General features: G+C 26.4%; 8 protein-coding genes across 20 annotated transcripts; 5 read left to right on the plus strand and 3 right to left on the minus strand.

Moving 5' to 3' along the window:
• Positions 1-4457: 4457 nt before the first annotated feature.
• On the minus strand, positions 4458-36868 carry LOC123267647 (neurogenic protein big brain-like). The gene is made up of 5 exons (XM_044732383.1): positions 36139-36868; positions 35860-35986; positions 19525-19720; positions 15905-17119; positions 4458-4469 (listed from the first exon to the last, which is right to left on the minus strand). The coding sequence occupies exons 1-4, from the start codon at positions 36443-36445 to the stop codon at positions 15950-15952; spliced, it is 1800 nt and encodes a 599-aa protein (XP_044588318.1). The 5' UTR covers positions 36446-36868; the 3' UTR covers positions 4458-4469; positions 15905-15949.
• Positions 5213-14322, plus strand: LOC123267668 (transmembrane protein 50A). The gene is made up of 4 exons (XM_044732417.1): positions 5213-5459; positions 7535-7641; positions 9932-10092; positions 13895-14322. Exons 1-4 carry the CDS (start codon positions 5361-5363, stop codon positions 13993-13995), a joined length of 468 nt encoding a protein of 155 aa, XP_044588352.1. The 5' UTR covers positions 5213-5360; the 3' UTR covers positions 13996-14322.
• Positions 36869-51253: 14385 nt separating the features above from the next.
• Positions 51254-65481, plus strand: LOC123267640 (acetylcholinesterase). 3 transcript variants are annotated; one of them, XM_044732374.1, is made up of 8 exons: positions 51254-51582; positions 53873-54168; positions 54404-54533; positions 57796-59018; positions 59753-59948; positions 60647-60762; positions 60977-61011; positions 65074-65481. In XM_044732374.1, the coding sequence occupies exons 1-8, from the start codon at positions 51292-51294 to the stop codon at positions 65106-65108; spliced, it is 2322 nt and encodes a 773-aa protein (XP_044588309.1). In that variant the 5' UTR covers positions 51254-51291; the 3' UTR covers positions 65109-65481. The 3 variants fall into 3 exon arrangements, with proteins under 3 accessions (XP_044588309.1, XP_044588310.1, XP_044588308.1); XM_044732375.1 differs by lacking the exon at positions 60977-61011 and having other exon boundaries at positions 60647-60772; positions 65074-65210; XM_044732373.1 differs by lacking the exon at positions 60977-61011 and having other exon boundaries at positions 51255-51582.
• A 1982-nt stretch (positions 65482-67463) lies between these two features.
• On the minus strand, positions 67464-81890 carry LOC123267653 (protein eiger). Its single transcript, XM_044732392.1, has 4 exons — positions 81270-81890; positions 76505-76951; positions 70774-71127; positions 67464-67731 (listed from the first exon to the last, which is right to left on the minus strand). Exons 1-4 carry the CDS (start codon positions 81642-81644, stop codon positions 67519-67521), a joined length of 1389 nt encoding a protein of 462 aa, XP_044588327.1. The 5' UTR covers positions 81645-81890; the 3' UTR covers positions 67464-67518.
• Positions 81891-84661: 2771 nt separating this feature from the next.
• Positions 84662-92697, plus strand: LOC123267658. 2 transcript variants are annotated; one of them, XM_044732406.1, is made up of 7 exons: positions 84662-85208; positions 86250-86573; positions 87443-87785; positions 88089-88145; positions 89796-89917; positions 91447-91643; positions 92498-92697. In XM_044732406.1, the coding sequence occupies exons 2-7, from the start codon at positions 86343-86345 to the stop codon at positions 92580-92582; spliced, it is 1035 nt and encodes a 344-aa protein (XP_044588341.1). In that variant the 5' UTR covers positions 84662-85208; positions 86250-86342; the 3' UTR covers positions 92583-92697. The 2 variants fall into 2 exon arrangements, with proteins under 2 accessions (XP_044588341.1, XP_044588340.1); XM_044732405.1 differs by having other exon boundaries at positions 84664-85208; positions 87443-87839.
• On the minus strand, positions 91427-104398 carry LOC123267657 (collagen alpha-1(III) chain-like). 8 transcript variants are annotated; one of them, XM_044732400.1, is made up of 9 exons: positions 104249-104396; positions 103943-104036; positions 103731-103865; positions 101052-101619; positions 100843-100969; positions 98650-98796; positions 98257-98298; positions 93068-93196; positions 91427-91614 (listed from the first exon to the last, which is right to left on the minus strand). In XM_044732400.1, exons 2-8 carry the CDS (start codon positions 104026-104028, stop codon positions 93192-93194), a joined length of 1110 nt encoding a protein of 369 aa, XP_044588335.1. In that variant the 5' UTR covers positions 104029-104036; positions 104249-104396; the 3' UTR covers positions 91427-91614; positions 93068-93191. The 8 variants fall into 8 exon arrangements, with proteins under 8 accessions (XP_044588335.1, XP_044588339.1, XP_044588338.1 ...); XM_044732404.1 differs by lacking the exon at positions 98650-98796 and having other exon boundaries at positions 104249-104395; XM_044732399.1 differs by lacking the exons at positions 91427-91614; positions 93068-93196 and adding an exon at positions 97524-97567.
• Positions 104399-104698: 300 nt separating this feature from the next.
• On the plus strand, positions 104699-111428 carry LOC123267648 (serine/threonine-protein kinase polo). The gene is made up of 4 exons (XM_044732385.1): positions 104699-104982; positions 106146-106370; positions 106466-107671; positions 110894-111428. Exons 1-4 carry the CDS (start codon positions 104890-104892, stop codon positions 111089-111091), a joined length of 1722 nt encoding a protein of 573 aa, XP_044588320.1. The 5' UTR covers positions 104699-104889; the 3' UTR covers positions 111092-111428.
• Positions 111429-117069: 5641 nt separating this feature from the next.
• Positions 117070-143601, plus strand: LOC123267638 (probable multidrug resistance-associated protein lethal(2)03659). 3 transcript variants are annotated; one of them, XM_044732367.1, is made up of 5 exons: positions 126637-126883; positions 136370-136794; positions 139357-139491; positions 139584-139788; positions 139867-143601. In XM_044732367.1, the coding sequence occupies exons 2-5, from the start codon at positions 136610-136612 to the stop codon at positions 143509-143511; spliced, it is 4170 nt and encodes a 1389-aa protein (XP_044588302.1). In that variant the 5' UTR covers positions 126637-126883; positions 136370-136609; the 3' UTR covers positions 143512-143601. The 3 variants fall into 3 exon arrangements, with proteins under 3 accessions (XP_044588304.1, XP_044588303.1, XP_044588302.1); XM_044732369.1 differs by lacking the exons at positions 126637-126883; positions 136370-136794; positions 139357-139491; positions 139584-139788; positions 139867-143601 and adding exons at positions 117070-117438; positions 120262-120396; positions 120472-120676; positions 120757-124541; XM_044732368.1 differs by lacking the exons at positions 126637-126883; positions 136370-136794 and adding an exon at positions 117139-117438.
• Positions 143602-144179: the final 578 nt, after the last annotated feature.

Consider the following 144179-nt stretch of genomic DNA (forward strand, 5'->3'; position numbering starts at 1 on the left):
CTTTTTATCCATAATTTTTTTCGTTTAAATTATGAAAATCACGTTTTAATCGAAATCACGATTTTTAGGCAAGAGTAGAGCATACCTGCGCGCTTCGCGCTTAAGGCATGCAATAGGTAGAGTTCGCGCGTAAAACTGCCTTATCTCCGGGCCCATCATAAATTCAAGTACATAAACTTTACTATAAAGAAATTACTCATAAACTTACAACCAATATAATCTTTGAGATTGGTTTAATTTTTTGGTTAATCTTTACTTTAGTTTAGATTACTTATAAGACAGAATTATTAAAATGCAACTAGGTTTGAATAGAAAACTAATTATCAACAAAAAATTTCATTTACTATAGTAAATAAACTATAGTTTAATTTTTTTGAACAGTGTTGGGAGTATTAACAGTCTGCCTGATAATCTTCAGTGCATTTTATGTGTTTCAAATAAACAATCCGATATATTCAATTGGCATTTGTAATAACTAGTCCAAACTGAATTACCGACAACAGACTGTATTACATGCTCTTAAGCAGAAAATTCTTTGAATTTTACAGTAAATAATTATAATTTGGTTATGATTATAATTATATAAAAAAATTTAACAAGTGTACGCGTAAGAAAAGTAAAATTTTGAGAAATTCCGTAAAACTGGGTAAAATCATAAAATCAAGTAATTTTTTTAATTTGATAATAATTTTTCTTCTTCACATGACCGCTGCTTTAGACACATTTACAGCTATATGATCAGAACTGAAGAAAAAAGTCATTCAATACAGAAACAAATAAATTTTAAGCTGCGAAAATCATTCTTAAAAATTTAGCCGACTTAAAATAAGTAATAAGTTTTTTTTTCATAATAATATAAATGCTATAAAATTTGATAAAAATTAAGTTAGCTGATATTTAAAAATTTTTAGAATATTTTCTATAGAAAAAATGATTTCAAAAAAATAAAATTTTCATTTGTAAATAACTTGAAAAATTAAGTCCCATTTTTAAAAAATATTTTTTAGTTTTAATTTACTGACAATAAAATTAGCAGTCACTCGATATTTTTTTAATTATACTTAACAAATAAATTTTTTCTGATAAATTATTTTAGAAAGTTGCATTTATAATTTTTTTAAATTTCTACATGTCGATCGTTTTCCCATTTTTCTTGCGATAATTTATTTGTTAAAAAAATTACAAAATTTTAAAATAACTGAAAATTAATTTTCATAAAAAAATTAAAAACGTCGGCTAACTTTAGTAAGGTAGTAACGTTTTTAAGATAGACTATGAAAGGAGTAGTAGTTGAACAATCAATTCTGACAAGCCGCAGTAGTTGAACACTCTGGGAGCAGTAGTTGAACTAATCAAATATATGGCAATAGGCACACTAAAAATTTTCACCGTTTTATTGAAATATCAGAAAATTATAACATATTATTAATTAATATTAAAAATAATACTGTGAATATTTAATATGTTCATTTAAAAATGAGAAATATTTGTATTTAATTTTTTAATTACATTTTTTATGAACGAGAAAGCAAACTTTCAATTGTAAATCAAAGAAACTCAATTCAAAACTTTCAATAATTTTGAACTACACTTATTTTTAGATATAAAACTCATTTAATTTGCAGTAATTAATACAAATCACAATGCTGATCACTAGTGTATAAACCTATTAGAGTTTAAAGTACTGTCAAAATTATACGGCCCCAGCTTGTTCAAATTCTGGGTACCGCTTTGAAAATTTGGAAATATAATTAGACTATAAAATTTAATATAAAAATTATAGTTTATGTCTGCAAAAAATATGTATTATTTAGAAAAGACTATTTCATTGGTTAGTACAATATTTTTTGCTTAAAATAATGATAAGGTAAAAAACCCAGTAGTTGAACAGGTTTTAAAGTAAAACTAATTTGACCCTTCTTTTAGTACATAAAGATGTAATTATTAATTCGAATTAGTAATTTTCATAAAAATATAAACAATTTTGAATTGATTGAAGCGCAAAATTACGCAGATAATTGAATATTTCTATTTTGACAACGTTTTTAAGGCAGACTATCAAAGGAGTAGTATTTGAACAATCAATTCTGATAAGCCGCAGTAGTTGAACACTCCAGGAGCAGTAGTTAAACTAATAAAATATATAGCAATAGGCACATCAAAAATTTTTAACGTTTTATTGAAATATCAGAAAATTATAACATATTATTAATTAATATTCAAAATAATACTGTGAATATTTAATATGTTCATTTAAAAATGAGAAATATTTGTATTTAATTTTTTATGAATGACAAAGCAAATTTTCAATTATAAATCTAAAAAAATTCAATTCAAAACGTTCAATAATTTTTAACTACACCAATTTTTAGCTATAAAACTTATTTAATTTGCAGTAATTATTACAAATCACAATGCTGATCACTAATCTATAAATCTGTTAAAAATTAGAGTGCTGTCAAAATTATACGGCCCCAGCTTGTTCAAATTCTGAGTACCGCTTTGAAAATTTGGAAATATAGTTAGACTATAAAATTTAATATAAAAATTATAGTTTATGTCTGCAAAAAATATGTATTATTTAGAAAAGACTATTTCATTGGTTAGTACAATATTTTTTGCTTAAAATAATGATAAGGTAAAAAACCCAGTAGTTAAACAGGTTTTAAAGTAAAACTAATTTGACCCTTCTTTTAGTACATAAAGATGTAATTATTAATTCGAATTAGTAATTTTCATAAAAATATAAACAATTTTGAATTGATTGAAGCGCAAAATTACGCAGATAATTGAATATTTATATTTTGACAACGTTTTTAAGGCAGACTATCAAAAGAGTAGTATTTGAACAATCAATTCTGATAAGCCGCAGTAGTTGAACACTCCAGGAGCAGTAGTTAAACTAATAAAATATATAGCAATAGGCACATCAAAAATTTTTAACGTTTTATTGAAATATCAGAAAATTATAACATATTATTAATTAATATTCAAAATAATACTGTGAATATTTAATATGTTCATTTAAAAATGAGAAGAATTTGTATTTAATTTTTTAATTACATTTTTTATGTAAGACAAAGCAAACTTTCAATTGTAAATCAAAGAAACTCAATTCAAAACGTTCAATAATTTTGAACTACACTTATTTTTAGATATAAAACTCATTTAATTTGCAGTAATTAATACAAATCACAATGCTGATCACTAGTGTATAAACCTATTAGAGTTTAAAGTGCTTTTGAAATTATACGGCCCCAACTTGTTCAAGTTCTGGGTACTGCTTTAAAAATTTGGAGGAATAGTTAGACGCTAAAATTTAATATAAAAATTATAGTTTATGTCTTTGCAAAAAATATGTATTATTTAGAAAAGACTATTTCATTGGGTAGTACAATTTTTAACTTCCCGCTAAAAATCTCAGATTTTCAAAAATCGGGAAGTTATTGTTTTTACCCCGTTTGGCAAAAATCGAGTTTTCATCAGATCTCGACGTTTGAAGGTCACAGGAAGCTTCCCTGACTACCCCCGCGATGTTGTCACTATGTCTGTATGTATGTGTGTGTGTGTGTGTGTGTGTGTGTGTGTGTGTGTGTGTGTGTGTGTGTGTGTGTGTGTGACTATGTGACTCGCTTATAACTTTTGAACGGTTGAACCGATTTCATCGCGGTTGGTGCCATTCGAAAGGGCTACGCTGAACTTAGATTTCCTGAGAATTTGAACCGATTCGGACCGATAGATTTTAAGAAATCTTGAAAAATCTTAAAAAAAATAAGAAAAAAATCATTTTTGAAAGTAGTTTTTTTGGAATATCTTTTAAACGGCTCCATCGATCAACTTCAAAAACTAATCCACCCTTAAGCTTAAAAAACCACGCCGATCGGCGTCAACCCGATCAAAATCGGTTGATTCGTTCGAGAGATAGCGTGAACGAAAGAAAACCGAAAAAAACCGAAAAAAGTGTTTTTTTCACATAACTTCGTCATTTCTTCTCGGATCACTTTTGATGACATAGCATAATTTATAGAGCTTAAAAAACCGCGTCGATTGCCGCCAAAAACGTGGAAATCGGTTGATTAGTTCGAGAGATATCCTCGACGAAATATTTGGAAATAAGGATTTTTTCAACATAACTTCGACATTTTTTGGAATAACTTTCAAACAGCTCTACCGATCGATTCCAAAAACTAATCAGCTCTTAACATCATAAAACCACGTCGATTGCCACCAAGCTGGTCAAAATCGGTTGATTCGTTCGAGAGATATCGTGAACGAAAGAAAACCGAAAAAAGTGTTTTTTCAGAGTTACTCCGAAATTTCTAGTTTGACCAATTGAAACTTAGAAATTATTTATAAGGCTTAAAAAACTACGTAGAATGCCGCCAACCGCGTAAAAATCGGTTCATTCATTCAAAAGTTATTGCGGTATGAACATTCAAAAAATAGTGTTCCATGAAACTTCTATCAGACTTTTGAGCTCAAAGAGCTCAAAAGCATAGAAAAGGTATCTTTTTGAGCTCGGAGAGCTTAAAACAACACACAGATTGTACTTTTGAGCTCAAAGAGCTCAAAAAAGCGGCCAGGTATTAACGGAATTAGCGGGAAGTTGCAGGGATGGCCTTTAGGGTCAACCGTTTTCCTAATTTTTTTTATTAAAAATGATGATGTACCATTTTTTTGCTGATAGTTCGGCTTACGATTTAGTACCTTTTTCATGAAAAAAATATCAATCGGCTATTCTCGACATGTCAACTTTTAAGTTAACAAAAATACAATTGTTTTCATTTATAATTGAAAAAACTCACAGAAATAAATTTATGTATCATTGAATAATTATAACATGCGCATATTACTCATAATAAATTTACGAATTTTGTATTATAACAATTCGAAAAGTCTGTTCAAGTACTGGTCCCATTTTTATAAGTGTTCAAGTACTGGATACTTTACCTCACTTTACCTTGTTATTAAAATTTTTAAAAATTTTCTGTCAACTTCAGTGTCATAAAAAAATAGATTAAAAAAATACTTTTCATTCGATTTATAAAATTTAAAAGCCGCTCAATCACTCTTCAGAAAATTCACGAGATGCCATCTACATTTACCAGCGAAACTCTCCAATAAATTTAAAAATTTTCTCCAAACAATGCAGCTATCACCACCTATAAAATGAAATAACAGAATTATGAACTAGAAACTTTAGTGAACAAAATGCGACTCACTAAAAGCAGAGGCGCATCTTCATAATAGTGACTAATATCATAAATACAACTGTCAATTGCTTATTTACATACAATTATATTAATTGATACTTTTAAATTAATTTTTGATAGCTAAAAGTGAATAAATAAAAAACAAATATGGCATCTTGTCTTGAAAATGTACAAATTCCATCCTGTGTTTGGTTTGAAGCCGAAGATAAACGTAATTCGTTAATGTCAATGCTTGCTGGAACACTGGTAAAAAATTTATTTTTTATTTTTTTGTTTACAAATAATACAAACTAGTATTGGAAAAATTGAAAATTCCAAAAAATTGCATGCTTTAAAAATTTCTGTTTTGTTATTTGATTAATTTCGTTTGATTTTTATAAAAAATTATTAAGTCAGGTTATATACATACATTTTATTGACAAGAATAATTATCATAAAAAAATATATAGTTTAAAAATATATTATGTTATATAGTTTAAAAATAAGAAAAAACATCTATACTAAAGACATTAGGAGATTATTAGTCTCAGCAACTATATTACCACTTATTGACTATTGTTCTATAGTATTAACTAGTTGTACTGCTGATGAGAATTGCAAATTACAACGTTCATTAAATACAGCCATTCGTTTTATTTATAATTTGAAAAAGGATGAACATATTACACCATATAGACGAGAGCTTGGATGGCTATCTGTAAAAAGCCGCCGAATGTACTACTTAGCATGTTATTTTTATAAATTGTTGAATATAGGTAAACCTAGCTACTTACGAGAACTATTTATTGAAGATATTGATACTAGACATTCTGTAAGACTTGCAGCAAAAAAGAATTATGTAAATTTCAAGTTACCTAAATTTACGACAGCTATTTATGAGATCATTTGTAGTTACTTGCATTCGTCTTTGGGAAGATTTATCAATCGATATGATAAATGCTCCCAGTATAGAAATTTTTAAAAATAAGCTTTATGATTACCTTTTTAATCTAGACATCTAAATCCAAACTAAATTTTCAGTTAAATCTCTAAGATTATTAAAATCAGTAAAATTTATTAAATCACTAAAATTATTAAAATTAAAATCTTTAAAATCATAATCATAAATATTGTAATCTATTAGTTCTAATTTTCACTTAAACAGTTTCTTCAAAATTAGCATATAAGCAATATTACCTTTACTAATATGTTATTATGTATAATTATATATAAGTTCTAATTATTATGTTTAAATTAAAAATTTAAAAATGTATTGTATTCACAAAATGTATATTTCTCTTTTGCCATCTGGCCAGTGAAGGCTTTGGCATAAATCAATAAATTCAATTTAATTCAATTCATAAAAAAATTAAATGTCTATTTACTATGTAAATAATTACTTGAATAAAAAATGAAAATAAAGATAGCCGACACGTAAAAATTTTTTTAATTTTTTCTGATTAAAAAAAATATCAAAATAAGCAAAATCAAATATCAAAAATTTCAACTCATTTAATTATCATTAATAAAAATAAAATTAGCAGACATCTGACGATTTTTAGGATTTTTTTTATTAATAGAAAAAACAGAAAAATTTGACATGCTAAAAATTTTCAAAACTATAAGTGCGATTTTAAATAATATTTTTTTGAGTTATAAAAAAAAAACTTTTAATGTCAGCTGATTTTACTATCATAAATTTTTGTAATTTTTTTTATTGCAAAAATTATTTAAAAAAAAATTTATAATACTAAAGTCAGCTGACGTTTAAAAATTTTTGTATTTTTTTCAACAATTACATTGCGAGTAAAAAAATACTTAAAAAAAATTGCACGTATAATTTTTCAAATCTTCTACTTGTAAAATTTTTTCTTTTAATTTTTTTAATAAAAAAATTGTCAGCTAATTTAATTTTCATCTTAAATTTTTATTTATACGTGAATCATTCTTAAATTTTTATTGTAATTTTATTTATATTCTTTTTTACTGCAAAATTTTTTTATGATAAGTTAACTGACAATTTTTTTAATTATTATAAAAAATTAATTAGAAAAAAAAAAATTCATTGAAAAATTTCCACCAATAATCTTTTTTAAATTTCACATGTGAAATTTTTTTATTAAATTTTTTTCATAATAATTTAATTATTATAAACTTATAAAAAAATTTCTAATGTTAGTTATCTTCAGTGTCTTAATTGCTTTTTGTACTTAGATTTTTTTATAAATTAATAATAAAAAAATATGTAAGTAACTGCAGAAAATTGATTTAATTTTCGATGAAAATAATTACTAAATATTTTAAAAGATAAAAAAAAATCTTAATCAAATTTTATTTTTCAGTTTTTTACAGGCTGGTGGTTTATTATTGATGCTCATGCTCAATATCCTGAAGAAATGTCAAGTGCGTACCATGTTTGTGGTGTTTTTGGTACAATATCATTATTTATGTAAGTAAACCATAAATCATAATCAATTATAAACATCTACTTATTTTATTTTATTTTTAATAATTTCATCTACAAAAGTCCAATAAATCTTTAGCCGTAATTTTTGTCACAAAATTCTCTGAACTTTTAAATTAAATTTTTAACTTCCAGCTAAGAAAATCGAAGATTTTCAAAAATCGGGAAGTTATTGTTTTCACCCCGTTTTACGAAAATCGAGTTTTCATCGAATCTCGACGTTTCGAGGTTCTAGGAAGCGTCCCTGACTATTCCCGCGATTGTATGTCTGTATATATGTATGTGTGTGTGTGTGTGTGTGTGTGTGTGTGTGTGTGGATGTATGTATGTAAACCTCTCATAACTTTTGAACGGCTTGACCAATTCGATCGCAGTTGGTGCCATTCGAAAGGGCTTGACCAAACTTAGATTCTGTATATACTTTAGAACGATTCGGACCGGTAGATTTTGAGAAATCGCAAAAAAACTACAAAAAAATTTTTTTTAAATGCTGTTTTTTTGGAATAACTTTTAAACAGCTTTACCGATCAATTTCAAAAACTAATCAGCTTTTAACATCAAAAAACCACGTCGATCGCCGCCAGTCCGGTCAAAATCGGTTGATTCGTTTGTGAGTTATCGTTGACAAAAGAAAACCGAAAAAAGTGTTTTTTCAGAATTACTGTGAAATTTTTCGTTCTATCAATTTAAGCTTGAAGATTCTTGATGAAACTTAAAAAACTGCGTCGAATGCCATCAACCGCGTGAAAATCGGTTCATTCATTCAAAAGTTATTGCGATTTGAAATTTCAAAAAATAGTGTTTTATCAAACTTTTGAGCTCGAAGAGCTTAAAAGCATATAAAAGCTATTTTTTGAGCTCTCCGAGCTTAAAATAACACACAAATTGTATTTATAAGCTCGAAGAGCTCAAAAACGTCATAAGTGCAATTTCAAGCGTTTAGGTATAGAATTGGCGGGAAGTTGCAGGGATGGCCTTCAGGGTCAACCGTTTTCCTAATTTTTTTTAATGAAAAAAAAAAAATGTTCATTTATTTTTTTACTTATCAATATTCTCAGAAAATTAATGATATTGACATCAGCGAATAAAAAAAACGTGATTGTTTTTTTTATTTATTTATTTATTTATAATTTAATGCCAAGGCAATGGCCAAATGGTAAAGTATACATTTTTATTGTATTAAAGTACACGTATTTAAGTAAAAGATGATTTTAGATTGTTTTGCAATTTCATTTAGAATATTATTCTGAGAGTGGATTAATATTAAAGTAATTTAAAAAATAAACAAACAAAGTCAGTATGTATGATAATTAACAAAAACTCTGCAAGAATAGGTTTATGTAGATAGACAACGTAGTATTAGAGATCATTCAATTTATATGGATGATTAATTAGCTGTTTTAGGTTGATAACAGGTAGATTCCTTGATAGCAAAAGCAAGAGAAGCTAGTTTTAGCAAGTAAGTTGATCTATAAAGTAGACTAGGCTAGGTAAATTTGTGAGACGTTCATGGTTTGTCTTCTCGTTCCTAGTGAAGAAAGAATTCATAGGAACTGGTCTTGAAGGTGTCAAGACTCAGTGAGTTAATTATTTCAACTGGTAATCCCCTCCAAAGTCGGATAGCGGATACCATAAAAGAGTGTTCATAGACGATGCTGGTGAAGCTTGGAGTTTTTAAAGTATTGCTATATTTGGCGGCTATTCTCTCAGATCTTCTGATATCTGGGGGTTCATCAACAAAGAGATTTCTTAGATATTTTGGTTCACCAGTTTTGAGGAGTTTGTATAGAAAACAAGCCAGATAGTAACGTCTTTTGGCTTTGATCGTTAACCAATTAAGTGATTGTCTATACGGAGTGATATGCTTATCACGTCTTAAATTGTAGATAAATCTGATAGAGTTATTTGTGAGACGTTGTAATTTATAACTAGCTTTTTTGATGAATCAATTAGCACTAAGGAGCAGTAGTCAATGATTGAATTTATGGTTGCCGTGATGAGAAATTTACGTGTAGAAGTTGAGAGTATATTCTTCCTGTGTTTGAGACAATTTAGTGTCGCATAGACCTTCCTTGCAATATGAGCTACATGAACATCCCAAGAGAGATTATTAGTCAGGTTTTTAATTTTATATAAAAAATATCAATACAAATTTTGATTTAATAAAAATTTTTTTTTATTAATATAATTGTTTTAATTTTATAAAATTTCTCAACTACACACATGCAGATTAAAACAATCTAGAATTATGATTTAAACTTTTTTCTTTTTTCAGGGTGAATTCAGTAACAAATGCACAAATTCGAGGTGATTCATACAACGGTGGATGTTTAGGTTCTAGAGGAGCACGTGGATGGTTGTTTGTCGGTCTTGTTATGGGATTCGCAGCTGTTATTGCTGCCTGTTGGATATTATTTGCTGATTTCGTTGCTAAAGGTAAATTTAAATTTCTTCAATATTAAAAAAAAATATCAAAGCTTAAAACTAATACAGTGAAACCTAAGTGAGATATTTTTTTCACTTATAGAAGAAATTTTTGTCAGTAACAATAAAATAATCGAAATCAATCATAGTTTACATTGACTTATTAAATCAATTACATCAAAATTAACAATTCAAAAAATTTTAATTATTAATTACACAAAGTAGATTTTGTCTCTTAAAATTTGTATTGCCTGAAGCAAGCAATGTTGTCTAAATAACAAAATTAATTACTTTAATTATCAAGATAGTTATTGAATAAGTTAAAAAATAATCTCAGTAGAAGACGTCTGTAAAGCTGACATTGACTCGTCCTGCATTTACCATCAGTATCTCGGTGATTATTCAAACAACAAAATTTATTTGTGATGTTAAATTTGTTGCTAATTAGTTGCTCTTATTGAAATTTTGTTGCTTTATTAGATTCCGAGTAAACATTTACTAGCAATCTGCAGTCATTATGTGACTGCTGAGATTCACGATTTTATGGAATAAGAAAATTTTGGCTTAATGATTTTTTGATATTTATGACACTATACTTAGTTTGGGGACTTTTAAAATAAACTTTTAAAATAAAAGTGCTATCACAGGATCAATTCCAAATAATTTAATGGACAAATGTGACGGAATAAATTTATAGAACCAACAAACTATTAAAAACTCCTCCAAAAACTTGACATAAAAAATTGACTACTAAAAAATATATAAAACCAAAAAGCACTAATTCTTATCAAGACCTTTCTGATGATACCAAATTAAACCATAAAAATTCCGTTAAAAATAATAATATGCTCGTCATAAAATTTTCCTTACTCTCTCAACTATTTAAATCATAAATGAAGATCGCTGAAAAAATATCAAAACCAATTACGATAAAGATATACCCGTTAAGGTAGTACTACCGGTTTTAGAATTTGTGTTCAGAATTTAATGAAATTTGGTATATTGGTACTTTATAATATCATAATTAAGCAGTAAAATTTTTGAAAGCCTGGCGAGTCCTGAAAAAAAGATATTGATATTTACATATTTTTGCCTTTACCATTGATCCTTATGGAAAATTACAGACTTTATTCTATTTCACAAAACTGGACGTTCAGATTCTTATAAAAATTGAGACAACGAGAGAAAATAACATCTAGAACATATTTAATAACAATCAGTATGGTTTCCGAGCATATGAAAATATTTATTAATAAAAAACATTCAAAATTTGTCTCTGTCTCTCTTTCTCCAACGTGATTTAATATAGGGAAATCTACTACGTTAACCAAATAAGGTTAGATTTTGGGATTTGACTCTTGTGGTAACGGTAGTACTACGTTAAAAAATTTTTCTTAGTCTTTTAATTATATAAATTAATTTTTGACATATAACCACATTGACATGTACAAGACAAAATAAATAAATACACAAATTTTGTTTATCGCGAAATTCGAATCGATTTCTAACTACTTCGAAAACTTCATAATAAATTAACTATTTTAGAAAAGCATATTAAAAATTGAAAAGGTACAAATTTAGGTCTCGGCTTTTCTAATGATACTTAATTTAATTTTAAAAACTCATTTTATCATATAAATACCCCGGAGACAAAATTTTCTTCATTCTCTTAAAAAATTGTATTTATAATTTTTTTAAACTTCTAAATATGAAATTTTTTTAATAAATTTTTCTTGCTATAATTTATTTGTTAACAATTATTGATGAATTTTTAAAAATATTTTTTTCTAGTAAAAAAAAAAAAAGAATTTATTCTTATAAAAAAATAAATTATTAGCTACTTTTTTTCATAATAAATAACAATTGCTAAAAAGCGTATGAAACATTAAAAAGGTACAAGTTTCAACCTTTCCAATGATATTAAATTTAATTCAAAAAACTCATTTTATCATATAAATTTTCTCTTAATTATATAGACTAACAACCTTGCAGTCACTGTGTGAGTGCCGTGACTTGTGAACTATAGATAAATAAGATTTTGCTTTATTAAATAATGACTTTTGTTAAATTGCAATGTACTTTTTTAACTATTGGCATTTTTAAAGATATAAGCTCACCCTGACATTTACACTCATTAAGAGCTTTCATTTGAGTACCCACATGCATTTTGATATATTTTTCATATATGGGTGATTCTCTGTAAGGATGTTTTTTGCTGTCCCAAGCATTTTTTTATAAGAAAAATTGTTATTTTGTTACTAAAAAAAATTTATTACGAAAGTAAAAAAACATTTCTATTTGGAGCATTAAAAACTAAAATGAAATAAATTTTCGTTTTTTTGCTATAAATTCGTAAACCACCGAAATGTCAGTCCCCTGGGCTGTCCCATTCCCAAAATTAAAACTTTAATATTAAATTTTAAGTTATTCGTCAATAATATATAATTTGGTCCATAATGTTTATAATCTTAATTAGTTAACTAACAATCTTCTTCAATAAAAAGTACCGAAAATTAATTTGTTTCATTAAATTTATTAAACCAAAGTTTGTCTCAGGCATTTTAAGATCAGTCCCCTGCCAGAAGTTCAAAGCCAAAAAAAAAAATCCAGCGTGTTATTTTACTTTTTGTAAGGTTTATAAGAATCTAACTAGCCTTGAGTTAATAACCATAAGGCAGCGCTTTATCGCCATTTTATTTAGTGTCAAAGCACTGTTTGTGCTGGAAATATGTGTCTGGGCCACTTCAAAACTCAGTCCCCTGGCAGCTATTTTTATTTATAATTTATTTATAAAATTAAATCCATAAGTCTTAATATTATTCTAATTAATGTAAACATTCATTGAGAACTTAATAAGTTGAATGCATTGAAATAGTTTGCTTGATTTTTCTCAATTTGATAAAAAAAAATCAGTCCCCTGGCAATCAGTCCCCTGTCATGTTATATGGCAAAAGATACACAAATATCGAAAAAGTAAAAATTAATTCGGCTGTTTATTTATTATAATTAAGCTGATAGTTTTGTAGCCCTTGTTAATTTTTTTTCTAATAAAATCAAAAATAATTTGGTCGGACAATTTTGTACAGATTTAAGACGTCCTTACAGAGAATCACCCATATTCATATATATAAATATATAAAATATATGAAAAATTGATGTGGGTACTCAAATGAAAGGTCTCGATGAGTGTAACATCAAGATGAGCTTATATCTTTAAAAATGTCAATAGTTCACAAGATACAAGGTCATTTCTTAATTATTGACATTTTTTAAGATATAAGCTCATCCCGATGTTATATTCATCAAGAGCTTTCATTTGAGTACCCACATGCATTTTGATATATTTTTCATATATTCATATATATAATATATAAATATATAAAATATATGAAAAATTGATGTGGGTACTCAAATGAAAGGTCTCGATGAGTGTAACATCGGGATTAGCTTATATCTTTAAAAATGTCAATATTTCACGAGATAAAAGATCATTTCTTAATTATGTATCTAGAGATCGAGCATTTTCGAATGCAACCTAAATATTTATCATCATAAATTGACTATTGGGAAGAATGATATAAAACCATAAAAAGACACAACTCTAGGTCAAGACTTTTCCAACAATACCAAATTCAACCATAAAAACCCATTTTATAATTTAAGTACACTGGCCACAAAATTTTGCTTATTCTCTTAATAATATAGATAATATCGGTCAATGCTATCTTTACAGATGATATTAAAGATCCAGGTTTCACTGTATTAAAACTGACTTAAAAAAATAAATAATACAAATAATTATAATTTGTAACAGACGATAAACACAGTTGGCCAGGTGTTGGTTTACTATTACAAAATTTATTCATATTTTTTGGATCACTGACATACAAATTTGGACGATCCGAAGATCAGTAGGGTTGAAAAATAACAAGATACAATTTTTTATGATCAAAAAACTTTTACATCATTCTTTTTTTACTTAAAATACATGATAATTAATTACAATAATAATAATAATAACATTATTAATAGTAATGAGAAATGAGAATAATAATTATGACGATGAAATGGCAGTCATATATAACGCAAGAGTGAATGATTTATAAAAATAATAATTCTAATAATATTCTTTGTGATTATTTATTGATGACTTGATTTAAACTATTCTCACATACATGCAACAATAATAACTAAATTATTTAGTAAGTAAATGTATAATAAATAAAAAATAAAAAAAATTTATTTACAGTCTTTTAAAAATATTGTCCTAAAACTTAATAATTAATCACTTTAAACGTGATATTTAATTATAAAATAATATATGAGCAATAGCTGTCCTTATTATATATTTATAAATACATAATAAATGTACAATCGTGGTCATTAATTTAAGTATGTTTTTAATAACTCTAAATTTGGAAATCAGTTGATAATGTCATTTATAAAATTAGTCGCAAATAAAAAAAAATATTAATGAAATTAGCGAAATGGAAATTTCATCAAATATAAATTCAGTCATTTATAAAATAGCGAAAAATAAAAATCTATGGCTATGTGAATTTAGCCAATTTTTACTGCAGAAACTTAGTATAAAATTAGCCGATTGTAAACTTTATGAATTGTAAAATTATTCGTTTTTAATTTACGGATCGACGGATCAAAAAAACGATTTGAGGCATCTAAAAGGACTTATATAAATTTAGTTTTTCTGAAAATTAGAGCAGATTTGACCGATCTATTCAAAAGTTATAAGAAGTTTGAAAAGGGCTAATTTTACAATTCGTAAAGTTTACAATCGGCTAATTTTATAAGTTTCTGCAGTAACAATTGGTTAAATTCACTTAGCCACAAATTTTTGTTTTTCACTTATTTATAAATGACTGAATTTATATTTGGTGAAATTTCCATTTCTATAATTTCATTTTTTATTTACGACTATCCTGATAGCCACCTCATACTATAAGTTCTTGTAGTTAAGTTCTTCTCGTTAAACTTAACGACAAGTTATCGCTAAGTTAACGTCAAGTCTAGAAATGCCTATCCTTATATGCAAGTTGACAATAAGATAGTGCCGATATTTAAAAACAAGTTATCTATAAGCTTATAGTAAACTTGAATAGAAAATTTCGGCAACTTAACGGCAATTGTTTCAATACAATATTATATTATATTGTTTCAATACAATTCTTTGAAGTAAAGTTTGACCATAAATTAACGATAAATTGTAGATTAAAATTTATTGCCAACCTACTTTTTGTCAAGTTATCTATAATTCGCGGCACTAAACGGAAAAAAGAAAACTCGAAAAATTACAGTATAAAATGTAAAATCGGTCCCGTCGTAATCAAAACTAGAAAAATTACAGTTTGAAATAACATTTTTCTAAATTTAATTTTTTAATTTGATATTCAGAGCTTTCAATGTAAATATTACATTCTACAGTATAATTCTTATAAAATCTGTAATAATTACAATCTGAAACTGTAATTTTTCCAGTTTTCATTACGAAGCGCCACGTTGCATTATATACTGTAATTTTTCGAGTTTTCTTTTTTCCGTGTAGGTTATCTGAAAGTTATAGTATGAAATGGCTATCAGGGTATTTTTACAAATGACATCAATTAATTTTCAAATTTATCCCTATAATAAAAATACATGAGAGTGTAAAGTTAGTCAATAGTCGAAACTCGCAAAAAATGGGACCTGATTTCTTATTGGTTAGAATTAAGGCGCGCTATTCAAATTTCTAGTAGTTTATAAACGTTTGAGTTTAAAAATGGCTATTTTCCAATAAACTTAAAAACATACTTAAATTAATGTCCACGATTGTAATAATAAGTATCATAAATCATAAAATACAAATCAACGATTAATACTGTGGATTGGGTGAATTCCGTTGGTAATTTTGTTGCTGAACTTGATTCTGTTGTATTGGACCAGGACTTGGTCTGTTATCACGAAAACTAACGGATCCCATGAATCCAGGAGGTGGTGGTGGTGGTGGACCAGTTGTTTTAGCATAATTGCCCCTATTTGAGCCTTGATAGCTTCCATAGGCTGAGTCGTCACTTCTGCGAGATATGTGTCCGTACATACTCTCAGGTCGACGAGAGATCATTCCTTCTTGTTGCATTTGATTCTGAGTTTGATTTTGATTTTGATTTTGATTTTGTGGGTGTTGATTCTGTAGCTGACTTGAATTTGATTGACTTGCTGAAACTTGTGATGAAGAAATAGAGGGTGATTGTTGCTGTTGCTGTTGTTGTTGTTGAGATTCTGGTGGTGGTGCTGGAGCACGTCCATAAATACTAGAAGCAGTAGTGACACCGTAAATTCCATTTTCTCTAGTGCTTAAGCTAGTAGAAATTCCACGAATTCCATAAATACTCTGTGTGCATTGTTGCAGTTGATTCTGCATATTTTGGTTAGTACTGTTGTGATTTTGAGTCGGGTTGTGGGATGAAGACGGCTGAGGACCAATTGGGTTAGATAAAGGCTCTCTTGATGGTAGCGGCAAAGAAGCTTGGCCTAGTCTCATCTGATACAGACTTTGTGCTGGTACCAATGGTCCTGGTTTGGGTATGATGAACCCGTCTCGTGGAGATGATGTTGATTTCGCATAAACACTTTGCGATCTGTTGAGATTTGCTCGTGTTAATGGTGGAGATTTGCAATAAAGTGACTTGGTTCCACCGTAAATAGATTCAACGCGCTCTAATGCAGTTGCTGTTGGTCCTGAGTAGATTGAAGATGCTCCAGCTACTGGACGGTATGTTGCTGCATACCCACTGGTGTATTTAGGACCTGATGGCTTGTCGAAATCATCGTAGGTATCTCCGTCGGATGGTAATGATGAGTCGCCGTCGTCCATAGTACGCGATTCTCGGGATCGTTGGTTCTTCCAACATGACACAAATCTGTGGACCATTGAAGCTATCACTGATCCGATTATTGGACCTACCCAGTACACCCAGTGGAACTCCCATTTGTTTGTTACAAAGGCCAATCCCAATGCTCGTGCTGGATTCAAAAATGGACTCTGGAATTAAAAGTTTTTTTATTAATTATTTGGAAATTTTTAAGTTATTATGTGTATTATTTATTTTAAAATATTTTAGATTTCATTTTTTATTTGAGTTACTTAATGGATTATCACTCATAAATCATTAAAAAATAATTTTATTAATTGAATTATGGAACCCAGTTTGAAATAAAATTTAAGATTAAAAATGAAAAAGGAAATGAAATTCTAAAAAAATTCGAGAAAAAAATTGAGACTGATTATAAGATGAAATTTAAGACAATTTTAAAGATTCAAAGATAGTAAAGATTATAAAAAAAAAAAGAAATTAGTGATACAAATATGAAATTGACAATAACTTATTAAAAATATTGATATAATGCATTAATTTTCAAAATTACATTATTAAAAAATAAATCAAATATAATTTTGTGTTAAATTAAAATTAGTGATCATTCTTAGTTAATTTTTCAATTTATTTATTACTAAATGTAAAGATGAAAAACAAGACAAATATTGAAACTACAAATTAAACAAAATTAAAATAAAAAATTAAAGGTAATTATGGAAACTATGTTAAAGACAAAATTTAGGATAAAAAAATAAGCAAATTTAATACAAGGATTAAAAATTGAAGAACAAAAATAAAACGAAAATTAGGATCAAAAATTAACATAATTGAAGAAAATGATTAAAATTATATGGGTCATTCCATGTCAAATCGACCAATAGTTAGAATCAAACCCTTTCAATTTGGATAAATTTTAGTCAGAAGTTTTCTTTTATCATACAACGAAGTTCTGCCAAAGGAAAAAAAATAAAAATTTTTTTTTCAAAAGATATGCAAATTCAAAATTTCGCGATTTTTCCAGTTTTTTAAATATCACGAACAGTATTATAGATACAGGAAAGGACTTTTGTTTTTTTTTTTAAGAGGACACTTGGGGTTATTGGAAAAAAATTTTGAAAAATGTCAAATTTGTAAAATTTTGAATTTTTGAATATCATCAAAAATGACGATCGACATTAAAATTTTGGCTCAATTTTTTTTGTATAATACCTTGTACTGATCTTAAAAGATCCTAAATTTTTTAGAACTGTTTTTTTTTTTTCAAAAATATAAATTTTTGAATTTCTAAATAAACATCTAAATAAGGTAAAGTTATGCAGATGTATAGTATTGTAATTTTGAGCATTAAAAAATTAAATAATAAATTAATTTAATCTGAAATCTTAGATCCTAAATCATTAAAAATCATTTATCAAGCTCTATTTGAATGTATAATTGGATACGGCATTATTGCATGGGGGGGGGGGGAGGGGAGCTAACGATACTGCTCTAAAACCACTTAGATCTACAATAAAATCTATAAAAAACAGAACCAAGATGTCGCACACGGCAAATATCACCAGTAATTTTGTTATCTCCTCTGTTGTATATTATTATGAAAATTGTAAAATACTATATAGAAATAATAAGTCTAATGCTAGATACAAATTAATTACATTACCTAAGATATATAAAGAAATCAGTAAAAAAAATGCCTATTACAATGCTATCAAATATTTTAATGAGTTGCCACTTGCTTAAAGAATCTAACAGGAAAGAAAAAATATATTAGGAAAAAGCTAACTGTCTGGTATGGGGAGGAAGGGATTTTTGCCTCGGGATAAACATAAATATTTTCACCTATATTTAGATTTACTTTTTTGTTATTATTTTTTATATCGTTCAATTTTTATATTTTAAAATTTATATTTATACCCTATATATTATATTTTATATTGTATCCAGTCCCATACACAGTTGACATTTCTCAACTCTATATGGGACACGACTAAATCGTGTATTAATACTGGTAAATAAATTGAATTGAATTGAATTGAACTTTTTCTTATTTTTTGGACGTTATCTTAAAGTTAGGCTTAACGTATTCCAACTATTGGTCGAATTGACATGAAATGATCCATATTTAAAATAAAAAACAGGACAAAATTTTTTCTAATAGTTTAAATTTATATAGAAAAAAAATTATCTCTACTTTTAAAAAGTCTTGGTTCTAAATTATAACAAAATATGATTAAAAAAACAAGAAAAAATCTTTTCAAACAAATAACAATAAATTTGTAATTTCTCTAAGTGTTTTTTTTAAGAATTTTTAAAGTATTTTAAAGACCCATTTATAATAACCCTTTGTAACATTTTACACAACAGATTCAAAAAAGCTACTTAATGTAACCACATTAATTATAATGTTCATTTGTTCTTTGTTTTTAAAAGTCTGTTATGAAGTGTCTTAATTTTATAAAATAACTTGAAATAATAAAAAAAAATAAAATTGAATTTAAAAATATTTTAAAGACTGAATAATTTAGAATAAATTGAAAATGGTTAAATTAATAATTAAAATAACTAAAATTACCGCTACTAATGTTGAAGCTGTATAAGCAGCAGCCAGAACTCCAGCAGGTTTGGCAAGAAACGCAGAATAATTTTTATCCTTGTCAGCTTTTAAATGTGCCGCGACGATAAACCATGAAAGTGTCATCTCCAATAGTAATTTCTCGTAAGCTAAACTTGGCCGTCCGCTGGTTGGCATTGATTGGCTTATATTTATGCTGCAAAAACAAAAGATAAATTTATGAGATAAGTATAAAGATATAAATGGTAGGTCACATATGGGAGACCTTATGGGTAAAGCGGTGGATCACTTGAATTATTTTTTAACCACACATAGGTCATTACCCTACCGCAGTACCACGACCCTTGTGTAGCAATGGGATAAAAAATAATAAAACAACCCCCGTTGGTTATAATGTTTATATTAGCTCGAATACTATCGGGGTGATGATACACAACCCCCTTCGAAACAAGAGTCGCCCAATTTTCACTCGATATGTACAATCATACGGGGTCACGAGTAAGACCTTTTTTATTAGTTATTCTCTTACGGAACCACATGTGTGGCCTGATCATTTATTATATTTGTATCTATTGAAATACGTCTGTATATCAAGTTCAAGTCATATTTATTAAGTTCTCTCTCCACTATTTATCTTACCATCGAATTTATGCGTGGAAAAAAAAATAATTTTTTATTTTAAATTTCACTTTTCAAGATTCTTAATTCAAGAAATTAAAATTATTAAATGAGCAGAAAGTTCTTCAGAAGAATTTTACTCTAACAAAGTACTTTAACTGTTTTAAAAAAAGATACACATATACTTCCTTCAAGAATTTTTCTTGAATTAAAACTTGTTTCAAAAACGTCATCTAAACTAAAAATTTTTGGATTTCTGTTACTTTGATTACTGATGTTACTTTTATTAAAATAATTAGTTGATATTTACATAAAAGACTAATGACTTTGGATATCCAAAAAAATAATTTTAAAATTTGCACTGAAAAATTAATTATTTTAGTGAAGAAGTTAACTATTGAATGAAAAATTTTACTCTTAAATGAAGCAATTGTTCAAACTTAAAAAAATGTATTATTCAAAATTATATTTTTCAAGATTCTTAACTTTTTAATTCAAGAAATTATAATTATTAAATGAGCAGAAAGTTCTTCAGAAGAATTTTAATCTAACAAAGTACATTTACTGTTTTAAAACAAGATACACGTATACTTCCTTCAAGAATTTTTCTTGAATTAAGACTTGTTTCAAAAACGTCATCTAAACTAAAAATTTTTGGATTCCTGCTACTTTCTATGTTAAAAAAAGTCCCAAATAAGTTCCAGAATATGTTGAAGTAAAAATTTCGCTTTTAAAATTAGTATATTACATACCTAGGCCAGTAAAATAAGAAAAAGTCTCAGATCACATGTAATTTTTGGCCGAGGCGAAGCCGAGGTTGACAAACATGTGATCTGAGGCTTTCTTTATTTACTGGCCAAGGTGTATACTATTTTTCTGCTCGACGTAGCCGGAATGTGGCAACTTTGTTTAGCGCAGCGGCCAGAAAGTTGCCACTTTCCGGCCGGAGGGCAGAAAAAAGATTTTTTTGCTATTTTTAATGAAGAAACTTATTCTTGAACCAAAAATATATTGTTCTTGGAAGAAAACGAAATTATAGTTAGTTTTCGAGAATTGTTCTTGGATAGAAAATTTGATTGTATCGATCGAGGACAATACGCTCTTAAATCAAGTGACAATAGTTATCGACCGAAGATATCGGTCTTTTAAGCCAAGATGACGATATTCAAGGCAAAAATTCTGGAAGCGAAACAACCGGTTGTCTTAAAAATAAGTTTATTGGAAAGAATATCTTTCTTGAGTCTAGTTCATTTCTTTATCAGTGTAGATACAAGTTAGATTTTGAATTAATAACAAAAGTATTATTACTACACGGCGAGAAATTTATAGGAACCTTTCCAAAAATTATGGGAATGGTTCCTATAATAAAATGATCATTATAGGTATCAATTCTATGCTCATTATGGGAACCATACCCATTTGGGATAGGAATAGTTTATTGGAAACATTCCTATACAATAATGGAATAGCTTCAATATATTATGGGAATGGTTTCTATAATATTATGGGAATGACGCACATAATAATTGAAAAATGTTTATGTTCATAATAATGAAGCAATTACATCAAAAATATAAAGTAATTATTATATATATTTTTTTGCTAATAAATTTTTTTTTGTAATTAAAAATTGATCTTTCACTAGAGTGAAAAAATTTCTTTTTTATAATTTTTATTCACGTGTGTACTTAATCTTAAATTGTTTATTCCAACTCAGTTATTATTGTGTTAGATAATATTGAAAAATATTGTAGCAATTCTAAAGTTTCTCTAATAAAAGGGATATTTTCTTACTATACAATTAGAGGAGCAAAGTAGATATGGAAATTCATTGTTTATTTTTACTATTTCATTTTATTTTTAAAACAAATTATTTATTTACAATACATACGTTGAATATTTATTAAATCCACCTTTTGAATATGTAACTTTTATTATTTATATGAACAATATTACTTATTTTACATATTTCAAATGATGTTATTGGGAAGCAAGTAAAATTATCGAAATTACTAATAATTTCAAATGCTTCAAAGTGGTCATCGAAGTCACAAAGGGGGCCTCCATCAATTACGTGAGGCATTTTTGAAAATTTTTTGACCCCCCCCCTCCCCCCTTGATGAGATTTCGTAAGATTTTCCCCAACTCCCTCCCCCCTCCCCTAATCTCACGCGAGATTCTTCAAAATTTATGTTTTGGATGTAAACGTGTTGGATTATTGATAAAAAAAAAAGCGCCATTCGGCTACACCCGACATGGATAAGTAGATTTCTTGTTTGAATATTGAAAAAAACACGTTATTAAAAGGCCGTAATGTCCTAAAATTTATTTTCTATTATATTTTTGCAAATAACGACATGAGATTGACTATAACAAATAGATATTTAAAGACATCTACCTAAAAAATCAGATTTTTTACAGATAAAAGTCATTTGATGATAAAAGCTAAAATTTAATTTATTCTTGATTTTTTTTGAATTTTCTTAACTACGAAATAAATTGAAAAAAGTATTAAAAGTCGACGAACAATAGCTTAAATTGAAGATAATTAAACATATTATGACAAAATTTTATTAAAATTACGACATGAGACCGGCTACCACCGATAGATTTCTAAATAAATCTACCTAAAAAATTAGTGAACCTATCGATCAATAATCAAATTAAACAATCGAGCGCTACTTTGCTGCTCTGCAGGATTCAGACGAATACGACAAACACTATTGTGTCAAATTTGGCCATATTTTATTATAGAAATACTATTTCACGCAATTTTACACTGTTTTCTGCTTGAGAAAAAATTACGTGATATTTGTTAAGATCCCCCCTCCCCCCTAAGTGAGATTTGGTAAGATTTAGCTTGATCCACTCCCCCCCTAGAACACCTCACATAATTAATGGACGCCCCCAAATAACTTGAGTTGTAATGATAAATATCTCAATATTATTAGACATCATTACTATAATATTATGGGAATGGTTCCTATAATATTATATGAATGGTTTCTATAATATTATAGAAACTATTCTTATATATTATGGGAATCATGCCGATATTGCAGTTATAATAGGTATCGTTCCTATAATTATAGGAACCATTCCCATAATTATAGTAACATATCCCAAAAATTATGGGTACAGTTCCCATAATTTAAGTAATCGCTCCTAAAATGGTAAAGGAAAACATTTCATTAAAAATATAGGAATGATTTCCATATTTTTTTTTCCGTGTATTGAAATTTGACAATATAATTCCGAATTATAATTATAATTTTTCTAAGAATTTTTTTAAAATTCCTTCAATTAAATTAAAAAACCAGTGTTTTTTCCGAACCAAATAGTTTTTTCCAATCTTTTTTTATTTTAATAAAAAAAAAAAAACAGTTCATCTGTCCTATAGAAAGAATAGAAAGATTCTAAAAGAAATTGCACTTGACTCGAGTGGCAACCTGTACTCGATTTCCGCGATCCGATTCGCACGATCATCGAAACTTAAAACTACAAGAGCGAAGGGAATGGATGGGAGGCTAACGGGGGATGAGAAAAACAAGCCCCTGTTTCGCAGAGCGGCCGCGTGCTTGATACATTTTAAATAAATTTCAAACCGATTGTCAAGGGATGTTTTTACCCCTCGACAACGCGTTTAACGAGCTATTGATACACCCCTCAGACTCGGACAGACTTTCAAACACTTGCTCTCTTGAATACTCTGGGATATCTGGGTTATCTATAACATTGACCTAATCTCCGATTATTCCGGTCGTTTAATTAAACTTAATTAAATGAATTTGAGTTTTATTTATCTTTTTTACTTTGCGAATATTCGAGTATGCTAAATAGGATTGATCTATTATGTTTTTTGTTTGATATTGTTATTATTATGTCTGTAAATATAATAGACGAAAGATGAGGGACACGTGCGAATTAAGTGTCATTATAAAATTACGTGGGAATACTTAGGGCGTCATGCATTGAGTTTTAATAATCGTGGGAGTTGTATTGTCGTCTCTTATGTTTGTTGTTATGTCTATTCATTTTATATATATTTATATACACACTTCATTAATTGATTGAAATGTTTCTTAATAATTTTAAATTTATTTCTTCTCTTTTGATGGTCAAAAAACTTTAAATTTAAAAGTTTTTTAATTTTATTAAATTAACGAATATGTTTTAAAATTATATTAATTTTTATTATAATTTTAAAATACTATTGAGTTTTATAATTATACTAAATTCCAAAGGCCTTTTTGTATTTAATTCTGTGGTATGGCAACGACTGAATTCTGTGTTGAATTTCAAAGAGACTCTGCTGAGCCACTTCCCGCTCGCGAAAGAAAGAACTCACAGGAAACGAAAGAACATGTTTATCTTCATCATTTTTTTTTGTATTTTTATTGTCATTCTTTTCCTTGTCACACTCCTGTACACTCTCTCGCTTTTTTTAAATTTATACCCGAAAATAACATTAAACGCTCCAAGTGAGGTCAACGACGAAAATTAATTAAGAAACGGACGATTTAAGAGAAAGTATTAAAAATTCAAGTTATTGTTACGGTAAGATGTTTCTTTTACCTAAAATGGGGTGAAAGGAGCATTGTTGGTTCTTTTCATTGATATTGGTAGTTACTAGTAACTAATTTTAACATATGATCCCACGGAAAAAACAACTTGGTAAACTATACAGAAAATAATCTGCAAAATTTCCACAGTATATATTCTGCAAAACTAACAGAAAAAATATGTAATTATTACAGGTGAAATTATATGAAAACTACAGATTTATTTTGTAAAATTTACAGATAATTTCTGTGAAATTTACAAAAGTATTATGTTATCGTTGCAGAGTAACTTCTTGAATTAAAATTAAATTTGATTATCGATTCAAAATGTAAATAATAATCTGTTAATAGTAAATTTAAAATTTTAATTATGTATGCATAAATAATTTTTTTTTACTGATTATAAAAAAATAATTTGTCTCGAAGAACTCTGTAAAGAATCAGAAGTATTAAAATTTTTGAAAAAATTAAAAAAGGTAATATAAATTTTTTTGCAATGATGCTGACCCGAGTAATGCTTTTTAATTCTTTACGATAAATTTTTAGTAATAATTACTGAAAAAGTTTTATTATAATTACAAACTCAATTTGTTAAATTTACAGATTTATAATAACAGAATTTAACAGGTAAAAATAACATATTTTCTGTAAATTTTACATAAGTCAACTTATAGATAGAATTTTGTAAAAACTTTTCTATAAATTTTACAACGTACTCTTCTCATTTACAATGAAACAAACTATACAAATAATTTTGAAAATTTTCAGTCGTTATGTTAGATAAACATATTAGGTAATTTGCTCTGAGAGAAAAAGAACTAGTGCTAAAGGTGACAGTTTCAAGATCTTCATTCTCAATAAATTTCAAATCATTTTTGAATCGTGACTTCTTAAAAAGACGAAACTTCATGAATTTAGTTTTTTTTTGTTTACAAAAGTTTGAATGACAGCTGAAAAATTTTTTGAAAATAAGCACGGAAAAAACGACTCTGTAAAATTTATAAAAAAAATATGTAATTATTACAGGTGAAATAATATGAAAACCAGATTTTTTTTTTTGCAAAATTTACAGATAAATTCTGTGGAATTTACAAGAGTATTATGTTATCTTTGCAGAGTAACTTCTTGAATTAAAATTATGTTTGATTCTCGATTAGAGTTAACAGATTATGAAATTTTTATTGAAAGAGGTCACACTTTCAGATCGCACATTTTGAGTAATTACTTTGAAATTGCATCTTACACGTAGCGGTAGAGAGATGATAAAGTTAGTATGAAATCTTTTGGCCCACTCGAGTGGTACGGAAGATTTCATACTAACTTTACCATCTCTATACCTCTACGTGTAAAAGATACAATTTCGAAAATTAATTACTCAAAAACGGTGCGGTCAATTGATCTGAAATTTTGGTAGTGAATTATTAATATATTTATCTTTCAATAAAAAAAATTTCATAATTTTCTGTTGAAATGCCTATCACGCAACAACTACCTTAAAAATGTAAATAATCTGTTAATAGTAAATTAAAAATTTTTATTATGTGTGTATAAATAATTTTTTTACTAATTATAAAAAAATAATTTGTCTAGAAAAACTGTGTAAAGAATCAGAAGTATTAAAATTTTTGAAAAAATTCAAAAAGGTGATAAAAATTAATTTGCAATAAAGCTGACTCGAGTAATGCTTTTTAATTCATTACGATAAATTTTTAGTAATTATTACTGAAAAAGTTATATTATAATTACAGACTCAATATATTTAACTCACAGATTTATAATAACAAAATTTACCACGTAAAAATAATTTATTTTCTGTAAATTTTACATAAGTCGACTTATAGATAGAATTTTATAAATTTTACAAACTTTTCTATAAATTTTACATAAGTCGGCTTATAGATAAAATTTTGTAAATTTTACAAACTTTTCTATAAATTTTACAAAGTATTTTTTCCGTGCATACAGTGGCTGTTGGCGAAGTTAGTAATCCTATTTCTTGGGCCATTGCACACCTAACTTTTAGGATTAAGTATAGTTTGATTACATAAGTAAGTTTGCTAGATTCTTCGGCCTTATTACTACTCTCAAAATATTCAATTTTTTTTTTTTTTTTTTTTTTATAATCAAAATTACTATTTTTTTTTAATTATTTCATAGAAAATGTTTGTAATTTTGTTATTCGGCTTGCTGCCTTGGCATTTAAATTAAATAAATAATAATAATAATAAAATCTTTAAAAATAATAATTAAACTCAAAAGTTATATGCATAAATAATTTATTACTCGCGAGTAACATATAAATATTAGTATGAAAGTATAAAAAAAATATATATCGTGTATCTGTATACACAAAAATGTATTATGAGCAAAAAAGAAAATGGTAACGGACGCACAGAGTCAGGTATCGAAATTCTTTAGAGTGTACGGGATATGAGTGTAAAGGAAGAGAATAAAGAAAGCATTCGGTACGGCCTGGACAAGATCCTTTTGGGAGAGAATCATACAAGCGTATCAGAGAAGTTAAAAGAAGAAAAGAGAGGAGAAGAAATAAGCACTAAGCACTAAGCCGTAGCATCGTAAAATGTGTAAAGGAAAATGGACGGTGTGTATATAAGATTGTTAAGTATACAGCGGCAATAGTAGTAGAACCTGGTCCCTTCGAGACAGGCAGCTGCAAAGTTGGTATCCAGGCCCAAAAAAATGAAAGAGATGATCCTATATATATATATATATATATATAAATATAAATCGTAGCAATGTTATTCGAATACGAAGACAGTACAGGGGAAACACGTGCCAGCCACATGTTGCACGGTTGCTTGGAATCTCAAACGACGTCTCGAGGCTATAACAAAGAATAGTAGATGATGATTCTTTTGATCGATGCACCAACAAGCAGATGTTCTTCAGATATTCTAACATCTAACATCAGGCTACCTTTTTACGGAAGATCTACTATACCTTTTTAATTCACCCCCACGTATTTCTATTTTCTTCACTCCTTTTTAAATTACTAGGCCTTTTTCACGAGGTTTCTTTGGATTTTAATTGCCTATTTCTAAGTCTAACACCCTAGCCCTCATAACTATAAACTTTAAATGTCTTATATATAACAGTGGCTCAGTAATAACAACAATGATCTTCCGACATGTTTTTTAAGAAAAATAAAAGGGAAGATTTTTTAAGAAAATCGAACACGTGTGGGACCATCTGTCGTCATCTTAATTCTCCTTCTGTTCTTTAGCTTTAGCTTTCGTCTTACAGGTTGTTGGCTTCTTTATTATTGTTTGAACTTAATTTTTGGTTTTTAAATTTATTTTGTTGTCATAAATGACTTTTGAGCTTTGAAGAATATTTTCGGCCTTTTTTTAAAAAGAAAAAATCGGATTTTTTTTCTCAAAAAAAATGGAAGAAATTTTGTACTCTAGTTTGATAAAAAAAAGGATTTTGATTTGAGAAAAAAAATGTTGATTCAGAAACTTATTCTGAAGGCAATTTCGAGTAAAAATTAAAAAAAATCAATTGGTGATTTTTGGTGGATAATTATTGTAATTATTTAAATTACGTTTTTTTTTTAATTAATAATTTATATCAAATTAATCATTCCACTTCTTATAAAAAATCTATTAATTAAACTTCTTAAATTATTAATTTTTAAAAAAATAACGTGATTTAATTTTTGAAAAGATATAGCAATTACTTGATTAAAAATTTTATCAATTAAAATTAACTATTTGAAAATTGCAAAAATTGATTTATAGAAATTTTTAAAATAACCTCAAGAGAAATAATTTATGATAATAATCTAAATTTTTTAAATGTTTTTTTTTAACATTTTTACGTAGAAATTATCCGAGTAACTATTTGGATTAATTAAAATAAAATATGATACATTTTATAAATATTAAATTGATTTTCTGGTAAAAAAAAATTTTTTTTTCACATAAATCAAGAATTTTTTTAAATCTAGTTAATTAATTCGTTAATTAAAATGTTTAATTTAAAATTAATTAATTTGGATAATATTTAACTAATGATTTATAATTAAATAAAAATTAAATTATCAAAAACTACTTTTTTCATAATTCTGATTGAAATATTACTTATAAAAATTTTATAATTAGTCCCATTAAAAATGAGGAGATATTATTAGAATTTGTTAAATTGCTTTTCTTCGAGAGTTTTTCTTTTACACAGAAAAAAAAATTTCTTGCACCAAGAAAATTTTAAGGATGACAAAAGTTATTTTGGAACAAAAAAAAATTTTCTAGGCTCAAGAAACTTTGACTTCGTTCAAGAAATTCTCAATCTTTCTTAATATTTTTTTGAGCCAAGAAAATTTACCCTCCAGTCAAGAATTTTTTTTCCGTTTTGAATAAAATTTTTTAGCATAGAAAAATTATAATTATTATATTTTAAATTAATTTATCAAATTAAAAATACTAAATATTTTCAAAAAAGGATGAAATTTTTTTAAAAAATATTCTTCTTGAATCAAATTATTTTTTCTAGTACAAAAGTTTATTCCGATAAATTAAATTAGAAAAAAAAAATAAAAAACATGACTTACTGATTAAAAGAACCTTAGCATTAGACGAAAAGAGCTTTTACAAACGTATTTGAGACCGCAAAAAGGTAACAAGTGTGCGATATGTACCGAAATAATAATCTAACAATACTCTAGTTAAAGCTAGAGCATTATTCTATTGGCAATGTGAGGGCATAGGTCTCAAGAGAGCACTGCGAACGTTTATCGTCTCCCCCCGGTAAAAAAATAAAAATCCTTGGGTCCTTACATCTGTTCGCATTAGATACATACTTTTCATTCAATATACATATGTATATCACACATATATCTAAATCTAATTTAATATATTTGAATTTACAAAAAAATCTAAATCAGAAACTAGTGCATTACACTTTTCGGTTCGACTACTTGAAAGTCCATGGATTGAATACGAATAAACATGAGGTAGGTGGTTGTCACTGACGGAATAGAGGAAACAGCTGTAAGGATGCAGGTGCTAGTCCCTGTGAGGTCGATTTAGGTTGTATGAGGATCGAGAAGCGTGGCTGACACAACCGGATGCCTCGACCCTCTTTTACTTACATATTTATACCAATAGTTTTATTTATCAATTTTTTTTCCTCCCATCAGATTTAATTGAATCAAACTTTTCGATTTATCGACCCCTTTTTATTTATTTTTTGCGCACGGAATGAAATATTTTGTAAAATTTATGGAAAAGTTTGTAACATTTTCAAAATTCTACACGGAAAAAAGTAAACTGTAATAAATAACAGTCGATTTATAATAAGTAATGATCAACTGCTAAAAATTACCATTTCAAACAGTAAAATGGTGATTTTACTATTCACTTTATAATATTTATCATTTAAACGTTACAATTTACTCTTTACATGGAAGAAATTACTATTTCAAACAGTAATATTCGCTATGTAAATGTCTAAAATGTTAAAGTATAATAATTAACAATTCAGACTGTGATATTTATCGTTTGGTACCTAAAAAATGATCGCAATGATATGTAAAAAGTATAAAATAAAGTTAGTAAATTTCTAATATAAGCAACGTCAATATTTACAAAGTAAAATGGTAAATTTTAAACGCAACGCTAAAAATCAAACTGTAATTATTGACTTGCTTGGACTGGTAAAATGTATATTTTAAAAGTATAATTTTTACTGTTTCAAATGTTAAATTCTCCCAGAGTGAGACCCCCTTCTCTTTCATCTGAGTTCCCCTTCTCCTCATAATATGGACTATACATTGAAATGGCAATTTTTACTGTTTGAAACTGTAATTTTTCAAGTTGAAAGAGTCGTTATTTACTATAGTGACAGCTACTAATCACTTATTTTGGATATTAAATTATAAATTGTGGCTTTTATACTTTCTACATTAAGTTCTGTAATATTTATATTTTTGCCACCCCGATGCCCGCTTTACTGTTTGAAACCATAAAAATTAACCGGAATCCGAGTGAATTTTACAGTTTACTTTTTTCCGTGTATCTATAATTATAGATACCCATACAAAAAAAAATTTGGTTCATGATGAATTTCTGGATGAACTTCAGATTGTGAAACAAATATGAATTTCATCGTGAATTCCAGCTGAATTTCATGATGAATTTGAAATAAATCGTATATGAAACTTAATTTTTTTAATCTGTAGAAAAATATTCGCAGTCAATTGGAATTTTTAGTTTTATTTATACTGACTCAATATTTACGATTTTTGAACTTATATTTGGATAAATTTTTTGAAGTAAAAGTAGACAATATGCAAAATTAAATTTCGACCATGAAATTCAGCTGGAATTCACTCTGTAATTCATGATGAATTTCGGAATATTATTTTGCATATTGTGTTCTTTTACTCCAAAAAATTTATCCAAATAGAAGTTATAGAATTATAAATTTTGTCAGTATAAATAAAACTAATAATTCCAATGTAATTGACTCCGAATATTTTTTTATATATTAGAAAAATTAAATTGTACATATGATTTCTTTCAAATTCATCATGAAATTCAGCTGGAATTCGCCCTGAAATTCATGATGAATTTCGAAATATTATTTTTCATATTGTGTTCTTCCTCTTAAAAAAATTATTAAATTTTATTAAAATCTAAATAGAAGTTATAGAATTGTAAATGTTGAGTCAGTATAAATAAATCTAAAAATTTCAATATAATTGACTGCGAATATTTTTTTACAGATTAAAAAAATTAAGTTTCATAGACGATTTGTTTCAAATTCATCATGAAATTCAGCTGGAATTTACGATGAAATTCATTATGAAATTCATCATGAACTTCATCTGAAATTCAAGATGAAATTTATCATGAAATTCATATTTATTTCACAATCTGAAAAATGTAAAATGTAAAATTTATAGAAAATATGTTATTTATACCTGTCAAATTTTATCTTTATAAATCTTTAAATTTAACAAATTGAGTCTGTAATTATAATATAACTTTCTGTAATTATTATTGAAAATTTATCGTAATGAATTAAAAAGCATTACTCGAGTCAGTATCATTGTAAATTAATTTCTATCATTTTTTTGAATTTTATCAAAAATTTTTATTTTTCTGATTCTTTACAGTGTACTTCTAGACAAATTATTTTTAAATAATCAGTAAAAAAAATTATTTATGCACACATAATAAAAGTTTTTAATTTACTGTTAACAGATTATTATTTACATTTTTAATCGATAGTCTATATCATTAAGAGAATAAGCAAAATTTTGTGGCCAGTGTATTTAGATGATAAAATGGGTTTTTCTGCCCTCCAGGCGGAAAGTGGCAACTTTCGGCCCGCTGCACTAAACGAAATTGCCGCTTTCCGCCTCTGTCGGACAGAAAAATAGTATACAAACCTATGGCAGCAAAATAATAAATATCTCAGATCACATATATGTCGACCTCGGCTTCGCCTCGGGCAACATATATGTGTTCTGAGACATTTCTCATTTTCTTGCCACAGGTGTGTAATATACTATTTGTCGTTAAATTTGGTATCGTTGGAAAAGTCTTAACCTGGCGTTCTGCCTTTTCATGGTTTCATATCATTCTCACCACTAGTCAATTTATGATGATAAGTATTTAGGCTGCATTTGAAAATGCTCTATCTCTAGATACATAATTAAGAAATGACCCTGTATCTCGTGAACTATTGACATTTTTAAAGATATAAGCTCATCCCGATGTTACACTCATCAAGACCTTTCATTTAAGTACCCACATCAATTTTTCATATATTTATATGTATTATATATATGTATATATGAAAAATATATCAAAATTCATGTGGGTACTCAAATGAAAGCTCTTAATGAGTGTAACATCAGGATAGGCTTATATTTTTAAAATATACATTATATATATGTATATATGAAAAATATATCAAAAATGCATGTGGGTATTCAAATGAAAGCTCTTGATGAATGTAACATCGGGATGAGCTTATATTTTTAAAAACGTCAATAGTTAAAAAAGTACAGTTCAATTTAACAAAAGTCATTATTTAATAAAGCAAAATTTTATTTACTTATAGTTCACAAGTCACGGCAGTCACATAGTGACTGCAAGGTTGCTAGTCAAACTTAATTTTAATTCAAGAAGTTACTGTGCAATGATTGCATAACTCTCTTGTAAATTTCACAAAATTTATCTGTAAATTTTACAAACAAAATCTGTAGTTTTCACATAATTTCACCTGTAATAATTACATATTTTTTCTATAAATTTTACAGAATATATACTGTGGAAATTTTGCAGATTAATATCTGTAAATTTTACATAGTCGCTTCATCCGTACGTGATATATTGTGAACTATGATTAAAAATGGATTAGATACCAATATCACGTCTCTGCAGTGTTTAAACTCGAGCAAAAAATTTTGAGTAAAGTCTAGAGTCTTACCCGGGATTTATACTGTCTAAGCTCAGGTTTAGGTCAGTTTATTGCCAAAATATTCTCCTCAGATAAATCCTTGAAATTTTACTTCAGCGCAGTAATTTATAAGCCTAAAACGCGATTTCAAAATTTAAAATTTATTATTTTCGGTGAATTTTAAAATTTTTAGTCTTCCATAAAAGATTTTCTACCTCCAGGTATATTCTTTCAATGTACACTAGACGTTTTATTGCTGTGCAATGGGTTTGGGAACTCTATACAATTCTTTTCGACCTGCTGCTATACCTTTTCGCTTCTTCTTGCTTCTCTTACAGCTTATATCTGTACCTTGTACTGTATTCCCGCCCTCAGTTCGATTGTATGTTATATATTATAAGATTAAAAGGGACGAAAGTAAGCAACGTACGAAATACTTTTTTTTGTTGCATACAATATAAAACTTTTATAGAAAATACTTTTTAAACTTGGTTTGACAGTAAATAATTTTTTAAATTTTCAATTTTTAAATTTTTGCGCACAAAATTCCAAAATTTGTATTAATAATAAGAAAAGCTTTGTTTCAAATCAAAGAAGACAATTTTCAGAAAAAAAAACTAGAATTTTAAAAAAAATAAAGACATTTTTTTAGATTAAAATTGTAAATTGCAAAATTTTGATAATTTTTTGGAATTAAATTAATTAAATTAATAAAATGAAGTGTTTATAATTAACTTATTTAAATTAATTAAAAAAGTATCGATGCTATTGTTACTATAGATACGAATTATATTTTTTATGACAGAGAAAAAAAAAGATAGCAATTACTTAAAAATAAAAAACACTGAAATTAAACAAAACAAAAAGGTAAAGAATGAGGAAGAAAAAGAAAAGAAGGAGTTGGAGGAGGAGAAACAGCTGCTGAATGTATAGATACATCAACAGAGATGAAAAAGACCAATTTTCAGAATACCTTGTATAGTACCGGTGGTTTTTGAAACATGTCCCACCTCACACAGGTATTCATTATCTGAAACATGTGGTCCTTTTTTGCCTCTCTCGTGCTCTCTTTCTGTCTCTTACGCTTATATCATGCGCATACTTAAATTTATATAAACTTCTTTATCATCGTCTTTACTTGATCATCATTCTCAATCGCTTTGGTCCACGAAACATCTGCGGCAGCTGTTATATACGCGTACGTCCGTGTCCGCGTCGGCGTTTTCTCTCCCTCGTTCCTCTTTACATTAAAGGTACAAGGCAGGTGCAACTCGACGACGCACGAGTACTTTTACTTTATTTTTGTTTCATTATCATAATTATTTTCTTACTTTGGCTGGCAATTACGCGTGCCTCTTGCTGCCTGGTTCATTGTAATTATTATCTAACGAGATTTATGTGCCGTTCATTTCTTTTGTTTTTCACAATTATACTGTCGAATTTCAATCGTAATAATACTTTTGTTATTAATTCAAAATCTAACTTGTATCTACACTGATAAAGAAATGAACTAGACTCAAGAAAGATATTCTTTCCAATAAACTTATTTTTAAGACAACCGGTTGTTTCGCTTCAAGAATTTTTTGCCTTGAATATCGTCATCTTGGCTTAAAAGACCGATATCTTCGGTCGATAACTATTGTCACTTGATTTAAGAGCGTATTGTCCTCGATCGATACAATCAAATTTTCTATCCAAGAACAATTCTCGAAAACTAACTATAATTGCGTTTTCTTCCAAGAACAATATATTTTTGGTTCAAGAATAAGTTTCTTCATTAAAAATAGCAAAAAAATCTTTTTTAAAAGCGAAATTTTTACTTCAACATATTCTGGAACTTATTTGGGACTTTTTTTAACATAGAAAGTAGCAGGAATCCAAAAATTTTTAGTTTAGACGGCGTTTTTGAAACAAGTCTTAATCCAAGAAGAAATTCTTGAAGGGAGTATACGTGTATCTTGTTTTAAAATAGTAAAAGTACTTTGTTAGAGTAAAATTCTTCTGAAAAACTTTTTGCCCATTTAATTTTAATTTCTTGAATTAAAAAGTTAAAAATCTTGAAAAATATAATTTTGAATACATTTTTTTTATTTTGAACAATTGCTTCATTTAAGAGTAAAATTTTTCATTCAATAGTTGATTTCTTCAATAAAATAATTAATTTTTCAGTGCAAATTTTAAAATTATTTTTTTGGATATCCAAAGTCATAAGTCTTATGTAAATATCAACTAATTATTTTAATAAAAGTAACATCACTAATCAAAGTAGCAGAAATCCAAAAATTTTTAGTTTAGACGGCGTTTTTGAAACCAGTCTTAATCCAAAAAGAAATTCTTAAAAGAAATATACATATGTATATCTTGTTTTAAAATAGTAAAAGTACTTTGTTAGAGTAAAATTCTTCTAAAGAACTTTCTGCTCATTTAATAATTTTAATTTCTTGAATTAAAGTTAAAAATCTTGAAAAGTGAAATTTTGAATAATATATTTTTTTTTTAGTTTGAACAATTTAATTTAACAGTAAAATTTTTAATTCAATATTTAATTTCTTCAATAAAATAATTAACTTTTAAATTATATTTTTGGATATCCCGTCATTAGTCTTTTATGTAAATATAAACTAATTATTTTAATAAAAGTAACACCAGTAATCACCGTGGCGTATAAGTTAGTGTAGCTTTCAGTATAATTAATCTACTTTTCAACTTATTATTTTATACTCACAAATAAAGCGCTGCCGCACCAGCAATTCCACCACCGCATTGTGCTGCTACGTATAAAGTTGCACGTAGTGGTGATACTTTCCTTGTAATTGCAAATGCCAGTGACACTGCTGGATTAACGTGACCTCCTAAACAAAAATATATGAAGAAATAAGAAAAAATGTAATATTTAATGTCTTCTAAGATAAGATAAACTCAATAAAACATTTTATCAAACAAAATATGCATACAATTAAATTATCTTTTTATGATAATTCCAATGTTTACAAACAATATTTACCGCTGATATGGCCAAAGATTAGGTATATAGCAGAAATAGCGAATCCAGAAGCAATTGCAGTTGCCAACACAGACAATCCACTTCCGTAAACATTTGAAGAAGAGGCTGCGCCAAGTACAATAAGTGAGAAGAGAAAAGTTGAAAAACATTCCGTTGCAATAGCTTTCCACAATTCTATGCTTTTTAATTCTGTGGACATGGGATGTCTGTGATTTTTCGTTCGATGTTTGACCTTTGCTTGCATTTCCGATAGTTTAGTCAGCAAATTTACAATATGCATGTCCAAATCTTTCGATACTTCCTCCATATTAAATGTTTATCAAAAATTAATAAAAAAAACACTCGCACTGCCGTTGACCTTATGATGTAAGATTCTTTGGTCAATGTGACCACAAGAGGACTTAATGAGTTTAAATTAACTTTAATTGAAGCGCATATCTCCGGACTTTGATCACCCTTTCTATTAATCCTATTTCTTCTTTAGTTCAAATGAACCAGCACAAAAAATTTTAATAAAAACTCATAAAATAAGTTCAATTTATTTTAAAAATTTTCCCACGGATAAAAAATCACAAATTTGATAACTAAAAACTTAGATAAAACAAACAAAAGCACTTTTGACAAAATAAAAAAGGTAAATGTTGATGACCCGATGTTGCCGGTCTGGCAACGCGCTTTCAAGTGAATGCTAAATCTGAAACGAAAATGAAACAAGTGGTCTCAACAACTGGCTGATGCTTCTCTTGCCTGACACCCTGACGAGTTCAGACACCCCCACTCTCAACATCCACCGCCACCACCACCACCACCATTACAACAACACCAGCAGCCGTTACTAACACTAATGTAAGTACGTTTATATGTGTAAGTGTAATTTTAAGTCCCGAACTTGAACCCAAAGTCCGAGAAGGAAAAGACGGTCCTGAAAGAGATCCTTTGGAATTTAATATAATGCTCCAACTCTAAAACCAACTGCCTGAGGCCAGTTACTATATTTTATTTTACTCTGAAGACCATCTACATCTACATCGGGCCATTTAAACACAACATTGAACCCTCAGTGTTGTGAATTTGATCTATAGATATATGGGTATGCTGTTACATTATATATCGGAGGTTTTTTTCACCTTTAAGGAAAAATCTTTGGTATTGGTAGATCTTACAATGTAATTCTCAACAATAGAAGATATTTTTATAAAGGTTTTACCAGCAGATATTTTAATTAAAAACATGAAACATCTGCGCTTTTAAAGATTAGTTCACTGTTAATGGAATTTTTATTTATTACGAGGAACAGTTGCAGATTTTTCTTTATAAAGAACAAAAAATTAACATTATCTTGATTTAAATAGAAAAATTTTTAAACTAAGAAAATTTCTATAGTATTTTTACTAAAAATGTGTTAAAATGCATTAAAATTATAAAAAAACTATTTTTTTAACAACAATATTAACTCCTGAATTAGGAAAAAAATTTTAAGTGCTTAAAAAATTCTTAACAGTCAATTCCCTATTTTTCTCGCGTTGCACTCACTGCGAAAAACGGTACTATTCTTGTTGCACTGATGATTATAAAGCTATTGCAGTTTTATGTTTTTCTTTAAAAAAATGAGAATTTCGAAAAAAACGCTCTTTTACGAAATAGATAATTGAAAAATCAATTAAGTAGCAGAGCGTTTTTTTTTCATAATTCGTCTTTGTCTCACATTATTTTTTTTTTAATTCACGATATACACAGTAAAAAATTTTTCGTCAAATTTAACACAAAAATTTGTGTTGATGACTTTTTTTACACAATTTGTGTTGAATCAACATACTAAAATGTTAAATTCTACACAAATATTTTTACATTTTACACAATGACGAAAAATTTTTTACTGTGTAATTTCACAATCGAAATTTGAATATCACAAAGAAAATTACTAAATTTTCAATTACTCCATTGTAATTTCTATTACAACTTTGTTTTGTGATTTTACAAAAATTTCTAGTAAACTAAATTACAAACAATGTTTATACATCTCAAAGTATTCTAATGAAATTCGACAAACAGTTCCGTAAAATTACAATACAAGTAGGATTTTTACATAAAAATCGTAAAATTACAACAAATCCTACTAAATTTTCTGACATCTTTTGAAAAATTCCATAATTTAAATTATTCGAAGTGGTAAACATCGATTTGTACTTTTACCTAATCTTCGTTTTGTAGAATGACTGCAATTTTACAAATATTTTTAACAGTATAAATTTCACTTGATTCAAAATTTTTTAGTCTTGATTAAAGATATTTTTCTTTTTTGTCTTGATTAAAGATAAATTTTTAAGAAAATTTATAAATTTGTTTATTAATTAATATGCAGAAAAAATGGGTATCTTAAATTAAGAAATTTCTTCTCGCCCCGAAAAATTTTTTTTGCAGAATTAGAAATCGAAATTTTTTTACATAAAAGTTTTTTGTTGGAGAAACAATTTTTTTGATTAGAGAGTATATTTTTAAAAACAAAAATTATCTTGTTTAAAATGAAATTTTCTTACAAAAATTTCTGCTTCAAAATAATTTAAGTTTTGCTAAGAATTTTTTAAATTATGGTAAATCCTTTTTTCCTTTATAAGCTTAGTTTTTTTTTTTGTTAATAATCATTCAAGTCAATTAAAATAATCATTATTAGTTCAAAAAATTAAAAATCATCATAATTTTAACGATTGGTTAGATATATATTCTTCAAATGTTTTAATTTAAAATTTATTTTAAATTGTAAATCTTACAACATGTCACTTCCATTACTATTTTAAATAGTGAAACGTAAAAGATAATATTTTTTTTTAAGTACACTATGTCTTTTTTTATACAATATTTTATTTTGATGGTTACAAGAGTGTCTGTTAATTTTTAAATCCAACTATTTATAGATAAATTTTATCTAACCTTAAGACAAGTAATAATAATTAAGCTGTCAAGATTTGTTGTGTAATACAAAAAATTTTTCCTCTTTTTAGTATCTACGCTTATAAAAAAAAAATAAGTTTTCTAAAGATAACATTTTCTTGCTACATTTCCATGACTCATAAAATTTTTGTTTTATAATCTATTTGGTCACGTGAGTAAAAATATTTACATATTTGAAAGGAAAAATTTAATTTACTAGTGGCCCTGGAGCAAACTTGCAGACAAAAGTTTAATTATTGCGTAACTATTATTAGTTTTAATTTTATTATAAAAGTTTCGAACGAATCAAAAACTAAGTTTCAATTTTCAAACTTTATTTTAAAAAAATTATTGTTTTTGTGTTTTTTTAATCATTAATAATTATTCTCTAATCTAGAAAAAGTTGTAGCCAAGAGCGATTTTTTGAGGTAGGCTTCAGAATGTGATAAGAGATCGTATATCAAAAGTCCTAAAATTAAAGCAAAAGATACAGTAGTAAAAAAAAAATTTTTTTTAAATTTAAGTCTGTACTTTAAACAAGAGTTTCAATAGCTTGTCAAAAAATTTCAATAAAAGTAGGCAGGAAAAAGTAATATACACTATGACCACCTGGAAATTCAATATATACAGGTAGTACAGAAAAAAGTGTACCTTAAAGTTTAAATAGGATAAATCATAGCCAAAAAAACCTTAGTCCTACGCTCATGGCATTGAAAAAAAGATTTTATACTCCTACTGCTTTCACTTGTATTTTTATTTTGGGGACCAATAGACCACAATATAACTTACTTTGTTAAGGGGTTAGGGGTAGTCAGAATTTTCAAAAAATCAATTATTTTTTTTTTTGCATTTTCGTTATGTGTAATATCTTAAAAATATTCTCTGAAAATTTCAAGTCGATCCGATAATTAGTTTTTGAGTTATTCGACAAATAACAAAGAGAGCTCGGGTACTTCAAAGCGCTCGGGAGCAGATAGCTAGCGGCAGCTTCAAGAAACCCCCTTCTAGGGTTCTATTGTCATCCATGAACTAAGACTTTGGTGTATGTAGTAGTACCTAAATTTATAAATACCTAAATATATATAATTACAATTTCTAAAACTAAATTACAAAACTAAACAAAAAGGTCTTGGTGGTAGAGGTAGGCTTACAGGAAAAGTAATAGACAAATTAACTGAGTACTATAGTTTATCAATACGTCGTCATTGCGATTCTATTGAAGATATGTAATCTGCTATTATGGCAACTTTTTACCACTACGGTTCGACTGATGAAAATCCGAATCATGATATGTGTCCCAAAGGCGAAGATTCTTGGTGCTCTTACCAGCGCGCTGAAGCAAGTGGAGAGTTTGATACTTATACTCAAGATTATTCTCCCTTACCTCCTGATGTTTGAAAAGCTATTAAACCAATTTACGACGATCTCAGTAATGATAATTTACTTTCAAGATGTGTAGGTGGATTCAATCAGAATAATAATGAGAGCTTCAACCAACTAGTGTGGAAAATATGCCCAAAAACCGTGAATACTAGTTCTACTATCGTACAAATTGCTGCATACATAGCTACTTGTATATTTAATGAAGGTACAAATTCATTATTTATGATTATGAATACCCTAGGACTTAATTGTGGGTCTAATTCCCATCGGTATGCTGAAAAATTGGATGCTGCACGTGTGAAAGTGGCAAATCAGCGCGCCAACGACAACACTCAGGAAGGCAGAATGCTTCGTAGGCAACAGCAAATTGATGTTTTGGAAACTTCCACAATGGCTGAAGAACTATTATATGGCCCAGGAATAGATGACTCGATATAAGTAATTTAATAATTCGTATTTCTGTACGTGAATCTAGTGTGAAACTTTAAACGCGTTTTTCTCAAAACTATGTTTTTTGAACTGGTGACAACTGTAACTCGAAAACCGCTCAGTAGATTTTAATAAAATTTATACACCTTTTAGAATACATAATAAACTCGGGCCTGATCGAAGGATTTTTTTTTTTTCAAAAATTTCGATTTTTTAAGACCAATTAACTGTTGATTTTTTCCCAAAAATCTAGACAAAAATTTCCTGAGGCCGTCATTTTGTTAATTTTTGAAAAAAAAAAAAAATCCTTCGATCAGGCCCAGGATTATCTATTTATAAAACTAATTTTTTTCATCCGATTGATTTTAGATGAATCTCCAAGGATTTATGATTGTCACCGCAAGGACCTTTTTTGGAACTGGGTCAACACAGACAGCTATAACTTTGGAAATAAAATTTTTTTTTTTTTGAAATTTTCGTGACTTCAAGTCAAAATATTGTATAATAATGCCATATTACTACTTTTGTAAAATAACATGATTTAATAGCAAAAAAAAAAAAAAAATGAAAATTCTCATTTTTTCGTGCCTCTGATTACCCCTAACCCCTTAACATTTTGAATGTTAGGTCAAAGATTCAACGCGACTAAAATAAAACTTAAAAACCACATTGAAGACAATTTTACAACACGAAAAGAACCTGGTTTAAATAAAAATAAAAAAAAAATAGGTTAAGAATAAAACGAAAAAAACAGCTCTGTAAAATTTACAGAAAATAATCTGCGAAATTTCCACAGTATATATTCTGTAAAATATGTAATTATTACAGGTAAAATTATGTAAAAAATAAATAATTTTTTTTTGTAAAATTTACAGATAAATTCTGTGAAATTTATAAGAGTTTTATTTTATCGTTGCAGAGTAACTTGTTGAATTAAAATTAAGTTTGCTTATCGATTAAAAATGAAAATAACAATCTGTTAATAATAAATTAAAAATTTTTGTTATAAGTGAATAAATAATTTTTTACTGATTACAAAAAAATAAAATGTGTCTAAAAGTACACTGTAAAGAATCAGAAAAATTCAAGACGATATTCTTAGCTGAAGCAATACTCTTCTCGTAAAAATTAATGGAGCAAAAAAAAGTTTCAAAATTTTTGGATAATTTTTGACGGATTTTATTCAAGTGAAAATTGGTATCAACATAAAAAAAAGAAGAGTTCTTCTGTCAAGATTATAGTTTATGGACCCTTCGGTCGAATTTTTCAGATAGTTATGTTCCTCAAACAATTCTAAGGAATAGCATGAAATTACATTTTGTACATTTTTTGCGTGCTCTTTTTGTTTTAGAAGCCGAAGAATAGTTTCTCCTGATAAATAATCTCGCGGGCCTGTAATAGATTTTTTTTTCGAGCGTCAATTTTGTTTTTGTAAGGTTTCTTTGCATCAATTTTTCGCAGATTATCCAACTTTGAATGAAAAAAATCATTTTATCATTAAATATTGTTATCTTTATAATCACTGAGTCATACAAATAATTAAAGGGCAGTTTTAGAAGTTAGAATAAATTGTTAAAAAGATTCTTTTATGATTTTTGACATAAAAATTTTTTTTGTACCCTCAGTATTGATTTGATAAACTCCAAAAAAAGTAAAATGTTAAAAGTTTTGGTAAATTGATGGCATCTTTTCTTATTTGGATGGGGAGAAAATTGTTTAAAGAATTTTTAGAGGCCGATCGTGGAACGAATGGCACCACCTAATCATTTGTCGGTAAGTGAGATAATTTTTAACTTTTTTTCAACAAATTTTACCGTAGTCTACCGTAAATTTTATGAAGTCTACCATAAAATAAATAAATTATTTCAAAAATGGCAATAAATAAAATTGTATCTCGATATTACAGTGAATTTAAGGGTAATTTTTTAAGAACATTTCTTTCCGTGGACCACAAATAATCTTGTGAATTTGTAAATTGATATATTAAGAGATTCGTCTAGATTGATTGATCAAAAACTCATGAAGAATTAGAAGACTAACGCCTTTAAAAAAGATTATGGAAAAATATTTCTCTCAACTTCCCAAAAAGAAAATTATTAGTTTTGAAAAATGAATTTCTTATGATACACAGTGATATTAAGAAACATTTTAGAAAACAAAAAATTATATATTTTTAAAAAATAAATAAATTCTAAAAACATATTTTTAAACATTTTAAGAGTTTTTAGGAAAAAAAAATTTTTTTTTACGAAATTTTTCGAGTTCCCTTTTTTTTCCTTCCCTCTCATGATTAGTTCTTCCATAATGAATGACCAATCTTCATTATAAATTATAATTAAAGTAAGAATTATAAATTATAATACTGCATAATTAATGTTTAAAATAATAATGAGACTATATTTACACCCTGGTTTTCCTCATCTTCCTACAAACGAAGATTTATAACTTCAGATACATAAATGTTCTTTTTCTTTTTCAAGATATTATTAGACAACATATTCGGTGGCAGTCGGAAGGGTTTGTCGAGTTTTATAATTAGATTCTAAGATCAGAATACTAAAGTAACTCATTTTTTAACAAAAAAAAATACATTTCTTCTACTTTATTTATTCAATAACTTTAATTAATTTTTTTTAGCTCTTACAGAGATAAAATTGTGTTTCCTGAAGAAAAAAATGATTTCGTAGATCTTAAAAGTCAAACATCTGTAAAAAAAAAAAAAAAAAAAAAAAACCAGATATCAATGACTTCGCTGTTAAGAATTATTTTTATTTTCACAGAAGGAAGTTGAAGAAATGCAGCATTTACTGACCCTTCAGTCTATCCCCAATGTCTCCCCACTGTCTGATATGGTTGTCAATCACTATGTATATAATAGTGTAGACTTTATACTACGTACTCTCAGAGCTTATACGGTAATCGATTATTCGTAAGAAACCTAATTTGGCAAAGAAATTTTTAAGATTTCAATCCTGATAAGTGAATTTTTTTCTATTCATCTTGACGAATTATTTATGTAAAAAAAAAATTCAGTTGTAACAAATCAACTATGAAAAGTATATCGGTAAATCTAAGGTACGTATTTAAAATAATTCTCCAAATGTTAATATTATTTTTTTTTCTTAACTTTTGATTTATATTCAATTATCAAAAATCGAATAAATAAATTTATCTAAAAAAATTATTTATTTTTGTATATATTTTATGTATATAAATTCAGCCTGGTGTCCTCTTGAAAAAAACATCTGGAGGTTTATAGAAAATTTCTTCTTTTATATCGGATTAAAATTGGCTTCTTTGTATGTTTTTTTTTCTCCAATTTTCTGGATTAAATATTTATAAAGAGTGATCTTCAAACTTTAAATAAAAAATTGTCGAGTTTGAATTAATACTCAATTTTTTTATTGTAAAATTTGATTATTTTTTAAACTTCCAATTTATAATTTAATTTAAAATAATAAATTTGGTAATTAATTGATTGATAAAGAATGATTTTAATTATTTTTTTCTTCTTCTGAAGAAATTAAAGTTAAAAGAAGAAATTAAAATATTTATTAAATTATAGACTATCAATGACGAAAAGATTTTGATTTTAAAAATAATCTTGGTTCAAGTAAATTTTTTATTGCATATTTTTCGCTCAAAAAAATTTGATTTTTTCTGAAACAATTATTTTAAGTCTCAAACTTTGTATAGTCTGACAAATAATAACAAAACTAATAATTACTTTCTGCAGCTGTATAACTTAATTTTTTACTTTATTCAAAAATATCGAATGTTTATTAAAAATTTTAACTATCTTGTAAGTACTTCATAATAGGACACTAAAAATTTAAATATTTTATAATCACCCACAAAAAAAATGAAAATTTATTTTATGTTTACTGTCAATATTAAAAAACAACCGTAAATCATGCCCCATATGTTCAAGCTGGAGATTTATACCACATATTACTTTAACTTTGTGGTCTATGTGAAGTAGCTTGAGTTTTTATTACGTATTTAGAGTGTAGTATCGAGTTCTTGTTCGAAACCTTATTTTCTTTTTAAATAATTTTTAAAACTTCCTTAAATTTTGTGTTTTATGGTTTTGGTAGATTTTAAGATTTTCTTCAAAATAAAATAAAATCATTTTTTCTTGTGTTCCCTAAAACGCTCAACAGAAGTTACAAATCTAGACATGATTTATGAAAATAAATCATTTTTACTCTCTGATATGGAAAAAAAATTCTTAACAAAGCGAAATTATCTTGAATTAATAAAGTCGTTGGAAAAATGAATAAAAAATACAAATTTGCTACAAAAATTTTTTCTCTTTGTTTCTAAATTCTTAAATTAAGATTTCTATGTCTAATAAAATCGAATTCTTGAAAAAATGATTATTTTCTATTAAAATAAAAAAAAAAAAAAATCGTTTTTTTTTCTAATGTAGTTGTCATGGTACAATATTTGTCAAAAAATTAGAAATTAAACGCGTCGCAAGAGTATATGAGCTTGTAGCTAAGTAATCCATAATTTTTACGCAAGTAACCGTGGAGATGCAACCCATACAATTGTTTTTGTCCGACTCCGTAGATATATACTTTTTTATAAATTGTTGAATTTTAAGGAGGTCCTTTCGCCGCCAATGTAAAATAAAAAATATTAGATCATGAGAAAATTTAATTTTTTTCTAATAGTTAAGGTCCTTATTTATCTTATAGTGAGGTTTAAATTATACTTTACCGGACAAATTTTTGAAAAAATAAAATTTTTAAATGTTAGTATTTGTTCAGAGTCTTACGAGAAAATCAGACGTTTGCAGTATTTCTCGAATTATACTATCAGTCATGGATTAGATGAAGTAAAAAAAAACTAAAAATCAGATTTTCGAAATATTCAGGTTTCTTTTTTGCAATAAAATATATCAGTTACCGAGATATTTATTGAGAAATTAATATTTAAAAATCACAAAAAATTCTCAAGTTACCTACAATAAAATGGAGTCAAAAGATTTGGCAACGTTGCGTAGCGCGCGAGCTTCAGACCATTCAATAAATTCAAACTAAACTTTAACGCGCTTATGTTTTTCATGCATACTTATTAGTTAATTTATTGTTAACAAATTTTCATAATTCATAATTGAAAAATAAAACAATAATTAAAAAATACTAGCATTCCTGCCATGAGACATTAGAATGTTATGGTTTTGTGACTAAACATTTTTAATTAATTTATTTATTTACACTGACTGCAAAAAGTTAAACACGGTTAAGGTTATATTGTGCAAATAAAAATGTAAACAACCGAAATAAAGCGTTGCCAAATCACGGATAGGTTACTAACAGCTGATTTACAACAGTCAAATTAATTTTTGTATTTAACTATTTTTTTTTTTAATTTTCAAAATTTCAACGATTAATGCCTCATATACTATTTATTTTTTAATTTTAGGAATTTTTATGGGTTTTGTATTTTAATTTATTGAAAATTTACTACTACAGTTGTTATGACTCAACCGAAGCGAAAGGACTTCCTTAATCCGTTATTTATAAATAATTAGACGGTCAAAAATTTTTTTTTTTTTTTTTAAACTCACAACAAATACATTAAAAAACTGTTAGTTTTTTTTTTAAAACTAAGAAACTGGTACAGAACTGCAGAGGGCGTATGCAATCAGTGTTAAATATCCAATTTTTAATTGAATTCATCTCGGGTTATAGGTGGTCAATCAACTTCAAATTTTTAGGGTAATTGTATCATCATGTCCTTAAAAAGTACAAAAATTTAGAATTTTCTGACAGTATGCCTTATTCACGACAACTACCTTAAAGCTTATACATATTATATTTTGCTTTAGATAAGAGTTTCTTAGTTTAAAATTTCGTCAGCTAATGCCAAAAAATTGTTATTTTAATAAATTTCCAAGTACGGATGATATAAATAGTACATCAAAAATTTGTACTAATAATAAAAATTTTTTCATTTTAGCAGGAAACTGCAAGACAATATATTACCGCTAATCTTAATCTCAAAAGAAGAAATATTATATTGATTGCTGCTCTTGATCCTCAGATTACAATTTATTAATTGACTCAATTGTTGATACTTTAGAACGAGAATGAAATTAATAAAAAATTTTTTTTCGAAGAAAATAAATTTTTCAGTGTAAATTGTTTAAATAACTTCAAATATAATCTACTCTCCTGATGTTTATAGTCAACTTCTTGAGTAACAAAAAAAATAATTTGTAGCTAGAATACAAATTCCCCCCCCCCTCCTTTTTTTCCTGATTAAAGATAAAAGAACAAAGAGAAGTATAATTAGTAATGAATAGTGAATCACTTACAAAAACAATCTATCAACTAACTATTTTATCAATTTCTTCAAGAAAAAAGTCAATAGCCTTCCCAAGAATAACTTATAAACTTACATTAATTAAATGGATTATATATCGGTGCTTATAAAAACGCTCGTGTGTAAAAAGTACAAATACAGATATATTAGTCATATGTAAAAGCTGATGAGAAGAATCATTCAATTAAAAGTACAGCTGGTAGGTCGTAGACAACCAATGAATGAGTTCCTCTTTACGACGATCTAATTTAATAATTTATTTTATTTTAATGATTCATTGTCCGTGAAAGCGTACGCCCAATACAATCTTTATCTTATCTTCCTACAAAATTACTCATTTTTCCAGCATAGTTTACTATTTTTTTTTTATTTTATAGCACTGTAGCGATGTATCTCAAATAACGTAAACTCTACGGAAAAAATGACTGTAAAATTTACAAAAAAAATATGTAATTATTACAGGTGAGATTATGAAAAAACATATTTTTTTTTTTTTTTGTAAAATTTACAAATAAAATCTGTTAAATCTACAAGAGTATTATGTTATCGTTGCGGAGTAACTTCTTGAATTAAAATTAAGTTTGACCATCGATAGAAAATGTAAATAATAATCTGTTAATAGTAATTTTAAATTTTTTATTATGTGTGCATAAATAATTCTTTTTACTGATTATAAAAAAATAATTTGTCTAGAAGTACTCTATAAAGAATCAGAAGTATTAAAAAATTTTGAAAAAATTAAAAAAAGTGAGATAAATTAATTTGCAATGATACTGACTCGAATAAGGCTTTTGAATTCATTACGATACATTTTCAGTAATAATTACAGAAAAATTTCTATTATAATTGCAGACTCAATATGTTAAATTTGCAGATTTATAATAACAGAATTTAACAGGTGAAAATAACATATTGAGGTCTGTAAATTTTACACAAGACGACTTATAGATAGAATTTTGTAAAAATTTTACAATTTTTTCTATAAATTTTACAAAGTATTTTTTTAAGGTACAATGAAACAATACTTTTTGGCTAATACACAGGAACAAAAATTTATTTGAATTTATTAAATAATTTTTCAAAAATTCATCTTCTTGATTTGAGTAGAAAAATTTTTAAACTAAGAAATTTTTCTTGGTTTAATTTAAGTAAATTTTACTTGATTCAAGAATTTTTCGTCTTAATTCAAGACAATGAAACTCTTCAAAGTTATTTTCTTGTTTCAAGAATTTTTCTCTTGATTCAAGTTAATTTTTTTTTTCATTAATTTTTATTTAAATTTAAACAGATAATCCAATCAGTATTATAGCGGGGATATCCTGATGGTACGAGACAACGAGCATTCGGTAGAAAACGAGTATATGAATCGAGCATCAAAAGACAATTTATATGAAAATCGTGATACACCGCCATCGCAGAAAGCAAGAATACCACGACAAAGAGATAACAAATCAAATCAAGCGGATCATATAGCTCAAAATCGTAAATTTAGTTCAACTCCGTCAATACGGAGTAATTCAAATATGTCATTAAGAGATATGCACGGTGAAGGTTTTGATACAAATTCGCCTAATAATCAACCTAGGATAAACAAAGCTTTGATTACGAGAATTCGGAGGAAATTGAGCATCAAAAGACAATTTATACACACAAAAAACAAATTTCTTGCGCCGAGAAAATTTTAAGGAAAACAAAAGTCATTTTGGAGCAAGAAAAAATTTTCTTGGCTCAAGAAACTTTGACTTCATTCAAAGAATTTTCAGTCTTCCTTAATATTTTCTTGAGCCAAGAGATTTTAAACTCCAGTCAAGAATTATTATTTTTTAGTGTATAAATATCGTGATAAATTGTTTTTGGTTCAAGAATTTTTTTTTTAGACTCAAGAAAATAATTTTCTTCACAATGGTATTCTTCATGCAAGATTTTTTCAAGTTAAGCGGCACACTTAGTGTGACAGCCTAAAAAAAAGGCGATTTTTGGGAACAAAAAAAAACTACTGTATCAATTGGTTTAAAATTTAAAGAATATATTTAAACATATTTTAAGAATACATAGTAAAATTTTTGATGAAAAAAGTTGAATTTTACCCAAAATTTTGGTCGTTTTTGGCCTGCCAAAATTCGATTTTTGCTCAGATCAAAAAACTGGTAGGTCATTGTATAGAGAACTATATACAGAACATGCAGAAAAAAATTTTATAGTGATCGGATCATTTGTCTTCGAGTAATCACTGCAGCAAATTCGAAAAATGCTGTTTCGAGAAAAACGCGTTTACAGATAAAATGATCCTATTATAACTGCCGAGCGGCTACTCTAGAAATTGCTGTCACTCAAAAACTATTTGAGATATCAATTAAAAATTTTAGTATGTTATTGTTAAAGGTATAACCTATCGAAATATGAAACAAAAAAAAATTGATTTTATAAAAATTTCACACTAGGTGTGCCTTTTAATAACCTTTTTACAACCAAGAGTTTTTAGATTGTTAGGAAGTAAATTGAAATATTTTATTACCACAAAAAACGCATTTTTGGTACTTAGAGTTTTATTAATTTTTGGTAAAGTTATCTGTCTATTTAATGTATTTATAAACGTCTCAGAGTGCATTAATTTATAATATCAGTAAAATAATAAGTTAGCGCATTCATAACAAAAACACTGGTTGATTTTCAAAGGTACTAACATTTAATTTTCTATTTTCAAGTTAATTTTTTTATCTATCGGGAACATTTTATAAAGTTTGAAGTATTTTTTTCGTGTTACAACCAAGATAAGAATTGTTTTCCAATTTTCCCATTAGTTTTATATAAAACATATCTCAAAAGTTATACTGTATAGTGATAGAGAAATATATTTTTGAGAAATATATATATTCAATAACTATGATTTAAATTAAAAGTGAAAATTAAACACTGAAGATTTCGAACGTGATTATTCTCACCTAAAAAAAAAATAAGTATCTCAAATAATTGATGGTCTACTGAATATATTGTTTACGAACATTAAAGTTGACCATAAATAATCAATGGAAACTTTTATTTTTTTATATTTTTTATTTTTTGAATTATGGGGAACTATTTAATTATGCATAAAATTGAGAAAAAAACGGCCCTTCTTATATTATACAAAATTACTTTAACAAAAAGAATATGGTAAATGAAATTACAAACAATGTTTGCAAATATAAGGCGTTTTCATAGTAATTTAACAAAAAGTTTTGTAAAATTACCACACACATTATAAACAATAATAATTGTGGGTGAAATTAAAATTCACGATTTAATTTCACAATTAAAATTTGAATATTACAAAGAAAGTTAATAAATTTTTAAAGACTCCATTGTAATTTCTGTTACAACTTTGTTTTGTGATTTTACAAAAATTTCTAGTAAACCAAATTACAAACAATGTTTGTAAATCTCAAAGATTTGTATTGAAATTCGACGAACAGTTTCGTAAAATTACAATACAATTAGGATTTTTACATGAAAATCGTAAAATTACAATACATCCTACTAAGTTTCTTGACATCTTTTGAAAAATTCCCAAAATTGTTTCATAACTTCGCTGTAGTAAACATCGATTTGTAATTTTACCCAAAATTTGTTTTGTAAAATGTTTGTAATTTTACAAATCCTATATACTAAAATTGATGGTAGAATGAAGTTAGCTTAGTATCGAAAACATGGACCCTGATTCCTTATTGGTTCAAGATTAGAGCGCGCGCGTATGCGCGCAATTTGAATTTCTAGTATTTTTAACAATGAATGGTTACCTTATCGATCACGCGGGACCGGTAAACTTAAAAATGAGTACACGTAGCGCCACCAAGCGTTGATCGAGTCTTCACCTGAGGATCTATCAAGGTGTGGCAGTGTCGGTGAGAGTGGGGTAAACACACCGAGGATATTACAAACCACTTGTGTATGTACACGCAAGTGTCTTTGTATTTTTGTATTACTATTAATATGAATGCTTATGTTCCACAGCACACAAAGAAGAAAGAGTGGGAGGACGCGAGTACACACCATTGAGTGTGTTCCAGTTAATGCAGTGACTCTGCCGCACGCGGCAAAATGGATACTAAACACAAAGTGCACACCTTTAAAGGGCGCGTCACTTTCTTTTCGAGTTTATTTATATTTTATTTTATTGTTAATTTTAATTTTTATTTTATTAACTGTCAGGACTCGAGATACGGCAGTCAGTACAACCAGTATAATCGTGACGGTGTTTATGTTCCTCCAGGTAGTCCTGGTTATCAAACCTATTTTTATAAAGACAGAAGATATGGGTATCAGCCCAGCTACCTGGATCCCATATCTAGGGGTCCAACTCGTAATCCTGAAGATCGGTTTAATTATGGAGTAAGAATTCTTTATCTATTTCTATTATTGTAATTTAGTTTTTAAATACTCACAGCTTGCAATTAGTCATCATCTAACATTTTTAATATTATTTTACTTGTCATGATATTATTGGTGAGATAATTCTCGTAATAATTTACGTGAATGGCATTTTAGAAAGTAAAAGCTGTATGTTTATAATCATGGGGCATAGCTGTACGCATCCCGTGTTATTTTATTCAATTGTTTAATAAAAACAAACAAATACCAGATTAACTATTGTGATAATAATGAGTGTGATTTTCTACCAGACATCCGAGTAATTTTTTAAATTTTTTAATAATTAACTTTACAAAAAATAATGTAAAAAAAATTTATTCTGAAAATTTTTAAAAATTTTTCCATAATATTAAAACTTTTGATTTTTTTATTTTGCTTAATTGATTAAATTATAACTAAAAAATATTTTTTTAAAATTGCACTTATAGTTTTTGAAATTTTTAACAAATAAAAAAATTTTTTTTCAATTGTTTTGTAATAATTTTTTAATAAAAAAAAATCATAAAAATTTTTAGATGTCGGTTAACTTTATTTTCATAATTTTTCCATAAAATTAAAATTAAAATTCAACAATTTTTTATTTTTTCATCAATTAAATTATAAAAAAAATTGCATGTATAATTTTTCAAATCTACATGTGAAATTTTTTCTTTTAATTTTTTTGTAATAACTTTTTCAATAAAAAAAATTATAAAAATTTTTAGATGTCGGCTAATTTAATTTTCATAATTTTTTTATATGAAAGTTATTAAATTTTTTTTGTAATCATTAAGTTTAAAATTTATTAAAAATTAGCTGTCGGCTAATTATTTTATACTCTATTATGAATGACACTGAATTTAACAGACATTTGATAATTTTTTAACAAAAAAAGAATTGGACATTAAGAAATTTTAAAAATCAATAAACAAAATTGAAATTGAGAGACATTTGATAATTTGTTTACTAATAAATTATAACAAGAAAAATTTATTTAAAAAATTCTATTTTTAGAAGCTCTAAAAAAATATAAATAGAATTTTTTATTAAAAATTTATCTGTGATACTGAAATTAGCAAACATCTAACAATTTTTATTTTTTTATTACAAATCCATTTAAAAAAAAAAATATTTAAAAACAATTTGCACTTGTAATTTTTTTTAGTCTCTAGATGTCGAATTTTAAAATTAAAATTATTTTATAATATAGTTTAAGTGTTATAGAAATCCAAAAAATTAACAAATATTTGCTGATTTTCGTATTATAATAATAAACAATACACGAAAAAAATACGTTGTAAATCTTATAGAAAAGTTTGTTAAATTTATATTGTTAAGTTTATATGTTAGTCAATTACTGTGAATGAAAATTTTCATTATCACTACACTGAAAAAAAAAATTAACTTGAATCAAGAGAAAAATTCTTGAACCAAGAAAATAATTTTGAAGAGTTTCATTGTCTTTACTCAAGACGAAAAATTCTTGAATCAAGTAAAATTTACTTAAACCAAGAATAATTTCTTAGTTTAAAAATTTTTCTATTTAAATCAAGAAGATGAAGTTCCTCAAAATTATTTACTTGATTCAAATAAATTTTTTTTTCCTGTGTATTATTCAAAACGGTTTGTTTCGAATAGTACGAATTGTACATAGAAAATTACTTTGTAAAATTTATAGAAAAGTTTGTAAAATTTTTACAAAATTCTATCTATAAGTTGACTTATGTAAAATTTACAGAAAATATGTTATTTTTACCTGTTAAATTCTGTTATTATAAATCTGTAAATTTAACAAATTGAGTCTGTAATTATAATATAACTTTTTCTGTAATTATTACTGAAAATTTATCGTAATGAATTAAAAAGCATTACTCGAGTCAGCATCATTGCAAATTAATTTTTATCACCTTTTTGAACTTTTTCAAAAATTTTAATACTTCTGATTTTTTACAGAGTACTTCTAAACAAATTATTTTTTTATAATCAGTAAAAAAAATTATTTATGCACACATAATAAAAATTTTTAATTTACTATTAACAGATTATTATTTACATTTTTAATCGATAATCAAACTTAATTTTAGTTCAATAAGTTACTCTGCAATGATAATATAATACTATTGTAAATTTCATAGAATTTATCTGTAAATTTTATAAAAAAAATTCTGTAGTTTTCACATAATCTCACCTGTAATAATTACATATTTTTTCTATTAATTTTACATTGCAATTTTTTTCTTATATTTATAACCCTTTTTTTCATTTTAATTAGGAAGATCCGAGGCAACAGTATTTGCCAGGAATCCTCGGTGGTTGGCGAGAAGATCTCCAGGGAAGAAAACGCCCTGATTCAAAGCAACTTGAAGAAAATCGTGATGTTTATATAAGAACTAACTATGGCCAGGTGCAAGGTTTTAAAGTTAATTTGTATGACCATCCTGAAGCGCGACATCGTCCGTGGAACATGCCTGTTGAACGTGTCACTGCCCAAGTCAATGTATTTTTAGGCATTCCTTATGCTATGCCACCGGATAAAGAAGGAAGATTCAAACCACCTCGTACTCACAGGTTTTTAATATTTTAATAATTTTATAACTAATAATAGGTAATCGAAAAAAATTTTTAATTTATGAAAAATTCATATTATTCCATTAAAATTATTGTAAAATAAAAAAAAAAATAATAATTTAATAAATCTGAAATAATATGAATTTTTCATAACTTTAGAATTTTTTCCGGTCTATTTTTTCCGGGATTCCTAATAATAATAATAATATAAATAATAACTATTTCATTCTTTTAGAGGATGGCAATTGCTACAAGCTGTTGATTGGGGTCCAGCTTGCCCTCAGCCGAGTAATTATACTGGGGCAACAAAAGGTATTCGGGATGTTAGTGAAGATTGTTTGTACTTGAACATCTTTACGCCTCCGGTAAGATATACAATAAATTAAATTAATATTAATATCAATTCATAGTTGGGCCATTATCCTAAAATTATGTAGGCGTAAATATTTTAGCGACTACCGAACATATTTCATTTCAATGAATGTTGGTCAGTAGTTAAATATAAGTTTTTTTTGGCAGATGATATTTGTTAGAATTTAAAATGATATTTTGGAAATTTTGTTTTACTTAGTCTAAAATATCAGTTTCTTGATGTATAGCATCTTAATTTTAAAATAGTTTTTTCATCAATAATTTAGCCATTAATAGCCATCAATATCTTGTTTGTATCGCTTAAAAATTTTTTTTATTGTGTTAATTAAATACAACAAATATAAAAAAAAGTACAGAAAAATATTTACACATAATTATCTAAACTTTATAAAAATGAAGTAAAAATATTTATTTGTTAATAAACTCGTTAATTTTGTCAGTCTTTTAGATTGTAATTTTACACACTGAAAAAAAAATTAACTTGAATCAAGTAAAATTTACTTAAACCAAGAAATATTTCTTAGTTTAAAAATTTTTTAAATTTTTCAACTCAAACCAAGAAGATGAAATTCTTCAAAATTATTTATTTGATTCCAGTAAATTTTTATAAAAATTAAAGTATATTTTATAGAATATTTTTTTTCTAAAATTAACATATGTTTTATACATCAAGGGAAAAAATTAAATTTACTATTTTTTTATTCAAATACTGATTATTAGAAAAAAAAAAAAAAAAATTGATAACTCAAAAAGATATAAACATCAATAATTTATGTTTGAGTAGATTAAAAAGGCTTCAATTATTTGACCAAGTTTAGATAAAATAAATATAAATAGAATATTTGTAAATTTATTGAAAAAATTTATGAGCTAAAACGAGTGTGATGCTTTTTTTTAATAGTTTTAACTTACAAACTATTATACTTTTGTTTATAAATATATAATAATAAACATTAACTTGTAATAATAAACGTTACAGCCGATTGCTCTGAATATTGATCATTGCGTACTAAATATTGACCGCCTATGTTCCAAATACTGACGAGTAGTATTATGCTTACTAGACTTATATTTGTAGATTTATATTAGGTACATTTGATCATGTACAACTCAAATTGTTGACCAGAGTATTGTTTCAATTATTAACATGCTTTTTCTAACAAAAATAATTGATAATTAATCTTGGATATTCAATTGGTTTGGCAAATACTTATTTATTAATTATGAAGTATTTAATTTTATATAAATTAATCATAAATATACTTACTAAACGCGGCAAGGTTTAGCTCTAATGACTAATTTTCATTTTCTGACGTTTGTACACAAACTTATTTTTTCTATTATAATAACTGCATATATTTACGTGTATGCGAAATTTTTTTTTTAAGTATAATTTAAAATTAATAATTACGTACTGAATATAAAATTAAATTACTAGTTTTTTTTAATCCAGTTGTGCTGCCTGGTCAATATTTTCCTTCACTCTATTTTAAAATTTTTAACTTCCCGCTAAGAAAATTGAAAATTTTCAAAAATCGGGAAGTTATTGGTTTTACCCCTTTTTTCGAAAATGGAGTTTTCATCGGATCTCGACGTTTCGAGGTCCTAGGAAGCTTTCCTGACGATTTTCACGATCATGTCCGTACGTCTGTATGTGTGTGTGTGTGTATAAACCTCTCGTAACTTTTGAACAGCTTGACCGATTTCATTGCGGTTGATGTCATTCAAAAGGGCTTCGCCAAACTTAGATTTCCTGTAAGTTGGAACCGATTCAGACCAGTAGATTTCATGAAATTGCAAAAAAAGTTTTTTTTTTTTTTTTCATTTTTTTTAAATATCTCTGAATTGGCTAAACCGATCAACTTCAAAAACTAGTCAGCTCTTAACCTTGAAATCCCGCATCGATCGCCACATAGAGCGTTAGAATCGGTTGATGCGTTCGTAAGATATCGTTATCGAAAAAAATTGAAAAAAGTGTTTTTTTGTAATAACTCCGAAATTTTTCATCAGATTTATAGAGCTCAAAAAACCACATCGATCGCCGCCTACCGCGTGAAAATCGGTTGATTTATTAAAAAGTTACAGCAGTTTGAAAATTAGAAAAATCGTGTTTCATCGAATTTTGATAAGACTTTTGAGCTCGAAGAGCTCAAAAGCATAGCAAAGATCTCTTTGAGCTCGGAGAGCTCAAAATAACACATAAATCGTATTTTTGAGCTCGAAGAGCTCGAAAACGTCATAAGTGTAATTTTAAAGGGTTATACGCAGTTTCAAAGCTAAAAAAACAACATTTTTTTATAAATTTTTTCTAGACACAGTTTTTAATTATCAATTACAAGTGATGGTTATTTAAATAGAGCCTACTTTCAAGAATACAATAGCGCGTCAATCATGTAAAAATATAAATGTGCACCGCTCCTGTAGAAGATGTTCTGAACGACCTCTAAAAAAAAGGCGCTTGGCAGTGATCTCCATTTCGGTGGTTTGGATTATCTGAAATCAAAAAATATGGTGAATTCTTTTACAGGATAGATTAATGCAGATATTGGACGAAGGAATAAGAAAAATTTTGATTTTTGACAAAATGGCGACTATTTGTAAAAAATTTTTCGTTTTTGTTGAAAAACAATTTTCCAAATTGTCAAAAAAAAAATAGTAATAATTTTTTTGAATCTTATTCCTTCGTCCAATACCTGCATTAATCTATCCTGTAAAAGAATTCACCATATTTTTTGATTTCAGATAATCCAAACCACCGAAATGGAGATCACCGCCAAGCGCCTTTTTTTTAGAGGTCGTTCAGAACATCTTCTACAGGAGCGGTGCACATTTATATTTTTACATGATTGACGCGCTGTTGTATTCTTGAAAGTAGGCTCTATTTAAATAACCATCACTTGTAATTGATAATTAAAAACTGTGTCTAGAAAAAATTCATAAAAAAATGTTGTTTTTTTAGCTTTGCAACTGCGTATAACCCCTTAAGCGCCTAGGTATGGAATTAGCGGGAAGTTTCAGGGATGGCCTTCAGGGTCAACCGTTTTTCTAATTTTTTTTTTTATAAAATGAACCAATGTAAAATTTTAATCAAAGTAGAGACTCATTTTTCCTGCTTATTTAATTATTTATTTATTCTTTTTTATTTAATTATTTAATAAAATTATTTTAAATTGGCTCGATAAAAATTTTTTATATAATGACCCATGGAATATTTCTGACTCAAAATATAATTAATCCAATTTCTATCTTTGATAGTTTGAATCCGGTGTCGCAAAATTGTATCCCGTAATGTTTTACATCCACGGAGGTGAATTTATCCACGGAGCAAGTAATCTCTTCCCAGGACACATGATGGCAGGATTTTACGACGTAATAGTGGTATCAATAAATTACCGCTTAGGTGCATTAGGATTTATGAGTACAGGCGATGAATACAGTCCCGGAAATTACGGAATTTTAGACCAGCAAAAAGCCCTGGAATGGGTGTACAACAACATAAAAAATTTCTACGGTGATCGTGAATCTATAACACTGTTTGGACCAGGTGCTGGTGCAGCAAGTGCTGGATTGCTGATGGTAGCGCCTCGCAGCAGTCATATGGTAGCCAAAGTAATTGCGCAGTCAGGATCTGCATTAGCAGACTGGGCGTTCATCGTCGACAAGTACCGAGTGCAAAACACATCACGTGTTTACGGAGAATCGCTAGGTTGCAATATTGTAAACAGCCAGGAATTATTCAACTGTCTGTACACAGGAAGAAGTTACCTTGATCATGGAAACTCAGAGTTACAACCACACGTTGGAATGTTTCCATGGGCTCCAGTCCTGGACCGAAACTTCACCGTGCCTCCAGATAATTTATACGATGACTGGGGTGCTGCAGATTGGCATTTCTTCACAGAAACTCCTGAAGAAAGCATCAAAGCTGGAAGATTCAGGCGAGACATCGCTTACATGGCTGGTGTCACCACCCAAGAAGCCGCTTGGATCATCGTCAACAATGAGACCCTCAGAAAAAGACAATACCGCATCGACGATGAAACTTTTAACCAAAAAATTTGGGAGATGGTCATGCGATACAATTATACGCTTAATCCTTATGGTGCTTATGAGGCCATCAAATATATGTACACATTTTGGCCAGATCCTAAAAATGTTACCCTAGTGCGTGATCAGTTGATTAATTTGCTCTCAGATTTTCACTATGTTGCGCCTTTTGATAAAATGGCGAAATTGTTAGTGGAAAAAAAAGTACCTGTTTATTTGTATGTTTTAAACACTACTGTTGAAGCGCTTAACTTGGACCATTGGAGAAGAGTCCCTCATGATACTGAGTACTTGTGGTTGACCGGTGCTCCATTTATGGACAAGGAATTTTTCCCTGATAAATGGAAAGTTTCACGGGATATGTGGACTGACAATGACAGAAATATGAGCCATTTCTTCATGAAAGCGTATACTAATTTTGCTAAATATGGGTATGTAGAAAATTATTAAATTATTATCTATATCGCGTGCCTACTGCCAAAAGGGCGGATAAAAGTCATACGTCCTTTTGGCTTTATAAAACCAAAAGGGCGTATAATTTTTTTTTTATGCCAATCGTTTTGTAAACATGTTTTAAGCCTAAAAATGAAAAAAAAATTTCTACAGCCAAAAGGGCGTGTGTCTGAAGTTATACGCCTGAAGTTATACGTCTGAAGTTATACACTGAAAATTTAGTGATCTAAAGCCAAAAGGGTGTATAATTTTTAACTTCCCGTTAAGAAAATTAAAAATTTTCTAAAAGCGGGAAGTTATTGGTTTTACCCCGTTTTTTGAAAGTAGAGTTGTCATCAGATCTACATTCAGCTATACTCAAGTCAAAAAATTTTTTAACGATTAGTTAATAATTTCTTACTTATAATAAGATGTTTTTCGATTTTTTAACCATTTTTTTTTAAAAGAAATTTTTTACCTCAGTTTAATCAATTTTTTTGTCATAAAATTTTCCACTGCTGACCATTGTTTTCTTAAAAGGAATTGACTGACATGAAATTTGAAATTTTAATTAGGATTACTAGTCAAAAAATTTTCAATTAAAAAAAATTGAAGAAATTATCATTTAAAAGTTAATTTTTTTTAATTTACTTTTATATACTCTTTAAAATATAATTTTCAAAACAGATAAATTATTATAAATTGATATTAATTAATTAATTTTTTTTTTTAGAAATCCAACGCCGTCACAAATATTAGGATTACATTTCGAAGAAGCGCATCAGGGGTATTTAAAGTACCTAAATATTAATACCACATTCAACAGCTCGATTCTTTACAACTATCGTCAGACTGAAAGTGCATTTTGGTCACAATATTTGCCAACTGTTATTGGACGAATTGTACCAACTTATCCACCAGTTACCGAGGTATAAATTTAAAATATTTTGATAGGGCCAAAATTTTTGCCGTAATTTTCAAATAAATGGTTTAAATTTTTAATATTACGGCGAAAATATTGGTCCTATAAAAAAATTTGTTCAACAAAAGTTGTTCAAAATTTAATTTTATAAAAAAAAAAATATTTCTTATGATTTTTTAAAAAAACCAATATTTGCGCTGCAATTCCAAAATTAAAATTCATGATCAAAGGTTCAAATTTTGTGATAATTATGAATCTTATTTTTGAAACTAAGGTGAAATTATTGATCCTCCAAAAAGAACATAAGAGACATTTTTTTATAAAATTAAATTTTGAACAACTTTTGTTTAAAAAAATTTTCTATAGAACCAATACTTTAGCCACAATATCAAAATTTTTATCTATTTCTTAGAAATTGTTATGAAAATCAATTAAGCAGATATTTAATAATTTTAAGAAATTTTTTAAAAATAAAATATAGCAAAAAAATTGACGTGTAGAAATTTTAAAAAATTAAAAATGCAATTTTTTTTTTTAAATAATTTCTTAAAACAAATTTGTTTGTGAAAAAAAAAAAAACAAAAAATGATTAAGACTGCAAACTTTAGTATTATGAAATTGTGATTTTAAATTTACGGCGAAAATCTTAGCGCTACTCATAATGAATTAATCATAAGTTAATTTGTTTTTTTTTCTTCTTTGTAGTATTGGTGGGAACCAAAACAGCCACTTCAAATAGCGTTCTGGTCAATATCAACTGCCTGTCTGCTACTGATCGTCCTCTGTGTTATTTGCTGCATGCTATGGCGTAACGCCAAAAGGTAAGCAAAGGTAAACAGAATCTTTTCCATGTGACTCTCTGAGTCTCAAACTTCTTTGGGGAAGTAATTGTTAATGCATGGTAATAACGGCTCTGTTGACTATTAATAATTTTAGTTGGTGATTGCTACTAATAATCAATAATCACTAACTCTAATTAGTAATTAGTAATTACTAATAAGACATACATTTTCATTTTTAATTACCTTTCATCAGTAAACTAATAGCCGCACGGAAATATAAGGCCCAAGGTAATAATTAATTATTTTAAAATTTTTAATGCACTGGTTGATTTTTAACATTTTAATTAAGGGACAGTACCCAGTAGTTGAACAGGTTTTAAAGTAAAACTAATTTGACCCTACTTTTAGTACATAAAGATGTAATTATTAATTCGAATTAGTAATTTTCATAAAAATATAAACAATTTTGAATTGATTGAAGCGCAAAATTATGCAGATAATTGAATATTTATATTTTGACAACGTTTTTAAGACAGATTATCAAAGGAGTAGTATTTGAACAATCAATTCTGATAAGCCGCAGTAGTTGAACACTCCAAAAGCAGTAGTTGAACTAATAAAATATATAGCAATAGGCACACCAAAAATTTTCAACGTTTTATTGAAATATCTATAGAATTATAACATATTATTAACTAATATTAAAAATAATACTATGAATATTTAATATCTTCATTTAAAAATGAGAAATATTTGTATTTAATTTTTTATGAATGACAAAGCAAATTTTCAATTATAAATCTAAAAAAATTCAATTCAAAACGTTCAATAATTTTTAACTACACCAATTTTTAGCTATAAAACTTATTTAATTTGCAGTAATTATTACAAATCACAATGCTGATCACTAATCTATAAACCTGTTAAAAATTAGAGTGCTGTCAAAATTATACGGCCCCAGCTTGATTAAATTCTGGGTACCGCTTTGAAAATTTGGAAATATAATTAGACTATAAAATTTAATATAAAAATTATAGTTTATGTCTGCAAAAAATATGTATTATTTAGAAAAGACTATTTCATTGGTTAGTACAATGTTTTTTGCTTAAAATGATGATAAGGTAAAAAAACCCAGTAGTTGAACAGGTTTTAAAGTAAAACTAATTTGACCCTACTTTTAGTACATAAAGATGTAATTATTAATTCGAATTAGTAATTTTCATAAAAATATAAACAATTTTGAATTGATTGAAGCGCAAAATTATGCAGATAATTGAATATTTATATTTTGACAACGTTTTTAAGACAGACTATCAAAGGAGTAGTATTTGAACAATCAATTCTGATAAGCCGCAGTAGTTGAACACTCCAGGAGCAGTAGTTGAACTAATAAAATATATAGCAATAGGCACATCAAAAATTTTTAACGTTTTATTGAAATATCAAAAGAATTATAACATATTATTGAATAATATTAAAAATAATACTGTAAATATTTAATATGTTCGTTTAAAAATGAGAAATATGCGTATTTAATTTTTCAATTATACATTTTTTATGAATGACAAAGCAAACTTTCAATTGTAAATCAAAGAAACTCAATTCAAAACGTTCAATAATTTTGAACTACACTTATTTTTAGATATAAAACTCATTTAATTTGCAGTAATTAATACAAATCACAATGCTGATCACTAGTGTATAAACCTATTAGAGTTTAAAGTGCTGTTAAAATTATACGGCCCCAACTTGTTCAAGTTCTGGGTACTGCTTTAAAAATTTGGAGGAATAGTTAGACGCTAAAATTTAATATAAAAATTATAGTTTATGTCTTTGCAAAAAATATGTATTATTTAGAAAAGACTATTTCATTTGGTAGTACAATTTTTTTTACTTAAAATGATGACATACCATTTTTTTTACTGATTGTTCGGTTTACAGTAGTACCTTTTCATAAAAAAATAGTATCTATCGGCAATTCTCGACATGTCAACTTTTAAGTTAACAAAAATATAATTATTTTGATTTATAATTGAAAAAACTTACAGTAAATTAATGTAATTTATTACAATAAATATACGGATTTTGTATTACAACAATTCGAAAAGTCTTTTCAAGTACTGGTCCCATTTTTATAAGTGTTCAAGTACTGGATACTTTACCTTACATCATTCATTTAGCAAAAAATTACCGCGAGATCAAAGATTTGAATGTAGGTCAATAGTCAAGTTCTCTTAAAAAAATTCCTATCCGGTAGTCTCACATATGAATTCAACTGATAGAGTCATCGGCCTTTTAATGTTTATTTTATCGGCAACTTGATATTCTTCAGCTAATAAAAAAAAAATTATCTCGCAATAACTTTAGGTAAAAATCAAATAAAAAAATTCTATTAATTAAATTATGATAGTTCAAATTTAAAGATCATTTTTTATGCATAAAATTTATGTTTGAAAAGATAAATAAAACCTTTGAACTTTAGCGACCATTTATTGCCAAAATTCTTCCTTTAAATTATCTTTCAGATTATATAATTATTTAATGATCAATTTAGATTCTATTTTTGTACTTGTTTTATTCACGCACACTAATTTATGTTTAAAAAGTCAATTTAAAATTAAAATATTATCTTAGACATAAAATATCACACTGATAAGAAATTTTTTCTTAGGTAATTTTCTATAAACGCAAAAATTTTTTTGTCTGTAATTAACTTAAAATTTTTTTAAATAATTTTTATTTAAAATTTTTTGTAATGGGTATTTTGTAAAATTTTACTTTAAATATTGATTGATCGTACCACGTGAGTTTTGTTCTAGTGATAAAGATATCAAATATTAGTTTTTGTTATCAGATATTTATGAAATTACTATAAATTCTTTTTTAAAAATACTATAAAACTATTTGATAAAATAGTTTAGAAAATTTCCAGTAGTTATTTAGATAAACATATTAGGTAAATTGCTAAATAAATAAATTTTATATTATTTTTGAGTAGCGACTTCTTAAAAAGACGAAACTTTATGAATGTATTTTTTTTTGGTTTAAAAAAGTTTGAATGACAGCCGAAAAAATTTTTGAAAATAAATACGGAAAGACTGTAAAATTTATAGAAAAAATATGTAATTATTACAGGTGAGATTATGTGAAAACTACAGATTTTTTTGTAAAATTTACAGATAAATTCTTTGAAATTTACACGAGTATTATGTTATCGTTGCAGAGTAACTTTTTGAATTAAAATTAAGTTTGATTATCGATTAAAAATGTAAATAATTATCTGTTAATAGTAAATTTAAAATTTTTATTGTGTGCATAAATAATTTTTTTTTACTGATTATAAAAAAATAATTTGTCTAGAAGTAAAATTTGAAGAATCAGAAGTATTAAAATTTTTGAAAAAATTAAAAAGGTGATAAAAATTAATTTGCAATGATGCTGACTCGAGTAATGCTTTTTCATTACAATAAATTTTCAGTAATAATTACAGAAAAATTTATTTTATAATTACAGACTCAATTTGTTAAATTTACAGATTTACAATAACAGAATTTAATAGGTAAAAATAACATATTGAGTTCTATAAATTTTACGTAAGTTGACTTATAGATAGAATTTTGTAAAAATTTTACAAACTTTTCTATAATTTTTACAAAATATTTTTCCTAGGTACAATAAACAAACCTTTTCGGCTAATACATAGGAAAAAAAATTTATTTGAATCAAGTAAATAATTTTGAAGAACTTCATCTTCTTGATTTGAGTAGAAAAATTTTTAAACTAAAAAATTTTTCTTAGTTTAAGTAAATTTTACTTGATTCAAGAATTTTTCGTCTTGAGTCAAGACAATGAATCTGTTCAAAGTTATTTTCTTGGTTCAAGAATTTTTCTCTTGATTCAAGTTAACTTTTTTTTTAGTGTAGTGATAATGAAAATTTTTATCCATAGTACTTGACTAACATAAAATTTACAATATAAATTTAACAAGCTTCTTTATAAATTTTACAACGTACTTTTTTCCGTGAAGTTTAAAAAATACCACAAATTTTCTTCAATTTTTCTATTAAATTTTATACTGATAAAAAGGTTAACCAGACTCAAGAACAAAAATTCTAAACCAAGAATACCATTTTAAAGAAAATTAGTTTCTTGAGAAGAAAAAAATTCTTGAGCCAAGAAATTATTTTTGGTTTAAGAATTTTTTTTTCGATTCAAGAAAATCATTTTCTTCACAATGGTATTTTTAATGCAAGATTTTTTCAAGTTAATTTTTTTATCTATAGGTAATATTTAATTTGATTCATGTACAAAAACAGAAAAAAAAATTAATTTTTATTTAAATTTAAACAGACAATCCGATCACTACTATAGCGGGGACGTCCTGATGGTACGAGACGACGAGCCTTCGGAGGGAATCGAGAATATGAATCGAGCATCAAAAGACAATTTATATGAATATCGTGATACACCGCCACCACAGAAAGCAAGAATACCACGACAAATAGATAACAAATCAAATCAAGCGGATCATATAGCTCAAAATCGTAAATTTAGTTCAACTCCGTCACTACGGAGTAATTCAAATATGTCATTAAGAGATATGCGCAGTGAAGGCTTTGTTACCAGTTCGCCTAATGGTCAACTTAGGATGAACAAAGCTTCAAGTCAGTCAACTTTGACTAAAGGTAAAACTAAAACACATATTGTACAAGGAGTGCCTCAAACTGCAGTATAAGCATCGACTTTTTTTTTTAATTTTATAATAAAAATAGCGCCAAAATTTTTGCCGCAAATTTAAAATAAAAATTTTTAAGAAATAGTTCAAATTTTTGATATTATGGCTAAAATATTGGTCTTATAAAAAATTTATTGGTTTTTTTTTAAATCATAAGAAATATTTTTTTTATAAAATTAAATTTCGAACAATCTTATTGTTCGATAAATTTTAATATAAGACCAATATTTTCGCCTTAATATTAAAAGTCCTAACCATTTATTTCAAAATTACGGCAAAAATTTTGGCCCATTTATAAATCATCACCGAACTCATTATTTTTCTTTTGTTAATATTTTAAATTTTTATTTTTTAAAAGAGTCGATTGATCTCATCACGAGCATTCAATTAATTAAGTTTTTTTTGACTAAATTAAAATTTTTTTTAGAAAATAATTTTTAAGAGTACTATATAAATATATAGTATATAATTATTTAATGATAATTACATCCGTCCATCGAAATAATTATTTAGTTAAGTGTGTGTAAATTAAGGATCATCATATAATTATTTATAAAAAAATGTGATGAACAATTTTATAAATATCACAAAGTATATTTATTAAATTATATCATTTTTAATTAAATTTTTTATATTTAATGATTAAAATCATTTAGTGTTAAGAAATTTTTTCTTAATGTGATATAAGTATATTAGTTCCGAACTAAAGTTGCGGTTCATAAAAAAATTTACACAATTCTTTTAAATTTCTATATGTGAAATTTTTTTATTAAAAATTTTTATAATAGTTTAGTTAGAAAAATCCAAAAAAATTGAAAAATGTCTTTTAATTTTAGTAAAAAAATTATTTTATCGTTAAAAATAATCCTGAAGTTTATAAAAAAAAATTGTTTTTTTAATTATTATATTATTGAATTAGAAAACAAAAATTATTTTATAAATACATAATTTATTTATTCATTTAAGCAAATGATGATTAAGTTTTAAAATTTGCTCAGTAGAAATTTTTCATATAATAAATATGTGATTAAAAATTTTTCTTATTATATAACTAAATGATTTCAATAAATAAATATAAAAAAATTTGTAATTATAATATGATATAGTGTAATAAATATTTAGTTATAATTAATTAGTAATATCTTACCTGCCGAACAAAAATGAGATTTCTGTTCGCTTCTGCACAATACTAAGGATGAACAGAACAAAATTGTTTTAATAAACAATAATATTACATAGTTAAAGTATTTTTTAAAAGTATTCTGAATGTTTAATGTATCAAATACATTGTTACCGTTTTGTACACTAGAATTAACAATCTTAAGATTAAATATTATATATTATATATCATAACTATATATTAATGAAGCAGAGATTTTTATACGTCCAATTACTTTTAAAAGGAAAATAAAGTAATTTATCAAATAAAAACAGTTTATTTAATTATTTAGATATAAATAATAAATATTACACACCAAAAAACACATTAAATTCATTTTTTTAAAAACATTAACAGGCCAATGAAAATTTATCCTAGCAGATTTGATAATGAATTTGGAAAAATCTATTCAAAGTAAAAATAAAGAAATTGTAAATTTTTTAAATATTTTGTAGAATATTAAATTTTATGAAGTATCTCTTAGAAAAAATTTTCTTATTCAATTTTATCCAGGAATCTGCTAAGATTTTACAACTTCACAATTTTGCAAGTATTAGTTTTAATTAAATTTTTTTTTGCATTATATTTGTAATATTACATAGTAATAATTATTTAAAATAAAAGCAAGAGCAATTTCGTTAGTTTATATTATCAATATTTTTTTCAATTTTTAAAAAACAATGCTAAAAAAAATTAATTTTATTAACTTTCACTATCGTAAAAAATTAAAAAATATATATACTTTAATATAATTAATTTTTTCAATCTATGACTAATGTTATAAAAGTTTATATTTTTTATAAATTTTAATTATCAAAAGCTACTATTACTAATTGAAATTTATTCTAATATATATACTTTAATTAATAATAATATTTACATAAAAAAAATTTATAAGAATCTATATAATAGGAGTTTCTGAGGTGGTTGGTAATATCGGTTGTTGTTTTATGTCTCCAAGTTTAATAAGGCCAAAGAAGCTCTTATCTTTTTGAAACAATGTATACCGCGACCCTCCGACATCTTTAAGGACGACATGATCACCGGCTTCCAAAAAAGTTACTTGCGCTGAGAAACATGATCGACTTTTGTGTTCAAGACCTGGACTGTAAACCTAAATTAAAAAACATTATTTATTATTTATATGATTAGAAGAATATGAAAAATTTTTTTCTCCAGCTTAATTAAGTATAATTGAATAGATTTTAATTTGAGTTTATAGTTTTAAATAGATTCGGAATTTTAACCTGATAAATGGAAAGTTTTACGTGATATGTGAACTGACAGTGACAGAAATATAAGTTATTTTTTCATGAAAGCATATACTAATTTTACTAAATATGGGTATGTAAAAAGTTATAGATTATTATCTATATAATTACAAGAAAAAGGAAAATTTTTTCTCTGGTATTTTTATGTAATAAATTGGTTTTTTTTTAGTTAAATTTAGTATCATTAAAATGAGTTGGACCTGAATTTGTGTCTTGAAAAGGTTTTGTATGGTTTTCAGCGATAGTTAATTTATTATGATAAGTTTTCGAAGTAATTCCAAATGAATTTAGATTTTTCACAACACTGAGAGAAAAGATTTATTTAAAAAAAAATGGGCATTGTTGTGATAAGAAATTAATTATGTTTAAAATTTTCAACAATTTTATTTTTTAGCTGAAGAAATAAAAATTTTTCTCACAGTAACTTTATTGTTGAAAAAAGTTTTTTTGATTTGGAAAAAAAATAATTTTAGATAGACAACTAGGGAATTTTCATCCATAACTTTTTTTTCCCAACTTTTGAAAACTTTTTTTTCAACAAGAAAGTTACTGTGAAAAAATTTTTTGTCTCTTCAGCTAAAAATTAATATTAAGTTTTTGGAGTAGATTAAAAAACAACGTGACAAAATTACTGTTTACTTTTATTAATAAAAATAATTATTGTGAATAAATAATTATTTTGTCACGTTGTTTTATTAATTTATATAAAAAATGGATTAAGTTATTTGAAATATTAATGTATTGTTTTTGAAGTAGTTGTCAATAGTTTGTTGGTTCCATAACTTTATTTCGTGAAATTTTCTTTTAAATTATTGGTAATTGATCTTTTAAGGTAGTTGTCGTGGTTAATTAAGGCATACCGTCAGAAAATTCTAAATTTTTGCATACATACCCGTGTAAAAAAAAATTGTCCCAAAAATGTCCCAAGCGTGGGACATCCAAACGTGACACAATTTGGGACATTTTTGGGACAATTTTGGGACATCTCAAAAAAAAATTAAAAATTTTAAAATAGTGCGTTTAAGTAATTTTTCGTCGATTTTAGGTATTTTTTTGAAGATTTTCAGAAGACTTCACAATTTCATGACAATTTTACTACAATTTTAAACGGTTTTTAAATGATTTTGAAGAAGATAATTTATTTTTGCACAGCTGTAGATTTGTCTAGAAATTAATGGATGAAACATTTATTGAACATTTTTGGGACAATTTTAGGACATTTTCGGAACATTTTTTAAATATTTTTAGGACAATTTTGAACGTTTTTCAAATAATTAAAAAAAAAAACAATTTATTTTTGCACGGTTGTAGATTTGTCCTAAAATTAATAGATGAAAAATTTTAGGACATTTTTGGAACAACTTGAGGACATTTTTGGGACAACTTTAGGACATTTTTGGGACAACTTTAGGACATTTTTGGGACAACTTTAGGACATTTTTGGGACAATTCTGTAATGTTTCTACAACAAACTTTGAACATTTTTAGAACTATTTCACGACACTTTTGACCGATTTCAAGAAAGATAATTTATTTTTGCACGCTTGTAGATTTGTACTAAAATTAATAGATGAAAAATTTTAGGACATTTTTGGGACAATTTTAGGACAACTTTAGGACAATTTTAGGAAATTTTCGGAACATTTTTTTAATACTTTTTAAATATTTTTTAAAATATTTTTTCAATAGTGTCGTGAAATAGTTCTAAAAATGTTCAAAGTTTGTTGTAGAAACATTACAGAATTGTCCCAAAAATGTCCTAAAATTGTCCCAAAAATGTTCAATAAATGTTTCATCCATTAATTTCTAGACAAATCTACAGCTGTGCAAAAATAAATTATCTTCTTCAAAATCATTTAAAAACCGTTTAAAATTGTAGTAAAATTGTCATGAAACTGTGAAGTCTTCTGAAAATCTTCAAAAAAATAACTAAAATCGACGAAAAATTACTTAAACGCACTATTTTAAAATTTTTAATTTTTTTTTGAGATGTCCCAAAATTGTCCCAAATTGTGTCACGTTTGGATGTCCCACGCTTGGGACATTTTTGGGACAATTTTTTTTACACGGGTATTAAGGACATGATAAAATTACCCTAAAAATTTGAAGTCGATTGACCACCTTTAACCCGAGATGAATTCAATTAAAAATTGGATATTTAACATTGATTGCATACGCTCTCTGCAGTTCTGTACCAGTTTCTTAGTTATAAAAAAAAAACTGTCAGAAACTTTCAAAAAACTGATCGTCTTTTAATGTATTTGTTGTGAGTTTAAAAACAAATTAAAAAAAATTTTTGATCGTCTAATCTATACTAATATTACAAAGAGGAAAGATTTGATTGTTTGTATGTTTGTTTGTTTGTTTGCATTGAATAGGCTCCGAAACTTCTGAATCGATTTGAAAAATTCTCTCACTGTTGGAAAGCTACACTATCCCCGGGTGACATAGGCTATCTTATGTAATAAATAATTCAAAAATTTTTGTTAAATACCCGTGCTAAGCCGAGGCGAACTGCTAGTTATTCATAAAAAACAGATTAAAGTTCAACAATTTATGAAAAAGTATATATCTACGGAGTCGGACAGAAACAATTGTATGGGTTGCGTCTCCACGGGTACAGTCTTGCGTAAAATAATCTCTAATTTTTTGACTCTATTATACCATGACAACCACCTTAATAGCAATATTATTGTTTAAATTTATTTCAAAAGTACATTAACTATGTATATTTTGATTGAAATTATTAAAAAATCATTAGGCCTAAGTTTTTTTATTAATAATTTTTAATTTTCGACAGCCACACAGTAACTGGAAGTTGCTAGTCTTTATTATAGAAAATTATAATTTTATTCTATAGAATAAATATTTAAAAAAATGCGTACCATGCACTGCAAAATCGGGCGACCATTAACGAGAAAGTGGAATCCGTTTTCATCATGCTCATCAAGGTAATGAATTTGTGCGTAGACTAGGTACAATCCAGATTCATGAATGGTCAACTTTCCATCATCAGTAAGGACAAAGTAACGATCCATACCGAAATCATCCATCCAATCGCTGGATCTCCAGGCTTTGAAAACTCCTTCAGCATGTTTGGCTTTTCCATTACCAGCGTGCTCGTCTTCTGATCGAAACAGACTACTGTCTGCGCCGTAATGCGCGGCCAATATTTGACGTGACATTCGAAGATTTCTTTTCGTAATTTTCTTCCCTAGTTTGGTTAATTCTTCAGGCGCCTTTAATAAAAAAATTAAATTAAATTTCATTAATAAATTCGATATGGTTATTTTTGTCAATTTTTGTAATAAAAATCATTTTATTTTTAAGTGGGCGCTAATTAAATCCATTAACGTTCATTGGGATTATTTTTTTTTTAAGTTAATTTAAATTTATTTATGGCTAAAAAAAATGAATTTTTAGGAAGCAAAAGTAATTGATGTCACATGTTGGAAGAAGAAGTTATTGATTTTAATCCGATTTTTGTTTATTTAGTTTGCAACTTAACAGATGTCGGCATTTCAAAGTTAAAGGAATCGTTTCGTATTCTGAGCAAATAGATCGTTTCTGTCCGTGTGGATATGGGTGCTCATTTGTATAAACAAATTTTTATCTGCGGTATCTTTAGACACCGATTCGGACGCTTTTTGCGATGAGCAATCAAATAAACTTAGGTACGCTTGATTAGATTTGGTAGTTAATCAGTCAATAATTTTAAAGATATCCAAAAAATTAAACTGTTGTTAATTTCTAATAGATAAATTTATTCTGTAGTAAATTCCTGGATTTTTTTTATGTAATGATTTTTTAATGAAAGGATTTGTTTTTTTAATTCAAAGAAGTAGAAGCTTAATACAATTATTAGTATTTATTTATATTAATTTATTTCATATATTTTATTTGTCTAAAAGCTTGTCTACCGATTCATGTAAAAAATTATTTGTTGGAACGCTCTTTGTTCAAAATTTTTATTTAAAAAGAAATTTTGAAAAAGAGAAATTTTTTGGTGTTAAATTTCATAGAAATTTTTAGTTTAAAAAAAACCGTAAAATTTTAAAAATAGTTAAATTAATCAAATCATATTAATTTACTGATTCAAAAGTTATTTTGTTGAAAAAGGAAAATTAAAAATGAATATATAGTCGAGTCGCGTATGAGCCCTCTTCGTGCGGCTGCTCAATTTTAAAACACAGCAACTGCAAAATTTTTATACCTGATTTTTTTTAGTATTGCTGCATTTCTTATAACTTATAGACCTTAATTTCAAGTAGTTTCTTCTTCATCGGTTTTCTCGGAAAACGATAAAACATCAATTAGCTCATCAAATATTACACTTAAATGATGTTAAAAAAATGTCTTGGTAGCCGCGTTTCCAGCTCTTCTGACATAATTTAAGTGTAATATTTGATAAGCTGATTGATGTTTTATCGTTTTCCGAAAAAACCTACCAAGAAGATGTCTTGGTAGCCAAGTTCCCAGCTCTTCTGACATCTTTTTTCCTTTACGCACACCGAAAACCCTAATTTTATAATTTATCAACTCCCTAATTATTTATAATTAAATTTAAATCATTTATCCATTTTTAGAAATCTCCATTTTTACTAATTTACATTTTTATGAATGTCCATTTTTACTAATTTCCATTTAAGTAAGTATTTTTTTATCGAAGTTCATTTATTTAAATGTTTATTTTTACAGAGTTCATTTTTATTGATGGGCATTTATACAAATGTCCATTTATTCACTTTTCCTAAAATTTAAATATCAATTTTTTCAATTGTTCATAAAATCATATGTTCATTAAATGACTATTCCATTTATTCGATTGTACATTTGTATTTTTAACCATTTTTACTGATGTCTTTTTATATTATTATCCATTTTCATAAATGTCTATTTAAGAAAATGTCCATTAATCCATTTGTTCATTTGAACTCTTTACCAAATACTTTTATTTCCATTTGGAGATATTTTCAAAAATAGGGATTTGATTTTTTTAAGTCGGCCATAAGTGCAGTTGTACATTTATAATTATTTCCTTTTTTATTAATGTCCATTTATATTAATGTCTAATTTTACTTAAGTACTTTTATTATTATTTCCAAAAAATCAAATGTCCATTTTTAGAAATTTCCATATCCATTTATTCAAATGTCCAAAAATACACATTTCCAATAATACAAAAGTAACACGAACAGGGATAAATTAATGTCGCACATAGTAAGTGTTTACATTTTATTGATCATCTTTAATATATTCTTTCGACTAAAGTTTAAGTAAATATTATATTTTCTTTGTTTTAGAACATAACGCGTGGAAATTGAAGAAAAGATCAATTACTTCAAGAATCTTGCTATCTTCTTCTATCGATAACACTCATCTTGAACACTCTCAAAGCACTCAATTTTCAAATGTACTAAAACTGGAAAATCAATTCAAAAATATAAGCGAATAAGATTCGACAGGATCAATAACACGAAAACCCTAAAGTTCTAGTAAAATTGACGACGAATTGAGCTTAATGAGAAGAGCTTCTTATTTATCAATACCAACATTAACAACAAGGTCCGTATCCCGACCACCTACTAAACTCTGATAAAAAAAAGTATTGAGACAAAGAAAGAAGTATTGAAAAGTATTAGTTTTCTAATCAATCTAATACTTTTCAATACTTTTTTCTTTGTCTCAATACTTTTTTTTATTCAGGGAATCGTCACTTCTTTTATATGATGAATTATTAATGGAAATGCTACGTAAAAAAATGACTAAGAAATCTAATTTAATATAATATAATAAAAATAAAAGGTTGGCAATAGCCTAATCGGCTCGGTACCTGCATTTCGAAAGAGTGGGACCAGGGTTCGATTCCGGCGCGCACCAATATTTTTCAATGATTATAAACTAAGAATATGTGCGTTTCATTGCCAGCCTCTGTACCGGTCGGGTTTTCTGTGTTTTTCCCATATAGTTATGGAGGTAAAATGTCATTATAGAAGTACCTCCATACTATTTAAGACCGTAATGCAAATGCAGGTACTGATTATAACGCGTAAGTCGGCCACAGTCGCAGCACATGTGTGTCGGGCATGAAAGAAAAAATCCCGACATGCAGAGGGGTGGGGACGAAAAAGTGGTTGAGAGTTATAATGACGGGGTTGAGAGATTATATTGCGGAGAAAAAAGTGGAGAGACAATAATTCCCCACCCTCCCTTGTAAAACACTCTACAGTGATACAAGTAAAACCATCCTCAATTATTATAATAAAAATAAACATTTGGTGCAGCCTACCTTGAGTAGTTTATTTTTTGGCCAGTACAGGACTAATATCTAAGCCACGCCCATTCTACGTTTCCCAATATTTTTATCTATTTCACGCTTTGTATATAGGGCATTCTATGCGAAATGGGAAAATGACTAAAATTTCTCTAATTCATTCTAACTTAATCCTAATTTATTATTATAGTTTTAAGAACAAATTTTTTTATGTTCGTCATTAATTAATACCTAAGTTTATCAAGATCGTGATGTCAGCATGCTAAATCCTTTATTTGTGTTTTTTAATTAGTTTTTTTTAATTATCCTAAATAATTTATAGTTAAATATATAAACAATAATGTTTCTAAGGTTGAAATAATATGAAAGTCTTTTTAATCGACAACTTCATGTACAAATTTTGTACTTGTCCCACCAGTCACAAATGTCTGTCCCACCAGTTACAATAAAAAAAAATTTTTTAATTGTTTCTACGTAGGTAATCAGTCTAATTCTTTATAATATTGAATGTTTATAGGATAAATTTTGTATTGAGAGGGAAGTATTTTTTAAAAGTTTAGTGGTCGAACTAAAATTCGACTTTAAGTATATCGCGGTAAGAGAGAAGGATTTTTTGATGTTCCACCAGTCACACTCAGTCAAATGATAATTACGAGAAACTTAAAAAGTAATCGAGGTTTTTGACAAAGGAATGTTGTTAATTAGTTATTCTTATATATTATAAGATAAATTTTACCATAGTATAAGTTTTAGTCAAATAATTATAGCTTGTAATTGATGGAATTCTAGAGTCAAATGTCCCACCAGTCATCCCTAGTAGCAATGGAATTGGGCAAGATTCTTTGGCAAGATACTTGGAGAAGCACTTTGTAAAGAATTGGACAATTCTCGACCAAGACACTTGATCAAGATTCTTTATCCAGACTGGGGACAGTCTGTGTCCAGAATTTGACCAGATTCTTGGCCCAGAGTCCTAACATAGAATTGCGCGCACCTATTTCCCTCCTTTCCACTTGAATGTGAAAAGTATAGTATTGTAGTGGTTTTCATTTATAGTTTAGTCAACAAGTTTAAAAAATTAATTTAGCTCGCTACGATATGTAAAAAGTTGAATTATCGCAAGAAATAGTTAAATATTTTTTAATAGAATGAGAACTTCTACTCTATAGGATAGTCCCAAACTTTAGCAATAGATGGTCCCAGATTGCTGGTCAAATTCGTGACAAATTCTGAATACAGTCTGGCTCAAGTCTTGGCCAATAATCTTGGTCAAGAATCTGGACCAATTCTTGTACAATTCTTGATCTAAAATCTTTTTGAAGTATCTTGATCCATGCTGGCACAATGCTTTTACCAAATTGCTACTAGTGCACTATGGAATGTCCCATATTTTATTTTTTCACGATACATACCCTCACGGTTTTGGAAATTCCGTAAAGATTCGGTATTTATACGATATAAATGCTGTATTTTTACCGTAATACTTCAGTTATTTTAGCCAGTTTTTTTGTCGAATTATTATGAAAAAATTACGAAATAAATTCAGAATATTTATGGCAATACAATAGAAAAGTTACGGTATATTTACAGCATTTAAACCGTAAATATACCGCATATTTACTGTATATCTGCGGCATTATTGCAGCAAAAAACCGGAAAAGAAGATCCCTACTTTCTATTATCGGCAAAATACCAAAAATATGCTGCTTTACTACTATTTTTCAATAGCTTGAAATTTTTTTTTATAATATTATAAATTATCGTGAATTATTTTTAAGAGGTTGATAAACTAATTTCTCGATTGTTATTATTATAAATAATTTTTTTTAGTCTAGACCGGGATTCGAACTCAGATCATTTAGTAACGCGCCGAATGCTCTACCAGTTGAGCTATCAGAGACACTATCCATATCTAATTACTCAGTCACCTAATAAGACTCACCGAGTAATAAACACAGCCGTCCATCTTACGGTAGAAAGCATTATATCTTTAATTATATCAGTATAAACGCGGCAAAATTATAGTATATCTTTGGTATTTTTACCGTAGAAATACGATTTTATTACTTTAAAATTATAGTTATATTATAGTTAATACATAGATTTTTTACGGTAAAAGTTCTAGAGTTTTACAGTAATTTTATAGTATTATTTCTGAACTTTGCAGCAAAAGTACGGTAGAAATGCTGCATAACTATAGTAAAAAAACTGGCCAAAATGACCACAGAAATACCGTATTATTTCAGAATTATAACGGTAAATTTACAGTAAACGCATTAATACCGAAAATTTACGGTATTTCAAAAACCGCGAGGGTAGGTACGTGATTAATAAATACTCACTTTACGATATTGACGCCGATTCCCTTGATGTTTACGTTTGTAATAATTCTTTACAACTAAATAATCCCTAGACAAAATTTGATCAGTCAAATTTTTCCGATGCTTGTAATCTGTTTTATTTTTGACAATCCGTGGAAAAGGTGATTGGAAAATTGGTACATTATCCTTAGTATACGCAACAGGTGATTCGTCGCTAATGAATCGTCTTCGTCGCTGATGAGATTTCGATTCATCATCTTCATCTGTTTTATTATTACTTAAATCATCATCATACATTTTCTTCCAATCTTTGCTTTTAATTTCTTCCAATTTGTTGAGCGCATCAAGCGCGCGTTCAAATTTTTCATCATTATCGGTCGCATTCGATGATGCTGGAACTTTAGAATCATAATCCGCGTAATCCTCCGATTCCTGTTCTGAATCGTCCATGTCTTCATCATCGTACAACTGAAAACAGGAGATTCAATTTCACGTTAATAATTATAATTATTAATTCGTAGAATCTAATCAAAAATTACAGAATTACACGGCTAATTAAATTGTCGGGGTAAATATCAAGGCCATTTACAATTGTGTATTCACTAGTACACATGTCTGGTTTCGCGATCAATGCATGCCGGCATCGCCTACGTCGATTAGGTACAATTAAATATTTTAACTATTTTATTAATCGTTTTATATATATATTAAACAATCGGAGTTTCCGAGAATTTATTAAATTTAATGACTGCCGTTTAATAAAAATTGTTTGTAATTGTCCAAGTATTTTTAATAAAATTTAAAAAAATTATTGTTATTAATAACCAGCATTCTTTGGTACATTAAAACTCTCAACTAATTGTTGAATTTATTTATTTTTAAACCATTTAGAAATTAACTATATTTAACCTCTACTAGACCAATTATAATTGAATTGTCAAGATTTAACTGGTAATAAATCATCAGATGTTTTATCTTTGTCGTATTAAAAGCATTATTTTTTTCTTCGGCTGTTGCATTGTATACTTTAATTGAGTAATTTATGAACTCTTAAATTCTTTCTTAATAAAAATTAAAATAGTTTTTATGAAATTATTTATTTATGGAAAAATTAACGATTTAAATGACAAAATTATGAAACAAGAAAATAATTTTGATAAATTTTATTGTTTTAAAATAATCCATTTTATGTTGTTTAAGTAAATTGTTTTTTATTCAAAATTTTTTTACTTATTTAAAAAAATATTGAATTTTTCTCAGTTATTTTTTTAGTTTAAGATTTTTTTCTCTTGTTGTTTTAAAACCAAGAAAAAAATAGCTCTGTGTGGAAATTATTGTATGGAATAAATTTATCTGAAGTTAAATTTGATTTGAAGGTTTTGAAATAATAATTTTTGTAGTTTTTTATAATAAAAAAATTTTTTTAGACTACAAATATATGTTTTGGTTTTTAAGTTTTATAAAAATGAGTCGAATAATTCATCCTGTACGTTGTTTGCTCGATTTCATGGTCAAAAATTGCATGAACTTTAATTCTAAATACTTCCGCGATTTTTAAAAATAAAATTCCTTATAGGTTTAAAATTTGTTATTAAAAAAATTATTGTTTTTACAATCAAGCAATTCATTATAGTTTCAATTTTAATCTATTAAATTAAAGAAATTTTTTTGTAAATTCAATATTTTGATTATGACAAACCATGATTAAATTTTTAATATTAATCAAATGAAAATGAATATAACAAAATATAATGTAAAGATCATAAATTATAAATTTTCCATTGATTTTTAGTTTTAACAATTTATTCCCCAGTGACTGAAAAACTTCAATACTAAAAACTTCAATACACACACAAGAAACTTTACTTTCGACAAACAAAAAAAAATTTTCCAGTTATTTCTTATCTATGGAAAACAATTTACTCCCTTAAGGTTTTATTTATTATTGTACATGGATATGACAAATTTATTTTTTATGTACTTTTAAAATGAAAATGCCTGACTCTAAAATCTATTGTAATTATATCATTACTTTTTTAAAACTTAAATATTTACATGTAGATCTTATTTACTATTTAAACATCAATTATTAAACATTAAAAATCTGGATGTTGTCAGTAATTAATGTATAAATTATGCAGCAACTGTTAGAAATTACAGAAGCCAATAAAGTAGTGACTATTGAACATAATATTGTGTATTGGTATTCATAGAGTTCAGTCATAATTTATTTGAACTATCGATTAAAAGTAGCGAAACATGTGGTACAGATAATTTATTTATATAGTTGTAACTTGTAATTGATATTAAAATTTCTATTTCTTCGGTTACTGAATTTAATGATTGTAATTTTAAAATACGTCCAAATTTTTGAAAAAAATGACTTTTTTTAGTTTAAAATAAGGCAAAAAGATAAAACTATGTAAAATCAATAAAACTAGATATTGTAAAAGTCCATACTTGTTGCTATAAAATATTTTAATCTTTTGCCAACTGAATATAAAGAATTAGCGGAAATTAATAAGAAGAAGGTTAAAATGAAAAAATGGTTAACAAATACACAGAATCAACTAAGTTTCTAAAATAACACAATCTTAGTTACTAAATACAAAATAAAATAATGCTAAAAATATTAAAAACCAAATATGAAATATGTCAAAATTTAATTGTAATTTTTCCTTGAAAGCTTCATGAGAGAGTAACTCAGTTATTAATTAATATTATTGTTTACCACTATGTATTAGGCCTATCTCTTTTTCCCTACCCAGTAAAAAATATTGTGTATTTTAAATTTGTGTTAAATACGGCCTGTGTTAAAAATTTTTTGTGTTAAAATAACACAAAATTAGTGTTAAAATAACATAAAGTGTATTAAATTTTATCAAAAATTTTGTGTCGACCGTATTTAACACAGAAATTGTGTTGATTTTACACAAAATTTTTTACTGTGCACCCTATGTACAGACTATTTGTCTTTATAAGGATTATATTGAAGGTTTTCTAACGCAACCTCGTATCTCAAAAATGACAATTTTAGAGATGAGGTAAAAAACAGCTTTTAAAAAATTAATATTCATCTAAAAACAATATTTATCAATTGTATTTTTTAAAAATACTATTGTATTTATTATTAATCTGGTTTATATTTTTATAATTATAATTAATTATTAATTTTTCAGTTGAACTCTTTCATCTTCAAAAATTGAGACACGTGGTTGCGGTAGAAAACCCTCAATATGTAGTTATATGTACAACTATATATGTATTTTTGTGAAATAAATAAATAAAAAATCCTGAACAAAATTGTGATTCCTATTTTTGATAAATTTTACAAAATATCTTCAAATATTTACAATTTTTATGCATAAAAAGAAACAAGTTTAAGAATAGTATATTACACATCTAGGGCAGTAAAATAAGAAATGTCTCAGATCACATGTAATTGTTGTCCGAGGCGAAGCCGAGGTCAATAAACATGTGATCTGAGGCTTTCTTTATTTACCGCCCGTGGTGTGTATACTATTTTTCTCCTCGACGGAGGCGGAAAGCGGCATTTTCGTTTAGCGCAGCGGGACGAAAGTTGACGCTTTCCGCCCGGAGGTGAGAAAATATATTTTTTAAATTAAAATATACTTTATTTATGTCAACATTTTTATTGAAAAATAAATAGTATATTACACCTAGGGAAGTAAAGTAAGAAATGTCTCAGATCACATGTAATTGTTGTCCGAGGCGAAGCCGAGGTCAACAAGCATGTGATCTGAGGCTTTCTTATTTACTTCCCGTGGAGTGTATACTATTTTTTTGTCCGACGAAGGCGGAAAGCGGCAACTTTGTTTAGCGCAGGGGGAAAAAAGTTGCCACTTTCCGCCCGGGGGGAAAAAAAAAAAATATATATATATATATATATATATATATATATATATATATATATATATATATATATATATATATATATAATACACTTAGTTACGAATATAAAAATTTTTGTTCAAGTTCAGCTCTAGAAACTTTGAGTTTTTTTTGTAAAATTTTAATTGATATTTTTTAGTTAACAATCACAGAAAATAAAATTAAAAGTTTTCTTTTTCAATGTAATTAAATTATTCAAATAATATTAAACTATTTGTATTAGATTTAAAAGTATTCATCTTGATGATCTGATTTTTGTTTTGAATCATAGGTCATAGGTCAACTTTAATAACATGCCGAGGATTTTCTATCGCAACCCTAGTATATATATCTCAAAAATATAATAATAAAGTTAGCCGACAGTTTTAATTTTTTGATTTTGCTTAATTTATTAAATCAGAACTAAAAAATATTTTTTTTTAATTGCACTTACAGTTCTTCAAATTTTTTTATTTTTTTGTAATAATTTTTTCAATAAAAAAAAAAAGTTCTTAATATTTTTAAATCTTATTTTTATCTTAAAAATAATAATTTTTCAAGCGACGTAAAAAAAGTTCTATTAAAATTTAATAGTTGTTAAATAACAATTATTTATGACTTTAAAGTTGGCAGTCACTTGATTATTTTTTAGTTTTTTTTAACAAATAAATTTGTTCCGAAAATTTAGTTTTAAAAAATTGCATTTTTTATCTTTACAATTTCTACATGTCAATTTTTATTTTTTTGCCATAATTTATTTATTAAAAAAATTCTTAAAATTATCAAATATCTGCTAAATTAATTTTCATCAATTATTTTTTTTTGTGATAGTAAATTTATCTAATGTACCCCAGCAAAGAATTGAAATCATAACATGATATTGATTCAATTTTACCTGTTCTTCAAAGGCCATAATTTTGTCCAAAAAATTTTCTTCATAAAATTGCCGTCTCAATAAATCAAGGTCCCGCCTAAGATTTTCAATTTCCCGTTTATTATCAATCACTCTCGGTAAATTAAAAGTTTCAAAACAAATACAAAGAACAATAAAAAAAATCGTAAGCACATTAAGAAGAGTACATTTGTTCATACGCACACACGATAAATGTTTATTAAACCCTTGTTCAATATCCGAAACACTCAAATTTTCTCGTGAATTCAAAAAAGATTTTCTTTCTTCCCGAGTGATAGATTTTTTTCTATTTTCATTGCTGTCACAAGACTTAATCGGCTTTTCATTTAACTCCATATTTTTACATGTTGATGTCATCTTAATTGGGTAATTTAAAAATTTTCACAAACTTTATTTACAATTAGAAAAATTTATCATCTTCACTGAATTTAACAGTATTTATTTAAATTTTAGCACTTGAAATAACATTTTACATATTTAATATATTAATAAAGAGTGCGTTTAAAATTCTTTCGGTCAACTGGAGCTGATTGAATTTGTTATATTAGTCTCAATATTTAACGACTGTTGACTGTCTGAGATGAGAATGATGACTATGATAACTATAATACACAATGACTCTTCGGTCTTTTTCTCCCCATCATTTACTACACTAGCGCCACAATATTTTATTTTAATCTTCTTTTTGTTTATAATCTTCTTTGCTTATCTCTTCCATTAATCTTTTCATTAGCTGCTACATGCGCCAATAGATTAATAAAAATATATTTACCACACGAACATTCCCAAATTTACAATTAATAAATCTTAACTTCCCAAATAAAAACGTCTAAATATTTATAAATTTAAATTCAAATATTGTAAACAACAAAAGTATTCGAGAAAGATAAACATTAGATTAATGCAAAATACGAAGAAGAAGCGATAATAAATTTTTTCTTACTATTATATTATATGAAAGAAGTAGACAAAGACAGTGATAGCATAGCGTGAATGATAAGAAATTTCGTTGAGACAATGACGTAATATTATATTCTGTGATAATGATTAAATACTCGCAACTTCCTAGTAGAGGATTATACTTCGCCCACATTTTAGTACAACAATCTGAATCGTTATTTTAAATTCCTATTCTGTCAGATGTTTGTGTTATTTTTCGCGCAAATAACTTTAGTGTGATGTCAGTTTTTTCATTTAAACATACTTGAGTTTAGTTTTTTATCTGCTACTTAAAAATAAATATGCTAGTTTTAGTTTTTTTTTCTTTCATTAATGAAGTTCTAAATATAATAAATTTAATTTATTCATTGTACCTTTATAGTTTGGTGAATATTGTTTGTAATTAATATATTAATTATTATAGTAATAAATTATGTTTTGATGTGAATTGCAGCAGAAAAATAAAAAAAATTTTTAATTAGTTTTATTGAAATTTTTAATAAAAATACACTTGGAAAATTTTTTTTTTATTTTCAGACTTTATTACTCATTAATATCATAATAAATAAATTATTTCCTTTAGAAAAAATATTATTAAGAAAATTATTCGAATAAAATTAAATTTAAAAAAAAAATTGAATAATTCTGATAATTTGTAATAATTTTTTTCAACCAATAAATTACAAAAAAATTTACTTTTGGGATTTTTAAAATTGCATATTATTTTTTTTTGTTATAAAAAAAAATATTAAAACCTGTCAAATTTTTTTTATTTAATTTTTCAAATTTTTAAATTATTTTTTTTCAATGCGCAACATAAAAAAAACCTAAAAAACAAATTTAAAAAACTATTGCCTTTAATTTTTTTATCAAAAATTAAAATTAAAATTTTTATAACAATAAAATTAGTCATCTAAAAATTTATAGAATGTTTTTTATTGAAAAAATTGACAAAAAAATTTTTTTTTTAATTTCATTTGTAAAAAATTTGAAAAACTAAGTGCAATTAAAAAAATATATTTTTTAATTTCTATTTAATAAATTGAGCAAAAATAAAAAATATTAGCTAAATTTATTATTATAAATTTTTGACAATAAAGTTAGCCGACATCTAAAAATTTTTCGAATTTTTTTTATTGAAAAAATTATTTTTTTTTTCGATGCGCAACATAAAAAAAGCCTAAAAATTTTAAAAAACTAATGCCTTGAATTTTTTTTATCGAAAATTAAAATTAAAATTTTTATGACAGTAAAATTAGTCATCTAAAAATTTTTAGAATTTTTTTTATTGAAAAAATTATTACAAAAAAATTTTTTTTTAAAATTCATTTTTAAAAAATTTGAAAAACTGTAAGTGCAATTAAAAAAAATTATTTTTTATTTCTAATTTAATAAATTAAGCAAAAATAAAAAATATCGGCCAACTTTATTGTTATAAATTTATTAGAATAAAGTTAGCCGACATCTAAAAATTTTTAGAATTATTTTTATTGCAAAAATTGTTCCAAACAAATTTTTCTTTAAATTTAATTTTTAAAAAATTTGAAAAACTGTAAGTGCAATTAAAAAAAAAAATATTTTTTAGTTCTAATTCAATAAATTAGACAAAAATAAAAAATATCAGCTAATTTTATTATATAATGATATGATATTATAAATTCTTGAATTTAAAAGCTAAAATTTTTGAAAATTGCTCCAATTTTTTTTTATTAAAACAGATCAAATAAAAAAAACACAAAATTCTTTTTATTTCTTCTTTTTACAAATTTTAAATTATTAAATTCAATAGAGAAAAAAATTATTAATTATTATAATCATAAAAAATGAAGCTTTAAAGTAAACAACTATTAAAAATAAAATATTAAATACTCTATACGGATACAAAGTAATTTTCGTACGATGACTCGCAACTAAAAGTATTCTTTTGTCCTGTTCTACAGAGTTAACTCTATGCATCATGCAATTTATTTCTTATTGATACAATTGCAACAATCATTTTTAAATTACAATCATGGTAAATAATAATAATAACCGATTATTATCTACTCCAAAATATAAACATGAACTATAAATAACAATAATAAAAAAATAAAAATATTTTAATAAATTAGAAAAAAAATTTCTAATTTATTTGGACCATAGAATTGAATCTAAAAAAAAATAATAATGATGAAATAGTTATTTGCCCTTGAAAACAAGTTTCGCAGGTACATGGAAAAAAGATTTTTCGGAGACCTAGATATTGGTCAATCTAAAGCTATTTAAAATATAACAGCGTAGAAAAAGAAAAGAAAAACAATTAAAAAAATTTTATGGAGAAATAGAAGAAATATTTAAATTATAATATTTCATATTATAAATGCGGTTGTTAAATGTCAAGTGATCTAAAATTATCAGATGAGAGTACCAGCACAAAGCTCTTTACAAAATGTAGGATGTAAGCATCTGCATCTGCTGGAAGACATATAATAGCTAATAAAAATAAAATAAATAAAAAATAAGAAGAAAAATAAAAAATTAATAATAAGAGAGAAGTTTATATTAGTATTGACTGTAGATCTGGGATCTAGGGACTTAAGTTGAGCACAGTGTGTTGGCATTCGTCAGTTTTAGTTGGGACTTGACTTGAAAAGTTTAAGAAACAAGACGCAGGTCGTTCACACATTTTATTTTTTAACTTATAAAGTCTTAGCCTACAGCACTGAATTATTCGGAGAAGGTGGTGGTACGCACAACACACAACAGTTACAGCGCTGAGCCTAAAAGCAAACAAAATAAAAAAAATAATTCTTTTTTACTCTACTCTACTCAAAATTCTCCAAGCTCCGCTGCTGGACCACGCGACAGTAAACACAATGGGTTTTAACAGCGTCGCTAAATTATTACCATTCTATTAGTTTTATTGATCAAAATCAATAATAGTAATCATCATCGATTATTTTTTACGCTGGATAAAATTACTTGTGCGCAGAAAATGATCAAGTGAGTACAGGTGTATTTTTTATTTTCAATTTCTTTATTTTTTTTTTTATTACTTAAAAGGTAGTACAAGTGTGTCAAATGATTATTCATACTACTAGTATTGTTCTTCTTAAAAATGTAACTTGATATATAAATAAAGTAATTATGTTAGTAGGTTTTTTACTTGGTAATGTATCTCTTTATATATTATGAAAAATTTATATAAATATAAGTACTTAGTTGGTCATAAATTTTACCAGTTCTTGTTTTAGTCTTCACTGTGCAAGTTTGTTGATTTAGAATTTTTTATATTTAAATTTTACAATTTCTTTAATGGATAAATAAATTATTTGCTTAATAAATTAGTCAATTGATAATTTTTTAGTTTGTTTTTTCAATAAATTTGTTCTTAGAAATTGTTTTTAAAAAATTGCATTTTTTATTTGTTTAAATTTCTACACTTCAATTTTTTTTTGACATAATTTATTTTTTATAAAATTTTTTTAATTTTTTAAATATCTGTTAAATTAATTTTTATTAAAAAATGACATTGAAGTTATTAATTATTTTTTAATTTGTTTTTTTTTTTTTTTTCAAATAAATTTGTCTTGAAAAATTATTTTTAAAAAATTGCATTTTTAATTTGTTAAAATTTTTACACCAATTTTTTTTTCTAATTTTTTTGGCATAATTTATTCTTTAGAAATTTATTTAATTTATCAAATATTTGCTAAATTATTTTTTATTAAAAAATGACATTAAAATTAGCAATCACTTGATTATTTTTTAATTTGTTTTTTTTTTTTTTTAATAAATTTATTCTGAAAAATTATTTTAAAAAAATTGCATTTTTTATTTTTTAAAATTTCTACACTTCAATTTTTTTTGTCATAATTTATTTCTTATAAAATTTTTAAATTTATTAAATATCTTCTAAATTAATTTTTATTAAAAATGATTTTAAAATTTCAACAAGTGATTTCTTTAAAAAATTTTTTTGTTCATTTGGTAAAAATTAAAAATATTGTATTATTTTAGTGTAATAAATTTTTTTTTTTTCAGAATTTTAAACTATGTGATGGAAAAATAAATATTGTTTTTTGTCGGATTTAATTGGATTAGACTCTTTTGTATGAAGAAGTTAGTACTTTTAAAATGAAGAATGTATTGACAAAAGATACGACGATAAGGATTGGTGATATCGTTGAAAAGTCATCAATGGGAAAAGTTATTGAGTGTAATGTCAACATGAATGTCTCTGTTTCAAGTAACAAGAAGACTATTGCTTATAGAAGAATACAAAATTTTTTTACGGTCCTGATTATTTTTACTTTTGTTATTGTTTACTTGCAACTTAAACGCGACGTTCGTGTGTTGGAAGCTCAGGTAATTTTTTTATAAATTGTTAATTTTTTTTTATAGAAAATATTAATTATTCAGAAATTAATGCTTATAATTTCAATTAGTAAGAAATAAATTTTTCATTTTTTTATAACTAGAAATTAACAATAAAAATATTTAAATATTTATAAAGAATTTTATTAAACAAGACGATTCAAAAAATACACTTTTCTTTATTTTTTAAATATAATTCATAATGTAATTTTTTTACAAATTTTTTAGTCATTTTAAAATTGGAAAATTAAATATTAGAATAAATAATTAATTAATTAAAAGTTAGCTCTATAGAAAAACGAAAAATTATCATATCTAGTATTTTTTGTATTAGTGAAATTAAAAAAAAATATGAAAATTAAATTAGCCATCTGAAAATTTTTATAATTTTTTTTAATGAAAAAAATATAAAAAAATTAAAAGAAAAAATTTAACACGTAGAAGTTTTGAAAAATTATCCGTGCAATTTTATTGTTATTTTTTTCCTTATAATTTAATTATAAAAAAAAAAATAACAAAAATTGATAAACGTCGGCTAATTTTAGTATCATAAAAAAATTATCAAATAATAATTTGCACAAAATATAGAAGGTTTTTATTCTTTAATAATCAGATTATAAAAAATAAAAAATTTTATTTTTCATTACAATATAATTAAAGTAAAAAATTTTTAAGTCATTTACAAAAAAAAATATTGATTAAAAAAATTTTTTCTAACTTGTAAATTTTAATTTATTTGTTAAAAAAATTAATCTATAATTTTCTCCTAACATTTTTTATTATGATTCATTGAATAAAAATGAAGAAAAAATTAATTTTTTATTAAATAAATAGAAGACTCTTTATTTATTTGATTACAGATAAATTCCATGAGCAGAAATTTTGCGATACTGACATTAAAATACGAAAGATTGAATAGAAATATAAACAATATTAATTTACGACAATATACGACTCCAATAATACGACAAAAATCAATAAATATTAAAGAATTACCAAGTACAAATACAATTGCAGATAAAAATAAAATTGATGATGATGAAAATGATAATATAACAAAACAAAGATTCGTAAGATCAATAGAAATGTTAAATGAATACAATGGGACTGATAAAATGCCAATGATTATTGATAAAAATCAAAATGATACGAATTTATGGAGTGATTCACGTGCAGGAAGATCCCGTAGGGATGACGGACGAGGTAAACAGCGAAGAAAGTTCAAAAGGAGGCTAAAACGCAGTCGCAGGCGATTGGGTACACGTGGACCATTATTGTTGTATTAGTATGCCCGATTTTGATTTTAATCCATGCCAAGCGAATTTTATTTTTCGCTTTTTATGCGTAGACTATCCTTAGTTGTTTTAACGAAGTTAAATAGTCCACTCAATTTTTTTATTATTTTAATCTATTATTTTACTAATTTACTGCTTGCCATTTCGTTTATTCATCAGTAATAATAATTCTATTTTCATATGATTATTAACCAATGTTAACTTCAATTAGGACCACTGGTGGCAACATTTGTTGGTGCTGTACCTGAGCAACACGTTACTGATACAGGTATTTATTTTATAAAAAATTTTATTAGTAATTACTAACAACCTTCACACTGATAGAAGGATTTGTTTATAGTTAAAAATATTTGTTAATATTTAACAAATCATTTATTAGAGACCACTTTTTAGTCTTTAATAAATATTTCTTAGCATTTAAAAAGATTTATTAATATTTAATAAATGAATATCAGATTTATTAAATACAAACAAATTATTTTAAATACTAACAAATATTTGTTTAATGCTAAAAAGTGGTCTCTAATAAATTATTTGTTAACTATTAACAAATATTTTTTGATACAAATAAATCCTTCTATCAGTGCAGTCACGATGTTACTGCTGAGATTTACGGATTATGAATAAGGAAATTTTGGCTTGATTTTTTGATATTTATGACACGATACATAGTTTGGGTACTTTTTAAATAAATTTAAAAAATTTATTTTCTTCACTTATAGAAAAAATTTTTGCCAGTAACAATAAAATAATCGAAATCAATCATAGTCTACATTGACTTATTAAATCAATTACATCAAAATTAACAATTCACAGAATTTTAATTATTAATTATACAAAGTAGATTTTAGCTCTTAAAATTTTTATTGCCTGAAGCAAGCAATGTTGTCTGAATAACAAAATTAATTACTTTAATTGTCAAGATAGTTATTGAATAAGTTAAAAAAAATCTCAGTAAAAGACATTGACTTGTCCAGCATTGACCATCAATATCTTGGTGATTATTCAAGCAACAAAATTTATTTGTGGTGTTAAATTTGTTGCTAATTAGTTGCTCTTATTAAAATTTTGTTGCTTTATTAGATTCCGAGTAAACATTAACTAGCAATCTGCAATCACTATGTGGCTGCTGAAATTCACGGATTATGAATAAGAAAATTAAGGCTTAATAATTTTTTGATATTTATGACACTATACATAGTTTAAGGGACTTTTTAAATAAATTTTAAAAATAATTGTGATATCACAGGATCAATTACAAATAATTTAATGGACAAGTGTGACGGAACAAATTTATAGAACCAACAAAATATTAAAAACTCCTTCAGAAACTTGACATAAAAAATTGACTAATAAAAAATATATAAAACCAAAAGGCACTAATTCTTATCAAGACCTTTCTGATATCAAATTAAACGATAAAAATTTCTATAAAAATAATAATATGCTCGTCACTAAATTTTCCTTATTCTTTCAATTATTTAATTCATAAATGAATATCGCTGAAAAAATATCAAAACTAATTTACGATAAATATATACCCGTTAAAAAATTTTTCTTAGTCTCGTAATTATATAAATTAATTTTTGACTTATAACCACATTGACATGTACAAAGCAAAATAAATAAATAAACAAATTTTATTTATCGTGAAATTCTAATCTATTTATAACTACTTCGAAAACTTTTCATAATAAATTAACTATTTTAGAAAAGTATATAAAAAATTGAAAAGGTACAAATTCAGGTCTCGACCTTTCTAATGATACTTAATTTAATTAAAAAAAACTCATTTTATCATATAAATACCCCGGAGACAAAATTTTCTTTATTATCTTAATTATATAGATGACTAATGCTGTTTATATTTTTTTTTCTAAGTTGATAATTAATTATAATTTTCATTTTTATGGCCCAGTTTACATTGGCCCTTGGGTTAAACGGAATGAATCGCGTTATGGATTTAACAAATTTCATTTGGTTGAAGATAAACGGTCTATTGAAGTCACAGTTAATGGATTATTTATGATTTCAGCTCAGGTAATTAATTTTTTATTTATTTTTATTAAAAATTAATGAAAGAATTATTTTTTTTATTTAATTATTTGATGAAAAAAGCTAGCGTGAAATTTAATTTTTTTAATTATTTAATTGCGTAGTAAAAGTTATATTATTTAGAAAATTTCTGATGGTTCATTTTAGAGAAAATAAAGGTGTTATTTATTATTAAATTTTTGTTTATAAAATGAGCGTGAGATAACGTTTTGTTTGTATAATTAGTAAGAATGAAAAAATAGTATTTATGTGATGATTAATCTCTAAGTTGTTGATAATAAGTATCAACTACGTTGAATTAGATTACTAATTACGAATTAACTGATAGCTTAAATGTTTTCTTTTAATTATTTTGATCTTTGTGGCTTTATTACTTAATTTATAAAATGAAATTTTAATTTATCAAAACAAGTTATGTTAATAAATTTAATTTCATTTTTTATTGGTAAGATATTCTAACTCAACTTGTTGATGAAAATTTAAGAATCTTTTAACCTTGAAGATTAGATCATAAATCTGGTAATCTTTATTAAGCTCCAAAAAATTATAAGTATATTTATTTGAAATTATTTTTGTAATCGAAATATTATTAAGCTTTAAAAAATGTAATTAGAGAAAATTACATAAGTATTTTTTAATTGTTAGTATTTATTGAAATTATTTATTTTTCAATATAAAAAATTAAAATATTTTGAAATATTTTTTTTTATTATTCAAATTTGTACCGTTGAATTTTTAATCTTTAAAGCGTTTAATGTTAAAAAAAATTTCAAGTTATCAATAAAAAATATCAATTTTATAATTTCAGTGAATATTTACAAGTGGGGTCAACCATTTTAATTTTCATTTTTTTGAACAAAATTTCTGTTTGATTTTATTGATATTTTTTTTGAAAAATACATAAAAAAATAAGCAATTAAAAAAAAAAAAGTTGGTTATCACAATTTTAACAAATTTTCTAAAAAATTTATAAATTTATTAGAAAATTGTGATATTCAACTTTTTTTTTTTTAAATTGTTCGTTTTTTTATGTACTTTTCAAAAAAAAAAATATATCAAAAAAAGATAAAGAAGAAATTTTATCCAAAAACATGATAGCCAAAATTTTTTCCAACTTTTGAAGGCAAAAAAGCTATCAAAATTTCTATTTTTTTCTTTCACATTTTATTATAAATGCGCCGTAAAAACAAGCAGAATAAAAAAAATTAAAAAATATTAATTTTTCACTTAGTTACGGCCCAAAATGGGGTTGACCCCACTTGTAAATAATTACCATAATTTCAATTATTTAAAAAAAAAAAAATTTTTTTTTTTCAATTTTTTTATTTTTGATTAACTTAAAAAAAAAATTTTTAAATAATTCAAAAAAATTCTAAGTATTATTTTCATGCCTTAAAATAAATAACTTAAAAATTTTTAGAGACTGTTTTCAGATTTATAAAATTTGTATAGAAGAATATTAAAATAAACAAATAATTAACAATAGATAACGTATTTTTTTTTCATAAATATAGATTTATTATTACGGCGAGCCATCACATTATTCATATTGGATATTACTAACTTCTGAAGGCACATCATTGACAAGGAAAATAATAAAATGCGCGACAGTATCAGCAGTTACAGCAACTGAAGCATCTTGTTATACCAGCGTTATTCTTCCTTTACGGCGTGGTGACAGACTGCATATACAACAACAAGAACGTGACAGGTATTAGTATAAACATCATATAATACACTGAAATTAATATTGTTTATTTACTAGTTGGATGGTAATTTTTCAAAAAATGGTCAAATTTTTGGTAATTATTTACAAGTGGGGTCTACGATTTTAATTTTCATTTTTTTGAATTAAATTTCTATGTGATTTTATTGAAATATTTATTTTTGAAAAATACTTAAAAAAATTAACAATTAAAAAAAAAAAATTGATTATCAAAATTTTAACAAATTTTCAAAAAAATTTATAAATTTTTTAGAAAATTGTGTTATTAAATTTTTTTTTTAATTGTTGTTTTTTTTATGTACTTTTCAAAAAAAAAAAAATAAAATAGAAATTTTATCAAAAAAAAATGAAAGCCAAAATTTTTTTCTAACTTTTAAAGGCAAAAAACAAGCTATCGAAATTTTTTTTTTTTTTTCCTTTTACAACATTTTTTATCATAAATGCGCCGTAAAAATAAGCTGAATAAAAAAAAATTAAAAAATGTTAATTTTTCACTTAGATATGGCCAAAAATAAGGTGGACCTCATTTATAAATAATTACCAAATTTTTTTCGAAAAATAATTATTTTTAAATCGGAGCTAAAAAATAGTTATTTGTTAATGACATTTAAGTTAGCAGTAACTTCACAATTTTAAAAAATTTTTTTACTAAACAAACTTGTTAAAAAAATTAAAAAAAAATTGTATTTTCAATTTTTTTAAATTAAAATTTTTTTGCCATAATTTATTTGTTAAAAAAATTCTTAAAATTAACAAATATCTGCTAGATTAATTTTCACTGTTTGTTACCATCCAATTACAATTAAATTAATTAAAAGTACAATAAAAAAAATTTTTAGGCTCATTAATTTACGAGAAGGACATAGTTATATACAATTGATGTTACTGTCAAGTGATCAGCAGAAACGACGAGCAAGTACTTAAAAAAATTTAATTAATCAACTAGTCGTTTGCTTTTATTGATGATTATTATTAATATTATATCAAAGCTAAGGTACTTTGTGGTTACCAAACATGCTCACTTTTACAAATGTTAAAAGTAATAATAAAACTTATTAAATTTAAGTTACTTTTTATACATTTGGAGGTTTTTGAATATCAAAAAAAAAAATTACTAGATAAAATAATTTTTACAATTCTGTTTATAATTAAACTATTTTTTCGATCTCTCGTACATTTTTTTAAGCCATTTGTAATTACCTCACCGATAATTTGTATCAAGTCATTTAATAGTTATTAAGATTGCCATAATTTATTTTATTAATCAAGCCATAAAATTATTTTTCATTAATAATTTGAAGTTATATAAATATTTTTTTTTATCAATTATTATATTAAAAATTTATAAAATTGTCATTTTGGTTAATAATAAATAACACTTTTATTTTACAATAAATAAATTTGTTTACCTTTGTAATTAAGAATGTAAAAATTCTTCAGTAGCAATGAAATTGAAATTTCAACAATAATCAGTCATGTGATTGTATATACATTATTCCATTTTCTTCCAGTAAGTTGACCCGTAACTATTTTTTATCCTAAGAAGAGAACAATAAAATATTAATAAAAAATATTCTAACATTAAAAAATTAAATTTATTTTTAAAAATAAAATTCAAACTTAAAAAAATTTAATTTCAGCGGCTTAGTTCGCGAAAATATTTTTCACTTTTTAATTTCTTTTTATTCTTACATGAAATTTGATCTTTACCAGTGCCTAAATTCACAAATAATTATGATAATTATAATAAACGCATTTGTATTTTTTCTATGTATATTTATTTATATTGTTGTAATATATTTTATACTTTTGTAGACAGACTGACGAATTTCTGGTTTTTTTTTTTTTTATTCAGTATTGCACTATTAGTAAAATAGTACCGGAGAGCTTTAGATTTTTTTTATATATCTTAATTAATAATATAATACATTACTTGTATTATTTCTTAAATCAATCAATTAATTTATTAATTAATCAATTATAAATAAAAAACGGTATACATATATAGTTTTTTTACTCACCTGTTTTTTGAGCCGTAGTTTATTCAAGCATTTGGATATTGTTATTCAGATGTTTCATCGTTTTGCATAAAAATATTCCGACTTCAATTGATTTTTTTTTTTTTTTTAATTCATTTTTTCTCATTTTATTAATTTTTTCTTTAATATACATTTTTATATATTAAAAATCATTTTTTGTAAGTTAAAATAAAATTTCTATCATATGTTTTTATTGTGAGAATTTCATAAAGAAAAATTTTTTTTTTAATTTGCAATCAAAAAAATTGATTAATAAAAAATACCTACGGTATAATTAAGCAAAAAATGCGAGAATGTATGCTTCATTATTCATTCATTCGCTGTTCTGTTTTATTATCGCTGGGCAGTTTGCTCCTAGGACAGTTTGCTAGTTTATTATTATTATTAATTTTTTCAATTTTAATTATTACATCTTTCATTTTTATTTATAATATACATATCAAATAATAATAAACATAAATTTAAATATTTATTATGAAGAAATTTTTTTAAAAATAACACTTATGTTTTTTGCAATTAAATTATTTGCAATTTTTTGTTGTTATAATTATTGGAAATAAAATAATCGAATATTAAAAAATTAAATAAATATGTATGAAAATTAAAAACCAAGAATTTAAAAAAAAATAGGTGCGAATATTATGCGGATAATTCTCACAATTATTGAGAATATTTTTTTCAATAATTATTGATGTTTCATTTTCAATGAATTTCTCATTCACTTGATGTCTTCTTTATTCATAGACTTGCATCTCAAATATTTACCATCATAAAATAAAAAAAAAAATTTTTAATTAAGTAATTAATAGTTTTGCTTGAACAGTTTGTTGAGTATGACTTTTTGATCTTAAATAGCCTCTGAAACTGAATATTTTCAATTAAAAAGTTTCTTATTGATTTTTATACAAGGTGTGGATAAATGGGTAATTTCTTTTTATCAATTACGATCAATCTTCTAAGTACATTAAGTTTGCTAAACGAAAAAATACAGTTTATAAAATCAAATAAGGTAAAGTACCCAGTAATACACTTATAAAAATGGGACCAGTACTTGAACAGACTTTTCGAATTGTTATAATACAAAATTCGTAAATTTATTATGAGTAATATGCGCATGTTATAATTATTCAATGATACAGAAATTTATTTCTGTGAGTTTTTTCAATTATAAATGAAAACAATTGTATTTTTGTTAACTTAAAAGTTGACATGTCGAGAATAGCCGATTGATATTTTTTTCATGAAAAAGGTACTAAATCATTTTTAATAAAAAAAGTTGTACTACCCAATGAAATAGTCTTTTCTAAATAATACATATTTTTTGCAAAGACATAAACTATAATTTTTATATTAAATTTTAGCGTCTAACTATTCCTCCAAATTTTTAAAGCAGTACCCAGAACTTGAACAAGTTGGGACCGTATAATTTTAACAGCACTTTAAACTCTAATAGGTTTATAGACTAGTGATCAGCATTGTGATTCATATTAATTACTGCAAATTAAATAAGTTTTATAGCTCAAAATTAGTGTAGTTAAAAATTATTGAACGTTTTGAATTGAGTTTTTTTGATTTATAATTGAAAATTTGCTTTGTCATTCATAAAAAATGTAATTAAAAAATTAAATACAAATATTTCTTATTTGTAAATGAACATATTAAATATTAATAGTATTATTTTTAATATTATTCAATAATATGTTATTATTCTTTTGGTATTTCAATAAAACATTGAAAATTTTTGGTGTGCCTATTGCCATATATTTTATTAGTTCAACTACTGCGGCTTGTCAGAATTGATTGTTCAACTACTACTCTTTTAATAGTCGATCTTAAAAACGTTGTCAAAATATAAATATTCAATTATCTTTGTTATTTTGCGCTTCAATCAATTCAAAATTATTTATATTTTTATGAAAATCACTAATTTCAACTAATAATTACATCTTTATATGTTAAAAGTAGGGTCAAATACGTTTTATTTTTAAGCCTGTTCAACTACTGGGTACTTTACCTTAGAAATTTATAAATTGAAAATTATTTTTTGTTGATTCTGTAAAGTGTTTTTATTACAAAAAAAAAAAAAAAAAAAAAAAAAAAATATTAAATTCACCTATTCATTTATTAATAACTTTTTGTATTGAAGAAAAAATTTTTTTTAGTAACTGTCTGTCTAATTATATGTGTTGAATTATGGTTACTACTATTAATCAGTAAACTTACGCAATACTGAATTATTGTGGATGGTAATGGCAGTTCAATATTGATAAATAAATATCATGGCTATTAAATTATTTTCGTATTTCTAAAAAAAATGTATTTTGCTGTAAATTTGTTTACAATATGTTCTTATTAATACTTTAGTTTATATATTTTATTTTACATTGAATTTTAATTTAAAAAAAAAGTTAATAAGTTATAATTTATAATAATATTGACACTAAATTTAAAAATTCTCACAAATCAAAAGAAGAAATAATTGTTAATTTTTTTTTTATAGATTTTGAGAAATATATCTCACTTACATATTAATTCACTATGTGTGTTTTTAAATTTTGCTAATAGTTAAACACTATTTTCACCTGTTTAATTATTAAATTAAATATTCCTATTATTAATGGTGACATTTGTGATTTTAAGGTTTGAAAACAAAGAAGATATAAATTTTTTAATATTATTTTTAAAATGAGTTTTTCTTACACTTTTATAAATATTGTCAAGAAATTTTAATTTTTTTATTTTAATTTAATAATCGCAATAAAAAAAATCATTAATGATAAAAAGTTTTTTTTTTAAATTAAAAAATATTGATTTTTTATTTTAAAAATATTTTTACGTTAAACAGTTTAAGGTAGTTTGGTAGTCGCAATCCGAGGTCAAATTAATAGATATTTTTTTTTCTTTTTTGTAAGTGATCACTCGAAAAATAGCATAAAATATAAAATTATTTCTAATTAGAATTTAATTGAATAAATCAATTCATAATTATGGTTCAATAATTATAATTATATAATTATTAAAATTTCAACTGACAAGTACTGGACTATCACAAAACAATAACAACTGTTATAAGTTATGTAAGGTCGGTACTTAAAATATTTGAATGCAAAAAAACTTTATGATTATATTTCAATTTCAAATTTGCAGCGCACCGAGAAGTCACCATTTTTCCCCTGATAAATATGGGGGAGTAATGTCTCCGACAAACAACAAAAATAGAAGCCAATTTATAATATTAAAAAATTAATTAAATTAAAACTATGTGGTAAATCGTTATAAAATTTTGATAGAATATGTTTGAACATCGTTCTATCTATTGGAAAGTTTTTTTTTTTGGAGTCAAGTTGGCCGATTTTTTATAAATCCTCCATTTCCGGAGTTATTGAACAAAGATACTCATAAGAGATCGTGTATTTTTGCAAAACTTTAATTAATTATATCTCTTAAACGGTGTGGTAAAAAAATCTGATTTTTTTTCTATAGATGTATTTAAATCACATTAAAGTCAGCAGTCATTTGAACATTTTTTAATTTTATTTAACAAACAAATTTGCTTCAAAAAATTATTTTTAAAAAATTGCATTTTTAATTTTTTTAAATTTCTACGTGTCAATTTTTTTCTAATTTATTTGTTACAAAAATTATCAAAAATCGGCTAAATTAATTTTCATTGTATTTAACCATAATCTTCCGAATAAATATAAAAAAAATATGGGGTCAAATTTAATTAAGGCACTTGGCTACCAAACTACCTTAATATTTTTAATTTATTATTATGCATAATAATTCAGTATAAAAATAATAACGTAAAAATATTTAAAAATAACTTGTATCATCCGTAGTTTTTTACTTTTATAACTTTTCACTTTACTAAAAAAAAAAAAAAAATTACTTATAAATAATATTCTCACTGTCGATAAAAAAATTTCAATTAAATATAATTTATTAATTTATAAAACTACTTACAGAAAAAAAAAATTATTTAATTCGTTTGTCAAATATAAAAGTAAAATTTCGAAAACTGGAGACTTTAGAAACCAGTATGCCGTCTGCAGTAATAGCTCTTCCGGTTGTATGTATTTAAAATTTATGTAAATCATTTTACATAAATCAATTATTCATTGATATTATTAAAGTCATTTTCATACTCCATAACCAACTTATTATCAGTGGTTTAATGAATATTATTCATTAATTCATTATCAAACAATTGATTTCATCTATTAATAACCGATATTTTAATTAATCCTATAATTTAATCTTGTTTATCCTAAATATATCCTAAAGTAAATTACCTATATATTATAAATTTTTATTATCAATTGATTATATTTCGTGAGTTATTTTTTTATAATTATTTAAATTGAATTATACATATATATTTATTAAATTTATCATAGCAATGATACTAGTCCTTAATAAAATTTCCAGTATTCTTTTATTAATTATTTCTATAATAATTTTTGTTGTTCTGATTTTTTTCTTAATTATTAACTTTTCATTTCTTTCGTCATTTTTTTTTATTTAATAGAAATGCCTGTCAACAGATTGGTACTCACCATAATCTTGTTTTCCATAGCCACCGTCTTGACTTGTATAGTCTGTAACAAAATATAATAATAAATTTAATTTTTAATTTAAAAAAAAAATTAAAACATTATTTAATAATTAAAACTCATAGAGACTCAGACGAGAAAAATAAAAGGTAATAATTTTTCTTGTTCTTTTTTTTTTTTTTTTTTTTTTTTAATAATAATTAACAGTGCAAATAAAAGTCTAAGAGAGAATTGTTTTTTTTTTTCTTTCCCCCAATCAGAAGGCAGTGCTCAATAGTGGTTTGGCGGTGATATATAATTATTATTTTCTCGCCTGAATCGAAAAATGAATCCCATTATATTATTATTTTGTATTTTAATTTATGCATAATTAAAATAGTCTGTGAGAAAACTAACCATACTCGTGTGTTGAATAATCACCCCTGACCGTCATGCCGCTGTTATTACAGGATTGGTCGTCGTAAGGATTAGCAGGAGGATAATTTCCAACACCATCACCACCACCACCCACAGCAGGAGCAACTGCCTCCTGTTGGTAATTAACTGCGCACCCGGCATACAAATATTATTATTTTTTCTATTTCTATCTCTAATACTTTTTTTATTTTTTTACTATTTTTTAAATACATCTTTCAAAAGATTTTTTTACAAATTACATTAAAAATAACCAACGGAAATAAGTGGTTTAACCAAATTATAGTACACGGAAAAATTTTCTAATCCAATGTCATAAACTATTTAGATTTAATTTTTTTTTTTTTTTTTTTTTATTATGTATTTCAATTACAATCTGTTATTTTATAACAATAAATAATTTTTGTGAATTTATAAACATGGCGGGTATTTGGGACAATGTCCAATAGTTTTGAGATTTTTAAATATTTAAAGAAAATTTCAACAAAAGTTGAACTTATCAAAAATTTTTTCCGTGTAAAAAAAATTAAATTTTTGACAGAAAAAAAAAGGGTAATTATTTACAAGTGGGGTCAACCTCATTTTGGCCATATCTAGATAAAAAATTAACATTTTTTAATTTTTTTTTATTTTTACGGCACATTTAAGATAAAAAATATTGTGAAAAAAAATAAAGATTTCGATAGCTCTTTTGCCTTCCAAAGTTAGAAAAAATTTTGACTTACATTTTTGAATAAAATTTTTTTTTCATCTTTTTTTGATATATATATTTTTTTAAAGTACATAAAAAAACGAACAATTTAAGGAAGTTCCGTGAAAAATCAATTTTCTTACAAAATTTTTAAATTTTTGAATACGCGTACTTTTAAGCGTTCTCTATACGAATAAATTTTTTTAATAGTCCTTGCGGTGCTAATTTTCGAAATATTAGCGACTAAAAATCGTACATTTAACATATATTCCCTATTATTATACTGACCGCAGTTAGAGTGAACATTTTATTGAATAACAACCATACTTTTCTAAGGATTTTTTTGAAAAACTGAGAATATTTAATAGAAGTTATAACAAGTATTTTTTATCAAAAATAACATAAACGAGCGGTATTGATTTTTTTTATAAAAATGTTTGAAGTTAGCGACTTTCGATATTTTACGTGAGTGGAAGTAAGTGAGCGATAGTCTGTAAAGAGAAGCAGCACTAGTGCGTGAGAAAGAAACCAATAGCCATAACCTATTGGTGTCTTTTCTTGCCGTGATACCTCCTTGAAAAAAAAAAAAAAAAGTTGAATATCACAATTTTCTAAAAAATTTATAAATTTGTTAAAATTGTGATAATCAACGTTTTTTTTTTTTTTTTTTAAATTGTTTATTTTTTTTTTTTATTTTTCAAAAAAAAAAAAAAAAAAAAAAAATCCTACATATTAAAATTGATGGTTGATTGGAGTTAGCTTAGTATCGAAATAACTCGAAAACATGGACCCTGATTCCTTATTAGTTTAGAATTAGAGCGCGCAATTTGAATTCCTACACGGAAAGAACAAGATGACACTGGATATCATCCCAGATTATACTCAGTGATATCTATGGTGAACAAAATTTCAGATAGTGCATTGATAGAAGGATTTGTTTATAGTTAAAATTATTTGTAAATATTTAACAAATCATTTATTAGAGACCAGTTTTTATTATTAAACAAATATTTCTTAGTATTTAAAATGATTTGTTTGTATTCAATGAATCTGATATTTATTTATTAAATATTAATAAATCTTTTTAAATACTAAGAAATATTTGTTAAGGACTAAAAAGTGGTCTCTAATAAATTATTTGTTAAATATTAATGAATATTTTTAAATATAAACAAATCCTATTACTGCAGCTAAAAAAAATCCAGATTATACTGTGTGATCTGGATTATACTAGCTACTATCTGAAATTTTTTTTCACTCAGTATAATCTTGGATGATATCCAAAATCATCTTGTTCTTTCGGTGTAGTATCAATAAAATCAAATAGAAATTTCATTTAAAAATATGAAAATTAAAATGGTGGACCCCACTTGTAAATAATTATCAACAAAGTTGAACTTATCAAAAAGTTTTTCCGTGTTAAAAAAAATTTTTTTGACAGAAAAAAAGATTTTCCAACAAAATAATTATTTAATAGGACAAACCTTGAGGCGGAACTTTTCCATAGCCATATGGATCACTGGAATTAAAACTTGCTGCAGGTGCTGGCGGTATACCACCATATCTGTTGTCTGGTGGTACTTGTGCTGGATATCCCTGTTGATAAAATGTCTAATTAATTAATAATAAATAAAATAACTGTTGGATACATTATTGTAAATATTTATTGTAAGAACTGTTTAATAATAATTACCGCTGATTGTGTGTAGTCTGCAGGTGTAGGATAGCTCTCATATCCTTGATAAGACTGTTGGTAACCGCTCTGAGGTGGTCCGTAGGTACCAGTAGTAGCTCCGTAGCTACCCACGGGAGCGGGTGCTGCTTGTCCGTATCCGTTACCGGGTCCGTAGCCTTGGCTTGGTGGCTGAGAAGCATAACCATTAGCAGGCTGGGCAGCTGTAACGTCGTATCTTGGTCGCTTTGGGGGTCCACCGGCACCGGGAACTCCTCCACGCTTAACTGGAGCACCGCGACCACGGTCCATTCCACGTCCACGGTCTCCGAAACCAGAACCATTGGAGCCACGACCTGAGCCTCTTGGTGGTCCGTCGCGGTTGAACATCCCCGAGCCACGACCTCGACGATCACCACCGCGGCCACGGAAACCACCTCCCCGGCTGTCTCCACGCCCGAAATCTCCTCGACCTCGACCACGGAATCCACCTGGTGCTCCCCGACCACTTCCACGTGTTGGGCCACCGACTCCTGGGGGAGGTGGTGGGGCTCCACCTGGTCCTGCTAAACTTGTGTCTGGTGGGCCTCTAAATATATTTTTTTTAAATTAGATTATTGTTGAAATTAAAGTTTTATTTTACAACAGAGTTAAAAGTTAATGAGGGTAAGTACCCAGTAATTGAATACTTAGAAAAATGAGACCAGTACAAAATTATTATAGTTTGTAAGTTAAAACTTAAAAAAAGAAAAACACTCGTTTCAGCTCATAAAATCTGTCAATAAATTTACAAATAATATATTTATTCATTTTATATAAACTAGTTGATATTTGTAGCCCTTACCCGATTTTCTCTCCGAAAAAAAGAAAATATTAAGGTAAAGTACTCAGTACTTATACGCTTATAAAAATGGGAGGTACTTGAACAGACTTCGAATAGTAATACAAAATCCGTATATTTATTATGAGTAATATATGCATGTTATAATTATTCAATGATACAGTAATTGATTTTGAGAATAGCCGATAGATGCTATTTTTTTCATGAAAAAGGTACTTAATCGTAAACCGAATAATCAGTAAAAAAACGGAATATCATCATTTTAAGTAAAAAAAATTATATCACCCAATGAAATATTCTTTTCTAAATAATATATATTTTTTGCAAAGATATAAACTATAATTTTTATATTAAATTTTAGCGTCTAACTATTCCTCCAAATTTTCAAAGCGGTACCCAGAATTTGAACAAGATGGGGCCGTATAATTTTAATAGCACTCTAATCTCTAATAGGTTTATAGAGTAGTGATCAGCATTGTGATTTGTATTAATTACTGCGAATTAAATAAGTTTTAAAGCTAAAAATTAGTGTAGTTAAAAATTATTGAACGTTTTGAATTGAGTTTTTTTTATTTATAGTTGAAAATTTGCTTTGGCATTCATAAAGAATGTAATTAAAAAATTAAATACAAATATTTCTCATTTTTAAATGAATATATTAAATATTCATAGTATTATTTTTAATATTAATATGTTATAATTCTTTTGATATTTCAATAAAATGTAGAAAATTTTTGCTGTGCATATTGTCATATATTTTATTAATTTAACTACTGCTCTCGGAGTGTTCAACTACTGCGGCTTGTCAGAATTCATTGTTCAACTACTACTCCTTTGATACTCTATCTTAAAACTTATTAGTTGTCAAAATATAAATATTCAATTATCTGCGTCATTTTGCGCTCCAATCAATTCAAAATTATTTATATTTCCATGAAAATCACTAATTTTAAGTAATAATTACATCTTTATAGATTAAAAGTAGGGTTAAATACATTTTACTTTGAAATCTGTTCAACGACTGGATACTTTACCTTATGAGACAAATGGAATTTTGAAAGTTTGATCCAACAATTATTAGTGTCAATTAATTATTATGATAAATTTTTTATAAATACAATCAGATTTTTAGGAGATCATCTAATCACTTTTATTAAAAAAAAAATAAATTAAGAAGAAAAAATTATTAAAAAAATTTGCATTCATAGTTTTTTTTTTTTTTTAATTTTTGTATTTATTATTTTTGTCATTATTTATTTGTTAAAAAAATCTTAATAATTATCAAACTTTTGTTTATTTTAGATAATGTCGAAATTCGTTGATATTTAATCATTTTTTGGCTTGATTCAACAAATAAGTTAGTAGTAAAAATAAAAAAATTCCATCAATAATTGTAATATATTCTTATTCTTAAATTAGAATTTTTCTTGTGAATTAAATCTGCTTTAATTTCAATGTAACGATAATTATCTAATAAAAACTGAATTTCTATAAAATCTGAGGAAAAATAAAAAAATAAATTAGAAACTATTACAAAAGCTATAAAATAAGCTCCAGAAAATGGAGCTGTCAATAATTAAAAAATTATTTTATAGAAACTATGTAATTTTCCAAAATTTTTTAACAACTTTGTCATGACAATGAAAATTAATTTATCAGATATTTGATAATTAAAAAAAATTTTCTAACAAATAAATTATGGCAAAAAAAATTGACACGTAGAAATTTAAAAAAATAAAAAATGCAATTTTTCAAAAATAATTTTTTTGTAAAACAACATTAAAAAATGGTCAAGTAACTTTTAACTCTAATGTCATCATGGCATAATTTGATTAATTCGTAAAAAAAAATTTACAAACCCTGGAGGATAATGTCCGCCGCGTCCACCTCGTCCCGGAGGTCCTCCCCGACCCCGCATCCCCGGCGGGCCTCCTCGCATTGGCCCAGGTGCTCCACCACGTCCGCGCATCATTCCACCTCTTGGAGGGCCACCTCTATAGGAATAAATTTGTTCGTCAAAAACTCCAAATTTATAAGTGAATTTTCATAAAAATAAAAAAAAAATTCTCACCGTCCACGTTCTCCAAAACCACCACGTCCTCGCATTGGTCCACCTCGTCCTCTAAATCCACCACGAGCAGGAGGTCCGCTTTCCATTGCTCAATCTTCAATTAGTAAATAATTAATGAAGCTATTATTAAATATAATTCTGACAATTACCGAATTAATAATTATTTAATACTTAAAATTAAATTTTTAATAGAACTACGGCTCAATAATCCATCGCTCATAATACTGAGTAATTACTAATTCGAATAATTAATGATAAGAACAATAATAATAATAAAAAATAAAAGTATAAAAAAATCAAGCTTACAATTTGTTTATTTTCTTGCTAAAAAGGAACTTAATGACAGTACCAAGTGACAATTAAAAACTTAAATGATTATTAAACGCACCAAACACTATCAACAAGATAAAATGGACGCCGGCTTCAGTGGAAGTCGCATCATCGATCGTTTTCTTGCGCATTACACTCGCACCCTTTCAGCGCGCATGCTCAGCTTAAGTTTAAGAGGCATCTTCAATAAAACAATTTTTTTTTTTGACATTTTATATTTTAAAATATTTACTTGCAATAATTATCACGTAAAAAATTTTTTTTTATTAAGAATAAATGTGAAGTTATAAAATACTGTTAATAAAATATCTAATCCAATTAGTCAATTGGGTTTATTTCCGGTTCGTTAACCGTTTGAGTTAGAGTGCTTCTGATTGGGTTAAAAAATTTCAAAAGTTCGTCCGTTGCCAAAATACAACTGTATAGGATGTGCTGGTGTGCTATCCTGTGAGCGGTAGTAGGTACTGTTGATCGGCGAGTTCTACACTGTAAGATTTTTATAAAATAATTTCCCCTGTGGGTGATATATTGTTCTTATTAAATTTATGGATAGATTGTTGTTACTATAAATAGTTTTTGTTTATTTCCTGTGTTGAAAACCCAAGTGCAGTTACAAAATGTCTAAGGATGAAAAAGAGTCTATTATTCCTGATGTTATTTATGACGAGAATGCTGGCAAAAGCTATCTCAAGGGCCGCTTCTTTGGAAAAGTATGTCCTTTATATATTTTATGTCATGCTCACTTAATATATTTCATGCTTTATTTATTTCTTTTTTATTTTTATTTTTAATTTTTTAACCTTATACTTATTATGATGCTGACACTTTTGGAAAAATTTCATTGTGTTTAATAATTACGACACTGATGCTTGACAATTTTTTTATTTTTCTTGAAAAATTAATTAAGTCTAAAAAATTATTTTAAAAAACCGCATTTATAATTTTTTAGAGCTTCTAAAGATGGAATTTTTTAAATAAATTTTTTTTATTATAATTTATTTGTTAGAAAAATTATAAAAATTATCATGAAAATTAATAGAGCAGATATTTGATAATTTAAATAATTTTTGTAACAAATTATGGCATAAAAATGAAGAAAAAAAATTGACATGTAGAACTTTTAAAAAATTACAAATGCAATTTTTTAAAAATAATTTTTCGCAAAAAATTTGTTTGGTAAATAAAATTAAAAAATGATCAAGTGACTGCTAACTTTAATGTCATAAAATTATCACATGTTTCTCAATTTCGGTTCTCATAAATAATTAAAATAATTTATTCTATAAAATTATTTTATTTTTGCATTCAAAAAAATTTTTATAATGGAGTTTTTTAATATAAAATGACATTAAAGTTAGCAGTCACTTGATAATTTTTTAATTTTATTTAACAAACAAATCTTTTCTAAAAAATTATTCTCAAAAAATTGCATTTACATTTTTTTAAAATTTCTACATGTCAATTTTTTTGATCATTTATTTTTGCCATAATTTATTTATTAAAAAAAATTCTAAAAATTATAAAATATCTGCTGAATTAATTTTCATAAAATAATCACATGTTTCTATATTTCAATCCTTATAAATAATAAAAATATTTTATTGTATAAAATTATTTTATTTTTACAGTAAAAAAAATTTTTCTAATAAAATTTTTCAATATAAAATAACATTAATTTTTTAATTTCATTTAACAAATAAATTTTTCCTGAAAAATTATTCTCAAAAAATAGCATTTATAATTTTTTAAAATTTCTCCATGTCAATTTTTTTCATCTATTTTCGCCATAATTTATTAGTTAAAAAAATTCAAAAAATTAATAAATATCTACTAAATTAATTTTCATTAATATAAAATATTTTTTTTTTTGTAGGGTGGCTTTGCAAAATGTTACGAGATCCGTGAATCAAAATCCCAGAATGTTTATGCTGGTAAAATAGTATCAAAGTCAATAATGACTAAAAGCAATCACCGTGAAAAAATGACTCAAGAAATTCAGATACACAAAAGTTTGAATCACAAAAATATTGTTGGTTTTCATGGTTTCTTTGATGATTGTTATAACGTCTATATTATTTTAGAATTATGTCGAAAAAGAGTAAGCATATTTTTTTTTTTTATACTTTTATGATTTTATTAAGTTCAATTTTTTTTTATTTTTTGTTTTGTTTTTTTTTTTTATTTTTACTTTAGTCAATGATGGAATTGCATAAACGTAGAAAAGCACTAACAGAATGTGAAACCCGTTATTTTATGAAACAAATCTTAGACGGTGTTTATTATTTACACAAAAATAAAATAATCCATCGTGATTTAAAACTGGGTAATTTATTTCTGAACGATGAATTACAAGTTAAAATTGGTGACTTTGGATTAGCTACAAGATTGGTTCATGATGGTGAACGTAAGAAAACATTGTGTGGTACTCCAAATTACATTGCGCCAGAAATATTAACAAAAGCCGGACATTCATATGAAGTAGACGTATGGAGTATCGGTTGTATAATGTACACACTGTTGGTCGGTAAGCCGCCATTTGAAACATCAAGCTTGCGTGAAACTTACGCTCGTATAAAGACTGTTAACTACAAAACTCCATCAAGTATCAGCCAGCCAGCTGTTGCTATGATAACCAATACACTTCAGGGGAATCCAAATAAACGGCCCAGTGTGATGAAGTTGCTTAAAGATCCATTCTTTTCATCTGGGTTCATGCCACGAAGTCTTCCGCTGTCATGTTTGACAATGGCACCACGTGTTGACACACTTGAGACTTACAACCGTAAACCTTTGACAGAAATGAATCAAAATGAAGAAGATGATAAAGGAACCTTCCGTATCCCAACAAGTCCAGCTCCACGTGTTGGCACAAAAGGATCAGAAAGCCAGACTGATGCTCAAAAATCTGGTCGTAATGTTAAACGTATGTTGATAACACTAAAGGAACAAGTTACCGCGGTGTTAGCTGCTAAACCGGGTCGCACAGATGCTTCCCTGGCGGTGGAAAATACTGATCCTTCTGCTCAGCCGTTGGTTTGGGTCAGCAAGTGGGTTGATTATTCTGATAAATATGGATTCGGTTATCAGCTGTGTGATGATGGAGTTGGTGTTATGTACAACGATGGAACGAGACTTATTATGCTGGCTAATAAATTCAATATTCATTACATTAGTCGTGATCTTACTGAGACTTACTACACTGTCAAAGATTATCCGGAAGCCTTGGAGAAAAAAATGAAATTGATGACTTTTTTCCTGCAGTACATGAATGAACATCTTATGAAAGCTGGTGGATCTGTTGCTGTTAAAAATGACGCCATGTCCCGTGTTCCTTATATGCATCAATGGTTCCGCACACAAACTGCTGTAGTTATGCAATTGAATAATGGGACTGTTCAGGTTTGTTTATTTTATTATCACAGTATTTTTATTGATAAGGTAAAGTACCCAGTAGTTGAACAGGTTTTAAAGTAAAACGTATTTAATCCTACTTTTAATCTATAATGATGTAATTATTAGTTCAAATTAGTGATTTTCATGAAAATATAAACAATTTTGAATTGATTGAAGGGCAAAATAACAAAGATAATTGAATATTTATATTTTGACGATTTTAAAATAGACTATGAAAGAAGTAGTAGTTGAACAATGAATTCTGACAAGCCGCAGTAGTTGAACACTCCGGGAGCAGTAGTTGAACTAATAAAATATATGGCAATAGGCACACCAAAAATTTTCAACGTTTTATTGAAATATCTAAAGAATTATAACATATTATTGATTAATATTAAAAATAATACTATGAATATTTAATATGTTCATTTAAAAATGAGAAATATTTCTATTTAATTTTTTAGTTACATTTTTTATGGATGACAGAGCAAATTTTCAATTATAAATCAAAAAAACTCAATTCAAAACGTTCAATAATTTTTAACTACACTAATTTTTAGCTATAAAACTTATTTAATTTGCAGTAATACAAATCACAATGCTGATTACTAATTTATAAACCTATTAGAGATTAGAATGCTTTTAAAATTATGCAGCCCCAGCTTGTTCAAGTTCTGGGTACGCTTTGAAAATTTGGAGGTATAGTTAGACGCTAAAATTTAATATAAAAATTATAGTTTATGTCTGCAAAAAATCTGTATTATTTAGAAAAAACTATTCCATTGAGTGGTATAATTTTTTTTATTTAAAATGATGATGTACCATTTTTAACTTCCCGCTAAGAAAATCGAAGATTTTCAAAAATTGGGAAGTTATTGTTTTCACCCCGTTTTGCAAAAATCGAGTTTTCATCAGATCTCGACGTTTGAAGGTCATAGGAAGCTTCCCTGACTACTCCCGCGAGGTTGTCACGGTGTCTGCATGTGTGTGTGTGTGTGTGTGTGTGTGTGTGTGTGTGTGTGTGTGTGTGTGTGTGTGTGTGTGTGTGTGTGTGTGTGTGTGTGTGTGTGTGTGTGAAAGTATATGAACCGCTTATAACTTTTGAACGACTCATCCGATTTTATCGCGGTTAGTGCCATTTGGAAGGGCTTGGCCAAACTTAGATTTTGAGTATAATTTGGACCAATTCAGATCAGTCGATTTTGAGAAATCTTAAAAAAACTAAGAAAAAAATTTTTTTCAAACATGGTTTTTTTTGGGTAACTTTTAAACGGCTCTACCGATCGATTCCAAAAACTAGTCAGCTCTAGACAATGAAAAACCACGTCGATCGCCACCAAGCTGGTCAAAATCGGTCAACTCGTTCGAGAGATATCGTGAACGAAAGAAAACCGAAAAAAGTGTTTTTTCGAAATTACTCCGAAATTTTTGGTTCGATCAATTAAAACCTGAAAATTCTTTATGAGGCTGATAAAACTGCGTCGAATGCCGCCAACCGCGTGAAAATCGGTGGATCTATTCAAAAGTTATTGTGGTTTGAAAATTCCAAAAGTAGTATTCTATGAAACTCCTATCAGACTTTTGAGCTCGAAGAGCTCAAATGCATATAAATACTATCTCTTTGAGCTCAGCGAGCTCAAAATATCACATAAATTATATTTTGAGCTCAAAAATCTCAAAAACATCATAAGTACAATTTTAAGCGCCCGGGTATGGAATTAGCGGGAAGTTGCAGGGATGGCCTTTAGGGTGAACCGTTTTACTAATTTTTTTTACTGATTGTTCGGTTTATGGTTTATTACCTTTTTCATGATACAAATAGCATATCGCATTACTTAAACCATTAGGGCGTATCTCAAAATATACCCCCCTATGATTCTACAGAACCAAGTGGGCGTGTAAAAATAGTTATTTTCGATACGTATGCGCAAAGGCAGGGATTTTGACGGCTTGAAGTGACATCACGAGTTTGAGGCTATAGCGCATTCTTATCAAGACCGAGTTATTTATCCGGACGAGCGTAGCGAGTCCGGATATAGTACGAGGTCTTGATGAGAATGTATCATAGTCTCAAACGCGTGCCTTCACTTCAAGTTTGTCAGAATCCCTACCTTTGTGCATAAAGTATCGAACATAATTTTTTGTCTTATCAATTGTGAAAGTTGGATTTGAAAGAACCGTGAAAAATCTCTTATCATTGTTTATTTTATTTAAAGTAATTGCCATAGTAGTTAAATTAGGTGGAGTTGATGTTTTTATTAATAGTTCACTCATTTTTATTAATAACTTTATAACTCTAACTTAAACACAAAGCCTGTCACACGAGATTAAATAACGATGGATTAAATCTACGTATATGTTGAAGTCGTTTACAAGATTCGAATATAGCGTATTTTAGCAGCCGTGCAGAAATGTAGAGACAGATAGAGAGAGAGAAGTTACTTTTCGATACTCGTGAGAGGTAAATTAACTAAACTATAGAGTGTCAGAAATCGTATTCTTTGCGTCCTCTGTGTGTTGCTTGAAAATCCAACTTTCACGGTTGATATGTCAAAAAATTTTTTTTCTTCAATCAATGTAAAAATACTGAAAACATTAATATCTATGAAAAAAACGAAAAAAAATTTTTTTTTTGTTATACGCCCTTATAGTTTTAAGAAAACATTTTTCTAAAGCCATAAGGGCTTATCCTATTTTTTCGGTTTATTATCAATTATAGGTCTGAGTAAAAAAAAAATTGCTAAGGTAATAGAAATTATCAGCTTATATCTTTAAAAACCTCAATTGTTAAGAAACTACAGAGCAATTTAACAAAAGTCATTATTTAATAAATCAAAATTTTATTTATTGCTAGTTAAATTTAATTATTTAACAAAAATAATTGATAGTTAATAATTGATATTTAATTTTATATAAATTGATTGTAAATATACGTTCTACTAAACACAGCAAAATTTAGCTCTAATGACTAATTTTCATTTTTATTTTTTTTTTTTATTGTAACTCACAATTTTTTATTTTATCTATAATTAAAAATTGATAAATACGTACTGAATATAAAATTAAATTACTAGATTTTTTTTAATCGTTGTTGTGCTGCCTATTTGGTTTCTTTAACCCACACATTTTTTTTTTCATTAAAAAAAAAATTATTTATTTATTTTTTAATAATTGGACGCAAATACAATTATTTTTATGTTTATTGATGTTTTTTTTTTTTTTTTGTAGATAAATTTCTTGGATCACTCAAAAATAATCATGTGTCCATTGATGGCTGCTGTTACTTACATTGATCAGGAAAAGAACTTCCGTACGTACCGATTTGAGACAATTCAAAAGAACGGGTGCAGTGCAGGTCTTGCACGTAATTTGGAGTATGCTTTTGAAAAACTAGAGCTCATGATCGCAAATACGCGACCAAATTAATTGAATTAAAATTTTCTTCATGTTAAGAAAAAAATAATTTTTTAAAATATCAAAAATTATGCATTAAACTAGTAATATTTCTGGGTGGGTGCTCATTCTTGAGCCGTATTTTTACCGAACAATTTAAAGCTAGACTGTTGTGTAAGTAGTTTTTATTATTACAATTGTCAGCATGAAAAAATCACAGGAGACATTAGACAATCAGCATATGGATAATTTATTTATTGTTGATTGTTATTCATATAATCAAAACTTAAGATTAATTAATTTATATTTTTTTATTTCAATAATTAATCACTGACAAAAAGGAAATAAATAAAATAAAATAAAAAAAAAATTTAGTTATTTGTGAAATATATTAAACAAGAATTTGATAATTAAAGCTAATTTTTAAGTATTTTTATAAAGGTAAAATAAAAAAAAATTTTTTTTATAGAAAATACAAAAAAAGAGGCCTTAATTTTCGTTAAGACAAGTGTAAATATTTAGGTAATATTAGTGTTAGAAATTAATGTCATTTTTTATATATGAAATAATAGTTAAATAAGTAAATAATAAATAAATAATAATAATAATAATAATAATAATAATAGTAAAAAAAGTATTAGAAAAAATGTAAATCATAGTAATAAATTTTCCAACTCACTGTATTGCTCGATAATTATTATTTACTGTTATTATTATTATTAATTAGTAAGATGAATTTATCATACTGCACTTGATGGTTTTTTTTAAATGCAAAGTCATAATAAAGTTGACTTTGTTTCGCTATTATTTGCATGTTATTTGTAATTTTAATTAATTATTAAATATCTTAAAATTCAAAACATTAAACAATTAATTTTTCAATTCTGTGTTGTACAATTTTATATACACAAATTCTACCAGAATAAAAAAATTTTTTATTTAAAATTTAAATGCAAAAAAAAATAAATCGTAATTATAAATAAAACATACTTTAGTTTTTCAATTTATTAAAATTTATTTGCAGTACAAAATAGACACTACCGGTCAATTAATTTAAATTAGTATAACTTAAGGATAGAATTAATTTTTTTTTAGTATTTCAATGGAATATTTTTTTTATAAAGTATACTTAATAAATTGTTTAAATAAAATAAAATTATTAATTCAAACAGAGTTTTATAATATTGATTATTTAAAACTAAATATCTCAAGTAATAATTGTAAATTATTTAAATTTAAACAATATAAACATTTACTGAAAGCGAAATATTCTTTCAAAATATTTTCACGTCATGTAGGTACAGTAGGGTGGCCCAAAAAAACCGACTATTTTTATTTTGAGTTTCGAGTGAAAAAATGTTAGTTTTTGATGTTTCAAAAGCCCTCTCCAAAGGACAGCTCAAAAAAAAATTTTTAAGAGGTCGCTCCAAATTTTTTTAAATTTTAAAAATCGAATTTTTTTTTTTTTTACTTTTTTTTCGTTACGGTATAATTTTATAGACCGAAAAAAAAAGTTTCTGAAAGTTTCGGTTCAAAATTTAAATTTTGAAAGGTCGCTCATCATTTTTTTTTTTTCTTTAATTAATTATTATTTAGAGTCGGTTTTGACTGCTGTGGTCATACCTATCGCCGACTTTAACTATTGGGAGTGGTACATTGGGGTCTTTTTGGTTTGTGAAAATCTTAATCTACGCGGTACGGGTCGAATTTGAACCAAGCTGGTTTCTAAGACCAGCTTGGAATTCGAACCCACGTCTGGCCGGTGAGTTATTGAAATCTTGTTAAAAATTTGTAGTTGATTAAATAAAATTATTAAATTGAAACAAAATTATCTTTTCTATGTTGTGCTTGATTTTTAGTTCATCTCGTGGTGTATTTTTTATCGATTATTGTACTAAATAAAAAAAAAAAATGCATAGAATTTTAATTTGATTATTAAAAGGTCGCTCGAAAAAATCTGAAGTAATGCATTAATAAATTAAAAAAAATAATGAGCGACCTTTCAAAATTTGAATTTTTAACTGAAACTTTCAGAAACTTTTTTTTTTTTTAATTGAATTTATTGATTTATGCCAAAGCCTTCACTGGCCAGATGGCAAAAGAAAAATATACATTTTGTGAATACAATACATTTTTAAATTTTTAATTTAAACATAATAGTTAGAACTTATATATAATTATACATAATAACATATTAGTAAAGGTAATATTGCTTATATGCTAATTTTGAAGAAACTGTTTAAGTGAAAATTAGAACTAATAGATTACAATATTTATGATTATGATTTTAAAGATTTTAATTTTAATAATTTTAGTGATTTAATAAATTTTACTGATTTTAATAATTTTAGAGATTTAACTGAAAATTTAGTAAGGATTTAGATGTCTAAATTAAAAAAGTAATCATAAAGCTTATTTTTAAAAATTTCTATACTGGGAGCATTTATCATATCGATTGGTAAATCTTCCCAAAGACGAATGCAAGTAACTACAAATGATAACTCATAATTAGCTGTCGTAAATTTAGGTAACTTGAAATTTACATAATTCTTTTTTGCTGCAAGTTTTACAGAATGTAGAGTCAATATCTTCAATAAATAGTTCTCGTAAGTAGCTAGGTTTACCTATATTCAACAATTTATAAAAATAACATGCTAAGTAGTACATTCGGCGGCTTTTTACTGATAGCCATCCAAACTCTCGTCTATATGGTGTAATATGTTCATCCTTTTTCAAATTATAAATAAAACGAATCGCTGTATTTAATGAACGTTGTAATTTGCAATTCTCATCAGCAGTACAACTAGTTAATACTATAGAACAATAGTCAATAAGTGGTAATATAGTTGCTGAGACTAATAACCTCCTAATGTCTTTAGTATAGATGTTTTTTCTTATTTTTAAACTATATAACGCTGAATTAATTTTATTTACAGCCTTTGATAAATGCAAACTCCAAGATAAGTTATTTATAATATGAAGATCTAAGCACTTAGTTGACTCTACGTAAGGAAGTGGGAATCCGTCAATAAAAATTGGTGGAATACCATTTGCTTGTAACTTTTTCAGCTTAGTACTTGAGCCAAGTATCATTGTTTTAGTTTTGCATAGATTCAATTGCAAGCCATTCTCTCTTGTTCAATCAGCAACAGCCTGAGCATCAATCGTAATTTGTCTAATAATTGAAACTTATTTTTTTTTGGTCTATAAAATTATACCGTTACGAGAAAAAAAATTAAAAAAACAAAAATTCGATTTTTGAAAATTTTTGAAATTTAAAAAAATTTGCACCAACCTCTTAAGATTTTTTTTTGAGCTGTCCTTTGGAGAGGGCTTTTAGAACATCAAAAATTAACATTTTGTCACTCGAGACTTAAAAAAAAAATAGTCGGTTTTTTTGGGTCACCCTAAAGTACAGTACAGTCAGAATAACAATTATAAATTTCCAGGTTTTATATATAGCCTTTTATGTCTTGAGATAACTAATCAACTACCGCTGAACATTAGTTATACTCCAACTAATTACTAGACTCATGTGATTATGGATAAGACTCTTGGGCTCTGTCACGAGCATATGGTACGCTTATATGTTGTGCCTGTAAATATACAAACAGTAATTGGCATGTAGGCCACGATAGTGTTGAATTCAATTCAGTATTCGAATCACTGATACATCACTCTGTAGTCCGGAATGTAAATTTAATTTTATTTAATTTAAAAAATCTTTTAACAGGGTTGTTATGTGTTTTCTTCTTTATATTATAAAGGAGGATTTATTTTTATTATTAGAATCATTAATATAATTAAATCAACAATAAAATGAATCATTACATAATTATAACATAAAGAAGAGTTTTAATAAAATTTAATTTTATTAAAATTTTTAAAATTCTACATTCACAATAATTGTAAGTAAAATTTAAATAGAATAATTTTATTGAAATTTTGAATTTCATTTTATAAAATTCATTCCTTAGTTTTCTGATAATTAAAAAATTAGAAAAATATGTTATTCTTTAATGAAAATTAAGTTAGCCTACGCCTGCAAATTTTTAGAATTTTTTTTATTAAAAAAGTTATTACAAAAAAAATTTTTTTTTTAAATTTCATTTGTAAAAAACTTGAAAAACTTTATAGTTTTGTCCTTATGGGCAATTTTTAAAAAATATTATTTAGCTCTAATTTAGTAATTAAAAAAGAACTTAAAAAATTATCAATTTTGGCTAACTTTAGTATTATTATTCTTTTATCAATTTTTATGTGAAACATAATTTTACAAAAACAAGCTTATGCTACTTTACTTGCTTACAGGTAAATAAAGTAATTCCAGTTATCAAGTCGTCAAGGCAAAAAAGATAAAATGATTAATTATATTCATATTATCTTTATTAATTTTTGTTATTATTTGCAAAAATATTTCTCATTAGTAACAATACAATTACTTAAGAGTATCAGTCTAAATTAAAAAAATTTCGGTTTTAGTGTTATTATTGACAAATATTTTTACTTGTGAATAATAAAATTTTTAATTTAAAAATAATTATTTTAAATAGTTTTTTCATGAAATTTTTTAAAATTAAAAAAAAAAGTATTTATCAATGAAAAATCCTAAAAACTTAAATTAGCTGACAACTGTCAATTTTTTTAATTCTTATAAAAAATTAATTACATAAAAAAAATTCTAAAAATTTTCACTTATAGTTTTTAAATATGAAATTTTTTTTATAAAATTACAAAAAAATTTCTGTCAACTTTAGTATCATTAGTGAGTTAATTGAAAATGAAAAATTATATTAAATCTAGTGTAAAATTGTACACATTCGCTCCCAAAAAAACAGGATTAACACCAGAGGTGGCAATTTTAAGAACTTTACTTCTAATAAATGACATATAATTATCCACAAATCCACACGGACTAATGTAAATTCTTCTTGGGAAGTTATGCAGTGATTTAAAGAAGAATTAAGTGATGAATTAAATGTAATTAAATATACGATTTTTCATTATTCTATATCGCTTGTAAAATACAACTTTATCATGAAAATTAAGCCGACATCTAAAAATTTTTAGAATTTTTTTTTATACAAAAATTATTACAAAAAAATAAAATTTAACTTTTAAAAAAATTGAAAAACTTTTGAAAATGCAATTTTTAAAAAATATTTTTCAATTTTAATTTAATAAATGAGAACAAAAAATCAAAAACTTCGGCTAACTTTAGTATTATAATTTAAACTGAAATATAATGTCACTTTTTGAAGTTAGAATCTCTTGCTTGAATCTATTTGCTGAAATTCAGTCAAAAACGTTGTAATTATAAAATTTATTTAGCCAATTAAAAACCTGATAGTCAATAAAATCTAATGGAAAATTATAATAATAAAGTTAGCCGACTTTTCTAATTTTTTTATTTTTTTTATTGATTAAATTGGAACAAAAAAATATTTTTTAAAAATTGCACTTAAAGTTTTTCAAATTTTTTACAAATTGAATTTTTTTATTTTTTTTTTTTAATAATTTTTTCAATTAAAAAAATATTAAAATTTTTAATAAGAAAAATTATAAAAATTTTGAGATGTCGGCTAACTTGATTTTCCTTGAGAAATTAATAAAAATTAAATTAGCCAATTGAAAATTTTTATAATTTTTTTTATTGAAAAAATTATTACAAACAAATTGAAAAAAAAAAATTTTACATGTAGAAGAGTTGAAAAATCATACATGCAATATTCTTAAAGTATTTTTTTACTTGTAATTTAATTGTTGAACGGCTAATTTTAGTTTCATAGAAAATTGATAATAAAAATTCTGTAATTTGTCATAAATATAAATTTTCATGTATGAACTTTAATTTGTGTACTTACATGACTAATTTTTCCAGGTTATTACTTGTCAATATAAAAATGCATTTAATTACAAATGCTTATCTTTGTTTGTTCCCAATCTTCGATCATGCTCGATAAAACTAAAAAAAGAAAATTAATCAAATGATCTATGATAAGGAATTAAGTAAAGAAAGTATTAGTCTGAAAATTAAAACGTAAATTAGTTTTTAATTTTGATAAGCTGTTCATTCCAAAAATTGGTTGATAAAATCTTTAAGTTTCGATCATTGTTATCATTGTAAAGTGATAAAAAATAAGAAGCTGGTGTATTTAGAACTCAGCTTCATATGACTGTAAATTAAGAATCACAATGGATGCGACTAAAACGACGACTAATCCAAATCCTCGGGAGAAAGCCAATTTTTTATCAGTTTTATTTTGGACGTGGACACTGAAACTTTTCAGAATTGGATACTCAAAAATTTTAGAACCAGAAGATTTATTTGATCCGATAAAAATCGATCGATCGAGTGTTCTTGGTGATAGATTAGAAAAGTAAGTTTTTTATTTATATGTTGATGTATATTATGTTTAATAAACAATTCATATCTTTTATTGAGGGCATCGAATAATTTTTATGACTAAAATTGTTACGCTTAAAAATTTTTTTATTTTTATTGGAAAATAAATTAAGTCTCGAAAAAAATTTTTTTTTTAAATTACATTTATAATTTATTCAAGCTTCTAAGGATGGAATTTTTTTTATAGTATATGATCTAATTTCTTTCAAAATAACACGTACATAACTTTTTTATTTATTTAAAACTAATCGCAAGGTTAATACAAGTTTTCTTTGGAAACAACAAAATACCATTATTTTTCTCGTATCATCAATAGTTCGATCACATTTTATAATTAGGAAACATTATTATTATTCTCAATTATACCATTTTTTAAATTATTATAATCTGACTTCTTTTAGAATAACACATACGTAACTTTTTCATATATTTTTAATTCTAGTGACAAACAATTATATGTTAATTTTACTAATCTCAAGTTCAACATAAGTTTTCTTTAGAAGCAATAAAATAAAATTTTTTTCTATCATACTATTAACAGTTTAATCACATTTTTAGTAGATTTCATAGAAAAATTTTGCTATATTTCGACTCAGCTCGTCAAGTGGATTCAGAAAATGCATATGGTTCAAAAGTTTATATATGTATGTATTTATATATATGTATATATATACGATATAATCGGCATTGTCTCTTTTCTAACTCTCGTAATTCTATAGGGATCTCAATAAAACGTAACATACTTATTCTTAGGACGATTTCTAAAGTTAAGTTCTAAGATGAGCCAAATCTGTCGATTAGTTTAGAAATGAGAGCAATTCAAAAATTTTCAAAAATCGCAAAAATTTTCACTTTTACCGTCTTGTCGTGCAATTACAATTGAACGCGATATCTTATCAAAATTCTACAAATGGCATCTGAAAGCTTATTAAATAAGCTTCAATTTGTGTACCTCATTATCAGTCTAGGCCAAAAATCATCTATACTTTCTCAGACAGATTTAATGAAATTTTACTTTTGTATTCGTTTTGACGCCATTGTTGTTTAATCAAACAGAAATTTATTTTTTTTTTTTTTCGTATGCAACCCTAGTAGTATTTTTATTATTCATCATGAAATCTACTTCCATTTCGGCTGCCGAATGGCCTTTTTTATAATTAGGAAACATTATCATTATCATTAACATATTCAATATATGATTCGAAGATCGGTGTTTTTATTTAAAGAGATAGTTATTATTTCAGCCCAAGTACCCGATCCGATTTGAAGACTATTTAATTTTTATTATTATTTTTTTCACCACAACATTTTCGGTATAAGATCTCATTAATTATCTCTTTAATTATCATTACGACGTTCTAATTAGCAAATTGTCTAACTCCATTTTAGAGAATCTTCCATTTGTACGAAAAAGCAATTGATTCAAAATTTAATATCACTATAAAATATAAAAAACCATTTAATATCATTAATATCTAATAGAGGTATAATATTTTGGTTTGGATCATCTAAATAATTTATAATTGGACTATTGCTGTATCAAAATGTTAAAAAATTACCCTCTAAAAAAATAAGGAGTTAGAAAAATTGCTAATTAGACCGTCGATTAACATTATTATTTTAAATTATATGATTTTTTAAATTATTATAATCTGATTTCTTTCAAAATAACACATACATAACTTTTTCATTTATTTAAATTCTAGTGACTTAAACAATCATGTATTAACTTCAATATTCACAAGGTTTAAGTTAGTTTTCGTTGGAAAAAAAAAATAAATTTTTAACTTCCCACTAAGAAAATTAAAAATTTCCAAAAGTTGTAAACCTCTTATAACTTTTGAACGGCTTGACCGATTTCATCGTGGTTAGTGCCATTTGGGCTTGACCAAACTTAGATTTTGAAAACAATTTGAACCGATTCCAACCAGTAGATTCTAAGAAATTTAAAAAAAAACTACAAAAAAAATTTTTTTTTAAATATGGTTTTTTTGGAATAACTTTTAAACGGCTTTACCGATCAATTCAAAAATCTAATCAGCTCTTAACACCAAAAATCCACGTCGATTGCCGCCAGCCGGGTCGTAATCGGTTGATTCGTTCGTGAGTTATCGTTGTCGAAAAAAAAACCGAAATAAGTCTTTTTTTTTTGGAATTACTTCGAATTTACTTGTTCGATCAATTTGAACTTGTGGGTTTTTCATTAGGCTTAAAAAACTGCGTTGAATGCCGCTAACCACGTTAAAATCGGTTCGCTCATTCAAAAGTTACTGCGATTTGAAAATTCAAAAAATAGTGTTTTATTGAACTTTTATCAGACTTTTGAGCTCGGAGAGCTCAAAATGACACATAAATTATATTTTTTAGCTCGAAAAGCTCAGAAACGTAATAAGTGCAAATTGGAGCGCTTAATTTAAGTATGGAATTAGCGGGAAGTTGCAGCACTGATAGAAGGATTTCTTAGCATTTAAGAAGATTTCTTTGTATTTAAGAAATCATTTCTTAGCATTTAAAAAATATTTCTTTGTATTTAAGAAATATTTTTTAAATACTAAGAAATTATGTTTAAGAAATGATTTCCTAAATACAAAGAAATCTTTTTAAATGATAAAAAATCCTTCTATCAGTGAGGGATGGCCTTTAGGGTCAACCGTTTTCCTATTTTTTTTTTGCTATAATTTATTTATTAAAATTAAAAAAATTCTAAAAATTATCAGATGTCTCTTAATTTCAATGTCATTAATTTTTCTAAAAATAATTTTATATAATACTGATATTTTTTTTATTCAATTTTCAGACAATGGAATTTAGAATTAGACAGAATGAAGAAAACAAAGCGCCCTGCAAACTTTTTAAAAACTATTTTTCGATGTTTTGCCAAAGAATATTTCATCTGTGGGATGATACATGCTTTTAATGAATTTATTCTGCGGTAAGTAATTTCTTTTTTTTTTAATTTTATAATTTGAATTGTTCGAATAATTTAAAATAACAAATATTATTTCAGATTAGGAATGCCATTACTATTAGGAAGATTTTTACGTTATTTTCGAGAAACTGGAGGTGGTTACTACAACGAAGCATTGATGTACGCGGGTGTTATGTGTCTAACGATCGGCTTTCAAGCCGTTGTGTCGAATCAAGCACTTTTTGGAGGATACCATCTTGGAAGTAAAATAAGAATTGCTGTGTGTTCAGTTGTTTATCGTAAGGTAACTAATAACAAAATGTGATTACATGAAAATTTTTATGTTAATTAATAAAATTATTAACAATCTAATTCTGTTTGTAGGCTTTGCGACTAAGCACGACAGCGTTAGGTGAAACCGCACCGGGAAAAATAGTCAATTTGGTTGCAAACGATGTCAATCGATTTGATCTCGTATCAATGTTAATTCACCACATGTGGTCAGCTCCGCTACTTACAATAATAATAGGATGCTTTTTATATGCAGAGGCTGGTTATGCTGGCATACTGGGAATTGGGGCTGTATTTATTGTTGTACCAATCCAATCATATACTGGTAAACTGTCGTCAAAGTTTCGCTTACAGACGGCGATCAAGACCGATGAACGTGTACGTTTAATGGACGAAATAATATCTGGTGTGCAAGTGATCAAAATGTATGCATGGGAAAAACCATTTTGTACAATGATAGCGTTAGCGCGTAAATTAGAACTTAAAGTGGTACAAAAAAATTCATGGATTCGGGGTATTTTTATGACATTTAATTTATTCACAACACGTGTCGCTATTTACTGTACACTTGTTGGTATGTTATTTTTTGGCCAGCAAATAACTGCTGAAAAGGCATTTGTCTTTTCATCGTTGTTTAATATATTAGCGCACACAATGTCTGCGATGTTTGTTCGTGGTGTTGCTGAAATAGCTGAATGTATCGTAGCTGTTCGAAGATTACAATATTTCCTGATGTACGATGAAGTCGAAAATGTCAATCGCACTGTTTATTCTGGGAGATTATCTGTAGATCATGGAGATATTAGTGTCAATAATAAACTATCATCATCAACAAAGTCTGATTTACCGTACATTGATGATGAAAGTAATGATGTGACTTCTGATACTATCAATACGAAATTAATAAGAGATAATGAACCAACTAGTGTTCCACAAGATAAGCATCAAAGTGATAAAAACAAATCATGGGCCGTTAAACTTACAAACGTAACAACAAAGTGGGAACCGAGTAATCCTGATAACACTTTACAAGATATTAACTTTAAATTAGAACGTGGCAAATTGTATGCGATTATTGGAGCAGTAGGTGCGGGTAAAAGTTCACTGTTATCCGCTATACTTGGAGAGTTACCTCTGATGCAAGGAAGTGTGGAATTGAAAGGTGGACTAAGTTACGCAGCTCAAGAAGCCTGGGTTTTTGGTTCAACGGTACGTCAAAATATTATTTTCGGAGAACCGTATGATCGTCAACGATATCAAAGAGTTGTAAAAGCTTGCGCATTATTGAGTGATTTCAAACAATTCCCACAAGGTGATCAGACGATCGTGGGTGAACGTGGGAGTTCATTGTCTGGTGGGCAGAAAGCGCGGATTAATTTAGCACGTGCTGTATACCGTCAAATGTGTATTTATATTTTTGATGATCCATTAAGCGCTGTTGATACGCATGTGGGTAAACACTTATTCGAAGAGTGTCTTCAATATTATTTAGCTGGCAAGACACGTATCCTAGCAACTCATCAATTGCAGTATATTAAAAGTGTTGACGGGATTCTGCTAATGGAACACGGTACAGTGCGATTGTTTGCAAACTACATGGATTTATTAGCTACATGTCCAGATTACTCGACTCTACTGGCATCAGACTCGGCGAGTGAAAATGATAAATCATTGTCATTGTCAGCTGAAAAAATATCAATGCGTCGTCAGTGGTCAAGCACAAGCAATCGCAGCCGAACATCTGATCCATCAGGTGGTGATATCGACCTTGAAGATGACGAGGAGAAAAATGAAGTGATAAATAATATTGAAGGCACGTCTCGCGGTGTCATCAAAGGTTCAATATTCATAAAATATTTCAGATCCGGGGCGAATATGAGTTTTGTCATAATGGTCGGCATTTTATACATACTAACACAAGTAGCGGCTAGTCTTAATGATTATTTTGTACCAATACTTGTTAATGAAGAAGAAAAACGTTATGCCGATCATTTGACCAAAAATGGTAAAAGTATGAACGAATCAAGTGTTAACCAATATGATATTACACCAGCGTTTCCGTATGTATACATTTACACAGGAACAGTTTTGTCGATATTCGTAATTGGAATAACAAGATCATTATTATTTTATACTCTTTGCGTAAAAGCAAGTCAACGATTACATGATTGGTCATTTGAAGCGTTAATTAGAACGAGTATGCGTTTCTTTGACACGAATCCAAGTGGCAGAATATTGAATCGCTTCTCCAAAGACATGGGTGCTATTGATGAGTTATTACCCAAAGCATTGCTTGATGCTGGACAAATAATCTTGATGATGGTTGGTTCATCCGTAATCGTTTGTGCAGTTAATCCAATATTCATCGTGCCACTAGGTATTATTGTATTTATATTCTATTGGATCAGAAAAGTTTATTTAAAAACAAGCAAAAACGTTAAGCGCTTAGAAGGAATTTTAAAGTCTCCAGTATTCACGCATTTAAATACAACACTCAATGGCTTGTCGACAATACGTGCTTACGGTGCTCAAAATATACTTAAAAAAGAATTTGATAACTTCCAAGACTCACACAGTTCGTCGTGGTACATGTTCATTACGACAAGTATGGCCTTCGCTTTTTCATTGGATGTATTTTGTTTTCTTTTTATGACAATCATTACATTCAGTTTTCTATTGATTGATACAGGCACATCAAGTGCTAAAGTTGGTTTGGCAATTACGACAGTTATGTCAATGACCGGTTTGATACAATGGGGAATGCGCCAGAGTGCTGAAGTTACAAACCAATTAATGTCAGTTGAGCGCGTACTTGAGTACACATTATTGCCACCCGAAGATAATGTATTTGATGAAAAACAAATTTTAAAGAAAACAAAGGCCAAAACCTCAAAAAAGAAAGGGATTCTTGTTGAAGAGAAAATTGTAAGTCATTCACCGGAATCATGGCCAACCGAGGGATGTATCAAATTTCATCATGTGTACTTGCGTTATGTAGAAGAAGATCCTCCAGTACTTAAGGGGCTGAATATAGTCATCAAAGCCAAAGAAAAAGTGGGCATTGTCGGTAGAACAGGCGCTGGTAAATCCTCACTTATTTCTGCTTTATTCAGATTAGCTAAAGTTGAAGGTGTCATTGAAATCGATGGAATCGATACGGGTTCTATTTACCTCGAAGATTTGCGTCGAAACATTTCAATTATACCTCAAGATCCGGTATTATTTTCCGGGACACTACGTAAAAATTTGGATCCATTCAATGAGTTTAAGGATGAAGCGCTGTGGTCAGCATTAGAAGAAGTCGAGTTAAAAGATTCATTTGCCATGGTAAATGGATTAGACTCTCGAGTGTTTGATCGTGGTACCAATTTTAGTGCTGGGCAGCGACAATTAGTTTGTCTTGCGCGCGCTATTTTACGAAATAACAAAGTACTTATGCTTGATGAAGCCACGGCAAATGTTGATCCACACACTGATGGTCTCATTCAGCGTACAATACGCACCAAGTTTTCTGAGTGTACTGTACTGACAGTTGCTCATAGACTCAACACTATTATGGACAGTGATAAGGTTTTAGTTATGGACAAAGGACGTATGGTTGAATTCGATCATCCGTATATTCTATTGAAAAATGATCATGGTCACTTTACATCGCTTGTTAAACAAACAGGCCGTGCAATGACTGATCAATTGATGCGTATTGCGAAACAAGCATATGATAATAAACTTAATGGTTAAAATGTACATTAATTATTTTTAAATAGGTACGATTGTTACTGGAATTTATTTAAATGTAATGAAAGTTTTGTATGTATAAATTTAATTCATGAAAGATTTTAGATGCGAAGTTCGGACTGGTTAGCGCCAAAAAAGTTAAGTACTTAATTTAATGTTTAAAAAAAACTAATATGTATTTTTCTACAATAATTTATGGATGAATTGATATAAATTATAAGATTATTTTTATTTAGACTAATTATAAAAAAATTTGATTTTAATATATCTCTTTAATCTTATTTTGTAATTTTGTTTCTGTTAATCTTGGTAATTTTTTAAAATTATTATTCATCAATTTTTGGGCATAAGTAATCAGTAAAATTTTTTATAAAAAAAATAATTTCATTTATTAAACTCAATAATGAAACATGTTACAGCATGAAAAATTTTGATAATTTGAATAAGTAAAAAACCTTCTATTTCTTGCATAAACTTGTAATCTATATTATTGAGAGAATAAGCAAAATTTTGTGGCCAGTGGTATTTATATGATAAAATGGATTTTTATGATTAAATTTGGTATCGTTGGAAAAGTCTTGACCTGGAGTTTTGTGTCTTTCCATGGTTTCATATCATTTTTACCAATAGTCAATTTATGACGATAAGTATTTAGGCTGCATTCGAAAAAGCTCTATCTCTAGATACATAATTAAGAAATGACCTTGTATCTTATGAAATATTGACATTTTTAAAGATATAAGCTCATCCTGATGTTACACTCATCAAGACCTTTCATTTAAGTACCCACATAATTTTTTCATATATTTCATATATTTATATATATTATATATATGTATATATGAAAAATTTATCAAAAATGCATATGGGTACTCAAATGAAAGGTCTCGACGAGTGTAATGTCGGGATGAGCTTATATCTTTAAAAATGTCAACAATTAAGAAATTACCTTGTATCTTGTGAATTATTGACATTTTTTAAGTTATAAGTTCATCCTGATGTTACATTCATCGAGACTTTTCATTTGAGTACCCACATCAATTTTTCATATACTAGAATCCAAATTTGCGCGCGCCTGACTATAGAATTTGCATATATTTTCATGCTTATGATATATCCGACCAATCACGTTACGAATAGTTTGATGTCACATACATTTCATCTCAATTTTATTATGGGATTTATATATATTATATATATGTATATATGAAAAATATATCAAAAATGCATGTGGGTACTCAAATGAAAGTTCTTGATGAGTGTAACATCGAGATGAACTTATATCTTTAAAATATATATTATCTATATGTATATATGAAAAATATATCAAAAATGCATGTGGGTACTCAAATGAAAGCTCTTGATGAGTGTAACATCGGGATGAGCTTATATCTTTAAAAACCTCAATAGTTAAGAAAGTATGGTGCAATTTAACAAAATTCATTACTTAATAAAGCAAAATTTTATTTACTCATAGTTCACAAGTCACATAGCAATTTCTAGCAATTAAACATAGAAAGAAAAAATTATCCTTGATATCATCTTTTAAACTAGAACACAAGTTCAAATATTTCTCTAACAAAAAAAAATAATTTATAATAGCAATTATAATTACAAATCCCCGACAAAGCAACAGAAAATGTGAGTGTCTAGTGTCCTCGGACGATAAAATACGATCTGAAGCAAAGATTGTGAAGAACTCAGCTTATAAAATAAAAAAAACTATTTAATGCTCATGCGTGTACACTTTAGTTACAAAGTACACTCATATTATGTACAGTCAGCGTAAAAACTATTTCGCTTCCGTCTTTGCTAACTGTACATCTCTTATCTTAGTATCTTCACACTTCATCCTCCGAAACTCGCATCGGAAATTTATACAAGTGTTTAGTTTATTTAATTGAAAGTGGATAACACTGTACTGTCTCACAAATAATGTCTGTGATATATATTTTATAGCTTCTATAAATCCGAACCTATGGAAAATCTTAAGAGTGATTAGAAATTACGGGAATCCCCTCCAATCCAATAAAAAAGAAGAGCAATAGCTTCTGTTTCGCTCTTTTTGCTTGCGCGCGCTTTTCTCATTGCGCATTAAGATCTGCGCATTGAAGTTAGTGAAGAGAAGGAGAATCATCTTCTTCTTAAAGTAGGGGAGACGAATTTACAAGGTTTGAATTTAAAAAATGAGTTCTATAGAATATACTTGTAAATTGTAAGCCGGCATTTATGTTACAGCTGTGTTATATTTGATTCAGTACTCGCCGCGGCATTGCTCCGTGTACTCATGCGTAATTTTATTTTATTGTGATTATTATTATCTTTATATTGTTATTTTTAGTTTAATTTCAATTATAAATGAGAATTATTTGGAAACTAAATAATTTTTACTATTTATTACGTAACTGAAGAAATAATCAAATTTTTAATAACAAAAGAAGAAATTTATTTTTGAAAATTGAATTTTATTTCAATTTTTAATAATGTAAGTGTCAAAAATTTAATGTTGAGTAATTTATTTAATTTGTTATTTAATGTTATCTTGAACGATAATTAATTCATAAAATTAGTCATTCGTCTTTTTATTGCATAATATGCAACATTAATACGCGCCGAATTTAAATATATTAATAACAGTATTTACAAATCTTTATTTGGAATTAATCAATTGATCAATTGATCAAACAATCCCAAGCGATTTTTAATCATTAAAATTAATGTTTTTTCTTTTTTTTTTTTTACGGATCTAATTTGAAGACGTCAATGTAAATAAATGCTTGTTTTCGTAAAATTTTTTATCAAAGAATTAAGAAGTGTCTATAGTAATATAAAAATGACGTTATAAAATAACGGTAATTTATGAAAGAAGCAATAAGATATGTAATTATCATTAAGTACTATAATTTAATATAATCGCGTTTCGCAAGTCACTATTTTGTTGACGTGTGATTGTCGAAAGATAGTTGATGATACTCGAATTTACAAAAAAACAAATTGATTATTATTGTACTTATCGATAAAAAATTCTCTTATGTTAAATTTTAATTTATTTTGATCTGATTTACTATTTTATCTATTGTTATCATTAGATTCAATTGAAGAATATCAACTACAAAATATAGTTTATAATTATTGTTTTTATTACTTTAAAAAATGGCTTCTGTTAATTTGTTGTTCTACTTTATGATACAATTTGTCAAGTTGTGGTGATGAAAAGATAAAAAGATATTTCATAAATTTTATTGTTAAAAATGTTTTAGAGTATTAAAAAAATTATTTTCATCAAATTTTAAGAAACTAAAAATAAAATTGGTGTTATTAATAAATATTTTTACACATTTTTTAATTAAAATTTTATTAAATCATATTAAGAATTGTATAAATATATTTTGTTCAGAAAAATTTTTTGCAATTAAAAGTTGTGTTTTTTCAAGAATAAGAAAAAAAATTTTTTTTTATGAATAATATAAGTCTTTATGCATAATATTTTTATTAATCTTTGGTGGTTTTGTTAGTTTTATTTTATTAGCTTTTATTAGTTTTGGCTCTGGCTTTTCCTTTATAATTATTATATTCATCTTTACAATAAGAATAATGATACCATAATGATTCTGTAATAAACTTATTCTTAATTCCCAATATTGGTGTTTTATCATCTTTATCATGTAAAAATCGGATTAATTTATTTTGAATATTCATTAGCACTCTCGTTATATTTTAGTAAGAAAATTTTGACACTTGTAGACAGAAAAAAAAAATTAACTTGAATTAAGAAAATAATTTTGAACAAATTTATTATCTTAATTTAAGTTGAAAAATTGGTAATTATTTACAATAATTTAATTGTTCGTTTTTTGATGTACTTAAAAAAAAAATATATATCAAAAAAAGATAAAATAGAAATTTTATCAAAAAACATGAGCCAAAATTTTTTTCGACTTTTAAAAGCAAAAAAGCTATCAAAATCTTTATTTTTTCCTTTCACGACATTTTTTATCATAAATGCTCTGAACAAACAAGCAGAATCAAAAAAAAATTTGAAAATGTTAATTTTTTACTTAGATATGACCCAAAATGGAATTGACCCCACTTGTATATATATATATATATATATATATATATATATATATATATACATATATATATATATATATATATATTTATTTTTCAATGCATGCTCTTAGAGCATTTGCATTTTCCTTACAATATTTTACATGGTTTTAATACACTTTGTGTTAACACACATGTTACTGATACATTAATTTTCTTACAGCCTACTATACATTATATTTTAATCTTTAGTCTTAAATCATAATGACCAGATATATACTCATACACACATTTCTCCCCTCACTTTAACAGTTTCTCTCTCTCCATTTACTCTCTACTTTCCTAATATACTCACAAACCTCTTTAATCACTGGTCTTCTCAACATTCCTATTACTGGCCAACGCAACTCATTTTCTAGTTTTTCCCCTTTCCAATTTGATATGTACTCTGCAACCCGCTGCTTCTGTAGCTTCATTATTTCATTGCAGCTGAATATATCCTCTAGATTCTCTGTGGCTCCTCCACATAACCTGCAGCTCCAGTCTTTGAAGCCTTTCCTCGCTCTACCTACGTTTTCACACCTGAGTCTGGCCCAGGTCTCTTTGTCTTCTTTACTCTCAGCTTCTTCATTTAAATATTTCCCTCCTCTTGGGCCTGGGAGTATTTCTTTGTATAGCGGGTTGATGTTCATCACAGGTAATTTTAAGGTAACATTTTCATTTTTAATTTTAACGAAACTCATTTCTAATTTTTACTTTGAAATTCTTTTATTACTTTCTCATTTCGGTATAAACAAAACTTCAGACTACCAGTCACCAATGAGCCAACCCGGCTTCCGTACAAATCTGATTGACCCCACTTATAAATAATTACCGAAAAATTCTTAAGCTAAAAAATTTTTTTTGGTTTAAATAAATTTTACTTGATTCAAAAATTTTTTTAGTGAAGTTTTAGCTTCATTCAAAAAAATTTTTTTAAGGAATTAGATAAAAGATTTTTTTTTGTTCAGCATTTATATCAATTTTTGATTTTATTCAAAAATTTCAAATTTTAATAAAAAAATTTTTATTGACTTATTTTTTCATCTTATAAAAATTTATGTCTTATTTTTAACTACCTTTACAATATCAATAAATCTGAAGAGTCAAAAACTTAAGAATTAATCCAGAGATTATCAGATAAAATTGCAATCTTAAACATAACACTCAAAAACTACGCGATTGCTATTATTAATCTAAAACTTTTTAGATCTCTATTAAATAAATCAATTATCAGATCAATCAAAATAAATTAATTAACTCATGTTATCTTTAAGGTTTCGATTTCATTTCATTGATATGAACATACTTGCATTTATTCCAAATATTATCGCATAGTATGCATTTATAGAGCAACTGATATGAAATAACATACTTTTATTTTTGTAAGTGCAGCAAATAAAATAAAATTATATAAGTTGTTTAAATTATTTACGCGAAGAGAATTAAATTATATCATCTAAAATAGCAGTAAAATTTTCCAGTATTGAATTCATTTATTTTACAATTTTGTTATTAGAATTAATAATTATTTAATATAAGTTTTAATAAACAAGTATAAGAATTTTTTAATTTAAATTTTAGGAGTGATTACTATCGAGGATCATGGTTTCTTTTGTAAAATTTTAATTAACTTAAAGTAGTTGTCGTGGTTAAGGCATACCGTCAGAAAATTCTAAATTTTTGTATACTTATTAAAGACATGATGATACAATTACCCTAAAAATTTGAAATCGATTGACCACTTATAACCCGAGATGACGTCAATTAAAAATTGGATATTTAAAATTGATTGCATACGCTCTCTGCAGTGCGTTCTGTACCAGTTTCTTAGTTATAAAAAAAAAATAAACCGTCAGAAACTTTAAAAAAACTGATAGTTTTTTATGTATTTGTTGTGAGTTTAAAAAAAAATTTTTGACCGTCTAATTATTTATAAATAACGGATTAAAGTTCAACAATTTATGAAAAAGTATATATCTACGGAGTCGGACAGAAACAATTGTATGGGTTACGTCTCCACGGGTACAGTCTTGCGTAAAAATGATGGATTAATTAGCTACAAACTCATATACTTTTGCGGCGCGTATAATCTCTAATTTTTTGACAATATTGTACCATGACAACTACCTTAAATGATAATTATCATATTTTTTAAGGTAACTGTTATAATCTCTCAATTATTCATATTATAAAGTTGATAGTAAAATTAAAAATTGTAGATTTTTTATTTGATGAGTTAATTTTGATAAACAATGTTAATATTACGTAATGGCGTTTATAATATTAATGAAGTTTTAAATATTTTCGGAAATAAAATTTATCAGATTTCATTTATACCGTGAATTTTTAATTTTAATGTAAAGCTGTAAGATACTTCAAATTGATTTTTGGAAGTGAGACTGAAAACACTTACACATCCCAATTTCTTAAAATTAAAAATTTTTTGTATTTTGTGAAAATTCACTAAAAAAAATTAAAATAAAATTTTTAACTTCTCCTAATAAAAATTGAAAATTTCAGAAAATTTGGCTGCGAAAGTATTTTCAGTTTAATTTTCAAACTTTAGGAGGTTCTTAGACGCTATTTTGACTATTTTTTCATATACGCCCTTTTGGCTTTAAAAATTTATTAAATGAATGAATACTAATAAAATCTATTAAATAAATAAAAGCGTGGGGTACTTTTTAAGATATAATCGAAATGGTAATTCTTCTACTCATATCTGTCAATAAAATATTCATAACTATTGACACCATGCACCCCACGCTATTTTTACAATAAAATACATTTTTTTCTTATTTACACTAGGATAAAAGACCCCATTAGTGGCGGGGACCCCATTACTGACACTTTCTTTGATTTTGATACTTATTCAATTAATGAAGTCATTAATTTCAATAATGAATATATTATTTCTAATTTTTAAGACCTGTAGATCCAAAAAATTTTTAATTTTTATTCCAAGTAGAACATTTTTTCATTGAAAGAAAAAGTGCCACTAATGTGAAGTTAAAGGTGCCATTAATGGGGTCTTTTACCTTATTATTAATTTATATTTATTAAAAATTTTGACACTATTCTTAATTCAAATTTATTTTCTATTGTTTAGTTTGGTTTTCTATATAAAGCGTGTTTTTTAGTTTTTTTAAACTATTGTTTATTACTTTTATACATTTCCTAGTTTATTGGAAAAAAAAAATTTTTTTTTACACGCTTTTTTTGTTCTGCAAAGCCAAAAGGGCGTATATTTTGAGATACGCCCTTTTGGTTTTACACAGTAAAAAATTTTGCGTCATTGCGTCAAAAAATTTTGTGTTAAAATTTTTTATGTTAAATATTTAACACTTTTTTGTGCTGATTTAACATAATAAATGTTAAATTTACGCATAAAAGTGTTAAATATTTAATACAAAAATTTTTAACACTAAGTTTTTTGACGTAATGACGCAAAATTTTTTGCTGTGTAGTATAACGCGACGTAATTTTTAAAAAATCTGTAAAAATTACAATTTGAAACTGTAATTTTTCCAGTTTTTTTTTTTATGAAGCACCATGTTACATTATATAATGTAAATTTTTCGTGTACCTATAAAACTAAATTAAAAAAAACACTGCAATAACTAGATGATAGAATATTTTCTTTCTTTTTAAAGCATAAAATTTTAAGAATGTTAGTTAAAATTTTTTTTCTATAGTTATCCAACCAATCCTTTATATAAATCTAAAAAAAAAATTCACATCTCATTCACATTTCCGTAAAAAACGAGTTTCATAATTTTAAGTAGTTAAGTAGTATCTTTGTTATTATCAATTGACCTGCGACAATTATATGAGGCCGCCCAGTGTTTATATATTTATTTCAAGAATTATATATCATGACATGTACATTCAAACACTTCATATTATGGTAGTACTACAATTTCTGAGTGCGCTCTATCTTTTAAAACACAACTCAACATTTAATATAATAAAAATCTTACAACAGACAATGTGATAATAATACATGAGATAGCACATTGCAGCTTTTTTTCTAGCGACATAGTCATCGGTTGGTCGGCACTCTATTGTCTTTATCGTAAACAAACGCATGTATAAATATACAAATTACACAGTTTGATAAAATGAAAATAAAAATATAATTATTCATTGTTTGAGAAATTACGACATTAGATCTATTCTTTGTGCACTATCTTAATTTCCCTCTTATTAATTATAAAATCACTCGGAACTTTAGAGTTTATTCATTATGAAATTTTAATCATTAATTAAATAATTATCGGAATATAAGAATAAATTAAACGGAGTTGTAATTATTATTTAATTGAGAACTGTGATTAAATCGTAGAAAAATATTTTTTTTTCTCTTTTTCTGCTGAGTATATTTATAGACACATTACAGTTGATCAAAGCAAATTAATTAATAACACCTTGAACATGACTTGACATTTCATTTTATCTGTAAAATACAATTGTAAACTTGCAATATCACTTTAATTATCTATGATAAATATGAGATAATTGGATCACACGTCATATATCAATCAATAATAAGCTACTAGGCTTATTTCATTATTTTAATTATTTTATGGGCATTGTTGAATATCCTCAACGTTGAGTTTTATATTTATTAAATATTTTTATTACATTTGTTTTTATTTTAAACAATTGTTTGATTTTTATTCAACCATCGAATCCATTTCTAAGCACAATTGTAATTCTTCTTAGATTTCTGATAATATTTATACACTTATATTTGTAATTAAAAACGGTATATTCACTATAGTAGGTAATTTTATTCAATTACATAATTTTAGGAAATATTTGTCTTGTTTAACAGAAATATTTTTGAACAAATTGAATGTACTGTTTGAATTTCATGCTAGAATAAAAAATATTTTCACGTGTTTTAGAAAGAAGAAATAGATATTTTTATGAAAAAATTCTTTAAATTAATTCCATGTTATTTAGATATGATAATATTGCTAGAAATAAGAGAAAAAAATAATTTATATCAAATCAACATAAAAATGTCTTAAAATAAATTAATTTTTAGAAAAATTAATTTCTTCTTTGATTTTTCAAGTATTTTATAAATATTACATAATTCATTAATTCAAGATAAAATAATTGTTTTTTATTATTTAATTCAATGATTCCGTTCCAACGGGCATCAATCACACTCTATATAAATTAAGTAACTTCAATTAATGTATAATATAACTCGTAAAAATGATATTATTAGAATTCTTGAATTTATTGCGTCAGAGTAATGATTAATATCTTTTTGAAAAGAATTAACACTGTGTAAGAAAAAATTAATTTTTTGAAAATTTTATTTCTTAGCTGAAGAAATCAAAATTTTTCTTACTGTAACTTTCTTGTAAAAAAAATTTTTTTTTGATTTAGAAAAAAAGAGTTTTGAATTGACAACAAGTGAATTTTCATCTAAAATTGGTTTTTTCCCAAGTCTAAAAACATTTTTTTTTAATAAGAAAGTTACTGTCAGAAAAATTGTTATTCCTCCAGTTAATTGATAAAATTTTTGAAAATTTTTAAAAAATTAATTTCTTATTACAACATTGCTAATTTTTTTCAAAATAAATTTTTTTTAGTGTACAATAATGCTTCATTATCACCACTAATTAAACTGTTCCTGATTAAAAAATTTAATTTGAAAAGACTAAAAATAATTTGAAACAATTCAAAATAATTTGAGTTGACTAATATATAGATGTACACTTTGCATGGATTTAATTATTTCAAACTAGATTTCTCAATCAAATTTATAAAAATTAAATATTTTTTGAAATGGTTTAAGCTAACATAAAACATAAATTAAGCTAAACATAAGTATAGAATTTTAATGATATACGTATCCATTAGTATGGAAGATCAACAGTGAGTTAGGAAAATATCATAAAAAATATTGTTATTTTATAAAAATATTGTTTATTTATATTGAATCTTATTTTCTCATAAAAATGTTGTGATTTCTTCTGTGCAATGTAAAGTTACTTTACTTTATATAAAATGTATTTTAACCATTCGGCATTCGTCTTGGTATTGAAATTACACGGAAAAAAGACTGCAAAATTTACAGAAGATAATCTGTAAAATTTACAGAAAAAGTATGTAATTATTACAGGTGAAAATGATATGAAAACTACTAATTTTTTTTTTTTTAAATTTACAGATAATTTCTGAGAAATCTACAAGAGTATTATGTTATCTTTGCAGAGTAACTTCTTGAATGAAAATTAAGTTTGATTGTCATTAAAAAATGTTAATAATAATCTGTTAATAGTAAATTACAAATTTTTATTGTGTGTGCATAAATAATTTTTTTTATTGATTATAAAAAAATAATTTGTCTAGAAGAACTCTGTAAAGAATCAGAAAAATTAAAATTTTTGAAAAAATTCAAAGAAGTGATATAAATAAATTTGCAATAATTCTGAGTCGAGTAATACTTTTTAATTCATTACGATAAATTTTCAGTAATAATTACAGAAAAAGTTATATTATAATTACAAACTCAATATCTTAAATTTACAGGTTTATAATAACAGAATTCACTACGTAAAAATAACATATTTTCTGTAAATTTTACATAAGTCGACTTATAGATAGAATTTTATAAATTTTACAACGTATTTTTTTCTATGTAAATTTCCTCCGACCCGCATTTTCTTCTCAGATAAAAATCACCTGCTTTCCACATTCTTTCTTGTTATATATTTTTTAGAATTTATTTTACTCTGATAAAATCTATTTCTATACCTGAAAAGTCTTTTTTAATGACTCCACCCTCTAACAGTTTGATGTCCCTGACTATTCCTTAAATTTGAATATAGTTTCACCTTAGTAACATGTGTTACTAATTTAATGCCGTAAGATAGACGGCGGAGTTCCTAGGGTCCACCTTTACAAGCATGGTATGTGAGTGTATTCCGTACATGCTTGTAAATTAAATATATATTATAATATAAAAATAATAAAAATAATAATAATAATAATAATAATTTATTGGAACATGCCGTTTGCAACAACTCGGCGGATAGATCACAACAAACCTGATATTGTGCTCTTCGACAAGGCTACTCGTGACATTTATGTCATTGAGTTCTCGGCCCCGGCTGAATACAACATCTCAGCCAAAGAAGAGCACAAAAGACAAATATATCAGGATCTCCTGTTTGAAATTGGCAAACTTTACCCAGGTTACCGTGTCAAGCTCGTCGTCCTGATTGTTGGCGTCCTCGGAGGGATGAAACAGTCTTTTGTATCCTCACTTGCCAGAGTTCCAGCTTGCTCATCAAAAGCTGAATTCTTGGCGGTCAGGATGCAGAAGGCTGTCATACTAGGTTCCCTCCGTCTACTTAGGAAAATGACTTTGGCCTGCTGTGATCACTAACCGCCTTGTTGTGCGGAGTGGTCCAGCAGTAATGGATGGAGCTCAGGCTGGGCCCTCGGAGAATCGGACTCCGGGGACAACCCCCCTGAGCATTTAATAACATTTAATAACATAATAATAATAATAATAATAATAATAATATTATTATTATTATTATTATTATTATTATTATTATATTATAATATTATATGATATTATATGATGTTATATGATATTATATGATGTTATATGATATTTTATATTATAATGTGTATATATATGTATAATATAAATACTATATAGCATAAATATAATATAAATAAATATAATTTTAACATTCTAACGAAAGTTAGTACGTTTTTGAAGCATTCTATTGTAGGGTGCAGAGTTCAAAACACGTGTTCAAAAATATAAAAAAAATATTGGATTTTATTTCTTTAAAACTGTTTTATATTAATATTAATATAAAAATTTTGTTAATTGCAGATGTTTAATTTTTTTGACCTCCGGCCTATTAATATTGTCAAAAAACGCAAAGAAGAAAACTTAGAATTTTGTGATGGTTGGATGATAAGGAACCACGTGAGAAATACAGTAGTGTAAAAAGTAAATGTAAATTAGTTTCAATTTTTGATAAAGTATTATTGTACATTCCGGAAAGCCATTGACAAATATATCAATGAGATTTGTTCATCAATTGAGTAAATTGGTACGTAGAGAATCACAATGGATGCCACCAAAGCGACGACTAATCCAAATCCTCGGGAGAAAGCCAATTTTTTATCAGTCTTATTTTGGACATGGACACTGAAACTTTTTAGAACTGGATATTCAAAAATTTTAGAACCAGAGGATTTATTTGATCCGCTAAAAATCGATCGATCGAGTGTTCTTGGTGATCGATTAGAAAAGTAAGTTTTTTATTTAATTATATTCCTTCGTGGAAATATTTCTCTGTTAAAAAAGAAAAAAAATTTTAATAAATGTGAATACAAAATCTAAAATTTTTATTTTCTCTGAAAAAGTTTTATTAAATCTGTAGAACTTTTGCTTTGATATAAAAAGTCGGAGTGTTCTCTAGAAGACTTAATTTAATTTTTCAAAAAAAATTTGAACAACTTTTTTGACAGTCACACAAATTTGCTACAAAAGTTAATACTTTACCTTAATAGGTAAAGTACCCAGTAGTTGAACAGGTTTCAAAGTAAAACGTATTTGACCCTACTTTTCATATATGAAGATGTAATTATTAGTTCAAATTAGTGATTTTCATGACAATATAAACAATTTTGAATTGATTTGATCGCAAAATGACGCAGATAATTAAATATTTACATTTTGACAACGTTTTTAAGATAAACTATGAAAGGAGTAGTAGTTGATCAATCAATTCTGACAAGCCGCAGTAGTTGAACTAATAAAATATACATATATTTGCCATATGGCAATAGGCACAGCAAAATTTTTAACGTTTTATTGAAATATCAAAAGAATTATAACATATTATTGATTAATGTTAAAAATAATACTATAAATATTTAATATGTTCATTTAAAAATGAGAAATATTTGTATTTAATTTTTTAATTACATTTTTTATGAATGACAAAGCAAATTTTCAATTATAAATCAAAAAAACTCAATTCAAAACGTTCAATAATTTTTAACTACACTAATTTTTAGCTATAAAAATTATTTAATTTGCAGTAATTAATATAAATTACAATGCTGATCACTAATCTTAAAACCTATTAGAGATTAGAGTGCTGTTAAAATTATACCCATGTAAAAAAAAGTTTCCTGAAAAGTTCCGGAATAGTTCCTGGTCCGGAACGTTCCTATGATAAGACAATCCGGAACATCCCCGGAATACTTTTGCAATGTTCTCGAAATAGTTCTGGAACATTCATGGAACACTTCCGGAACATTTCCGGAAAATCTCCGACAGACTTATAAAACATCGCTGGAATACTTCCCGAATAAATTGGGAATACTTACGGAACATAATCCAAACGTTTACCGGAAATGTTCCAGAAGCATTCGAGGATTTTTCCAGGGATATTTTAAACATATCCCCGATGTATTCCCAATATATTTTGTAACTATTCCCGATTTGTTCCGAAAGTATTTCGGGAATATTCCAGGAGTGTACTGGAGATGTTCCGGAAGTATTCCCAATTTATTCTGGAAGTATTCCAGCGATATTCTATAAATCAGCCGGAGATTTTCCGGAAATGTTCCGGAAGTGTTCCACGGATGTTCCAGAACTATTTCGAGAACATTGCAGAAGTATTCCGGGGATGTTCCGGATTGTCTCATCATAGGAACGTTCCGGACCAGGAACTTTTCCGGAACTTTTCAGGAAACTTTTTTTTTACACGGGTACGGCCCCAGCTTGTTCAAGTTCTGAGTACCGCTTTGAAAATTTGGAGGTATAGTTAGACGCTAAAATTTAATATAAAAATTATAGTTTATGTCTTTGCAAAAAATATTTATTATTTAGAAAAGACTATTTCATTGGGTGGTATAATTTTTTTTACTTAAAATAATGATATACCGTTTTTTTACTGATTATTCGGTTTACGATTTAGTACCTTTTTCATGAAAAAAATTGCATCTATCGGCTATTCTCGATATGTCAACTTTTAAGTTAACAAAAATATAATTGTTTTGATTTATAATTGAAAAAGCTTACAGAAATCAATTACTGTATCATTGAATAATTATAACATGTATTCATAATAAATATACGGATTTTGTATTACAACAATTCGAAAAGTCTGTTTAAGTACCGGTCCCATTTTTATAAGTGTTCAAGTACTGTGTACTTTACCTTAATTATAACTCTTTTTGTAGCTGCACTAATTCTTCTTTTCAGGAAAAATAAAAATTTCAGATTTTTTATTTATATTTTCTAAAAATTTTTTTTTTTTCTGGCAGAAAAATATTTCCGCAAGGGTTGTATTTAATAAACAGTTTAAAGTGTCTATTGAGTTTATCAAATAACTTTTCTATAGTTATTTTTACATTGATATTATATTATACTATATTATATGAAACAAAACCATAGCTACTCATCTATATATTTTTATATAATTGATATTTTGTTAAATTGAATAAAACGTAGCTTAAATCACTTTTGAAGTCATAAGTAACATTTTTAAAAAAAATTTCATGAAATTCTTTCAAATATCCTTAAAGTTAAATGAGTAAAAGTAAATATACAATTAATTTTTTGTATTTGCACATATTTACTTTGAGTAAGTAAATAAAGAATAGACAAGATTAATTTTTTCAATATCACACTTGTAGAATTACAATTAGGAAAAATAAAAATTTTTAAGATTGAAATTTTAAAAAATAAGTTTCATTTTTCAAATTTATAAAATTGAAAATTAAATTTTTGATTGCTTTCACAAAATATTTAACAATTGTTTTACAAGCAAATAATAAATTTTTTATTGAATTTTTTAGGCAATGGAATTTAGAATTAGAAAACACCAAGAAATTGAAACGCCGTCCAAACTTTTTGAAAACTATTTTTCGATGTTTTGCATGGGAATATTTAATGTTTGGAATATTACATACCTTCAATGAATTTATTCTCCGGTAAGTTACTGCTTTCAATCTTATAAAGCAATAATGTGAAAAGTGATGGCTTATTATTGCAAATTTACAAAACATTTCATGATATGTTTCAGATTAGGAACACCATTACTTTTAGGAAAGCTCTTAAGACATTTCCGAGGAACTGGGGACAGTTATTATAATGATGCATTAATGTACGCTGGTGGAATTTGTTTAGCAACAGGAATTAATGCAATTACATTAAATCAATCAATTTTCGGAGCATTTCATCTTGGTGGTAAAATACGTATTGCCGTGTGTTCAGTTGTTTATCGCAAGGTAACTAATAACGATAATTTAAGACAGAAATTTACTTCAATAGAAATAAAATAATTAATAATGTTATTTCGTTTTTAGGCTTTGCGATTAAGTACGACAGCGTTAGGTGAAACCGCACCGGGAAAAATAGTCAATTTGGTAGCAAACGATGTCAATCGATTTGATCTTGTATCAATCTTTCTTCACCACATGTGGTCAGCACCGTTAACGACGATAATAATAGGATACTTTTTATATACAGAGGCTGGTTATGCTGGCATACTGGGAATTGGAGCTGTATTTATTGTTGTACCAATTCAATCATATACTGGTAAACTGTCGTCAAAGTTTCGCTTACAAACGGCGATCAAGACCGATGAACGTGTACGTTTAATGGACGAAATAATATCTGGTGTGCAAGTGATCAAAATGTATGCATGGGAAAAACCATTTTGTACAATGATAGCGTTAGCGCGTAAATTAGAACTTAAAGTGGTACAAAAAAATTCATGGATTCGGGGTATTTTTATGACATTTAATTTATTCACAACACGTGTCGCTATTTACTGTACACTTGTTGGTATGCTATTTTTTGGCCAGCAAATAACTGCCGAAAAAGCATTTGTCTTTTCATCGTTGTTTAATATATTAGCGCACACAATGTCTGCGATGTTTGTTCGTGGTATTGCTGAAATAGCTGAATGCATCGTAGCTGTTCGAAGATTACAATATTTCCTGATGTACGACGAAGTCGAAAATATCAATCGCACTGTTTATTCTGGGAGATTATCTGTAGATCATGGAAATATTAGTGTCAATAATAAACTATCATCATCAACAAAGTCTGATTTACCATACATTGATGATGAAAGTAATGACGTGACTTCTGATACTATCAATACGAAATTAATAAGAGATAATGAACCAACTAGTGTTCCACAAAATAAGCATCAAAGTGATAAAAACAAATCATGGGCCGTTAAACTTACAAACGTAACAACAAAGTGGGAACCGAGTAATCCTGAAAATACTTTACAAGATATTAACTTTAAATTAGAACGTGGCAAATTGTATGTGATTATTGGAGCAGTAGGTGCGGGTAAAAGTTCACTGTTATCTGCTATACTTGGAGAATTACCTCTGATGCAGGGCAGTGTGGAATTGAAAGGTGGACTAAGTTATGCAGCTCAAGAAGCCTGGGTTTTTGGTTCAACGGTACGTCAAAATATTATTTTCGGAGAACCGTATGATCGTCAACGATATCAAAGAGTTGTAAAAGCTTGCGCATTATTGAGTGATTTCAAACAATTTCCACAAGGTGATCAGACGATCGTGGGTGAACGTGGAAGTTCATTGTCTGGTGGGCAAAAAGCGCGGATTAATTTAGCACGTGCTGTATACCGTCAAGTCGATATTTATATTTTTGATGATCCATTAAGCGCTGTTGATACACATGTGGGTAAACACCTTTTCGAAGAGTGCATTCAATATTATTTAGCTGGCAAGACACGTATCCTAGCAACTCATCAATTACAATATATCAAAAGTGTTGACGGGATTCTGCTAATGGAACACGGCACAGTGCGATTGTTTGCAAACTACATGGATTTATTAGCTACATGTCCAGATTACTCGACTCTACTGGCATCTGACTCGACGAGTGAAAATGATGATTTATTGTCACTGTCAGCTGAAAAAATATCAATACGTCGTCAATGGTCAAGCACAAGCAATCGCAGCCGAACACCTGATCAATCCGGTGGTGATACAGACGTTGAAGATGACGAGGAGGAAAATGAAGTGATAAATAATATTGAAGGCACATCTCGCGGTGTCATCAAAGGTTCAATATTCATGAAATATTTTAGATCCGGGGTGAACATTTGCTTTGTCATTATGGTCGGCATATTATTCTTACTAACACAAGGAGCAGCAAGTCTTAATGATTATTTTGTTCAGATACTCGTAAATGAAGAAGAAACACGTTACGTGGAGCATTTGACTAAAAGTAGTAACAATACAGACGAACCAGCTGTTAACCAATCTGATATTACCCCAGCTTTTCCGTATGTATACGCTTACACAGGAATTGTATTGTCAGTTTTCGTAATCGGAATTACAAGATCACTATCATTTTATGCTCTTTGCGTAAAAGCAAGTCAACGATTACATGATTGGTCATTTGAAGCTTTAATTAGAACGAGTATGCGTTTCTTTGACACGAATCCAAGTGGCAGAATATTGAATCGCTTCTCCAAAGACATGGGTGCTATTGATGAGTTATTACCAAAAGCATTGCTTGATGCTGGACAAATAATAATGATGATGGTTGGTTCTTTAGTAATTGTTTGTGTCGTCAATCCAATATTCATCGTACCGCTAGTTATCATTGCATTTATATTTTATTGGATCAGAAAAGTGTATTTGAAAACAAGTAAAAATGTTAAGCGTTTAGAAGGTATGATGAGATCACCAGTGTTCACGCATTTAAATACAACACTCAATGGTTTGTCGACAATACGTGCTTACGGTGCTCAAAATATACTTAAAAAAGAATTTGACAACTTCCAAGACTCTCACAGTTCTTCGTGGTACATGTTTATCTCAACAAGTACGGCTTTCGGTTTTTCGTTGGACTTATTTTGTTTCCTTTTTACAGCGATTGTAACATTTAGTTTTGTATTAATAGATATGGGTATATCGGGTGCTGAAGTTGGTTTGGCAATTACAACTGTTATGTCAATGACTGGAATGATACAGTGGGGAATGCGTCAGGGTGCTGAAGTTACAAACCAATTAATGTCAGTTGAGCGCGTACTTGAGTACACATTATTGCCACCTGAAGATAATGTATTTGACGAAAAACAAATGTTAAAGAAGACTAAGGCCAAAACCTCAAAAAAGAAAGGGATTCTCGTTGAAGAGAAAATTGTAAGTCATTCACCGGAATCATGGCCAACCGAGGGATGTATCAAATTTCATCATGTGTACTTGCGTTATGTAGAAGAAGATCCTCCAGTACTTAAGGGGCTGAATATAGTTATCAAAGCCAAAGAAAAAGTGGGCATTGTCGGTAGAACAGGCGCTGGTAAATCCTCACTTATTTCTGCTTTATTCAGATTAGCTAAAGTTGAAGGTGTCATTGAAATCGATGGAATCGATACGGGTTCTATTTACCTCGAAGATTTGCGTCGAAACATTTCAATTATACCTCAAGATCCGGTATTATTTTCCGGGACACTACGTAAAAATTTGGATCCATTCAATGAGTTTAAGGATGAAGCGCTGTGGTCAGCATTAGAAGAAGTCGAGTTAAAAGATTCATTTGCCATGGTAAATGGATTAGACTCTCGAGTGTTTGATCGTGGTACCAATTTTAGTGCTGGGCAGCGACAATTAGTTTGTCTTGCGCGCGCTATTTTACGAAATAACAAAGTACTTATGCTTGATGAAGCCACGGCAAATGTTGATCCACACACTGATGGTCTCATTCAGCGTACAATACGCACCAAGTTTTCTGAGTGTACTGTACTGACAGTTGCTCATAGACTCAACACTATTATGGACAGTGATAAGGTTTTAGTTATGGACAAAGGACGTATGGTTGAATTCGATCATCCGTATATTCTATTGAAAAATGATCATGGTCACTTTACATCGCTTGTTAAACAAACAGGCCGTGCAATGACTGTTCAATTGATGCGTATTTCGAAACAAGCATATGATGACAAACTTAATGGTTAAAATGTACATTAATGAAAGTTTTGTATGTATAAATTTAATTCCTAAAAAATTGTAGAAACGAAGTTCGGAGTAATTAGCGCTAAAAAAAGTCAATTAAGTAATTAACTTAATTTAATGTAAGTAAGTTACTTAATTTAATGGTTAAAAAACTAATATTATACATATTATATATTTTCTTAAAATAATTTATGAATGAATTGCTGGAGTTTACTTAATTAGTTTTATGTACAAAAAAAAAATCGTTCGTAAATCATTGAGCTAATTAATTTTTAATGATTTTGAATTGAATCGTAGCATAACAATAAAAATATTTCTGCTCAAAAATAAAATGATGAAACTTGTTATAAAATGAATTATAACGAAAGAATTCAATAACGATAAGGAAATATTTTTTATATCATATATAGACAAATTTGATGTATTATTTTTATGCTATAATTTACTGTACATAATAAAGAATAATTAAATAAGATTCGATCCATACTTTTCCAATTACTTAATCAGTTACAGTTATAATTAATAATATTAATAATTCTACTTATAAAATCCTATAATTTGTTTTTATTATGGCTATTTATTATTTAACTAGTCGACCCATAAGAATATTTTACACAATATTGTAATCAAAAAACTAATGCTGATATTATAATGTGTAAATAAGACTGATA

This window comes from Cotesia glomerata, linkage group LG6 (assembly GCF_020080835.1).
Source record: "Cotesia glomerata isolate CgM1 linkage group LG6, MPM_Cglom_v2.3, whole genome shotgun sequence".
In the NCBI taxonomy this organism is placed as follows: domain Eukaryota; kingdom Metazoa; phylum Arthropoda; class Insecta; order Hymenoptera; family Braconidae; genus Cotesia; species Cotesia glomerata.

Coding starts and splice junctions, on each gene's coding strand:
- LOC123267668 (XM_044732417.1), top strand. CDS start 5,361: ATGGCATCTTGTCTTGAAAATGTACAAATTCCATCCTGTGTTTGGTTT. Junction 5,460..7,534: donor CAATGCTTGCTGGAACACTG/GTAAAAAATTTA, acceptor TTTATTTTTCAG/TTTTTTACAGGCTGGTGGTT. Junction 7,642..9,931: donor GGTACAATATCATTATTTAT/GTAAGTAAACCA, acceptor TTCTTTTTTCAG/GGTGAATTCAGTAACAAATG.
- LOC123267657 (XM_044732397.1), bottom strand. CDS start 104,028: ATGGAAAGCGGACCTCCTGCTCGTGGTGGATTTAGAGGACGAGGTGGA. Junction 101,620..103,730: donor GGCGGACATTATCCTCCAGG/GTTTGTAAATTT, acceptor AAATATATTTAG/AGGCCCACCAGACACAAGTT. Junction 98,797..100,842: donor TGGAAAAGTTCCGCCTCAAG/GTTTGTCCTATT, acceptor CCGGGTGCGCAG/TTAATTACCAACAGGAGGCA.
- LOC123267647 (XM_044732383.1), bottom strand. CDS start 36,445: ATGGAGGAAGTATCGAAAGATTTGGACATGCATATTGTAAATTTGCTG. Junction 19,721..35,859: donor GGTGCGGCAGCGCTTTATTT/GTGAGTATAAAA, acceptor TTGTTTTTGCAG/CATAAATATAAGCCAATCAA. Junction 17,120..19,524: donor CAGCTTCAACATTAGTAGCG/GTAATTTTAGTT, acceptor TTTTAATTCCAG/AGTCCATTTTTGAATCCAGC.
- LOC123267640 (XM_044732373.1), top strand. CDS start 51,292: ATGGATACTAAACACAAAGTGCACACCTTTAAAGGGCGCGTCACTTTC. Junction 51,583..53,872: donor AAGATCGGTTTAATTATGGA/GTAAGAATTCTT, acceptor CATTTTAATTAG/GAAGATCCGAGGCAACAGTA. Junction 54,534..57,795: donor TGAACATCTTTACGCCTCCG/GTAAGATATACA, acceptor TATCTTTGATAG/TTTGAATCCGGTGTCGCAAA.
- LOC123267658 (XM_044732405.1), top strand. CDS start 86,343: ATGAAGAATGTATTGACAAAAGATACGACGATAAGGATTGGTGATATC. Junction 87,840..88,088: donor ACGCAGTCGCAGGCGATTGG/GTACACGTGGAC, acceptor AACTTCAATTAG/GACCACTGGTGGCAACATTT. Junction 89,918..91,446: donor TATTTATGATTTCAGCTCAG/GTAATTAATTTT, acceptor TCATAAATATAG/ATTTATTATTACGGCGAGCC.
- LOC123267648 (XM_044732385.1), top strand. CDS start 104,890: ATGTCTAAGGATGAAAAAGAGTCTATTATTCCTGATGTTATTTATGAC. Junction 104,983..106,145: donor AGGGCCGCTTCTTTGGAAAA/GTATGTCCTTTA, acceptor TTTTTTTTGTAG/GGTGGCTTTGCAAAATGTTA. Junction 107,672..110,893: donor TGAATAATGGGACTGTTCAG/GTTTGTTTATTT, acceptor TTTTTTTTGTAG/ATAAATTTCTTGGATCACTC.
- LOC123267638 (XM_044732369.1), top strand. CDS start 117,254: ATGGATGCGACTAAAACGACGACTAATCCAAATCCTCGGGAGAAAGCC. Junction 120,397..120,471: donor TTTAATGAATTTATTCTGCG/GTAAGTAATTTC, acceptor ATATTATTTCAG/ATTAGGAATGCCATTACTAT. Junction 120,677..120,756: donor GTTCAGTTGTTTATCGTAAG/GTAACTAATAAC, acceptor TTCTGTTTGTAG/GCTTTGCGACTAAGCACGAC.
- LOC123267653 (XM_044732392.1), bottom strand. CDS start 81,644: ATGACATCAACATGTAAAAATATGGAGTTAAATGAAAAGCCGATTAAG. Junction 71,128..76,504: donor ATCGGCGTCAATATCGTAAA/GTGAGTATTTAT, acceptor TTTTTATTAAAG/GCGCCTGAAGAATTAACCAA. Junction 67,732..70,773: donor GCCCGATTTTGCAGTGCATG/GTACGCATTTTT, acceptor TTTTTAATTTAG/GTTTACAGTCCAGGTCTTGA.